Genomic DNA, 124,817 nt, shown 5'->3' with positions numbered 1-124,817 from the left:
CCGCTGTTAACGCGCACGCGGTGTTTCTTGTTCAACTAAGCAAAGGAGAAATTTCTCACGGGCGCTTCATTGCAGGTTCAGATCTAGTGCCCCGGCCTACACAATCTGTGGCCTGGGAATGGTCGTGCAGCGCGTTCTCTGTCACGGGCGAGTGTCCACCTGGGAAAATGCGGATTTTCCAAAAGGTTCTGACACATGCTTCTCTAAATAAGAAAGGTGAAGTTTCCTGGTGATTATTTATAGTCGCAGCATTCATCGATGGCCGTATTGCTTTCATGTACACAAAGTTCCATATTTTGAATCATGCTTTAGCGGCTTCCTCTCTAAGTCTCCACACTGCTTGAAGGTTGTTATTCGATTCTCGATGTATACGCAAGCATACGTTCTTGATTCTGAATTAATACGCATTTACGCTATTCAAGCATTCTAGCGGGGCACTCTCGAGGTCGTCATTTCTATACGCTCGTCGGGGCCATGTCTATCGCGTAGATTGATGTCGCCACCGCCACCGAAATCTGTAACTCATAGCAAGCTGCGCTTGAAAAATGAAAACGAGCTTCGTTCCTTCGCAATACATCCCACGTCGTACATTTTTATTTACTAATTTCGGAAACCAGAAGTGGGCTGCATCAAAGCCTCATATAGTGCTGAGCAGACATGTCCGAAATCTTGCTAGCACAATAAAATGCCCATTTTGTTGAAGTAATAAGTGAACCACAATGAATGTCGTATGAGGCGCATCGTCCTCCTGTTTCATACGTTTTTTTTTATTTTGGCGTTCTCTTCAACCTTTATTTTTATATATACCCTTCTTTTCTCTTGTACAAAAACACCCTTACAACGACGATTAATCAACGTAGTGACCAAGCCCAGTTAATGCCTCTTTGATTATCGTCCGCAAATAAAAACATAAACGTTATTGCATGCCTCGAGCTTTTCATTGTAGATACTTGTAGCGCGAGAATTTTATTACAACTCATGAAAACATATTCGAATTGAAGATGAGGGGGGAGGTGAGGGGCGTAGACCTGGAAGCTTCAAAACTCATGCATAGAATCTAAACGCAGAAACAAGCTGTTTCCGTATTCACATGATGTTCAAAACACATGACATGCGATGGCCCTCCTGTGATACACCACGAATGAGATCGTACTCGTTTGGTGACGTAACAGTTATCTGGACGTCGCGAACGTAACACTCAAATTAAAAAAAATATCTAAACGTACAAAGACATGACAGCGGGAGCCAAGAAAACCCGCATTAAGGTCATCTGCGCCGAGCAGTCTAATTAGGTCGCCTCATCTTCACAATCTTGCGCGTGAGGTTGTTCCAGAGAAAGCGGTTAAACATTAACGTTAAGTGGCTTTTAACCAAAGGCTGCGCAGTAGCGCATCAGTCGAGGTTCGTCGGGTTCATAAACATTCCACGAATGCACTCGAACAAATGGCTGAAGTACGCCGTGCTGCGAAGCACATTGTTGCACTCAATTCCTCCTCAACAAGCACCTTCGATGCTGGAACAACCACCAGGGCAGTAGGTGAGGAAAAAAATTACGGCATATTCACGGGGTGAATGATGATGAATGGGCGAAGCTCCGGAGGGATTCATCGGTAAACTGTGAATCTTCCGTGTAATTCGCCCAGTCGATCATCATGTAAAGACGTGAGAAACGCTGTGTGTGTATATACACAAATCAACTTTTATTTGTTCTTAGGCAATGGATGGCTTGCGATGTCCCTTCATTTTGACGGCTTTATGGTCTGTGCCTTGCGCTTTCTCCTCTGTGCAGCCTTATCAATCCGGCGACTCCGAGCGCGCGCCAACAGCGAACGGATTTTATTACAACGCTCCCCCTAGCGTACGTCGCCGCACTAAATCGAACGATTGCTTTCAACCAATGACACGCGCCATATGTGACATCATTCCTATTTTATAAGATCTCGCGTCTTTCATCAACTACAAGTACCGCTTTCTAGATTATAACATCTTGCATCTTTTCATCATCAGCTACAAGTACCACCATCCAGTAAACACTACAAGAACTAAACGAGAGGTGGCTACATGGATGGATGCTATGAGCGTCCCCTTTATAACGGGGTGGTGACAAGTATGCCACCAGGCTCGACAAAAAAAAAAAACCTTTTTTCTTTTTTTTATGTTGGCCTAATGCCTCTACTTCGATAAATTCTATCTTAATGGAAAAAAGGTAAATTTTCAGCTTAAGTTCTCTGCCATTTACGGCACACTGTCCATATTTTATTTTTCCAATATTTATTTTTGTCCTTTCTCTCTAATTTTCTGCCACCAATACTCTAACCGTCTCTTACTTATTTCAATCGCGGGTGTGTTCAGCTTTCCATTGTTGTCCCTAAAACCCAAGGCTTCCTGTAGGCTCGTGCCCAAACGTACACCTGGGTGGATATCTCCACATTCAATCAGAACATGCTCCACCGTTTCCTTATCTTTCCCGCAGCATGTGCATTGTTCTTCTTCTTTACTGAATCTTGCTTTATAACTACGCGTTCTAAGGCAACCCGATCTCGCTTCAAACAGTAAAGCGCTTCCCCTTGAATTATCGTAAAATGCCTCCCTCCTTATTTCATTTTTGCCCTTTCGGTAGTTACTCAAAGCCGGTTTTTTCTCCATAGCTGCCATCCAGTAAATCCTCTCCGCCTCCCTGACTTTTCCCTTAACGCTCTTTGTTGACATATGGCTCACAATACCAGCCGTATATTTACTAGTGAGTCTTCTAGTTCTTTTTCTCCACTGTGTGTCCACGCTCTTCCTATACAAATAACGGAACACCTTCTCTGCCCATCTACTCTCCTTCATATTTCTTAGCCTTTCTTCGAACCTTATTTTGCTCTGCGCTTCCCTCGCCTCAAAACCTGCCCACCCCATATCGCCCTTTACAGCCTCGTTTGTCGTCTTCCCGTGAGCACCCAACGCGAGGCGTCCCACAGTCCTTTGATTTACATCCATTCCCGATTGCACCTCTGCCCTCATGCACACCACTGAGTTCCCAAAAGTAAGCCCTGGAACCATTACACCCTTCCACAGACCTCGAAGCACCTCATACCTATTGTATCCCCACAACGCTCTGTGCTTCATTATTGCCGCATTCCTCTTTCCTTTTGCTGCCGAGGCTTTTTCCTGTACCTCCATGTATCTATCACTCTCATTTACCCATACTCCAAGGTACTTGTATTCACTTACCCTCGGTATTTCTTGGCCTTGTATGGACACCGTCTGATCACAGGGATCATTGAATACCATCAAACCACACTTCGTTACACTGAATCCTAGTCCAAGAGCTTCACCTTCCCTTCCGCATATATTCGCCAGCTGCTGTATATCATCTCGACTGTCCGCAAATAAGACGATATCGTCCGCATAAAATAAACCTGGAAGCTTCTGCTCAATCATCATGCCGCCCTGTTTGTGTGACAGATTAAAACCAATGTTGCTACCTTCTAGCGCTTTTTCCATACTCACCATGTACAGCATGAATAACAGTGGGGACAAAGGACATCCCTGTCTCAGACCCCTGCTAACCTCAACGTTCTCTTTGCTACGCATTCCTTCCCACTCTATGCAAACTGTATTTTCTCGGTATATCTCCCTCAAAAGCTGTATACAGTCGTCGCCCATGCCCATTCCTTTCAATATATCCCACAAAATTTCCTGATTAACGTTGTCGTATGCCCCAGTGATGTCTAGAAAAGCCACGTACAAGGGCCTATTCTCTATTTTAGATATTTCTATACACTGAGTGAGAACAAACAGGTTATCGTCTAACCGCCTGTCGACTCGAAATCCGTTCTGAAGTTCTCCCAAAATATCGTTATGTTCGGCCCATGTTTCTATTTTCATTTTTACTGCTTGCATCGCCAACCTGTATAGTACCGATGTAATGGTTAGTGGTCTATACGAGCGAATCTTGTCCTTTTCTTCCTTGCCTTTATAGATTAAGTTCATTCTACTTTGTCGCCAACTGTCCGGTATTTGTCCGTCCTTTAAGCTTTTTTCTACTGCTTTTAACAATGCTTCTTTAGTGTTATGTCCTAGTTCGTTAATGAGGCTAACGGGAATCCCATCTAAACCCGCGGCAGTGCGCTTTGGAATTTTTCCTTCGGCCTTTTTCCAGTTGAAATTATCTAGTACTAGCTCTTCCTCTGTTGCTTTCTCCGCCACACTTTTACTCACCGGGGAGATCCCCTGGACGCTCTTTTGAAACGAATCGGCTGTTATCTTTTGGATGTAACCTAGCGCTTCGTACCCTTCCAATTGATTTCCTCCTTCATCTAGAATATGTTGTTGCGTTGTGACAGACTTCCTACCTAGCGCCTTTATGTCGCTCCAAAAAATCCTAGGCGCGGCCTCCTTTTTTTCGTGTATCTCTGTCATCCAGCGTTCACTTTCACCTTTAATTTTTGCCTCTACCAATTTCTGTACAAGGGATTTTTTCTCCAAATATATTTCCCATATTTTTTTGACTTCGTCCTGCGGCCGCTTCTCCTTTTTTGCCTTTCTATGCTCCCGTGATGCTTCGCGTCGCTTCTCGATCGCCTCCCGGATTTCCTTGTTCCACCAACTTTTTGGCTTCCTTTTTCCTTTCCAGCAAACGGTTTTCTTCTCTTTCCCTATCTCCTTCGTCATTAGATGTAACAGCTCCCTATACTCCCAGTCCTTGCCTGGTATTTCGCCTAGTTCTTCCTCGACTCTTGCGGCTATATTTATTATTTGTTTGTCATTTAAATACGAGCTGCCAGACTTTGATTCCATGCTCATATTTTTAGTTTCGTATCCCATTTGTAATGTTATTCGTTTATGATCACTACCCAAGCTGTTAATGCCTTCCTCGTCTATCCTCATTTCTGTCAGTTTGTGGTAAATTCCTTCAGTCATGAGACAATAATCAATACTTGATTGCTTGTTTCCGACTTCCCATGTGATCTGGCCGTCACATTTAGGCCCCGTGTTAACTATCTCCAGACTATGTTGCTCGCAAAGATCTAGTAATAAATTCCCATTGGTGTCTGAATATCCGTCAAGGTCATGTATGTGGGCATTCATGTCCTCTAGAAGGATGATTTCGGCCCCATTACCAAATTCCTTAATATCCGCACTCATGCAATCCACTATCTCCTGATTCTTTTCTCTGCAGTTATTCCCCGTCCACAAGTAGGCTACCCCTAGCCACGTTTCCTTTCCACCTACTGTGCCCAGAACCCAGAGGTGCTCTGAACACGTCTGTTTCACTCTAACCCATTTGGCTCCGCGGTGAATTAGCATTCCTACACCCCCACCTTTCCTTTCCGATATGGTCCTGTTACACCCTTCCCAAACATAATTTTTAATATGTGGTGGCTCTTCCAAGTCTCTAAGGTGTGTTTCTGTAACCGCATACACGCCTATCTGTTCTTTGTTTACCTGCTCCTCAATCTCTAACCATTTTGCCTTCTTTCTGCCACCCTGCATGTTTATGTAACTATTTGCAACACGCGCCTTTTTCCTTTCTCTTTTACCTTTTTTCTGGTTTTTCGCAATTCTACCTGTCAAAGCGTCCTCCTGGTTGTTTTCCCTGTTACGAGCTACCCCGGACTCCGAAGGGCCCGTGAGCCCCCCAAAAAAGCTACTGCGCGTCCTGCCAGTCGCCAGCCCACCTCGTGTCCAAGCCTCTTATCGAAATGAATCTTGTCTCTTTGGAATCCACCCCACCTGTGCACTTCCCTGTTTAAATCCACTACCTCGAAACCCTTCTCTCGACTAATTCGCCATATCTCTTTGTTTGCGTCGACAACCGCTCTTTGCAGGTTGACGTTGCGTACTGGTACTTCCGGTACTGTGCATACTACAATTTGCACCTGGGGGGACACGGTGCGCATGTCATCCACCCCTTTCGCCAAGGTCGTCGCTAGTCCTGACGATTCTTTTTTCAGGACGTCATTTAACCCTCCCGCAATTACAACGAGGTTACGATTGTTAGCTTTAGCTGCGAGTTGTTCACCCGCTTGACTCATTACTGTCCCCAGCGTTTGTCCTGGGAACGTCCCTATCGCAACTCTCTTGTCGCCTTTCACCCTTTCTTTGATTGCCGCTGCGCATCGGACTAAATTTGAGTCACCGGCGATGATGACCTGTTCAGACATTCCTTCTGAAACCTGCATCTGGCTTCCGACTAGGTGACTAGCGTGAGTCACGGCTGCTGGTTTGCTCCCTCCCTCCCTCAAAACTACTTCCCGGTAGCTGGGCCCTGTGGCCAATGTATCTGCCTTTGTCATGCCTGTTTCCCTCATCTCTCCCGCACGGGGGGTCGTCGCCATAATGCTTCCGCCGTCACCTGCGTCTTCGTTCCCTTTCACGACCTTCGATAGGCCTTTCTCGGCTGCCCGGAGCCTTTCTTCCATGGCTGACGTTTTCTCTCGCTCCTTCGCCAATGCATTCTCCAGCTCTGCGATTTTCTCCATGAGCCCACTCTGGACCGCCATCATATTTTTCATTTTCTCCTCGAACTCGCACTGTCTACACTTGGCGTCATCTTCTGCTTTCTCTTCCGCACTAATTTCCACCTTCCTCCCTATCCCGCACTCTGAACACTTTACGGTCTTTTTGACCATGGCTAGCTCAGTTTACCGATGCCCACGTGTTAGAAAACTGTACTAAAGTACACTGGTCTAAGCCAAAAAGAACCACAATAATAAATAAATACGCTACACTTCACAGCACCTGCGCATGCACGTGGTCGGTCTACGTGCAGGCCTCAGCCACGTGGTGGCTGGAGAAAAAAAGACACAGTACAGAATACTAAAAAAAAACCTACACCGTACTAGACCTAATCAAGCTTTACGCTAGCGCCTTACGTTCTCATAACGCTACATACAGAGGCAAGCTGGAAACATGCAAAAAACACTTATCTGTAGCTGTCATTCCGGAGCTCTCCAAAAACACGTCCGACCTCGACGAAGGCGCCTCAGCAACCATCAGCAAACAACCAGCAAACATACAGGAGACGGTACCGCCATCTAGTGAACACTGCAAGAACTAAACTAGAGGTGGCTACATACAGGGCCGGTACCGCCATCTAGTGAGCACTGCAAGAACTAAACTAGAGGTGGCTACATACAGGCTACAGGGGACGCACAGCCCATGCCCTAAGGAGCTTCGCCCCTAAAAGAGTTGCCCATCGCTCATAGAATCTCACAAGCCTGGGAGCCCCAGATTGTTCCTTTCGTGGTCTTACCGATCCAAGACTCAATCCAGAGTTTGCAAGGCTCGACTGCCTGTACCACGTGTCTTGTGGTTGCAGTGGCTGCTTACCATGATGTGCTTCGCAGGGAAGCGCGCCTGCAGACGGATGTCTGTGCGAATCGATTCACTCACGACAACGAAACCTAGGCTGGCATAGTTGAAACTGCGTGGAACGTCTGGCGAGAACCAGGGCTGAATGAGCATCGACGGTGACGTAAAATGCGAACAGGTATTCCGCAGTGGGCATCGTCACGAGGGCACCGAGTGAGTTTAGCTCCCGCTCTAACATTGCCACCATGGCGAGCAGGAAGGAGTCAAACAAGGCGCCATCGTCGTCATGTTGATCGCTTTTCAGTAACAAATCTTCGGGCGCCACAGCGTCACCTGCATGATGACCTGGTGACGACGTAGAAGAGGCCGCTCCCGGCAGCAAGTGCCTTGAACCGACCCCCCGCACGCTTATAATGGTAGTGCTCACGTTCCGCGGACGCCCAGGAATAAAGAACGTGCCCGAAATTACCGTCTCTGTACTGACCTCCTGCGCCAGTACTAATGTGTAAGAATGTTAAGGTTGTGAGACCAGTGACATCGTAGACGAAACGGAAGCAGCGATCATCGGCGAGCTTTCCACCTAGAGTTTCCAACTGTCGGACAATTTCCCAAAAGAATGTACTGTGTGGTAGCCAATGGAGTCAGGTCAGCGAAAACATTCTTCAAAAAGATCGCCATTTAGGCGCCCTTCACCGCAACGTGGTGCCAGAAGTGGCCAAAGTGGCGCTTCCAATCGTGGTGCTCCATGACTGTCCCAGGTTCCAGGTAGGGGAACTTCACGAGTGACATCGTCCGGCTTGACCCTAGCAAAGAGACGGAGCACCGTTTTATCTAACTCCCACTCAGACGCAGCCATGAAGGTGATCCTCATGCGTGTCGGAAAGCCAAGAAGCATGAGGGTCTTCTAGAGGTAATCGCTTGAGGTGTGCTTACTAAGGTACGCCTGCCATTGTGATGACCAAGTTTTCAGAGCGCGGCTGGGCCATATCGGAAGCTGGAGACCTTCGGCCGCAACATCGAACAGTGTCTTGAAATTATAGCACCCGTTCATATTGAGCACCAAGTCCAATGAATAGGTGCCTAGATACTCGTCCTTGGCGAGTAGGTGGTGACAATTATGCAGAAAATGCATAGTTATGTGACCGAGGAGCGGGGCACAGCCGCTCACCTATAGGCACCGGAGAAGAACTCTTGGGAGGCGTTTTAAGGACCAAAAACACACGACTTGATTACACATTTACAAAAGTCCAACTCACTAGGAGTCGAGATGCACATTTACAGGAGGCACGACAGGCCGACACGAAGGCCATGAGAGAGAGCCGAATCCAACTGAATCCCGCCGCTGCCAACTACTTGATTTGACCGAGGAGCGGTGACAGGCACCGGAGAAGGAGACAGTCTTGCAAGGATTCTTTCTCACACAAAGAACAGATGAGGAGGAGGAGGAGGAAGAAACTTTATTCAGAAAAAAAAATTTTGAAATGCAGGCAGTTTGGTCGGGCCCTCAGTCCAGGGCTCCGCTGGCACGAGCGGCTCGCTGGACCTGGTCAAGCAAAGCTATTTGGCTCTGCTTGTCCTCGTCCGCAAGCCATGCCTCCCACTGCCTGTGAAACATGTGTGGCTGCTTCGTGATGTGTGGGCTGTCGATGTGTGTGGGCCTTTGGGTGCACTCCCATGTTATGTGGCTGAGTGTTGGTACTTGTGAACACCACGGACAGGTGTCTTTATATCTTGCGGGATATATTCTACTTAGATGGTACAAATTGGGAAAGCTATTGGTTTGTATGCGTATCCAATCCCTGCTTTGCTGGCTATTCAAGTCCTTATGTGGAAGCCCATATTCCTTTCGTTGCTTCCTTTGTTGGAGGAGGATGTCCCGCGAATTGGAAAGAGGTTCAACGTCGTGGCCTGCCGTCGCTCGGTTGGTGATGCCTCGAGCTATACGGTCTGCCACGACGTTCCCCTCCAAACCTTCGTGAGCAGGACACCATATAATGTGATGGTCTCCTGTTATGGGTTTATTTAAAAATTTATACGCTATTTTAGGTAGCGTTCCTCGGAGAAACATTCGGCATGCCGCCTGTGAATCGAAGAGCACAACCGCTGATTCTACCCTGATTTCTGCGTTGGATGTGGCTATGGCTATTGCTGCCGCCTCTGCCACTCGTGTGAAACAAGTTTTAACCGACGCCATTGTGGTGTGATTTTGTGCTACAATTGCCACTACATGTGACCCTCTGCTCGCTTTACTTACGTCTGTAAAGACGGCTTCTGAGCTATTCTGAAATGCTTTGCGTAAGGAGTCTGCTCTCGCTTTCCTCCTCCCTGCGTGATACGTCGGATGCATATTTCTGGGAATAGGCGCCGCAGTTAAATGTGTGCGTTTTTCCGCATCTATTAGCACCGTTTCCTCGTCACAATATAGCGGTCGCAATGTATATCCCATCTTTTCCAGAATTCTTCTCCCATGATAGCTTGAATTGAGCCTTTCCTTTTGAGATAAAAGCACCGCATTCGCATACTCCTCAAAGGTATTGTATATGCCCAATTTCTCTACCCTCTCAGTTTTGGCATTTTCCGGAATCCCCAATGCTGCTTTGAATGCTTTCCTTATTATTGTGTTTATTTGCTTTGTCTCCTGGTTTGTCATTGTCTGGTACGGTAGCGCGTACGTAACTCGGCTGATCACAAATGCATGAACGAGTGCAATGGTTTCTTTCTCCTCTAGTCCCATTTCGCTATTTGCTATCCGCCTGATCATCCGGGCCACATTCGCCGTGGTTCCCCGTAGCCTTTGTAGTGTGTGTGACGTTCCCGAATTTCCTTGTATCCACATGCCAAGCACGCGTATTACATCTGCCTCCCTGATTTGTCTCCCATCCAGCAGTACTGCTACCGGTATTAAGTCCTTTTTCTTTGCGTATCTTGCCCTAATTCTAACCATTTCAGTTTTTTCGGCGAGCATTGCATTCCTGCAGCTGTCACGAAAGCTTGTATTTTATCTACTGCCTCCTGGAGGGCGTTTTCTTTGTCCGCATAAGGGCCACCCTTTGTCCATAAGGTGACATCGTCTGCGTAAAGAGCTGCTCCTAGACCTTTTATATTTTCCAGCTCACATGCGAGCTTTCTCAGGCCGATATTAAATAGTATCGGGGATAGCATGGCTCCCTGGGGGGTGCCTCTATTTGGGTAGTCGAAGGTTTCAGATGTAACCGAGCCTAAAGAAATGGTAGCTTTCCTGCTTGTCAGAAATGACCGGACATACTCATATATTCGTTGGCCGCAGTTAATCGATTCGAGGCCTTCCATTATCACCTTGTGTGATATTGTATCGAATGCTTTCTTGATATCTAGTGCTAGTACGAATTCGTCGCTTGAACCTCTGTTTGGGTTCATGACGTCATTTTGCAACAGCAGGAAAACATCCTGGGCCGATACATGTGGTCGGAAACCGAACATATTCACCGGTAGCAGACCCTCTCTCTCTACATAGTCTGCCAATCTAGTCAATATTGTTTTTTCAAAAAGCTTACCCAAGCATGAGGTAAGGGAGATTGGTCGGAGGTTCTTAATATCTCTTGGTTTCCCTGGTTTTGGTATTAACATGATGTTTGAGTCCTTCCATTCTACTGGAAGGTTTCCTCCATCTACCCATACCTTTTCATTAAAGAAATCCGTGATTCGTCGAAGGGCCGCATCACTCAAATTTCTAAGCATAGAGTTTGTTATTTTGTCTCGTCCTGGGGCGGTATTCTTTTTGAAAGACTGGGCCGCCGCATAAACCTCTTCAAATGTTATGGGAGCGTCTAACTCTGGTTGTTCTTTTCCTGCATATTTGCCATGTACCACTTCACATGCGTCTTGTCCGACATATAATTTCTTGACTTCGTAGATAAGTGCGTCATCGTTACCTTTAAATTCATTCTCCAGAATTCTTAAAGCCCTGTTCGTCATTGTGTTTGTTGCCCCTGGATCGATCATACTCCTCAGGATGTGCCAGGTCTTTTTGGTTCCTAACGTCTCTCTAAGTGAGTTACTAAATTGCCTCCAGTTACTGTTATTTAGTTGACGTGCGTAGTCATTGGCTTCCTGTGACAACTGAGCTATCCTTATCTTCAATTTGCGATTAAGCTTTTGCTTCCGCCATCGCTTTGTGAGGCTTCTCCGCGCGTCCCACAAATGTAGCAGGTGCTTGTCGACTGCTGGGATTTCCACGCTTGTTTCTATTTCCTTTGTCACTTTCCTGTGTGCCTCCTTTATTTGTGTCACCCAGTTACCTAGATCTATTATCTCCCCTTGGTCTCCTACGTTCTCCCTAAATTTGTTCCGATCAGATATTGTCGCTTTCCCCATTCTTCGTGTCGTGGCGGCATTAATAGTTATTCCGAGAATGTAGTGGTCGCTTCCCAAGTTTTCTCCGAGGTGCGCCCATGAGACGTTTCCTTCAGAATTTGTAAACGTTAAGTCCGGTGACGTGTCTTTTGTCAAGCTATTCCCGACCCGTGTCGGTAGGTCTGGTTGTGTAAGTTGGCAGAGATCATACCGTTCAACAAGGTCTACAAGGAGTTTGCCCTTAGGGCTGTCCTGCTTATATCCCCAATTTCTGTGTGGCGCATTAAAATCCCCCATGATAACTAACCTGTCTTTCTCTTTCAATAAACCCATCGCATGTGCTATAATGTTCTCAAAGTCGGCTCGTCTCTCCTTAGGTGGGCTGTATATATTGACCCCCACTGTTTTTGGTCCTCCACGTTTTTTGGGCCACACTGTTATTATCTGGTGTTGCACTGCCTCATTGCTCACGTAGCTGACACTCAATGCTATATCTTTTTTGGTAAATGTCGCCACTTGTGGGTACTTTGGGTTAATATGTCTTTTGTACCCTCTCAGATTTATCTGAAGTTTGCCTACTTCCTGAAGGCAGATTATATCAGGAGGGATTGGAGATGCTCCAATAAATTGTTTGAAATTTTCAAGTTTTGTTCTCAATCAGCAGCAGTTCCACTGCCATATTTCCGTTTGCTCGGTCTTTTTATTGTTACGGTGTCTAGCCATGATTGGTATTCTCGGAATCTGTTATTCCACTTTCTTTAGGTTGTCTGGTGGGGGCACCCGGGCTCTGACAAGATCTCTTGCGAGGATTCTGCGCCTGACTCAAGTCGCTTATGGTGCGTTCCATGTGGCCTAGTTTGGCAAAAACAAGTTGAATTTGTTGAACTAGGAACGCTATCGGCGGCGTTTGTGGTGGTTGCGTTTCCGCGGGCTGCGCAACGGGCTGCGAGACAACAGGTGTGCTCGCCGGGCTTTGTGTGTTGCTCGACTGGTTTAGTAGTGACTCCAGGCGCGCCATTCGAGACTTAACCTCCTGTAGTTCTGTTCTAAGTTGTCTGTTTTCAGCTACTACCCGCTTGTATTCTGGGTGTTCTGTGATCGTTGGTGTAACGGGTTTATGTTTGGTAGTAGGAGATACGGCTTGTGCATAGCTTACCGCGTCCGCCTGTGGGTTGCTATGTGCAGGACACGCCCACGGTGGCTTGCTTCTCGGAAGGGCTTGCGCGTTCGGATTGTCCTGGGAGATTGCTCTCGGCGTCGAAGTCGACTTTGGATGCCGCTGTCCTGGTTGTCCTGTCTCCACGGCACGGTTTTTCGACGGCGTGCGGGTTCTGGAACGGCTCTTTAGGGTCCCGCCTCGTCCGTACTCCCATTCTGATTCCTCTTCCTCCGACTGAAACCAGCGAGGGGCTGGCTTGTGTGGTTTTTTGGGTGGTTTCGCTGCTTGCTTGCGAATAGGCTTGAGGCGTTTCAGACAACTGCGGTCTCCAGTGATATGGTTTCCCGTGCAAATTGCGCATGTCGGAGTGCAATTATGGTTTACTTCGGGGTTGCGCATTCCACAGGTATGGCACACGGGTGAGTCTGGCTGCGGACACACATCGGTGCGGTGGCCAACCTCCCCACACGCTCGGCAGAATTGGACGGTGTTACGAAAAGGAATACACTCCTTCTCAACTCCTCTGTAGTAAAAATATCTTGGTAGAATGTCCCCGAAGAAAGTCAAGACGGCACTCTGAGAGTCTCCCAACATCCGAGCGTCGACCAGCGTCACGCTCTGGGTGCGAAAACGGATGCTCGCTTTGATGGTCTCAGACGGGGTGTGTGGCTCTATACCGTGAATAACACCTTTTTTGGTTCCTTCACCTGCCGTAACGTAGACGTTGACCGGGTGTGGTCTTCCGTTGATATTCAAAGACGTGACGCCTCTCATCGCCATCGCGACGGTCGTGTCTGGAGTCGACGCTAGCGCAATGTTGGACCCCGGTCGGATGCGGAGAATAAACTGATCCCACCTGACTTTTCCTTGGCAAGCCTCCACTATAGCGTCGGAGATCGCTTGGGTGGTCACATTCTTCAGAGGCAGTCCCTGGTGAGGTCGGAAGACTACTTCCAGATCGTCCTTGGGTAGTGCTGGGGGCCTCCGTCTTGCAGGTCGACCGAGGAGCGGTGACAGACACCGGAGAAGGAGACAGTCTTGCAAGGCTTCTTTCTCACACAAAGAACAGATGATTTATTTATATATTTCTAGGTGTGACCAAACTAGGCATACAGACACGCCTTTACCGGATACATAAGGGGGCCAGCGAGGGCCACATTCTAGTACCTAGGGCGATGTCCGGCTGACTTATGGGCTTTCCGCAGCTTTGTTCCCTGGTTAAATGCTACTCTCTACTGGTCACAGCGCGGGGAGCACTCATTCCCGTCTGTTCATTTCTACATTTTACAAATATGAAGTTCAGGCTGCAGACACACGTTTCTTGTATAACCTACTTGGGGACATATTCCTCAGACCACTTTTGTGTCCTTATACAAGCAACAGGTCAATTCGTTTGATTCATGGCATATGCACTTGGATACAAAGGCTGCGTAGTTTGGGACGACCATTGTTTTTGAGTAACCCAGCACATTAGCGTGGATGATTTTTCTGTGTTGAGTGCGGGATAGCTCATAATATATTCTTCGCATGGCTTCCTCTCCTGAATCAACGTATGAATTTATTGCAATGGGTAGGCCATTCATTCATCGTAATTGACGTCGTTTCGCCCACAAATATGGCCTCTTTTACAGCGAAACCAGTTATGAGATCAGAAATCGGGTCACGCGCAGTCGCTGCCGCCGCCACCGCCGGCGTCCGTTACCACATCGCACGAAATTAGAAAAAGAACACCAGGCACAAATGACACAGTGGGGCTCGAATCAGGGTCCGCTGAGTGCTAGCCCAGTATTCTACCACTGAGGCACACCAGTGTTTCTTTTTCATGGTATTTAATAAAGTATTTGCGCAATAAAGCCAAATAAAGCGAACAAAAGTACAATCAAATCGCAAAAGTAAGTGCTCAAGCGTTACTCATAAACACTAAATGGCTAACACAGCGTGAGTCCTCACATGGAGAGTTCTTCACATCGTGTTATACAAACAAAAAAGGGGTGAGGTCAAACAGTTCTCTAAGACGGAGTACCAGCCCGGTCTAAAGTCTAGCTCGTCGTAAATGTTTTTGATGTGGATAGCCATTTGAATGAAGTGTGCGCTTGAAGAGATGATGGGCTCTGCATTGTGGTCTTGCACTCGTGTCTTCCACAAGCTGTGCATACACACGAGGAAAAACATATCATATGGTACTTCATCAAGCGCTGCTGGTAGAATATAACGTATTGTGTGAGAAATAATGACGAAACATTCTTTCAGTGCTCGCTGAAGGACATCCCAAAACAGTATGGCATCTTTGCAGCTAACAAAGCAATGTTCAATAGTTTCCTGCACATCACATAGACGGCAGTTAACAGACGGAATGAAAATACCCTTTCTTTCTAGCCATGTGTTTACCGCCGATAATTCAGAGAGGCGTTTATAGAAGATAGTTTTTGAATTCGGTGGAATGTACGTTTTGCGCACTCGCTTCAACACATCGTGGCCTGGAAGATTAGAGTACAGTGAGCGGTACTATGGAGGTGGGAAAAGTGTACTCAGTAGGTTCTTATTCAGCACCTTGCGCGATACTGTGTACATGTATTCTACAGAAAAGCGAGCTTTAAGGAACTGAACTGCGAGGTAAACTTCCTGCATGAACCCCCACAAGCATGGGCGTTCGGAGAAGTTCGATGAAACAATGAAATCTGGTAAGCAATCAACAAGTGTAACCTAAAGAAGGAATAGATTAGAGGATGGGAATTGTCTCAAAAAAAGAAGAATCAGGACATTATTTGCCATAGATAAAGGTGTTTTAGTCCTAACCCACCCTCACTAACTGGCTTGAATATATTATCACGACGCATGGGCTCAAAAGTCGAAGAGGATATGAAAGTAGCGAAAATCCGATGAAAGCGTTGTATATAGAATCTTGCGCAATGAATAAGTTGCAATGCATAGTAAAGCTTTGCCACTAAGGAAGTATTCCAACCTTCAGCTCTCCCAAATATCGAAAGTCGATAGGGAACAAATGCCTGGGCCTGTCGTTCAAGCTTAGGGACGCGTTCCTTTCAGTAATGCGCACTGAATCCATATGCATGCAATGGTACACCGAGGTATGTTAGAGGAGTTCTTGTCCAATTAATCCCTGCAAAGTGGTTCGGTGTGCTACCCCACAAGCCAAACCACAGTCCTAAACTTTTAGAGGCATTTAAACGAGCTCCTGATACTACGCCAAACTTTTCAATAGTATATACCACATTTTCGACATTTGGTTTATCTGTGCAAAAGAATGCGACATCGTCTGCATAAGCCAATACTTTAACTTCACTGCCTAATATACTAAAACCAGGAATGTAACTCGACTGTGTTATGCTTAAGCACAGGGGTTCTAGATAAAGTGCAAATAAAAGAGGTGACACCAGGCATCCCTGTTTTACAGAAGAGTGAATAGAAACTGGCTTGGAGAGTTGACCATTAACTATCAGACGAGTTGAGCATTCATTATAGCATAGTTTAACGCCTTTAAGAACAACTTTGCCAACATTAGCTTGTTCGTGAAGAGAAAAAAGGAAAGAATTATGAGCACGATCAAAAGCTTTTGCAAGGTCTACCTGTAGCATTGCAAGATGTTTTTGAGAACCATGAGAGTATTGAAGCACTGTTCTAGCGACATGTATATTGGTTTGTATGGATCGACCTCTGATCCCACATGTCTGATGAGACCCAATGAGGATCGACATAGCAAATTGCAACCTATTTGCTAATACTTTTGCGAAAATTTTGTAGTCCACGTTTTACAGCGAAATCGGTCTGTAGCCCTCGACGAAGCGAAGTTTTTTCTTGTCAGTTGTTTTTGGTATTAACACAGTGTGACTTTTGCAAGAAGATTGTGGTAGTGTATCCATGTCATAACTCATCTGAAAAATATTCAGCACTATAGGAGCAAGTGTTTTCTTGAAAGCTTTGTAAAATTTGCCTGAGATGCCATCAGGTCCCGGTGTTCTCGATAAAGGCAAGTTGTCGATTGTTTGCTCGATTTCCTGTATAGTAATGGGCCCCTTAATGACTGCACAATCATTGTCCTTCAAGGGGTTCACAAGAGAAACAAAACTAGCCTTGAGGTGAGCGTCAAGATCATCAGAGGGAGAGCTAAATAAACTGTTATAGTACGTTTCGAACGCCAAAGTAATGTCTCCGTTGTCTTTTATGAGCACATCGTTAAAGTACAAGTCTGGAATAACTTTAGAAATCGCATGGCATTGCTCATCAAGTAAAGCTTGGCGCGTCGGTTGCTCAGAATTTAAGGTGCGCTGGTTCCGAGATCTAATACGTGCCCCTTGGTAGCGAGCAGCATCATATCTCTGTAGTTGGCACTTCATATTCTCAATGTCTTTGCTATACTTTCCCTGCATTCCGCATTTCATCTCATAAAGATTGAAAAGACTTTTAACAAGTATCTTTTCATCATTCTTTCTATAGAAAGACTACAGTCCCAATTTCTAAAGCTGTAGCACGAACTTCTTGTTTAAAAAGCTCCCAAGCAGCAAAGATATGCAAACCAATCGAAAAGAATTGCCTCATTGCCATCTGGACATGATTCATGAATTCCTGATCACAGAGGAGCTTCACATTCATTTTTCAAAGGGCCCACTCGGGACGGAATTGTTTGTGACGATTTTGACCAATTTGCGCTATGATAATTCAATGGTCTGAGAATGATACAGCTGCGGTGATGCAGGATATTTTACGAGATAGGAGTGATGAGGACACGTAAATCCAGTCAAGGCGTGCATGAGAACTGCCTTGTACTCTTGTATATGCCGTTGCCCGATTCGAGACCTCGATGTCAATTAGTCCTACATAATCTACAATACCGGATAAAAGCTTGCCACTCCTGTCTCTCTTTCCAGATGAATTATAACGATCAATAGCTTCACATACGCAGTTCAAATCTCCCATAAGTACCATGCATCTGTCGACGTCAATTAAGTTACGCGCTTTTTCAAATAATTCAAGTCGTTTCAGAACCTCATTAAACACATATAGATTGATAATTCGCCATGGTGCTCCTTGCAACAAAAAATCACAGCATATATACCTGCCCTCTTCATCAACACTAGTGAAGAATGCTGAACAGGGTAGGCTCTTTCTCAGAAACAACCAACAGCCCAGCATGTGAGACACACACATTAAACTGAGACAGAAAAGGCCGCAGGGCCTTCTCGGTCTCTTCCTCGCTCTCGATCTTTGTCTCTTGGATGGCGACAATGTCGAGACACTTCCAATTGAGAAGTCTACGGAGCTGTGCCTGTTTCTGCGAAGACGTAAGGCCGCGTACGTTCAAGGTAGCAAAGATAAGTCGCTCAGACTGCGCCATGGTGACTACCTTCCAATGCGCTTATTGTCCCACTTGATCAGTCCCAAGAGTTGGCGTGAGGTTTCCCGTGAACCCCCACCAGGTCTCGTAGATCGGGATCGGCGACACTTCCCCTTTGGCATGAACTTTCGGCGACGCCGTGACTCCCTAGTCACTGACGCTGGGTCACTCCCTTTGCTTGAATCCGAGCTGGACGATGCGCAACGTTTCGGTATTGCTGCATCCATGGAGAGCTGCATATCATCTTCCGACACTGCACCATGATGAAAACGCTGCTGCGGAGCTGCAGCGCAAGCCGGTGAAGAACTTTCTGCGAGATCCAGCCCAGAGTCTCTGTCTTGTACCGGTGGTTCTTCAACATCTTTATGGGTCAGCGCAACAGCACTCTTCATAGAATTTCCTACTTGTGCTAGGGGTTGTGCGGAGTCATTTTGTGCTTGGGAGTAGTTGATAGACTTGCCTCAGGCAGGCTTGATGTCGGGAAAGCAATCGCGTTAATGTGACTCATAAAGCGCTTTGAAACAGCTAGAGAACAAGCAGTCGTCGCACAATGCGAATAGCGTAGCGAGTGGTTGTCCAATGCTCCAACACATTACAAAAGCTTGTTTTTGTTGAGCTATTACCCGTGGCGCATAACCACTTCAGGCGTAATTCCTCATCGTAGTCGGCCACTGCATGAACAATTGGCACAAAAATCCTCGCAATAGTTTGATTGATATGTGGGGTTTAACGTCCCAAAACCACTATATGAGAGACGCCGTAGTGGAGGGCTCCGGAAATTTAGACCACCTGGGGTTCTTTAACGTGCACCCAAATCTGAGCACACGGGCCCACAACATTTCCGCCTCCATCGGAAATGCAGCCGCCGCAGCCGGGATTCGAACCCGCGCCCTGCGGGTCAGCAGCCGAGTACCTTAGCCACTACACCACCGCGGCGGGGCCTCGCAATAGTTTAACGGGTATACCAAGCTCTCAGAAGAATCACGAAAAATAGCATAGTGTATGCCGGCTTACTACCCTAAAATTTTGATTATTAATACCGTAGTGGGCGTAAAGCAAGTGTGCTTGCAGCAATTACCCATTGAGGGTTTAGAAAAAGGCTATGAAAGGCCGCTCTTCTATAGCTGTCGCTGTCACTTCGCTAGCGGCGCCTTTCGCACAGGCCTGGCGTTTTTTTTTTTTTGTTGTTAGAAGTCGACACGGTTATGATAATGGAGTCTGCTTGTTCGTTTCGCATAAATTTTGCATTTTGTTTTTTCCACACAATGTGACAACTGCCTTCGTCAGTAGTGGGCTGATAAATTTTCATATGGGCAGTGGTTGGTGCTGTCTTACGAAATAATTGAAGTCTCTCATTGGTACTGGGGCAGCGTATATAGACGACTGCTTTTTCCAGCAGTGGGTTGATGAGTTTTCATATGGGGAGTCCTTGGCGAGGTCATAGGACATTTTTGAAGTCTTCTCTTTGTAGTGGGTCAGCGCTCAATATCTGCGCTTGCGGCGATTGTTTGTCAGTCCTTGTGCTCGTCGGTCAGTGCTGGGGCCGCAGAAGATAGGAACAAGATGGGTAGGCTTGGCGAATACTAGTGTGTTAATTAATTAGATCAACATGTGTGCTTTGTCGTCGCACATGCAGACACTAACACATCTCACTGGAATGGCCTAAAAATTGACTTTCAAAATGCTGGTGTCGTGAATAGTGTTTGTTTTGTCTGCAAAATCACGTGTTCTCACTGAGAGGTATAAGAGACAGGAATACGAGGGAACCTCCATTGGTCAGCAGCATTCGGCCATTCACAGCAACTACGAGATTGGGCCTATGGAGATACTGCTGAGCCACACAGCAGGGCTTATTTACAGCTCTTTACACAGAAAAAATGATAACTTTACCTGTGATGAAGTTTGCTTTATTTTAGAACAAAATAGCAATATAATAAATGGCAGGACTACTTATGGCTACATATAGCTCGAGTTCTGACTTCTTTTCAAGACTACCATATGGCAAGCTTGCTTAGCTGCTCTGTATTGGCTAATAATTCAATGGCTCAATGGCTTGTTTCTGTTCAGACGGAGTTTTTGAGCCCTAAATGGGGATGTTTTTCTGTCTGGTGCATCGTTTTCTGTAGGAAAATTTGTGACGCGCATTCCTTGCAAACATTCAGTGTGGTCTCCATGCGTCACTAATTTGTTTGTTGTGTCATTTAGAGGACGAACGTCGATGTCGTTGCTAACAATGCTTATTTGTTCAAATAGTGCAGCTTGCGATCATTGCGGCAGCGATGAAACGATAGAGCACGTTGTGTGTCACTGCCCTCGTTACAGCGTGCAACGACAGCTGCTAGCTGCTGCGTTAGCCCGCCTTGACGGCATACCCTTGTGAGAGCAGTAACTGCTCGAATCTGTCTTCGCACAGAAAATCAATGAAGGGCTTATTTAACTCTTTTCATAGTAGTGACCTATTGAATAGGCTATAGCACCCCCACTCTCTTTTTCTTTTTTGCGCGTCTATTTTGCTCATCGCTTTCTTCCTCACTTATTCCCCATTCTTTTTTCTTTAGAGGAGGGTAGGAAACAGGATGCCCGAATTTCTGGGTAACCTCCCTGCCTTTCTCTTATTTTTTTCTCCCTTTATGTACTAAGCCTAATAATTTAGAAATATCTAAAACAAAAGTCAAGCCTAGCTTGCGTCGGGGTAGCATCGGCATTTGGTATATATGTACACACTCACATTATCGAAGTTAGGCTGACGTGGGTAATTGTGCGAGGAGGTATAGCCTGATAAGAATTCTTTCGAATACTTTTTGCTGCACTTTTTCTAGCATTTTTCTACACCGAGCATTTCCTCAGTTGTCGTTGCTATGTTTTTGAGTTTCTGAACCAACACTTTTTCCTGCACCCTTCTTAGGTAAGACATCTGTAAGAAGAAGCCCTTCCTAGTTCGTTTCTACAAGAAAGTACCTATCTTTCCGCTGATGCCTACCCCAATGTCTTTTCGCAGGTGATGCATATCCATGTGCTCGCACAAATCTACGGAGTTATTCTTTTTATTATTGTCTTTCAACGTCCACGATGCACAAAGTTTCTATCAATAACAAGAATAATCGTTTATCTGTACACGGTGGAAAACAGAATTACATAATGCATCGGAGAAAGATGTCACACGTGTACGAAAGAACAACTTCAGTGGCGGTGGCCTCTGGAAGCGCTGCTATCTCTTATAATATGGCAAGGTGACCTAAACGCAGAATTGTTCTACGAACACCGTCCAATTGTTGTGACAATAAGGATGAAGGAATCTTTACTAACTTTTTCGTACGGAGCCCTGGAAGATAGAATTCGTTGGTGTCAGTCCTGAGGTGTGCTGGGAATTTCTTGGAATGTTGACATTTGGTGTAACAAGAACATTATTATTCTATTTTTACGTAGCTCAACAACCTCGCTCCGTTCACATTCTGGTGTCTCCTTTGTTCACACAATTTGTTTCACCTCTTTTAGAGGTTGTATATGTTAGGTCACCTATCCACGGCGGACACGCATTCTTGATCTGTAAGCACATGCGGATAAGCACATGCTCTCAATATTCGAACACACGTCTTGTGCACGTGTGTCTACACATATACTCAGTGGCACATACGCGATGGTACTCGACTCAGGGGCCTACGACGTACTCGAACTGTAGTGGACGACATACTCTATTCAGTAGTATACGGTAACCTCTGGGCATCCCATAAACCAGAAGCCACCAGCTTTGTAATGCCACATGCTTGCTGGTCAGCTTCTTTAGCGATTCCTGGCTGATCAATGAATCGAACTTCTGACGCATATATCGAACAAAGCTTCCCGGTGGGCTAACCTTTCGTCCGCTACCGCACAGAACACGAAATATACAAAGCTTATGGAGAGCTTACCTCTGCGAACTTTTGTTTCATACTTAATCTGCTGACACTCATTTTTTTTCTCCATTGAGTAATATTTGTACTACATTGTTTTTCTGGTATTTGCGCTTGCATTATTATCATGTTTGTTTTATTGTCTGCATTTTGCACTGCAGGTGGTACCTAACGCTGCTACTCCCGACTTTTTACCAGCACAGTAAAACCTTTCTGTGCACTGTTTTTTGAGGCGCCCTTTGTATTGTTTTGTAAGACACGGCAATCATTGGAATCGTGGACTGTATTTCATCTTTTTTTTTCTCTTTGTGAATCAACGCGTTTGTGTTAACCACTATCTTTCTTTGTAATTCGTTGAACATCTTGTACTTTTGTACTTCCTGCCCGTTTGATATGTTTACTTCACCGCCCACCTGCACGAAGTCTGGCATTCTAACCATCAGTGTTCGTCTAAATAAATAAATAAATAAATAAATAAATAAATAAATAAATAAATAAATAAATAAATAAATAAATAAATAAATAAACACTCGGCTTATCCCGCCTACCTTGGGAACCAACTTCATACGAATCATGCGGATGGAAGGTAATTGTGTTGTATAATATTGTGCTAAACTTTATGAACTGGCGCTAAAGATCTATACAAATGGACGCACCGACAAAAGTCAGAAAGCCGCATATGTTTCACTTAACCAGCTGATTGCATATCAGTCACGAATTCAATAAAAGCGTGTGTATTATAAACACCAGAAGCGGCAAACTAATACGAAACGCTGGGTGTCGCGAAGATGACAACCCTGCGGACACTGCTACGTAAATCAACTTCAGCGGATGGTGCTTAAGTACAACTCACATTAACTTGACGTAACGACTGTGTGGAGGTAGTACACATGTAGTGCATATGGTAGAAAACATGTTAAAGGAAAGTAGATAGCCAACACTGAAACCACAATTGACGTTTAGGGAACACTTTAGGGTCTCTTTGAAAAGCATTGCGAGACGAGGCGTGGTGGCTCTGTGGTATAATACTTAATTGCCTCGTAGAATGCTGGGGTTCGATGCCTGCTGAGTCCCCGACATTCATCCTTTGCGTTCATCGAGTCAGTGCTGCCGATATAACCTTCTTCTTAACGCTCACACGTTAAAATTACCCATGTCTGTTCTCGCGGTTCCTGGGTAGACAAACAGCTTCAAGCACCTTTGGCACATACCCACCCGTGGGTATGTGCCACACGTTTGGCGGAAAGGGTTTAACGACGTACGCGACCAGATTGAGACATTATCTATGCTATGGCCAGTGAGGCCAAATTGGTCAAACCATCTTTCCCTCCCATACTAAGCACGCAGTCGTAGGCGGCTAGATAGATATATAGATAGATGGATGGATGGATGGATGGATGGATTGATGGATGGATGGATGGATGGATGGATGGATGGATGGATGGATGGATGGATGGATGGATGGATGGATGGATGGATGGATAGATAGATAGATAGATAGATAGATAGATAGATAGATAGATAGATAGATAGATAGATAGATAGATAGATAGATAGATAGATAGATAGATGCTAAAAATGCGTGCAGTACGCAAACAAATAATTCACTTTTACTAAAATATTGATACTTCCAAAGACTTAGGGGAATAGTTGCTATTCATACCAATCTCATCTAAACAACCCAAATAACTTTGGTTAGATCATTTTAGCTGTAATTACGTGCCACATCCAGCTGAATACTTTGTGCTCAGTGCTACGATGCAGAAAGTACATAATTATTCTATCTTTGCTTTCAAGCGTAGAAAGCCGATTTGGTTACTGATTAGCTTAGCTAGTTCTTTCTTTTAGAGTAAATATAATTTTATGGCCCACTTTACGTATCCAGCCAGAGTCATGTTAGGCAAAAAACAAACAAACAAACATACAACTATAATGGGTGAATATTTATGATAATGCTGATGGTAGCAGTGTTCTTGTTTTCGCTGTTCTTTCTGACTTTCGCTTTCAAACATGTTCACTTCTACGATCTTTATCACCCTCCCTGATTTAATTGCATTTGGGCAGTGTTTGATAAAAGAAATCATGATGTCGGAACTTCTATGTTCGCCCTTAAAAAAAGAAAACAGGTTGGTTCGCGAGCCAGAAGACCATTCTGGGTTTGACAGCATTTAATATGGCATTGTTCTGATACCTGTGCAGCCACATATAGCTCACAATAAACGCTTGTTCCCAGGCCGTGGAGGATATGAAACCCAGAAGTTTTCGTTTTGTCCATCATGAAAAGGCCAATTGCGATAATTCATGAGGAGAAACGTTTCAGGAACTAAAGTCGCAGCCGACATACAATGCTCTCTTCATCAAGCAAACAATCGCTTCGTGGGTCTGCGTGGTGTTTACAACACCGTTTTTGATATTGCGCGTTTGCCATAGTCATATAACGAGACAAGAAGCAATACGCTCGGAACAAGGGCTGCTAAATTGTAACAATACGTATTGCGCCGCCGGACATCCCCTATGGGAATAGCAGGTCAAGCACCATGAAATGGCACTTTCGCATACATTGTTGGAGGCGGCACAATCAAGACACCAGCCGAGTGCTTGCTAGATTTATCGCTCTCTACATAGAAACAAATGAATTGTTTGTAGCATATGGAAGAAGTTTGATGTCGACCGCCATACGAGCCTATACAAAGACCACATTCAAGCCCAGCGTCGCACTCACACCAGCGATATCCAAGGTGTACAGTTCCAGGATCTGCAGTAAGTTTCAGTAGACAAACTACAGTGTTCATTCGTCTCTACAATTTTTTTGTGTGGTGCGTTAGTTTCATATACACGATCAACAGTCCGATGTAGCTTTTCTTTTTTTTTTTTGACGCCATACCGAGGACGTCGGGGATGCTTCGTGAAATCACCAACGCGCCATTTCGCGTACTTATTGGCGAGAATTCCGTGATGTTTTCCACATATCTTTATAAATCTACGGAACGTTTGTATAACAAACTACGGGCATTGAACCTTTAGAGTACCTGCAACATCACTTTGAAAACATAAGTTACACGGAGAGAAATTGGACGTTTTTTTTTTTAGCGGAAAGCCACAAAACTATGGCTATCCCTTGCCAGTCGACAGCCCTAGCTTGTGGGATTCGCGGTTGGGACCAAAACATTTTCGGAGCAGCCGCGTTATCCTCCAAGGAGGCTATGAAGTCGCTAAGTAACGATAAAGTCGGCGACGTTTAAAGGGACAGGAAAACTGAGTAATGGTACTTCAGAGAGCCATTCTTTGGGTATTTTGATAAATAGGATTCACACTTGATCAAGCTGATGGTCCTAAAGGTATTTCATCTAAAGATAGTTGTATATGTTTTGTTCACAACTGTGTTTTTACATGTGTTTTGTTCACAGCTGCGCGCAACAAACGAATAGATGACAGGTTTTTAATAATAATAATAATAATAATAATAATAATAATAATAATAATAATAATAATAATAATAATAATAATAATAATAATAATAATAATAATAATAATAATAATAATAATAATAATAATAATAATAATATTAAAATAATAATAATAAAGTTTATTTTCAACATGTTGTATTTCGAAATGTCAGATGTCAAGGGATGATACGCCTAAAGGCAGACTGCCTGACAATGGCCCTACCACCAGAGCACTGTTCAACTCAAACATATATAAACTAAGCAAGTCAAGAAAGCGGAAGCAATAGGAGAAAAGAACAAAAAACATGACAACGCTATCAGGAACAGTTCTTAATACACATAAAATATTTTAAACAAGTTTACTATTTTTAAGTACAAATGTCGTACGCCACATTACGCCTGAGGCCCTGCTCATACTGTGAGGGCACACAGGACAAGAAATAAGATTTAATGACATTCGTAAACACAGATTCGACATGGCCTCATATACATAATTTATGACTTAGGAATGTTGATTTAGATAAGAAAGTATGAGGTATTTAAGCCGGTTAGTTCCGTATTTAGTTCTACAAAGCGAAAGTTGATGAGCCTTTCGCAACTCCCTTTTTGATAATTTTGTGTGGCGCTTTTGCATGCGAACTAGGGTGCAGCAGAAAAAAAAAAGAATCCTAGTGGACAAAACGAGGCATGGGAGCCAAAGTGACGCCAAGCTTTTGAGGAACGCAAGGGCGCAATTTTGTCTGTGCCTGAATAGATTTTTTATTACCATGCTTTACGTACACGTCCTGCAAACGCTCTCTCATGCAGTCTTACTAAGGCAATGAAAAGACACTAACCTAGCAATGACGTGGTAGCACTGGACAGGTAGTACTGGACGCGGTACCTTGACGTGGTGAGATTCGATATCATTAGCCAATTAGTTGTATTGTACATTTAGTGCCTTGAGGGCATGAAGTACTGAAATTTGCTATGAAGCACCATGTCGAAGCAGTACCTGTGCCTGGTACTTAAACAACAAAACAATGTACGCGCACGTTTGCTAACTTGGTGAAGATAGAAATTAAATGTAACGTGAAAGTGCAGAGCTGACGAACCACTATAGACGAAGCGGAGGCACACCTTTTGGGTAACTGCATTTCCGTCTATTCTTGGAAGGTTGTTTAACAAAGCACAAATAATGTAAGTCAGGTATGCACGCAAACGTAAGTAATATTAAATGTAAAACGAGCATTCGGCATTTCCACCGTCGACCTGATATGTGCGGTATAACGTCCCAAAACCACTTGTGAATATGAGATACGCCGTAGTGGAGGGTTCAGGAAATTTCGACCACCTGGGGTTTGTTAACGTGTATCCAAATCTGAGCACACGGGCCTACAATATTTCCGCCTCCATCGGAAATGCAGCCGCCGCAGCCGGGATTCGATTCTGTGACCTGCGGGTCAGCAGCCGAGTACCTTAACCACTAGACCACCGCAGCGGGGCTCCTCCATTGACCTCCATGGTCCCACGTGCCATAAATCACGTTCTTCGGACACACATGTAAGAGCGCGTTGTCCTACAGCGCTTTGATGCGAATGAACTGCATTCGTGACAGGGGAGCAATAATTTGACGCCACACTCCACCCTAATCTGGACTGGTTAGGTTCGTCATCCAGCTGAGCCCCAGCAAGAGTGTGCGTGTTGATGGCGGTAATATTGCCATGAAGTAATATATGAAAACCTAAAAAAAGGACACACTCATAAACCCCTGCAGCTGATTTAGGTTCGCAGCGCTCCAAATGGTCTTTGGGAACTTTCGAAGCCACAGGAAAGAGAAATGGCAGAAAAGGATGTCCCAAACGCACTTTTATAGCAATTACAAATATTATACCTCCTCTGAGACCACTTGTATGTGCGTAATCTTCTATGAGGCCACACTTTACTTATTTTAACGAGTCATTTGCATACATCAACGAGCTTTGTGCAAGCTAAACCACCAGAGCCATAAGCACACGATGCCACTGTGCATCTATGTGCACACATTTCAAATAAAACACGAGAATCGTTGGAGGAGCGAAAACTTTTATTCTTAAGTGATATTCTTGGTAAGCACATTCCCACTTTGTTATTGTTTGATGAACGCGGACGGAAAGAGATAGGTTCATTGCATTGCAAGACACAGAAGTAGAGTTGTTATATCACGAGTGTAAATTAGACACAAGAAATAAACTTATAGACAGCTTTATAACAAGACACACAGAACAGTAAAACTGCAATAAATGCACACAAACACACAAACAGTACGCAGCGCCACACGGCAGTAGTTGTCGCAGCACTTCATTCCGGCATAAACCAAACAAAAAAAAATGCTGGCTAAGTTTTTTTTCATCTGCCTCCGTACAAATTTGATCCTACGCAATTCACATCACACTTGGCTAAAAATTCACAAGCAGTTGCCGAAGCAAAACAAATCAATTTCAGGTGCCATGCAAACTGTTAACGAGGCAAAAGAGTTTACTCAAAAAATTACGGCCTAGCTTTACTAGCAAATATTTTTCTGGAATCGCAACTTCTCTTTTATTGCGCTCGTCAAAGCGGTAAGCAATTTGCAAACGCCACAGATAATGACACAAAGCATAACAGCACTTTTCACATGATATCATACATTCACTTAACTGGAATACATGTACCGGGACAAAGAAAACCCAACAACACCAACAGCGACTCGGTGGTCTAATGGCTAAGGTACTCGGCTGCTGACACGCAGGTGACGGGATCGAATCCCGGCTGGGGCGGCTGCATTCCCGATGGAGGTGGACATGCTGTAGGCCCGTGTGCTCAGATTTGGGTGCACATTAAAGAACCCCAGGTTGTCGAAAATTCTGAAGCCCTCCACTACGTTATCCCTTATAATCATATGGTGGCTTTGGGACGTTAAACCCCACATATCAAATCTACAGCGACTCACTTTCTTGAGCCAAGAAACAATTTTTCTGTAAACGTGCTGCGCAGCATTTCAAATGATTTGTTTCTTGTGAAGCAATCTACGAAAATAATACGCGAAGTGAAAAGCACAAAAAGATCTTTGGGCCGAATAGCACCATAAGAGAAATGTTGCTTTAAGACTAGAAATTACGAATGCAATACGCACTTCACAAAGTAATGGTGACGTTCGTACCTATAGCGGCACCCGAGCTGAGAGGCAGATGATACAAGGGAAGACCACGACGGACGCAGCGCACGTTATCGCACACATTTTCTCGCGTCTCCCTGCTGCTGTCCGTACTTCTTCATTGCCTTAAATGCTCCTGAACACGAAGCGTAACGACGTTGCTGTTGCGTCGACGCCATGTGCACTTCCGTCGCATCTGATTCATGCCAGCTCCTGGCCGACCATGTGCAAGCGATGTTTTGCGACTGCGATTGTGACTTTAGTATCCCTCTTTAGAGGGATACTAAAGTCACAATCGCAGTCGCAAAAACACGTAGGAGGAAAATGCACTAGAAAAAGGCCACTTTTGGCCAGAGTGGCAAATCTTAATTTTTATGTTACCTTAAAATACTGCTGCTAAGCGTTTTAAGGTTAGTGTTGGACATGCCGATAACTACCTGTACGTGGCCTTGTAGTTTCCGATCGTGGTCTATGACGCGTCGTCAGTTATATGCGATTATCGTGGCTCGCACGTCGACCATGCGTTCACTACGAGATAGCCCCATGAATATTTGGGGGGCATATCTAGAATGGTCAACGCAGCCTTGCAATCGAGCGGGCATTCTGTTCCCCGATGGCCGTCGAGCACATTGTTTGCGACCATTGAAGCACAGATGTGCAGTTTATATGCGAAGCCGCCTGTGTAAGGCTGTCCCTCCGTACGTACGCGCCATCCGCCGTATGTGTTGGCACGTTGCCGAGTAGGTCATGCAACTGTCGCGTTGACGTCATGCTCCCCTTGCAGTGCATGCTGACGTCATTCTTCTCTCGCGTGCTGCGTGCTCGCCGCGGCGCCCGCAAAACCTGCCGTAACCACCGCTCATTACACCACCAACTCGTAGGTTCACTTACAATCATTCTGAAGCACGCCTAACGTGCGCATTCAAACGTATTGGTACGTTTCACGTACAAGACCTACACCTGCCATCGCTTCAAACGAATCTTCCAGCGCTCACCGCAGCACCCGCGTTAGAGCCGTTTAACTCGTAACGCCACCCATGTGCAACTCTGCTGCTTCGCGTTCCATCATGGTTCCCTTCGGGGAGATGCTTCAAGATTTATCTTCAGTGGGTGCAAGTCTGCCAAATAAACGGACTTTCCTACATTTTCGCTAGCTTCCCGGTCTCCTGTCATCGGGCTGCCGTAACCTATACGTCACATCTGATGGATGTGACGTATAAGTTGTAAGAATCATCTTACAACAGGCGCCGAAAAGGACGAGGACGCTGAAGCCACGGATACTCGTAGTAGCCGCCGCCTCCGAAACTTGCTGCCAGAGATCGTTCTGCTACCGTACCCCACGGGACCATGAAAAGACGCTTCCACATCCACTGGTAGTAAGCCGCAAACATCCACCTCTGTTGTTCTTCAGCAGCGGCGGGTTCCTCCAACTTTCCATGGTTACGCCACTGAAGACCTGGTAGAATAGCTTAACCAGTCCGATTGGGTGGCTACCATAAATCGGTGGGAGGACGAAATGAAGTTGCATTACGTTTAGATTTATTACCTAGACGGCCCCGTCAGAATGTGGTACGAAAGCTATGAAACAACATTCACCACCTGAGAATTTTCAAAGAATGAGAGACTGAGGACATTCACCAGCATCATGCGAAAAGGTGCCCCACTGCTGTCACAATAAACAAACCAACCACCTAATGAGACCGTAAACGTGTGATTCGAAGAAGTGAAACACATTTTTCGGCGAAAGGGCTAAGATATAGCCGTAATAAAAATTGGTTCCTCCGTAATATATAGCATTCTCCATAATAGGAATCGGTGTACGCGATAATATACCGCGTAACTCCAGCATCAAAGTTGATTGTTTATTGTATAATCTCTGTGTGAGAGCTTGCACAAACTCCATTGTTGTTCGGCAGCTATGGCCTATTGACGCCTAATGACACGTCTTCCTCCCGACGATTAACGCGGAAATCATCATTTGACGCTTGCGGTGAACAAAATATTAAGCAAGGGACAGACAGTTTTTTTATTTCATTAAAACGTAACTTACTGTAATAAAATTGGCTTAATAATAAATGCACTCGAACACAAACAGAACACGCGTAAACCTCCAGTAGGCTAATTGCAGTTCACTAGAGTGCGGGTGGTTGCTATATGCCGAATAAAGTGCATATGGACATAGCCCTTTAGGTAGCTCAGTTGTTAGAGCATCGGACACGTCATTCGAAGGTCGCTGGTTTTGTCCCTGTACACGGCAAGTTATCTCTTCATCCACTTTTCTTTCTAGACATTTACATTACAACTACTTCTAATGTTATGTTGCTTTTTTGTGAAATGCAAAGGGTATTTTAGGTAATGAATATGCCGGTCTCTTTTTCTGATTGTGCGTGTCATCGTGAGTAGCGCCCCTACGCGGAACACAAAGAAGGAACACACGTGAAGTGAGCTCATGCTTGTCTGTTCCTTCCTGGTGCCTTGTCTAGTTGCACTACTCACGATCGTTACTATGTCCAAGCACCATGTCGCCTGAAATTCATCTCTTTTATAGTCCGCATTGAAATGCCGTGAAGATGTCTCCTCACTATATGCATCAGGCAGAAGCAATGCCTTTCATCAGATCAATAAAAAGAAGTGCCACCCCCCAAACCCTGATCCCACACTTTCATGTCTTGTTTATGCTCACGTCGATCGTGACATCATGTGGTACCCGGGTAAGTTCAAATGCCATTAGGAGACCACGAGTGTTGAAGATTGGGCGAGTTGGTTCGTCGTACTTGAACTGGTATAGCGCATTACGGGGAAGAAGAAACGGCTGAGCAGACTGACACAAGAGGACAGAGCGCTATGTCTTCTTGTGTCGGTCTGCTCGGCCGTTTCTTCTTCCCCGTAATGCGCTATACCAGTTCAAGTGACATTAGGAGAGTTGCTTTGCCGTTAGTGCGAAAGTGCCCGTATCTGTAAGCAGCTACCTTTTGCCAAATGTAACGTGTGTTCCTTCGACGTTGCTAGAAGCGTTTTAAACGTGGTCTACTAGTGGTTTGGTGTTACTGCTATGACTACTGTCATTTGGTGTTGCTGACGTATCTCCTTCACCATCCATCGCTTTTTAGGAGCGAAGCTCCTCTAACCTTCTCCCACGTCACGCGTAACCATCTCTATCTCTCAAACAGTGTAATAGATGGTGCTGTTTTATATAAATACATACAAACTGCCGTTGAGTGAGGATATTCTAGATGACGCTGTACCGCTACTCTCCGATTGGCTGCGGTGCGGCCTGCACCTTTGTGCGCAGAAAGCGAGTGCCTTTCAGTCTCCTGGATCGTCGCTGTCAGACATACATACATACATACATACATACATACATACATACATACATACATACATACATACATACATACATACATACATACATACATACATACATACATACATACATACATACATACATACATACACACACACACACACACATACATACATACATACATACATACATACATACATACATACATACATACATACATACATACATACATACATACATACATACATACATACATACATACATACATACATACATACATACATACATACATACATACAGGCAGGAAGGCAGACAGACAGGAAGGCAGACGCCCGGACAGATGGACAGATGGAGGCTTCGCTCCGCTCATCATCATTCACTCCGTGGATATGCTGTAAATTTTTTATGTTTTGTTTGGTGGTATCAAGATCCTTACATATAGTTACGCAGTTTGTTCTTACTTATATGGCTTACAGGGAAGAGAAGGTTTTCCTAAATGCGACTACGAAAGTTTATCGTGGCGTTTATGGAAGTTGCCTTCATGTGTGTCTTTTTTTCGTATTCTTTCTAATAACAACGACAACTGAAATTGGCGCTTTCAGAGTATGCATGTGCTACAAGCAACGACCATGTTATTCGGTAGAGCGTACAGCTTGTTGTTCCTGATTTTTGGATGTTCGCCCGTAAGCAGTCAAAGTGAGTATCCATGATTTTTTGCTGCAAGCTTAAATAGGAATAATGCTTTAAGCAATACGTTCATTGGGAGATGTCAACGCGTTTTAATAGCGCCTGATACATCTTTTCGCGGATGACAGAATTCATGAACATCGACACAAAATTAAAAAAAAAAACTGCATAACAGAGCACCTAAGAAGAGCTTGTATAAGTCATATAAACTGTAAATGTCATTACATTTGACAAATGATGAGCACACATGTCCAAAAAATATTCCAGAATGAACAGAGCAAAATGCAAGCACAGCAATTCTAAAATATAGTCACTGCTTCATGAGAAACACTTTTCGTCGTTATAGCGGGGCATTTCAGCAATACTTTTTTTTCGAAAAAAAATCGCACTCCGAATACATGTACAAGAATACCAATATTAAAATACCAGTTCCATTTCGGCAAAACTTATGTCCTCCTAAGACATTCTTTAAGTGCGCGTTAATATTGTGATTTTTACATGCCCTTGAAACTTGCGGTCAGCCCTATAACTTCAATCATTTACGGGCACCAAGGAATAAAAAGAAACGTGCTCACTCATTTTAGAAACACGATCTCCTTTGACGACATGGTTGTTGCGTTAACAACGTTCAAGCAACCGCAGCTTCTCAAATATATTATTTATACAATGCTGCCTCAGCCTCAACACAAGTCTTGTTAAATACATATTGCTCGCGAAAGCATAGACGCGCAGCACCTGTCTTGAGATACTGACTTTCGTCGGAAGAGCAGGACTGCTTTCGCAATTTTGCTGTCACATCGTTGGGCGCTGTACCACATGGGGTCATTCTGTGCCTGTGGGTAAACCTTCGGTGCTTTCGCCTGTGTTGTAGACCAGTGGTGTTCTTTTAAAAGCGGCGGGAAAAAATAAAACGGACACAATATAAAAAGAAAGATAGAAGCAAAGTATATATATATATATATATATATATATATATATATATATATATACATATATATATATATATATATATATATATATATATATATATATATATATATATATATATATATATATATATATATATATATATATATATATATATATATATATATATATTGTAATGACTCTGAATAACGCCGCTGACCTGTAGCCAGGCCTGCCTCATAAAGCAACTCTCGCCCAGCTGCGTCTGAACCATTTTGACGTACAACACCTATATTTTAAGAGGTGGAGGAGCCGGGGTTCCGATCAACCTGTAACTTCGCAATCGGACGCTACCCTCACCGTTCACCATGACTGCCCCTGGTCCTTCTCAAGCTGCCCTACCATTGACAGTCTTCTGTGCTGACGTGCCTCGGCAACGCGACGCACCAATTTTTCGCGGCGACGACGAACAAGACGTCAAGAACTGGCTCGTCGAGTACGAAATCTTAAGCGCTTTCAACAAATGGAACGCCTGCGACCAGCTCACGAACGTGTGCTTTTACCTCGCTGATGTGGGCGGTCACTGGTTCATGAACAAGGGAGGCGAAATCACCAACTGGTCCGCCTTCAAGACCACCATCGCCGCGGTCTTAGGTCGTGCCGCCGTGCGCCGGCTTCGCGCGGAATAGCGTCTGCGTAGTCGAGTCCAGCGCAGGGACGAGACCTTTACAAGTTACATTGAAGATGTCTTGTCTCTTTGCAAGCGCGTCGATGCATCTCTAACCAAACATGACAAAATCAAGCACATCATCAAAGGGGTTGACGACGATACCTTCCAGATGCTCGTCGCCCACAGTCTGTCACCGATGTTATCCAGCTCTGTCAGGAGTACGACGAGTTGCGTAAGCAGCGTGTCTCGCAGGGCCACTGAAGATACAGCTAAAGTTTCCGCCCTCATGCACGGAGTCACTGTGATCCCACCGTCTTACTGCCCCATATCGAACAATTCATTCGTGAAGAAGTTGCGCGTCAACTTTCTCTTATGCCGGAAGCATCCGAGCCAGTGACCTCGTTAGACCCACGTCTACGCCAGTTCATTGAGACACAGGTCACACAGGCACTGCCTTCATCTCCATCTGTCCCTACGCCGCTAATTTACGCTGCCGTCGTTGCTAGACCTCAGCCCCACCTGTTTCTGGCGCATACCGGGGCACCGGGTACTCCTAGCCTACGACGCTGCCTACATATCCGGCACCCCATCCTTCTTCGCCCTCTGCACCTTCTGTCGTTAAGTCATGGCGCACCTTCGATAATCGACCCATCTGTTTTGCATGCGGTTGTGTGGCACATATAGCACGCTACTGTCGCCGTCGCAACTTCCAGCTTCCGGACCGTGGGAATTCCACAAATTACCAGGCTGCCCAGGATCCTCAGTGACCATCTTCCTCTATCGTCGACTCGTTACCCCCACGACGCCCTGTCGACTCTCGCCGGTCATTGCCACCCCGTCGCCGATCTTTATCTCCGATGCTTTGGCGCACGAGCCCCTCTCGAGAGGAAAACTGACAGCCGCAGTTCCGAAGGCAAGAACTGCGTCATCGTCGAACTCTCCTAGACCTCCTCTTTGTCCGCCCCCAAAAATTAATGTGCTAGCAGAAGGTGTTGCTGTACGTGCACTTGTCGACACAGGCGCCATCGTTTCTGTAATTAGTGAAAAACTGTGTCACCATTAGAGAAAAGTTACAGCGCCGCTTACGAATCTTGCTCTGCGTACAGTCACCTCCCATTTCATCGTGCCGACGGCTGAGTGCACAGCACGTGTTCTTATTCAAGATGTTTGGTACGCCGTCAACTTTGTTGTTCTTCCACGTTCATCTTACGACGTCATACTAGGATAGGATTTCTTTTCTACCCATCAGGCCCTAGTCGACTGCGCTCGTGCTGAACTCACACTGACGAATCCGTGCCTTGATATCGACCACCACAGTTCCTTGAAAGTGTTTGGTGCAGCTGATGTCCGCATCGCGCCTTTGTCCACCGTACTAGTGCCTGTGTTTTCCCCTGCTGCCACTTACTCGACGCCCCTGTTCGAACCAACTATAGCTAGTGCGTACCATTGAACTATCGTCCTGCCGTTCGCCGTCATCAACTTTTCCAATAGTTCGGTGGTAGTTTATGCATGCAACGTCTCGGCTTGTCCATACATCCTGCTACGCGGCGAGGGTCTGGGCAGCCACAAGACATTAGATTGCATTTTCGAAAACCAGATGAATCCAGACGAGCTATTTCTACCGACTTGTGCTATTACACCCGCAACTGACTCCAATGACCCTATGGTTGTATTCAGCAAGTTCATTGATTGCCGCCTCCCGCCTGAGCATCAAGAACAGCTGATAAGGCTCCTCCAGCGTTTTCGAGCCTCGTTTGACCACAATCAGCCTTCCTTAGGTCGAGTGTCATCTGTTGCTCACCCTATAGATACCGGTGAAGAGACACCATTACGACAACGTCCATATCGTGTGTCAACTGCCGAACGCCATGTCATCAATGAACAGGTCAACGATATGCGTAAATGCGGCATTGTAGAACCGTATTGCAATCCTTGGGCCTCTCCAGTTGTGCTGGTGAAGAAGAAGGATGGATCGACCAGATTCTGCGTGGACTGCCGACGTTTCAACCAAATCACGCGCAAGGATGTCTATCCGCTGCCACGCATTGACGAAGCCTTGGACTGCCTTCAGGGAGCCGAATTTTTCGCTTCTTTAGATCTGCGCTCTGCATACTGGCAGGTACCCATGGCAGAGGCCGATCGCGAAAAAACAGCTTTCATCACGCCCGACGGGCTTTACGAATTCAAAGTCATGCCCTTCGGCCTCTGCAACGTGCCAGCTACTTTCGAGCGAATGATGGACTCTCTCCTTCGAGGCCTGAAATGAAACATGTGCCTTTGTTATTTAGATGACATTGTCGTCTTTTCAACTGATTTCGCAACCCATTTAACCCGCCTCGAGAAAGTCCTCACTTGTATCTCCGCCGTGGGGCTCCAACTGAATCTGAATGAGTACTATTTCGCCGCTCGAAAGCTTACGATCCTTGGCCATGTGGTTTCGAAGGACGGCATTCTTCCTGATCCAGCCAAAGTTGCAGCCGTTTCAGCGTTTCCCAAACCGTCCACCATGAAACAGCTCCGAAGCTTCGTAGGCCTTTGCTCCTACTTCCGGCGCTTCGTCCGCAATTTCGCGACGATCATCGCTCCTTTGACCAAGCTCCTCGTCGGCTCTAGAGAACTTTTAGCCTGGCCTGCCACCTGTAACGATTCTTTCAATGAACTGCGCCGCCTCTTCACGTCGCCACCTATTCTGCGACATTACGACCCATCAGCCTCAACAGAGATCCACACCGCTAGTGGTGTCGGGCTAGTGGTGTTGGGCCAGGCGCTATTCTTGTGCAGCAGAAGGACGGCTTCCAAGAGTACGTGGTTGCCTACGGAAGCCGAAGTCTTACCAAAGCCGAAATCAACTATTCCGTCACTGAAAAGGAATGCCTCGCCATAATTTGGGCGATAGACAAATTGCGACCTTACATATACGGGCGCCCTTTTGACTTCGTGACTGACCACCACGCCCTCTGCTGGTTGTCGTCACTGAAGGATCCAAGTGATCGCCTCGCCCGATGGGCGTTACGCCTTCAAGCATACGATATTCGCGTGGTCTATCGCTCCGGCCGCAAACATTTGAACGCAGACGCCTTCTCCCGTTCGCCCCTACCCCCTGACCCGGCCTGCTGCGAAAGTCTCATCTGTGATGCCACTGCTGTTACCATCGCCGACATGCCATCTGAGCAACGCAAGGACCTTTGAGCTTCTTCGATTCTAGACATTCTGGATGGGTGGACGGCTTCTCCCCAAAGTCGCACGTTGCGTCGGCAAGTCGAGCACTTCACCACTCGCGACAACGTGCTGTACCAACGCAACTACGCTTCCAATGGACGTCAGTCACTACTCGTGATTCCACGCCATCTGCGATCCGAAATTTTTTCCACGTTTCATGACTATGCCCAATGTGGCCACGCAGGTGTCCTGAAGACTTATTCTCGCATACGGCTCCAATATTGCTGGCGTGGCATGTACCGTTTTATACGACAATACGCTCGGGCCTGCTCGACGTCCCAGAGACGAAAACCTCCCCCTCATCATGCCAGCGGTACCTTATTACCCTTACCATGCCCATCCCGACCATTAGACTGCGTCGGCATCGATATCTATGGTCCCCTTCCCAACACTGCACACGGTAACCGCTGGATCATAGTTGCCGTCGACCACCTTGCGAGGTATGCCGAAACTTAATCCCTTCCTTCGTCTACAGCAAAAGACGATGCGGCTTTCGTTCTTCACAACATCGTATTACGTCATGGGGCACCTCGGGAGTTACTGAGTGGTCGTGGTCGCGTATTCTTGTCAGTCGTCATCACATCATTGCTGCGCGAGTGCCACGTCGTTCACCACACAAGCGCCGACCATCCTCAGACCAATGGATGACAGAGCGATTCAACCACACCCTTGGTGACATGCTGTCTACGTACATCTCGTCAGACCACTCCGATTGGTACCGAGTGCTCCCGTTTATCACGTTCGCCTATAATACCTCCATTCAAAGCACTACAGGTTTCTCTCCTTTTTTCCTCCTTTACGGGCGCGAGTCTTCTTGCACTATGAACACCATTCTTTCATACAGACCTGACTCCTCAGACTCCACGACTCTGTCTCAAGCCGCTACATACGCTGAAGAATGCCGCCAACTGGCAAACTCATTCACAACCCAAGACCAAGGACGCCAAAAGCACCACCATGACGCATCAAATAACACTACTTCCTACGATCCAGGTTCACTCGTTTGGCTGCATGTCCCTTCTGCTACACCTGGCCTTTCTACCAAGTTGGTCCCCGAGTATAACGGCCCATATCTTATACTACAAAAAACGTCACCTGTGAATTACCTCATCGAGCCACTGGAACCATCTTCTGACCAACGTCGTCGTGGCCACGAAATTGTCCACTTGTCGAGACCTAAGCCCTGCTACGACCCTCCCGTGTTTACTTGTCCATAGGTCGCCAGGATGGCTCCTTATTTTGCGGGGAGTAATTTTAATGAATCTGAATAACGGACGCTCTGTTGTTATTCAAAAGGCGATGACGATCCGTGGCTGTAGTAGTAACTCGCGCACGCCACTCGCCGGCAGCCAGGCCTGCCTCATAAAGCACCTTTCGCCAAGCTGCGTCTGAAGCTTTGTCGACGTACAACAGCTCTCTCTCTCCACACACACACACACACACACACACACACACACACACACACACACACACACACACACACACATACATATATATATATATATATATATATATATATATATATATATATATATATATATATATATATATATATATATATATATATATATATATATATATATATATATATATATATATATATATATATATATATACATATATATATATATATGTGTGTGTGTGCGTGCGTGTGTGTGTGTGTTAAACATATCACTTCTTCAGAAATAGTGCCCCTGCCAAGTCAACAAGGTCATTTTTTTTCTCTGAGAGGAAAACCAAGGTCGTGCTGTCGTAGCTGCTGCCCTCAAATTGCAATAGGACTGCCTGGGCCATCTCACGCGCACGTTGGTACGCGTTATGGAAACGGATGTACACGGCCTATTTATTGGTTTGCACCTACACTCGTGGCATTGAATAGTGAAATTTCTATCCCTGTCCCCTTGCGCCCTATTTGCACGTTGTACCAAGACCTTACATTGGTTTTGGTTTTGTGCAAGTGTGCATGCCATTCACTTTCACAATGCGTAAGAATGGGAATGGTTTGATGGTCTTGTTTTTTCGTTACACACAACCAATGAAACCATTATACAATTTATCAAAGAACTGAGTACGACACATTATTCGTTGTTCTAACTGCAGTTTAATTAATCGGGAAAGCTTCACTTCAGATAATTTAGCTAGCACGACCTCCGCATTGGTGCTTATTTGTGGACATAATACATCATGTTTTTAAGGGAATTTTATTTTGCCATTACAAACCCACTAGTTTACATTTGTGGGGGTCTTTTCAAACCACGTTGATTGCTGATTAGACAATGAGCAGCATGTGATTCCTCCAGGATTGTCGCAAATAGTGTATTCCTCGTGTGCTGTCCACAAGTTTTTTTGCGCTAATTTTTCTTTTTGTTTTTGTTTCTGCTAAAGTGACATTGCCGCTTGAGCAGCTGCGGTGGAATTGGACTCACAGCTGTGAAAGACCACTCATGGAAGCTGTGGGGGACTGCGCAGTCAACATCAACAAGTATTTCTTTAACAAGACGGCCGGCATGTGCGAAAGGTTCTACTGGAATGGCTGCTTGAAAAGAGGAGTCTACGAAACGCGCTTTGAGTGTGCACTAAATTGCAACAATGGTAAGTTATGAGAGGTGGGCCTTCTGATCTTTCCTTCCTGAGGTCTTCCTCAGCAGAGGCAAGGGGTAGGGCAGTGACACTTAAACAACACAACCCAGAAAACTTTGCCTATTCTGGAAAAAAGTTTTTAACGAGATGGCTACAGCTTCGCGCATCCGCTTTTTTTTTTTTGCATGCATAGCAGGAAAAATTGGAGGGAAAGAACGGCAGGGAGGTTAACCAGTCTATAAGGATTTGAGTACATGTGTATAGGCCACCATCTCTAGTTGGCAGCGGTGGTGGTTGCGCAATTTAACAGAATATAATATAGGTGGAAATAAATCACATCTGACGAAAAAAAGTTAGTTATCGAAAAACGACTCCCTGCTATATGCACAACATGCTCGCCGGAAAACTTTGACGAAGTTACAGTGTCGCGCTACAAGCTGCGTGGCTTGGCCGACTGTTTGAAAATTAACGGTGCGCGTCCCCATGTGTTTTTAATGGATGGTGTTTAAATATTCTGGGAAGCCACATGCTTTTTAAAAAAGTACGATACTATTATTTCAAAAGAAAGTTCTAGTCAGCCTCTGCTGAACATAACCGGGAGTTCTTTCTGGTATTTAGCTCATTTCGTCAGATATGAAATTTTCTGCCTACTTTCCACTAAGTTATGGCATGACGCCGTTGCTGCTACCGAAAGATGGCGCCACGTACCAATGTCCCCGATTTCTGGGAACGATTCGACCGTTCGCCACAGCTCATGACAACTGAACACTATGGCCAAGTACAACAGCGGCATAGGGAACATCATTATGGATGACAGCGTGCGGTGGTGGTAAATTATATTGGCTGACACTCGATTCCACACGGTAGACAGTGCGGGAAAAAATATTTGCCGGCTCCTGCCAGCGGAGTAACCACCGAATTGAAAACGCATTCACGCTCTATAGAAACGAGAAGAAGGCAAAAAGCGGTTTATCGGACTGAAAAACTTATCCGCGTGCGTAAGAAACAATCACATTTGTTCGATAACTTTTTCATGCTCCGATGTCACCGAACTTCTAGGTGCTCCGTTACGAAGGGAAGTGGATGTGTGCCAGTTTGCCTGCTTTTTTTAAAGTTGTTTGTTTCCTAACAAATAAACCTGTGTACGCAAATAACAGAAACAGAACAGCTTTGACATTTTCAACCTTTTATTTCAAAAGATGCACCAACTGTACGGCTGTAAGTAAAATACGCATGAACTGTTCATGTGGTCTTACAGTTAGCGCTAATTGGGCTGGCCATCGTGGTTGAAGAATTGTTCATTGACTACAGTCACCTATAGACTGCTTGTTACTGGTTTTTAAAAGCGTCTAAATGTGCCGTATTTCAACAAGAAAAGAATTGCCTTTTGTAGAAGCCTAAGCAACTTATTTGCCTTCGATCTTATTAGGAGAAAGCGCCGGCAGGTGCGAACAGCCACCACCGCCGGGGTGTTCATCAGCCATGATGAGAACGAGCAGGCTATTTCCACCACTGATGAGAAGAACACAGCTGCGAGCCACTCGACCACTGTCGTCGATGGGTCGTCCTGGCAGGCCCGGAATGAAAACGCGGCCTCAGCTCACTCCACCACTGTGGGTTTTGAATCAAGCTAAAATGCCCATACCACCGACCTTTCCCGTAGCCAACAATTTCGAGATTGATGCGTATTATTACGACATCATGACCAGGACTTGCAAGCACTACAAGTTTTGTGGACCGCAGTCAGCACCAGCGGGCAGCAATTTCTTCACGAGCATCACGGATTGCATCATGGAATGCGAGTAAGCATGATTCAGCCTTCACGGGAATGTTCCGCGCGAGATACGAATGTAACGTAGAAGCCAGACTTTTTCATTTGGTACTGTAAACAGTTATTTGCTGCCACAAATACAAAGCTTTGCGTTTCGCTTGCAACTACTGCAACCTATTTACACTAAACCTTCACTCTTAGACAGGGAAAACACACGAAGATGTCCCGCTGAAAAATATACTGCATCTTCACATTCACCTATGCACACAGTGTAGCGCTTCCCTAAAACACTTTGTGTGTTAAATTTTGATGTCAAAGCTGTAGAGGTAGCTAAATTACTAGACTATGCCTGTTTGATGACCTCACCGGGACGAGTTAAATAAAAGCCCATCACACAAGCATGGAAGCCCATGTCAGTTGGAGCAATGAAACTGATGATATACTTTTAGGCTCTAACGTCCCAAAACTATCATATGACTAGGAGAGACGCCATAGTGGAGAGCTCCAGAAATTTTGGCCACCTGGGGTTCTTTAACGTGCACCCAAAGCAGACAACACGGGCAGCATTTTCGCCTCCGTCGAAAATGCAGCCTTTACAGCCGGGATTCGATCGCGTGACCTGTAGGTCAGCAGCCGAGTACCTAAGCCACTAGACCACCGCGGCGAGGCTTGAGCAATTAAATCCAAACTAAAAAAATGGAGCACGTTTGATAGCAGCAAGCATACCTTAATGGTGAAGCCACATAACGTTAGGTGTAAGTCATATCAGAAGAGGTGCCTTCAATAGGCGCTTTTGGCTGGCCGATTCTGCGGTCTGTTCCCCGTTCCGGCCAAATGCTCAACGTTACCAGAGCGCAACGCGCGTTTACGGTTTTAGCCAAGGACCATTCGTTCAAGGGAATTGTGAAGGTACCGGTGCATGAAAGTCAAACGTATCTAAAAAAGGAAAATAACAAATGTACTTATATTGCAGAAAGAAGGAACAATAAGTTTCATAACAGTGTGAATTGATTAACTGGCTCACGCCTGAGCATTGTCTTCATTTTTTTTCTGCCCCCTTCACAAGGAGCTGTACTATAATCTAAGTCTTAAAGGCAGCCCTAACGTGTTTCAACACCCTGCCCTGACGCAGCGCGTGCAACGCGTTGCCTTGTGGCAAGTCAAACAAAAGAGATCTTCTGAATAGGTGTAAGAGCGGCTGTTAAAAACTAAATTGTTACATTCTACATGAGCTCTCTCACTAGCGAATGTTTGAGGAGCCCTTTCGATGCAACTACCAAAGAAGCAGCTCGAGACGCTCCTTTATGTGCCGAAGTGTCAGCTCTCGATCATTTCGTATATAGTACGTAACTTCACATGCACGCATTTTTGAAGGGATTCACTGTGACGATTCCTCGGAGAAGGCACAAATCCTCGTGTACCCTGAAGTGCCGTCGGGGCTTGCGTGTTGGCCAAACAATCGCTGCGTTTTCCGAGCAGCGTGGACTCGGGGCACAAGATACTGCCATTGAGCCACCGCAGTGGTCTATGTATAGTGACCAAGGTACTCGGCTGTTGACCCGCAGGTCGCGGTATGGAATTCCGGTTGTGGCGGCTGCATCTTCGATGTAGGTGAAAATGCCGTAGGCCCGTGTGCTCAGATTTGGGTTCACGTCAAAGAACTCCAGGTGGTCGAATTTTTCGCACCCCTCGACTACGGCGTATCTAATAATCGTACGGTGGTTTTGGGACGTTAAACCCCACATATCAAATCATCAAGAGGCTGGCATTTTAGTTGTTTCTCCTCGCGTCACGTGATTCTTCGCTAGCGTCAGTCCACGCTGACGGTCCGGTCAGACTTTCAGCACCTAACCGTCTGGCGCATGCGAAGTGGCATAAACACCGACTCTCTGAACGGAACGAGAGGCAAATTTTTACTCAGCTAAAAGCGCCTAATAACAGACTACACGGCAGTTAGATCAAAACATAACAGACAATCCTATCAGGAGAGTTGGCAATGTTCGATAACTGTAGGTATTGGGCCACTTTACGAAGGGTGAATACAAGAACAACAAACGGCAAGCCTTGGTGGTATTTCTTTTCTGTATCTAGATTTCGTAAAGTGTTACGCTACAAAACATCCTGCTGTTGGTTCAGCAATGCCTTGCGGGGAACAGATGAACTAGTTAACGACGATGCTGCAGCTCCAGCGCGTCTTCTCCACATGAGTCCGCTTGCACCTGCGGCCTTTACTCTGCATAAAAGGAATGTCCATAACAGACAATGAAAGACAATTTGTGCAGCTAATGAGAAATTATGTGCGCTGACGAGCATCATGCAACAACGATAATAATTTGTCCGGGGGGGGGGGGGTGGAGGAGAGTGGCAGCAACGAGCGACATCAGCTCCAGTCGTTTTCTGATCCTCTTTAAGACAAAAAATAATAATTTTGTGAAATCGTCTTCAGCGCTCACTAGCTAAGTGTTTTATCAAATGCGTCCTAGAAAATATTTTAAAGCAATAGCCTTGAAGAGCCCGTTTCGCTGAAAGGTCGACGTCAGTGTGTGCGTTGGCGTCGTTGGTTGTGAGCGAAAAATTGAGAGACGCGGGTCCGAGTTAAAATTGCACCGAACCGCCGGCGTGGCGCGCAGATGTTTTACCATAGCTCAAGATTTGTTCAATCTGCTTTGAAAAAAAAAACACTTTATCAATGTCATGTAAAGGAAGGAGTCTCCTAAACACATCATATGCTGCGTTGCAGAAGCATGTGATCACGCCAATCGTCGAAAGATGCTCAAATTGAGCAATGAGTGGTTGTTAAAAACGTCCTCCAATTAGAAAGCGCCGAGACATATTTATTATTCATCATCACCAGAACCATCAAGAAAGCAAATAGCGTCGTACTCTCGTGTGTTGCCCTACTTAGGCTTAGGGAGACCTTCGGAAATCCGCAAAAGGAGTAAATATGGTGCGGTGGGTACCTGACAACTGTGCTTGCTTTAAACATTCAGTGATACTTCCAAGCGGCCACTTTTACGCGCCCAGTCTTTCGTTTTCTTATGGCACTGTTGAGGCGCGCACCGAAAACCGAAGCAGGCTAGCGATTGAGGAAGCGGCGCGCACTGCCCGATAACGATGTCATGAGCTACTCTTGAAGGCGAAGCTCAAGCGCCCGTCAATTTTTATTTAGACCGTATCGGTAAAAGAAGCTGTCGAAACAAAAAAAGCACACAATGCCATACACTCCCCTTACTGTTATTGCTCCCAAAATGATGAGGAAGATGAATTTCTCATAAATATTAACATAATTTGTACAAAAGTCCCTTTCCTTGAAAAACAGTAAAATTAAGTAACGTATGTCGGAATAGTAAGCATACATCCGATAAATTGTAGTGTACATTAGTGATATTCGCTGTCTTTGTAAGTATGTCTTTGAAATGTAGAATATTTCAACAACGGGCCTCAAGAAAACTTCACAGAAGGGAAAAAAGTTTTGACATTGGATATTCCGAGAATATATTCTTATTGAGAGAATATATTGAATGCGATTGAAACTGACGGAAGAAAAGCGTTTCTTCAGCAATGTTTTGCCATAATGTCCTGTGTGATAGACCAAAAACCTAGGAGCTCATAGTCATGTCAGAAGTGGCTGGGGGCCACGACTGAGATTCGTGGCATACACTGAAGAGAAATCATGCTTGGTGTCTATCACGTTTTTTATCGTTTCTTTTCAGAGGGTTTCCATTCATGAAAGCCAGATGAGAAGACTCGTAGCATGGTAACTGAAATGCATCGGGTATTTTCCCGTTTTGAGTACATTGCTTAAATTTTTCTAACCCTTCAGTGTCGCCGGACAAGTGCTGAATTCCTAGTTAAACAAAATTATTCTAAAATAAAATTACCTACGCCATTTACTGGTGGCTATTAATCTCCTGCATCTAAGAGGTCGTGGTAAATAAAGTCTGACTGATGTGCCTTCAGTAAAATCGACACTTGTTAATATATTAAACTTATTATATTTTACGTTATAATTGCCATTTATATACCACTGGGAGTTCTTGTTTATTTATCTTACAGTTTTGTAATGACACCGTTGCGCTGTCTGCCAAGTGAACGGTTTGTCGCTCGAAAGGCATACAAACGTTCGGAAAAATTCAGTTGTGTTGTTTCGAGGTGTGGCGTTGTCTAGGGTATACAAATCATACTTGTAAAAGAACTTGTTGTTAGGCTAGTGGGTACAACATTTCTAAAAGTTATTTCGAGCGCGAACACACGACGCGATCACTCACACGCGCCTTCGTTTGTGTTTGATGCCTGGGTGTGTGCGTGTGTCAGTGATCGTGTCGTGTGTTCGCTCTCGAATTGACTTGTAGAAAGATCATACTTCGTCGGACGAAACTGGTTTCCTCATAGGGTATACAGACCATGGGAATCATTGATATGTCGGACGACTAAGTTGTTTCGAAGCTTCTCGACGAGCACAAATCTGTATTTGACGAGTAAAGCTCAGGACACACCCGTTCTGCGGCGCAACTGGACCTCGCGGAAGAGTGAAACCAAAGTTCCTAACAGCACTACCGGTTCCTTTCGCACTGCGGTCAGCTTAAGAAGCTGAATTAGATCGACTGAAAAGTCAGGGCATGATCGAGCCAGTGGCGCATTTGGATGGGGCAACGCCTCTCGTACTAGTTCGGAAGAGAAATGGTTCGCTGCGAATATGTGGCGACTATCGCTGCACAGTGAACCTGGTATCAAAGAAGGCAGACTATCCAGTTCCCACAACTAATGTATTGCTCAGTCACTTGAGGAAAGGCAAGGTCTTCAGCACCTTGAATTTGGCAGAGGCGTACCTGCAACTTCACGAGACGCCAAAGACTGCAGCCGTGTAACACTCAACATGCTGAAAGGGCAATACAAAGTCAACAGATGGCCTTTTGGAATTTCTGCAGCTCTAGCTATTTTTAAACGCTTTATGGAAACTATGCTGCCTGGCATCACAGGCGTGTGCGCATACTTAGATGACGTCATTATCAGTGGAAATGACGCAACGGAACACGTTAACAGACTGAAAGAAGTGCCGAAGAGGTTGCAGAAGTACAACCTTCGCCTCGCTATAAACAAGTGCTCTTTTTCGAAGCGACAGACTTCTTTTCTGAGACACTGAATTGACAAGACAGGTGTTCACACTAACGAAGAGAAAGTTTGAGCCATGTTTGAGCCATAACGGACGCTCCGACACCGAACTTCAAAAAAGCGCTTCAATTCTTTCTCGGGATGCTGGATTTCCACGACAGATTATTGAAGAACAGGGCACAGTTACCAGCTGTCTGTACCAGCTCTTTCAGAAGGACGCCACGTGGAGATCGAAGACAAAGCATTTGACAAGCTTGAAACAATGCTGCTTATTGAGCCCGTACTGGCACACTACCGTGAACAGAAGGAGCTTGTTGTCTTTTGTGGCACTTCACGTGCCATACAGCATAGGAGCTGTTCTGTCTGAACGTGATGACCAGAATGAAGAAGCGCCAATCGCTTTTGCATCTAGGACGCTAGGGCCGGCAGAACACAATTATGTTCAGTTGGACAGAGATGGGTTTAAATGAATAAATGAATGATCTTTATTGCACTCATATCTTATACAAAATAAGCACAAACTGTATTGTCCCATAGCCAAAGGCTAGTGCGGGTCCCATTGAAAGTATACATAACTAAAACTGTAATAGGTTTAATTAAATATAAACAGAAGTAAACAATTCAAATTTGATATTATCTCACAAGAAGTAATGTTTATCTGCTAACAACAGTCACTTGAATTCGATTGAACATAGAAAAAAGGGAAATTACATAACTTGTAGTAGACACAAATATTTGGTGATTAGTGGCGTACAGAATTGAAGAATGATACTTGTAGTTGCAAGTATTATTAGTAGTTATTTTATATGGCTTTATAAAGAGAACAAGGGTATTGAAACATCTTTCAAAGAAAACATCTTGCAATGAAAACATTGAATACCTAAAGGGCAATATATATATATATATATATATATATATATATATATACATAATTCAAAATTACAACCTAAAGTATCAGTCAACTCAAGCAGAGAAAATTGCTTCAAAGTAGTATTTTTTATATGATCTGGAAAAGTTCTGGGTATTCTTTATATACCGCGGTATGCCATTCGAAACTTTCCCTCCGGTATATTGTAGTAGACGTTTGCTATAGGCGTTTTTGTGGGCAGTATATTGAAGTTGTTGAAAGTTTGGTTCCTCGTTTGGCGTTGGGGAATACACAGTAATGAAATTGGGAATGGTTCATTGTTCCCAGCGACACCGTTAATACATGTAGCTAATTTTAGTTCCCGCATAAAATCGAATGGTAAGATCTTTAACCTAGAGAAAAGTGGTTTGCTATGTTCGTAGTATGGTGAGAAAGTAATCGTACGTATAGCCCGTTTTTGCAGCCACCGTATTGGCTCAAGATAAGAATCACACGTCGAACCCCAGGATTCTACGCAGTACAGAAGGTGGCAGTTAACGAAAGCAAAATAGAAAGTGCGCAAAATTGTAGTGTCAAAATATTCACGTGCTTGCAAAAGGACGTAACAACTTGAAGCTAGTTTCGAGCTGACTGCGTCTATTTGACTCTGCCAATTTAAACAGCTGCCTAGAACAACACCTAGCTAAGTAAAAGAATCAGTACATTCCAGGAAGAAATTATTGATGTAGAGTTGTATATCATGTGGAGTAGAATTTGTACGGGAGTGGAATGTTTTTTTTTTTTTGGAATTGATGGTAAGCCTGTTAGCTGTAAACCAATAGGCAAGCTTAGCTAGTTCAGTATTCATCTGTTCTATGTCTGACAGATTTTTGCCGGTAATAGTTAGGGCAGTGTCATCAGCATACATAACCATCTCGGCAGTTGTTAGTACTAGAGGCAAGCCATTTATGTATAGCAACTAAAGTAACGGACCTAATACGGAACCTTGTGGCACACCTGTTTAAGTGGACTGGAGAGAAGAAGTAATGTTACTGATAATTACCATCTGTTGTCGACCTTGAAGGTAACTCTGGAAAAAGTTCGTCATAGTGTTGCGAAAACCATATCTACGTAATTTGTAAAGTGAGATGTCATGGTCTACTGTGTCGAACGCTTTTCTGAGGTCCAGAAAGTCCACTGCGGTGAACTTGCTATCTTGGAGGGCAGTATTTGAAACTTGGCTTATTGTGAGCACTGCTGTACTTGTAGAGCGCATTGGCCGGAAGCCATGTTGGTGCGGACATAACACATAATATTTGCTCAAAAAGGAAAGCATACGTTTCGAAATTATTTTTTCGAAGATATTGTTAAGTACACTCAGTACACAGATCGGGCTGTAGCAAGAAAGATCGGACCTATCTCCCTCTTTGTAAACAGGGGTGACTTTGGCTATCTTGAGTATTGATGGGTATTGACCGGCATATAATGAGTGGTTGAAGAGGTTACATAATGCTTCTCCAATTAAATCAATGTTCTCTTTTATAACGCGCGCTGGAATCTCGTCATGACCCGGCGTTTTGCTAATTACTAGTTTACTCACAATAAGCAGAATTTATTTAATATCTATGCTGTTTATAACAAAGCTATTTGGTAAGGATGTTGGTTCATACAGCGCTTTGTTAAGAATACGCAGCATTTTGGCTAACGAAGGACCAACATTTGTAAGATAAGTATTAAAGTCGTTGACAGTGTCCTCAGTGACATTGTCGGGTAGCGTTTTGTCAGCACGAGTATGCCCGATTGCTTCGTTCATTATTTGCCAAGTTATGCGCGAGTTATCGGAAGCTTGCGCAATAAGGTTCAAATAATAGTCTTTTTTTTACATTTACGCAACATGGCTACCGATTCGTTACGAGCAGTTTTATACTCGTGTAGTAGGTGATCATTGTGCTTATCACGTTTCCACTTATGATGCCAGTACTCTTTAGCCTTAAGCGTCCTTAATAAACCTTGGGTCATCCTAGGACAGATTGGCGTTTCATATGAGCGTCTACGGATGACTTTTTTCGAGGTATGTATGGCTTCCGTAATAACAATTATTAGATTAGCAAACTCCTGGTCTACCTCATCATGATAAACCTCATGCCATCTAAAAGAGCGTAAGAAATAATGAACCCTTGAGTAATCAATTCTTTAAGAAGTAACCTTCCTCTGATGACTTATTATAGGCCCTCCATCCACAGTGACAAAAGTTGGCATGTGATCAGTGACAAGCTCATTAAGAACACCTGCTGTTATGTTGTTAGGAATGTTTGTGAGGGCATGGTCCAACATAGTTTCTGTTGTACTTGTTACTGGAGCAGGCGCAGTGATCAGATTGCGGAAATTATAGGATTGTATAAGGGAAGAGTAGTCCTTATAACTAGCACTAAAGGCATCAATGTTTATATACCCAAGAATAATAACCCGAGTACGAGCATTCCTTGCCAGGGTAGACAGAATGCCCTCAAGTTTTTCAAAAAAACAGCTAGTATCGGCGTTTGGTGGCCGATACACCACGCCAACAACAACAGAGCATTCTATCTTTACAAAAAGTGCTTCTATATATGGGAGGCTGCACGTGAATTCAGATGGTAAAGATAAGCGGAGTCCGTTCTTTACGAAAACAAGCAACGCCTCCACCGCGAGAGTTAGATACACGTGGCTGAGATATCAATTTATAGCCTGGTATGGTAACTGTTTCATCCTTTCTCAGCCAGGTTTCTGTAGCTGCTATTACGTCAAAATGTTTGCCATGCCACGAGATAGACAAGAGAAGAAGATTGAGATCTTTTCTTATACTGCGTGTATTACAGCGGAAAAGAGATATTTCCTTTCGGATTCGATGTGTGACTCAGGCATAAAAAGAGGTAATTTATTTTATTAAGGTCATCAATACATGACACATGTAGTACTCGGGAGTTCTCACTTTTACGCATTAGTATCCTTCCATCGATAAACCTAAATATTACCCATGTACTCAAATGATGCAGGCGTCATGTCGAGTTAACATCATTTGGAGTTAGGCGCCATCCTCCAAAGTTGGTTTAGGTTGCACTAGCCAGGACTACTCTCCTCGCAAGCATAAGGGATACATATCAATTAACCACTTCTTATGTTGATAATATCCATATTGCTGTTGGAATTGTTACGGAACTCTTAACAACTGGTTATATAAAACACATGTGACTGTGTGTGCGTACAACATTTGTGCATATCTTTAGCATCATTTTGACTTGATTGCTTTCAATATGGTGCATTCTGCCAAGCTGATGCAGCGCCAATGCACTCTCGTGTGCTGTCGCAATCAGTGGCTGACGTATTTCCCTTGTTGTTCGGCGCCCGGAATTGGCAGCGGTTTGGACTGTACATGGCACAGTTCTTTGAGTTTACAGGCCTCGTATAGTGCATTTGTCTTTAACTTGCCCCAGGCTGGTGTAACATGAGTAGACGTCAGCAGGTCCAAGTTATGGATGCCAGTCCTATTAAAATGAAGGGAACCACAAATAACACTCAAGATAGCTTCTGCTACATTGCAGTGCTGCGAAATAGATTATCTGGGAAGCACGTGTCGAGCATGTTTGGCAAAGTCGCACGTAAAGGTTTGCTGTTTAGTAACCTGTGATGTTGGCTCACTTTCTGAGACATGCCTGTTACACAGTTATCTTGAACATTTTGTTGGCACGTCAATGTTCCCGGTTTTGAGAATTTATTTCGCTCTGTATGAATGAGTCTTCAGCAGTGATTCTGGCATGAACCAAACAGCATGAAGAGACCAAGGTGAACCATAGAATTACTTTTTCACTCATTTGTAACTTCAGCTACTTATACAAAATATTTGTGTGCAGTCAGTCTTGAGCTACTTGCTTGAGGAGAGGCAAATTAAAAAAAATGCTGCGAAAACTTTTCGCACAAATATTTTTGGTGGTGCAGCTTCTGGTACTACCATCAGAGTTTACGAACAATTTCTGTTGACACAGTAGCCCCATTGAATCATACTAGAGGCACCAGAAGCATCAGTGCATTTGAATGCTGGTTGCTGCAGCATTAAAAGCCATAAGCCGAAAGTGGCGAAGGGAAAATTAGAACCACCTCTAATGTTTGTTTGTTTATGAGTTTTGGACACCATGGATTCGAATAGTGTGTATGCTATGCCTGAGAGTGTGAGAAGGCCAGTTGCTGTAAGAGGCAATACTTGTGATAGCGACAGATCGGTATCACCATTTGATAGTGAGTGCAAATTTTTGCATGCCTTTTTGTAACCTGTTTGATTATGACCATGTGACTACGTGCACTTGCAAATGTCTGCATCATGAATATATATTGTAGGGTGATGATAAATTAAAGCTGAAAGTTGGCGCCTGTTCATGTTCATTCTTGCCAAGTCCCTGCCGAGTCTCTAAGCACATACCAGTTTTACCTTCAAGTGTGAACCAAAGCGCCCAGCTACAAGTTTCATCACTGTAGAAAACATTGATGGAAATTTATATCGCGTTGTTTTGCTATCTGTATGCTTGGCTGGTGTTTTATACAATTGAATAAAATGAGAAAACTGCTCCTTGCCTGTTCACATGTAGCAACATTGCAGTCATATGTTTGCAACGCTCAGAGTTTCTAGCCTTGCAGGAGCAGTGGCCCTGCAGAAGAAAGTAGGTTATGCACATAAGCAACCTTTGAGAACATGGTAACACTTCTTCCAAATAAAGATTGCACTACTGCGTTAGTCACCTAGGCTCAGAAAGGAAAGCTGCTTCCAGATGGCGGATGGGCTGTCAAACTTGGTCCACTATATCCTCACATGCACCAAAACCACCCAAAGTTTATCTAAAAATGCTTTAATTGGGTCAGGTATAAAAGCATAAAATCTGCAAACTGATTTTAGGTATTTCTACTACTGCGGTTTTGTTTACAACAAAAAATTTGCTTGCTTTGGGTAACGTTTCATCATTTAGGAGTGCCATAATTATAGTGGTCTAAAATTCAGTTAAGAACACTGCTTGATCACTTGCATCATACACACAGTTTATCGCCGCTGTGCATGGATTTCGAGTGTTTGATAGATTGAAAAAAATACAATAAAATTTTGAAGTACAGAAGTGCAGCTCGCAATGCAAGAAAAATGGCAAGGTATAGCCTATTTTATACTCAACGGAATACCAGGAGCGCATTACAACAAGTTTTCACTGTAACGTACACCAATTATTGCTTGGGTTTTGGCTATTCGTGGCGCTTTTTTCTAACTCACATAGGTTGTACGATAGTGCTTTCAACTCCCCCCCCCCCCCCAAGCATCTTGCTTTGTTTTCGTTGCTGAGGCAGGCGAAACAGAATAAGCAAATTTCATGGGTGGCACGCTGAAGCGCACGTCATTCACCTCGCAGGCTCATTGCATAGGAACGTAACAAGGTCCACAGCTCCGCGCCGTCGCTAGCTATCTAATCTCTATCTTATATCGTGCACTAACTACCTTCTATCATAATCCAATTTGCAAGCGAGAACATCGTACTTTTTCTGGCCTACTCCGAAAACGCAGACAGACATATCGTCGATTTTATAGATATTGTGTGGTAACATAAGCGCGTACGCACTTATTGTTCTCCACGGCATGATGTCGAGCACGTACGCATTACTTATTGAACATGCTAGTCATCGATATTTATATAGTGTATGTGACTGTTCGGTGTAGACATATGCGCAGCCACTGTGACCGCACAAAGCTCACGTAGTACGTACCTTGATGCGACTGTTAACATCGAAAACAAGCTCCAGCTCATGAGGCTTCCCTCGAACTTGGGACGTTTGCAGGCAGAGTCCTTGAATGGCAACGGCGTCGATGTTGCATGCTTTGACGCCACAACAAATAAGGTGGCCGGTGTTCAAAACCTCTTCTCCCTCGACGAGACACCGAATCCTTTTTTCAGAAGCTTCGAGGTGTGCCATAATATTTGCTAGTGATAGCTGCTTCGTAAAACGCAGCGGCATTTTACAGCCGTTAAGAATCAACTCTGACCGATACTACTAAAGGCCGGCCTGCTACGACACGCTGCGTGCAAAGAACAAGTTGATCATCTCTCGGGCCTCCATCTTGAATCGCCACGCGCGCCACCTATAGTTCGTGTGCGTAGCGAATGCTGGAGGACGGAGGTGCGACTTCCGGCCACGGCTGCCGCATTCAAATGGGGGTAAACTGCAAAGAACATCCATATGGCAGTAGCGGCACGTATAACTCTATCAATTGTATATGATCGTGCTTTCACGCATGGGCTGTAGAGTGGTATCAGGTTTCCTAGAATGTTGCAGAAATTAAGTGTGATGCTTTTTTATGCAGCTCATTCAATTCATGAGTGCTGCTGGTGCCGTGCGAAACTGAAAATGCGTGGGCTTACCAAGCATGTCGACACGGGAAAAAATCATTATTTGTGTACAGTCTAATAATTGATTGATATGTGGGGTTTAACGTCCCAAAACCACCATATGATTACGAGAGACGTCGTAGTGTAGGGCTCCGGGAATTTCGACCAACTGGGGTTCTTTAACGTGCACCCAAATCTGAGCACACGGGCCTACAACATTTCCGCCTCCATCGAAAATGCAGCTGCCGCAGCCGGGAATCGAACCCGCGACCTGCGGGTCAGCAGCCGAGTACCTTAGCCACTAGACTACCGCGGCGGGGCTGTGTAGAGTCCAAGTTAATCTATAAAGCAAGACTGTTTGGGAAGCAGAGCTCCTTGTATTCATGACAAATTGGTAGTACGAAACAACACGAGACACACACGGAAGTGTGCGGAGCATCGTACGAGTGCCTGGCGATAAAAAAAGAGAGGCTTTTACTCTACACCAATAAAAAAAGAAATGTCACTCCCGCATTGCTTGCATCAATCTTAGGTAAAAGCAACCACTCGCGACTGACCGCGGCTGGCTAGGGTCAGCGTGCGCATGCGCGCGTGCAAGACCCCCGTGATTGAGGAGAAACTTGAACACTGAGGGAGGAACGTTGCTCATTTGGTCCTTGCGCGAGAGGCCACGACGGGTAAAGCGCTCGAAAGGGAAGAAGTCCCTGTGCCCCATTCTTGCTCCCCCCCCCTTTTTTTTTAAGAGAGCAATGCCTTGTTTCTGTTCAGACGTTGAAGTTTTTGAGAGCTAAATGGTGGTGTTTTTCTGTCTGGTACATCGTTTTCTGTAGAAATAGTTGTGATGCGCGTTCCTTGCAAACATTCAGTGTGGTCTCCATGACTCACTAATTTGTTTGTTGTGTCATTGGGAAAACGAACGTCGATGTCCTTGCTAACAATGCTTATTTGTTCAAATAATGCGGCTTGCGATCATTGCGGCAGCGATGAAACGATAGAGCACGTTCTGTGTCACTACCCTCTTTACAGCGTGCAACGACAGCTGCTAGCTGCTGCGTTAGCCCGCCTTGACGACAGCTCCTTGTCAGAACAGTAAGGGCCCGAAAATCGACACGATCTGTCTTCGCACAGAAAATCAATAAAGGCCTTATTTAACTCTTTGCATGGTAGTGGCCTCTCGAATGGACTAATGCACTCCCGCTCTCTTTTTCTTTTTTGCGCATCTATTTTGCCCATCGCTTTCTTTCTCAGTTCTTCCCCATTCCCCTTATCCTTTGTGGAGGGTAGCAAAACAGATGCCCCAATTTCTGTGAAACCTTCCTGCCTTTCTCTCATTTTTTTCTTCCTTTATGTACTAAGCCTAATGATTTAGAAATATCTAAAACAAGGGCCAAGCCTAACTTGTGTCGGGGTAGCATCGGCATTTGGTATATATGTACATATTCACATTATCGAAGTTAGGCTGACGTGGGTAATTGTGCGAGGAGGTATAGCCTGATAAGAATTCTTTCGAATACTTTTTGCTGCACTATTTCTAGCATTTTTCTACACCGAGCATTTCCTCAGTTGTCGTTGCTATGTTTTTGAGTTTCTGAACACAACACTTTTTCCTGCACCCTTCTTAGGTAAGACATCTGTAAGAAGAAGCCCTTCCTAGTGCATTTCTGCATGAAAGTACCTATTTTTCCGCTCATGCCTACACCAATGTCTTTTCGCAGGTGACGCAAATCCATGTGCTCGCACAAATCTTCGAAATTATTCTTTTTATTATTGTCTTTCAACGTCCACGCTGCACAAAGTTTCTATCAATGACAAGAATAATCGTTTATCTGTACACGGTGAAAAACAGAATTACATAATGCATCGGAGAATGATGTCACACGTGTACGAAAGTACAACTTCAGTGGCGGTGGCCTCTGGAAGCGCTGCTATCTCTTAGAATATGGCAAGTGACCTAAACCCAGAATTGTTCAACGAAGACCGACCAATTGTTGTGACAATAAGGATAAAGGAATCTTTACTCACTTCTTCGCACGGAGCCCTGGAAAATAGAATTCATTGAAGTCAGTCCTGAGGTGTGCTGGGAATCTCTTGGAATATTGACATTTGGTGTAACAAGAACATTATTGTTATATTTTTCTGTTGCTCAACAACTTCGCACCGCTCACATTATGCTGTCTTCTGTGTTCACACAAGTTGTTTCACCTCTTTTAGAGGTTGTATATGTTAGGTCCCCTATCCATGGCGGACACGCATTCTTGATCTGTACGCACATATGCTTTCAATGTTCGTAAACACGTCTTATGCACGTGTGCTTCCACATACACTCAGTGGCACATACTCGATGGTATTCGATTCGGTGGCCTACGACATACTCGAACTGTAGTGGACGACATACTCTATTCAGTAGCATACGGTAACTTCTGGGCATCCCATAAACCAGAAGCCATCAGCTTTGTAATGCTACCTGCTTTCTGGTCAGCTTCCATCGCGATTCCTGGCTGATCAATGAATCAAACTTCTGACCCATATATCGAACAAAGCTTCCCGGTGGGCTAACCCTTTGTCCGCTACCGCACAGAACACGAAATATACAAAGCTTATGGACAACTTACCTCTGCGAACTTTTGTTTCATTTTTAATCTGCTGACACTTTCATTTTTTCTCCATTTAGTAATATTTGTACTACATTGTTGTTCTGGTATTTGCGCTTTCATTATTATCATGTTTGTTATATTGTCTGCATTTTGCACTGCAGGTGGTGCCTAACGCTGGTACTCCCGACTTTTTACCAGTACAGTAAAACCTCTCTGTGCACTGTTTTTTGAGGCGCCCTTTGTATTGTTTTGTAAGACATGGCAATTATTGGAATCGTGGACTGTATTTCATTTTTTTCTCTTTGTGAATCAACGCGTTTGTGTTGAACACTATCTTTCTTTGTAATTCGTTGAACATCTTGTACTTTTGTACTTCCTGCCCGTTTGATATGTTTACTTCACCGCCAACCTGCACGAAGTCTGGCATTCTAACCATCAGTGTTCGCCTAAATAAATAAATAAATAAATGAATAAATAAATAGATAAATAAATAAATAAATAAACACATAAATAAATAAATATATAAAAAATAAATAAATAAATAAACACTCGGCATATCCCTCCTACCTTGGGAACCAACTTCATACGAATCATGCAGATGGAAGGTGATGGTGTTGTATAATATTGTGCTAAGCGTTATTAACTGGCGCTAGAGATGACAAAAGTTAGAAAGCCGCATATGTTTCACTTAACCAGCTGATTGCATATCAGTAACGAATTCAACAAAAGCGTGTGTACTATAAACACCAGAAGCGGTAAACTAATACGAAACGCTGGGTCTCGCGAAGATGACAGCCCTGCGGACACTGCTACGTAAATCAACTTCAGCGGATGGCGCTTAAGTAAAACTCACATTAACTCGACGTAACGACTGTGTGAAGGTAGTACACATGTAGTGCATATGGTAGAAAACATGTTAAGGGAAAGTAGATAGCCAACACTGAAACCACAATTGACGTTTAGGGAACATTTTAAAGTCTCTTTGAAAAGCATTGCCGAGACGAGGCGTGGTGGCTCTGTGGTAGAATACTTAATTGCCGCGCAAAATGCTGGGGTTCGATGCCTGCTGGGTCCCCGACATTTATCCTTTGCGTTCGTCGAGTCAGTGCTGCCGATATAACCTTCTTCTTAACGCTCACCCGTTAAATTTACCCGTGTCTGTTCTCGTGGTTCCTGGGTAGACAAACACCTTCAATCACCTTTGGCACATACCCACCCGCAGGCATGTGCCACACGTTTGGCGGACAGGGTTTAACGACGTACGCGACCGGATTAAGACATTAGCTATGCTATGGCCAGTCAGGCATATTGGTCAAACCGTCTTTCCCTTCCATACTAAACACCCAGTCGTAGGCGGCTAGATAGATAGATAGATAGATAGATAGATAGATAGATAGATAGATAGATAGATAGATAGATAGATAGATGCTAAAAATACGTGCAGTACACAAACAAATAATTCACTTTTACTAAAATATTGATACTTCCATTGACTTAGGGGAATTGTTGCTCTTCATACCAATCTCATCTAAACAACCCAAATAACTTTGGTTAGATCATTTTAGCTGTGATTACGTGCCACATCACGCTGAATACTTTGTGTTCAATGCTACGATGCAGAAAGTACACATTTATTCTATCTTTGCTTTCAAGCGTAGAAAGCCGATTTGGTTACTGATTAGCTTAGCTGGTTCTAAATATAATTTTATGACCGACTTTACGTATCCAGCCAGAGTCATGTTAGGCAAAAAACAAACAAACAAACAACTGAAATGGGTGAATATTTATGATCATTCTGATGGTAGCAGTGTTCTTGTTTTCGCTCTTCTTTCTGACTTTCGTTTTCAAACATGTTCCCTTCTACGATATTTATCACCCTCCCTGATTTAATTGCGTGTAGGCAGTGTTTGATAAAAGAAATCATGATGTCGGAACTTCTATGTTCACCCTTAAAAAAAGAAAACAGATTGGTTCGTGAGCCAGAAGTCCATTCTGGGTTTGACAGCATTTAATATGGCATTGTTCTGATACCTGTGCAACCACATAAAGCTCACAGTAAACGCTTGTTCCCAGGCCGTGGAGGATATGAAACCCAGAAGTTTTCATTTTGTCCATCATGAAAAGGCCAATTGCGAAAATTCATGAGGAGAAACATTTTAGGAACTAGAGTCGCAGCCGACATACAATGCTCTCTTCATCAAGCAAACAATCGCTTCGTGGGTCTGCGTGGTGTTTACAACACCGTTTTTGATATTGCGCGTTTGCCATAGTCATATAACGAGACAAGAAGCAATACGCTCGGAACAAGGGCTGCTAAATTGTAACAATACGTATTGCGCCGCCGGGCATCCCCTATGGGAATAGCAGGTCGAGCACCATGAAATGGCACTTTCGCATACATTGTTGGATTCGGCACAATCAAGACCCCAGCCGAGTGTTTGCTAGATTTATCGCTCTTTACATAGAAACAAATGCATTGTTTGTAGCATCTGGAAGAAGTTTGATGTCAACCTCCATACGGGCTTATACAAAGACCACGTTCAAGCCCAGCGTCGCACTCACACCAGCGATATCCAAGGTGTACAGTTCCAGGATCTGCAGTAAGTTTCAGTAGACAAACTACAGTGTTCATTCGGCTCTACAAATTTTTTGTGTGGTGCGTTAGTTTCATATACACGATCAACAGTCCGATGTAGTTTTTTTTTTTTTTTGACGCCATACCGAGGACGTCGGGGATGCTTCGTGAAATCACCAACGCGCCATTTCGCGTACTTATTGGCGAAAATTCCGTGATGTTTTCCACATATCTTTATAAATCTACGGAACGTTTGTATAACAAACAACGGGCATTGAACCTTTAGAGTACCTGCAACATCACTTTGAAAACATAAGTTACACGGAGAGAAATTGGACGTTTCTTTTTTTTAGCGGAAAGCCAAAAAACTACGGCTATCCTTTGCCAGTCGGCAGCCCTAGCTTGTGGGATTAGCGGTCGGGACCAAAACATTTTTGGAATAGTCGCGTTATCCTCCAAGGAGGCTATGAAGTTGCTAAATAACGATAAAGTCGGTGACGTTTAAAGGGACAGGAAAACTGAGTAATGGTACTTCAGAGTGCCATTCGTTGGCTATTTTGATAAATAGGATTCACCCTTTATCAAGCTGACGGTCCTAAAGGTATTTCATGTAAAGATAGTTGTATATGTTTTGTTCACAACTGTGTTTTTACATGTGTTTTGTTCACAGCTGCGCGCAACAAACGAATAAAAGACAGGGTTATAATAATAATAATAATAATAATAATAATAATAATAATAATAATAATAATAATAATAATAATAATAATAATAATAATGTTTATTTTCAACATGTTGTATTTCGGAATGTTAGATGTCAAGGGATGATACGCCGAAAGCCAGACTGCCTGACAATGGCCCTACCACCCAAGCACTGTTCAACTCAAACATATATAAACTTTGCAATTTAAGAAAGCGGAAGCAATAGGAGAAAAGAACAAGAAATATGACAACGCTATCAGGAACAGTTCTTAATACACATAAAATACTTTAAACAAGTGCACTATTTTTAAGTACAAATGTCGTACGCCACATTACGCCTGAGGCCCTGCTCATACTGTGAGGGCACACAGGACAAGAAATAAGATTTAACACATTCCTAAACACAGATTATGACGTGGCCTCATTCACATAATTTAGGACTTGGGAATGTTGATTTAGAAAAGAAAGTATGAGGTAATTAGGCCGATTAGTTCCGTATTTAGTTCTACAAAGCGAAAGTTGATGAGCCTTTCAACACTCCTTTTTTGATATTTTTGTCTGGCGCTTTTGCATGCGAACTAGGATCCAGCAGAAAAAAAAAATGAATCCTAGTGGACAAAACGAGGCATGGGAGCCAAAGTGACGCCAAGCTTTTGAGGAACGCACGGGCGCAATTTCGTCTGTGCCTGAGTAGATTTTTAATTACCATGCTTTACGTACACGTCCTGCAAACGCTCTCTCACGCAGTCTTACTAAGGCAATGAAAAGACAGTAACCTAACAATGACGTGGTAACACTGGACAGGTAGCACCGGACGCGGTACCTTGACGTGGTGAGATTCGATAACATTAGACAATTAGTTGTATTGTACATTTAGTGCCTTGAGGGCATGAAGTACTGAAATTTGCTATGAAGCACCATGTCGAAGCAGTAGCTGTGCCTGGTATTTAAACAAGAAAACAATGTACGCGCACGTTTCCTAACTTGGTGAAGATAGAAATTAAATGTAACTCGAAAGTGCAGAGCTGACGAACCACTATAGACGAAGCGGAGGCACACCTTTTGGGTAACTGCATTTCTGTCTATTCTTGGAAGGTTGTCTAACAAAGGACAAATTAATGTCAGTCAGGTATGCACGCAAACGTAAGTAATAATAAATGTAAAACGAGAATTCGGTATTTCCACCATCGACCTGATATGTGGGGTATAACGTCCCAAAACCACTTGTGATTATGAGATACACCGTAGTGGAGGGTTCCGGAAATTTCGACCACCTGGGGTTCGTTAACGTGCACCCAAATCTGAGCACACGGGCCTACAACATTTCCGCCTCCATCGGAAATGCAGCCGCCGCAGCCGGGATTCAATTCCGTGACCTGCGGGTCAGCAGCCGAGTACCTTAGCCACTAGACCACCGCAGCGGGGTTCCTCCATCGACCTCCATGGTCCCACGTGCCACAAATAACGTTCTTCGGACACACGTGTAAGAGCGCGTTGTCCTACAGCACTTTGATACGAATGAATTGCATTCGTGACAGGGGAGCGAATAATTTGACGCCACACTCCACCCTAATCTGGACGGGTTAGGTTCCTCATCTACCAAAGCCCCAGCAAGAGTGTTCGTGTTCATGGCGGTAATATTGCCATTAAGTTATATATAAAACTAAAGGTGGACATGCTGTAGGCCCGTGTGCTCAGATTTGGGTGCACATTAATGAACCCCAGGTTGTCGAAAATTCTGAAGCCCTCCACTACGTTATCCCTTATAATCATATGGTGGCTTTGGGACGTTAAACTCCACATATCAAATCTACAGCGACTCACTTTCTTGAGCCAAGAAACAATTTTTTTGTAAACGTGCTGCGCAGCATTTCAAATAATTTGTTTCTTGTGAAGCAATCTACGAAAATAATACGCGAAGTGAAAAGCACAAAAAAATCTTCGGGCCGAATAGCACCATAAGGGAAATGTTGCTTTAAGACTAGAAATTACGAATGCAATACGCACTTCACAAAGTAATGGTGACGTTCGTACCTATAGCGGACTCCGAGCTGAGAGGCAGATGATACAAGGGAAGACCACGACGGACGCAGCACACGTTATCGCACACATTTTATCACGTCTCCCTGCTGCTGTCCGTACTTCTTCATTGCCTTAAATGCTCATGAAAACGGAGCGTGACGACGTTGCCGTTGCGTCTACGCCATGTGCACTGCCCTCGCATCCGATTCATGCCAGCTCTTGCCCAACCATGTGCATGTGAAGCGATAAACACGAATAAGAATGCCGCAATCGCAGTGGCAAAACACGTAAGTACTGCATTAGATAACCAGTACGCGTGTTTCCTTGAAAGAAGTGGGTGATGTGCTGCCATTTTACGGCCGGTGTGCAGCTGCGAAGCACCATCGCTTTTGGCCAGAGTGGCCACTCTTGATTTTTCTGTTAGTTTAAAATATTGCCGCGAAGCGTTTCGAAGTTAGTGTTGGGCATGCCGATAACTACCTGCACGTGGCCTTCTCGTTTCCGACCGTGGTCGATGACGCGTCGTCCTTTATCTGCGATGATCGTGGCCTGCACTTCGACCATGCGGTGACTACGAGATAGCCCCTGAATCTAAGGTGATTGTTTTAGCTGCATTTGGGGGGCGTATCTCGAATGGCCAACGCAGCCTTGCATTTGAGTGGCCCCGCCGTGGTGGTCTAGCGGCTAAGGTACTCGGCTGCTGACCCGCAGAGTGCGGGCTTGAATCCCGGCTGCGGTGGCTGCATTTTCGATGGAGGCGGAAATGTAGGCCCGTGAGCTCAGATTTGGGTGCACGTTTAAAGAACCCCAAGTGGTCGAAACTTCCGAAGCCCTCCACTACATCGTCTCTCATAATCATATGCTGGTTTTCAGACGTTGAACCCCACATAGCAATCAATCAATCAATTGAGCAGGCATTCTGTTCCCCGATGGCCGTCGAGCACGTTGTTCGCGACCACCGAAGCACAGATGTGCAGTTTAGATGCGAAGCAGCCTGTGTTAAGCTGTCCCTCCATATGAACGCGCCGTCCGCATTATGTAATGGCGCGTTGCCGAGTAGGTCACACCACTGTCTGTCGTTCATTGACGTCGTGCTCCCCTCGCAGTGTATGCTGACGTAATTTCTCCGTCGCCTGCCACGTGCTCGCCGCGGCGCCCGCAGCTACCACCTCGTCCGTTCACCCGCGAAACCTGCCATAACCGCCGCTCACTACACCACCGACTCGTAGGTTCACGCACAATCATTCTGAAGCACGCCCTAACATACGTATTGAAACGTATGGGTACGTTTCACCTACAAGACCTACGCCTGCCATCGCTTCAAACGAGTCTTCCAGCGCTCACCACAGCACCCGCGTTAGAGCCGTTCAACTCGTAACGCCACCCATGCGCAACTCTGCTGCTTCGCATTTCATCATGGTTCCCTTCGAGGAGATGGTCCAAGACTTATCTTTAGTGGGCGCAAGACTGACAAATAAACAGTGTTTTCTCCGTTTTTACTAGCTTCCCGGCCTCCTGTCTTCGGGCTGCCGTAACCTCTACGTCACATCTGACGGAGCTGCAGGGTATGCACAAGAACCATCTTACAACAGCCGCCGCAAAGAACGAGGACGCTGAAGACACGGATACTATAAGCATCCGCCGCCTCCGAAACTTTCTGCCAGAGCTGGGACTGCCACCGGACCCCTCGCGACCTAGAAAAGACACTTCCACATCTACCAGGAGCAACCCGCAAACATCCACCTCTGTTATTCTGCAGCAGCCGCGGGTTCCTCCAACTTTTCATGGTTACGCCACTGAAGACCTGGTAGCATAGCTCAACCAGTTCGAGCGGGTGGCTACCATCAATCGGTGGGATGACAATTTTCGGTTGCATTACGTTTACATTTATTACCTAGACGGCCCCGCCAGAATGTGGTACGAAAGCTACGAGACCACATTCACCACCTGAGAATTTTCAAAGAATGAGGTGCTCAGGACATTCACCAGCATCATGCGAAAAGAAGGTGCCCCGCTGCTGCCCGAATAAAAAAACCAACCACCTAATGAGACCCTAAACGTGTAATACAAAGAAGTGAAATGCATTTTTCAGTGAAGGGGCCAAGATATGGCCGTAACAGAATTTGGTTCATCCGTAATAGATACAATCATCCGTTATAGGAAATGCTGTACGCGATAATCCATCATGTGATTCCGGCATCAAAGGTTGATTGTTTCTTGTATAGTCGCTGTGTGAGAGCTTGCACAACTGCATTGCTGTTTGGCAGCAATGGCTCGTTGACGCTTAGTGACACATCTCCATCCCGATGATTAACGCCGATATCATGATTTGACGCGTGTGGTGAACAAAAATTTAGGCAAGAGACTGACAGTTTTTTTATTTCATTAAAACGTATTCTTTTGTAATAGAATTGGCTTAATATGAAATGCACACGAACACAAACAGAACACGCGTAAACCTCTTGTTGGCTAATTGCAGTTCACTATAGAGTGCGGGTGGTTGCTATATACCCAATAAAGTGCATATGGACATAGCCCTTTCGGTAGCTCAGTTGATAGAGCGTCGTTTACGGTATTCGAAGGTCGCCGGTTCAGTCCGTGCACATGGCAAGTTATCTCTTCATCCACATTTTATTCTAGACATTTACATTACAATTATACTTCTAATATTACGATGCCTTTTTGTGAAATGCAAACGTTAGTATTTAGGAAATGAACATGCCGGTCTGTTTTTTGAGCGTGCGCCTCATCGTGAATAGCGCCCCTACACAGAGCGCCAAGAAGGAACAGACGTGAAGTGAGTCTATGCTCGTCTGTTCCTTCCTGGTGCCTTGTCTAGTTGCACTACTCACGATGGTTACTATGTCCAAGCACCACATCGCCTGAAAGTCCACTCGTTTATAGTCCGCATGATATATGCCATGAAAACGTCTCCTCACTATATGTATCAAGCTGAAGCGATGCCTTTCATCATATCAATAAAAAGAAGCCCCCCCCCCCCCCCCCACAAAACTCTGATCCACCACTTTCACGTCTTGCCCACGCTTATGTCGATCGTGACATCATGTGGTACCCGGGTAAGTTCAAACGCTATTAGGAGAGTTGCTTTGCCTTTAGTGCAAAACTGCCAGTATCTGTGAGCAGCTAGGTTTCGTCAAATATAACATGCTTTCCTTCGATATTGCTAGAAGCGTTTTAAACGTGGTCTACTAGTGGTTTGGTGTTACTACCATGACTACTGTGATTTGGTGTGACAGACGTATCTCCTTCACCATACATCGCTTTTTAGGAGTGGAGCCCCTCTAACCTTCACCTACCTCAAGCGTAACCGGCACTATCTCTTGAACATAGTAATAGATGGTGCCGTTTCATATAAATACATACAAACTGCCGTTCAGTGAGGATATTCTAGATGGCGTTGTACCGCTACTCTCTAATTGGCTGCTGCGCGGCCTGCACCTTTGTGCGCGGAGAACGAGTGCCTCGCAGTCTCCTGGATCGTCGCTGTTAGCCAGACATACATACATACATACATACATACATACATACATACATACATACATACATACAAGCATACATACATACATACATACATACATACATACATACATACATACATACATACATACATACATACATACATACATACATACATACATACATACATACATACATACATACATACATACATACATACATACATACATACATACATACATACATACATACATACATACATACAGGCATGCAGGGACAGACAGACGCGCTGACGAACGGTTTTGCGGAGGCACACACGCACGGATGAACGGACGCATGCACGCATGGACGGAGAGATAGATGACCCGGTGGACGCACAGACAGACGGACGCTTCACTCCACTCATTATCATTCACTCCGTGGATATGCTGTGAATTATTTATGTTTTGTTTGGCGGTATTAAGATATTGAAATATTGTTACGCAGTTTCTTCTTACTTATATAGCTTAAAGAAGAGAGAAAGTTTTGCTAAATGCGACTGCCAAAGTTTATCGTGGCTGTTTACGGAAGTTACATACATGTCTTTTTCTTTCGTATTCTTTGTGGTAACAACGACAACTTAAATTGGCGCTTTCAGAGTATGTATGCGCTACAAGGAAAGACCATGTTATTTGGTGGAGCGTACAGTTTGTTGTTCCTGATTGTTGGATGTTCGCCCGTAACCAGTCAAAGTAAGTATCCTTGATTTTTCGCTGCAAGGTTGAATAGGAATAACGCTTTAAGCCATATGTTCATTGGCAGATGTCAACGCGTTTTGATAGCGGCGGATACATCTTTTCACAGATGACAAAATTCATCAACATTCACGCAAAATAAAAGAAAAACTGCATAGCAGAGCACATAGGAATAGTTTGTATAATTCATATAAACTGTAAAAATTCTTAAATTTGCCAAAGATGGGCAGGCTTGCCCGCAAAATATTACAGGATTAACATAGCGAAATACAAGCGCTAGAAGACTAAAATATAGACATTGCTTCATGAGAAACACTTTTCATAGTAATAGCAGCACATTTCAGCAATACTTTATCGAAAGAAGAAAAAAACGTATTGTGGAATACATGTACAATAATACCAATAATAAAATACCAGTTTCATTTCGGGAACACCTGTATCCTCCTAAGGCATTCATTAGGCGCGCGTTAATCTTGTGATTGTTACATGCCCTTGAAGCTTGCAAGTTAGGCATGTAACTTCAATCATTTATGGGCACGAAGGAATAAAAAAAACGTACTCATTTATTCCACTGCCCATCTCCATTGCCGAGATGGTTGTTGCCTTAACAACGTTCCAGCAACCGCAGCTTCTAAAATATTGCTACGATACTGAGGATGCGCGTGGAAGAAGAGGAGAACGAGGTTGGCACGAGCGGTGATCGGCCAGATCCCTGGACTCTCGCATTGATCATCTCCTGTAAATAAAGGCATCCATCGCACCGTAACAAGATTGGTGGAAGGTTCGGGGTACAGCGGAGCGATCCAAGGCCAACGATCACGGAAGCGCTACCTCAAGAACTACGCCGAAGCCGCCGACTGGCTGGTCTACCACCGCTCTCTATGGATCCGATTGCTGACGGCGACACCACGCACTCTTCGTCTGGCGCTGCGTGGCCCCGGCACATGGTACCACGAAGCTTCTCAGGGAGGGTCGGAGAAGACGTCGACGAATGGCTGAAACACTTCAACCGTGTGAGTAAATACAACTGTTGGGATGCGGCCTCCCGGTTGTCCAACGTTGGATTGTTTCTTCAAGGGACGGCGTTGGTGTGGTTTGAAAACCACGAAGAAACAATAATGACCTGGGAAGCATTTGAGAAAGAAATAGCGAGCTGCTTCGGGGACCCATTGATGAAGAAGAAGCGCCCTGAGCAAACTTTGATGCAGCGTGCTCAAGTAGTCCCCGGTGAAACATGCACAACGTACATTGAAGAGATCCTGAAATTGTGCAAGTCTGTAGACCCACGCATGAAAGAAGATGACAAGGTAGGGCATCTTCTCAAAGGGGTTGCTGAGGATGTCTACAATTTCCTCATCGGCAAGGACACCTTGGCGTCTGTAGCGGACGTAATACAACACTGCCGCACGTTTGAGACACTGAAGGCCAGGCGCATCACTCCCAAATTTGGTAGACTTGCCAACGTCACCACCGTTGCAAGTGTCGACGTCCCTCCAACATCCCCCTGTGATCTTGCCTCAATGATCAGGCAAATCGTACGCGAAGAACTTGGACGACGTGATGCTGTCAACCCGCCGAGAGCACCTGCTATCAACACCTCCCCGCCATACAACGCAATGTGTGCTGCCGTTGATGCCACGCTATATGATGTGCCCCAATCAAGAGCACCAGAGCCCCCAACCGACAACTTACATCATCGCCGTGGTTTCCAGAACGCCTCCCGCCAACCACCTACAATGGTGTCTTCGTGGGACGATCATGGGCACATGGCGCCTCGTGGAAGGTTTGGCGACGTGCGTGAGGCCCCTGTGTGCTATAACCGCGGTTTCCGTGGACATGTGGCTCGATTCTGTGGTCAAAGGCGTTGCCCCCAGCAACGCTACTACGAGGACCATCACTTTCTTCTCGACAAAACCGCTGGCGCGGTGGTATGCGTTCAATGCGGGACGCGTACGTTGGGGACGGCTTCCAGCAAACGACCCACAGTGATACACATGTAGGACGCAATTTCCACCGGAATTTACGCGACGACTCGCCTTCCTCCGTGCGAAGCTTGACGCCCCCCACAACACGCCGGTTCCATTCCCCATCTCCTGGTCGACGCGTCACCTCCCCGCCTCCGGGAAACTAGGTGGTGCGGCCAGTGGAGGTGAGGTTGCCGAACATTTGTCACTACATCCGCTTAGGCCTCCACCCGTTTTTATGACTCAAAATAGGGTCCCCGCGCTTATTGATGAACTTCCTACGATGGCTTTGATAGATACTGGAGCAGCTGTTTCAGTGATGAGTCTTAACTTCAAATTGCGGCTAGGACACAAAGTGATGTTTCGCTGGGACAGTTGTGCATCATTTCGTGCAGTGAGCGGGGAGACATTGTGCCCGATCGGTGTGTGTGTTGTTAGTGTCACTTCGGGTGACAAGGCCTTCGAGGCTGAATTCGCCGTCCTGACCAGCTCCACCCATGACATCATCTTGGGCATCGATTTTCTACGCGAGTGCGGGGCTACTGCAGATTGCGGTGCTGGCGAGATTATGCTATCGGCATTTACTGACGATCCTAGGTGCTGTCAAGGATCTATCACCGTCATTGAGGATGTTGTCTTGCCGCCCAACTCGATGAAGACCGTACGCGTTGACGCCTCTGCCTCGTACGCCGGAAAGATTGATGTTCTTGTGGAGCCCATTCCTCTTAATTGCGCCAAGAAAAATGTGCTCATTCCACATTGTGTTCTGTCGATCAGTGACGGGCGATCGGCCTTATGGGTGTCGAACTATTCAAATGAACCTGTTATGCTACCGGGCCGAATGCGACTCGCCCGCTTCAAACAAAATGCGACCAGTTTCATTGCATCTTTAAGTGACGAGAGAGTAGATCCTATTTGTGAAACGTACCATACAGAAGCCAACTTTCTGAGTATGGTAAACAAGTCGCTATCATCAGAAAAACGTCAAGCTTTGGTCGAAGTCCTTGCGAAGCACGCTACTATATTTGACTTTGCGCAGAAAGAAGAGCAAATAAGTGTACCCGAGTGGCGTACTCGCCATGGGATTGACACAGGATCCGCTCACCCTATCCGGCAGAAACCATACCGTGTCTCATCTGCGGAGCGCAAGGTCATTACTCAACAGGTAGAAGAGATGTTAAAGAAAAGGGTTATTCAAGAGTCGTGTAGCCCTTGGGCTGCCCCTGGGATTCTTGTCTGAAAGAAGGATGGTACATGGCGATTCTGCGTGGATTACAGACGGCTCAACTCTGTTACTAAAAAGGATGTCTACCCGCTTCCCAGGATTGATGATGTCATCGATTGTTTACATTCGGCGTCGTACTTCTCATCCGTGGATTTGAGATCTGGTTATTGGCAAATACCCATGCACCCGAATGACAAAGAGAAAACGGCCTTCATAACCCCAGATGTACTATTTGAATTCAATTTAATGCCGTTTGGCCTATGCAACGCTCCAGCCACGTTTGAGCGCTTCATGGACTCTGTGTTACGTGGACTAAAGTGGGAAGTTTGTCTTTGCTACCTGGATGACATTATAATATTTGGCCGTACATTAGATGAACACAACCATCGTCTAGACATTGTTCTCACCTGCCTTGAGAGAGCTAAGCTCACCCTGAACTCTAAGAAGTGTCACTTTGGCAGCCGTGAGACTCTCGTTCTCGGTCACCTGGTGGACAAGCATGGCGTTCGACTCGACCCCCAGAAAGTCGCAGCAGTCAGCAGCTTCAAACAACCTCAGTCGGTACGAGAGTTGCGAAGCTTTTTGGGCCTATGCTCGTACTTCCGTCGCTTCGTGCCCAGGTTCGCCAACCTCGCTTACCCTTTGACGTCCCTACTCAACAAGAACGCGCCTTTTCGGTGGTCAGCGGAATGCGAGTCGTCTTTTTCGCAACTCAAGTTTGCTCTTACGTCAGGACCCGTACTTCGCCACTATGACCCATCTGCTGCCACAGAAGTTCATACCGATGCCAGTGGTGTAGGTATTGGCGCCGTATTGGTCCAATGCCATGGAGCTGCTGAACACGTCGTTGCCTATGCCAGTCGCTGTTTAAGTAAGCCGGAGCGAAACTATACTGTCACAGAGCAGGAATGTCTCGCGGTCATATTCGCCGTGCACAAGTTTCGCCCTTATATCTATGGACGCCGATTCTCAATTGTCACGGACCACCATTCTTTATGTTGGCTCACTGGACTACGGGACCCATCTGGTCGTCTTGCTCGTTGGGCATTACGATTGCAAGAACACGACTTTGAAGTCTGCTACAAGAGCGGTCGTCGTCATGCCGACGCTGATTGCCTTTCACGACTTCCCCTTCCGACAACCGAGTGTGACGCTGACAACTTTGATGAATATTTGGCTGTAGTGGATACTCCGTTCCCCGACCTAACAACTTTTCGAGCAGAGCAACGCAGTGACAACAGTCTCGCTTCTTTCTTTGTTTCCGGAACGAACGGTCAACGTGGTTTCGTCGTAAAGAATGGCGTTCTCTACAAAAAGAATTATTCCGGCGTAGGCCCTCGCCTACTTCTAGTTGTGCCTACAAGTCTTCGACAACACGTACTTCGAGCAATGCACGACGACCCAACATCTGGCCATATGGGTTTTTCTAGGACATTTTATCGCACGCAAGAACGCTTCTTCTGGCCGAAGATGCGTAAAAGTGTGACTGCATACGTTGCGAGCTGTGAGCAATGTCAACGCCACAAGCGTCCTACAACTCCGCCAGCCGGACTACTTCATCCCATAGCACCCCCGAGTTCACCATTTGACGTCGTAGGTGTTGACCTGCTCGGCCCTTTTCCGCGATCAACGAACGGCAACCGATGAATTATTGTGGGCGTTGACCACCTCACACGTTACGCCGAAACTGCGGCGATTCCTGCGGCAACGGCCACTCAAGTTTCACAGTTCATGCTGTCACACGTTATATTACGCCATGGATCCCCCCGTGTCATCATCAGTGATCGCGGGCGGCAATTTGTTGCCGATGTAGTTGAAGACCTCCTTCGTCTTGCTTCGTGCCATTTTCGTCACACTACCCCGTATCACCCGCAGGCTAATGGTTTGACGGAACGAACAAATAGGACTCTCGTCAACATGATTTCCATGTATGTTGATTCTGGACACAAAACATGGGACGCGATTTTGCCATTTATAACTTTCGCCTACAACACTGCACAGCACGAAACAACGAGATACAGTCTATTTTATCTGCTCTACGCACGCCAACCCCGCACAGCTCTTGACACTATTCTTCCTTTTTCCGAGACTGATCAACCTACTCTCGCCGAAACCATTTGCCGCGCAGAAGAGGCCCGGCGCATCGCCTGTCTTCGAACTTTCGTCTCACAGAAACGCTCCAAAAACCGTTGCGACAGAAGTCACCGGCACGTATGGTTTGAGAAAGGGGATTTGGTGTGGCTTTGGACGCCGCTTCGCAAGCGCGGCCTCTGCCAAAAGTTTCTGGCCAACCGGTCCGTTTGTTGTCTTGGAACGTCTAAGCGATGTCACGTACGTGATATCTCAGCTGTTGTCAACTGGCCGCCGCTCAAGCAAGACCAACGTCGTTCATGTTGCCCGTTTAAAACGCTATCATCATCGCAACGAAGCCTAACTCGCCCGGTGGGCATCGTCTGCAAAGGGGGAATTGCTACGATACTGAGGATGCGCGTGGAAGAAGAGGAGAACGAGGTTGGTACGAGCGGTGATCGGCCAGATCCCTGGACTCTCGCATTGATCATCTCCTGTAAATAAAGGCATTCATCGCACCGTAACAATATGTTATTTATACAATGCTACTTCAACCTCGACACAAGTCTTGTGAAAGACGCATGGCTCGCGTAAACATAGACACGTGGCACCTATCTTGAGATACCGACTTTCGTCGGGAGAGCAGAATTCTTCTGTCACATCGTTGGGCGCTGTACCACATGGGGTCAATCAGTGCCTGTGGGTAACCCTTCGGTGCTTTCCCCTGAGTTGGAGACGAGTGGTGTACTCTTACAAGCAGCGGAAGAAATAAAATGAACACAATAAAAGAAGGCAGGAAGAAGCGCTCACTTTCTATCAAGTTTTCTATTTATTCAGAACACATACTGCACCGGTAGCGTGGGGAAAAGAAGCGTGCATACCCATTTCTCGCTCAACAACCAAGCCACACCATTGGCACGTACTTCATGCTTAAGCGAGATGCAATATTCCTAATCACATGTAGCGTCACCGACAAAACAAGACGTGTGAATAGCTAATTGGTACTCATTGTGGCATATGTACATATTCGATTGTTTTTCCTGGTAGTGATACTTCGTATATATATATATATATATATATATATATATAAATATATATATATATATATATATATATATATATATAAATATATATATATATATATATATATATATATATATATATATATATATATATATATATACCCTGCCCACGGCAAGTTATCTCTTCACCCACTTTTCTTTCTTCTCATTTACATTACAATTGGCCCAATAACTTCCCCTATACATTCCTTGGCATTATTGTCTGTTAGAGCTCACACACACCCACACACACACACACATATATATATATATATATATATATATATATGAGACCTAACAGATAATAATGCCAAGGAATGTATAGGGGAAGTAATTTGAACAAATGTAATATAAATAAGAAGAAAAAAAGTGGGAAGAAAAGAAGAAAATAACCTACCTGCTCACGGTCGGTTATTTTTTCACCTACCTTTCTTTTTTCTTATTTACATTACATTCGGTTCTAATAACTTCCACTATACATTGCTTGGCATTACTGTCTGTTAGATCTCGTTAATATTGTGTCAAAACACGGAAAAACGAGCCCTTAGGTATACACTTCTTTCCCTTATATATATATTTTATAATTTATTTATTTACAGAATACTGCGGTCGAAAGACCAAGCAGGGGGGCATAATAAAAAGTGATTCACAATGTAAGTTAAATAAAAAGAGAGTTCAAGAAAAAAAACATGTTAAGGCACTAGAACACAGGATAACAATTGAAGAAATTTAAATGGCAGCAACAAATTGCAAATTCCAGTTGGAGAATGCAAATCAAATACAACGTGAGACAGTCTGAGATCTTGAGTTGTACGGTTGAAAACGGAAAGATACATAGTTATCGAAGTCAGGATTTTCATTATCACAGAATGCTTCAAAAGGTAACGCGTTCCAATCATTGATCGTCCGAGGAAAGAACGAGTTCATGAAAAGATTAGTACGTGCGAAGTAAGGTTCAAGAGTGTAACTGTGAGTATGTCGAGTTTGTCTTGAGATTCAATTTCTTGTATAAGTTTCTGGACAAATGTTAAATTTACAGAAATAAAGTGAGTGTAGAAATTTCAGCCGGGCAACAGCTCTTCGGTATTGTAAAGTAGAGATATCATTAATGGCCATGATCGTTGTTGGCGAGTCATTTCTGTGGTAGGCATTAAAGATAAAGCGAACCACCTTTTGCTGCACCATCTAAAGCTTCTTACTAACTTTCTTTATATTTGGGTTCCAAACGACACTAGCATAATCTAACTTTAGTCTTATAAAAGCATTGTAGGCCAACATGTTAATTTCTGAAGCGCTGTTTTTAATTTGTGTCTCAAAAAACCGACCATTCTAAAAGCAGATGAGCATGTTTTATTAATGTGGCTTGACCATGTTAGGTGGCTTGTAATTGTGACGCCCAAATATTTATATTCGTTAACCTCAGTCAATGGACAGTTGTTGAAATAATACGTATAACTGAAACGGTGCTTCTTATTTGTTATATGCATGACAACTGATTTATCGCTATTTAATTTCAATGGCCAATCTTCACACCACTTAGAATGGCACAAAGGTTGGATTGCAGTATATATATATATATATATATATATATATATATATATATATATATATATATATATATATATATATATATATATATACTTTTTTTCATTTGTTTTCATTTTTTTTCTGAGAGGAAAGCCAAGGTCATGCTGACGCAGCTACTGCCATCACATCGCAATTGGGCTGCCTGTGCAATCTCACGCGCATGGTAGTACGCGTTATAGAAAATGAATGTGCACTGCTTATTTAATGATTTGCACCTACACTCGTGGCGATGAATAGCCACATTTCTATCACTGTCCCCTTCCGCCCTATTTTTACGTTGCACCATGAGCTTACATTGGTTTTGGTTTTGTACAGGTGTGCATGCTATTCATTTTCACAATGCGTAATAATTGGAATTGTTTGATGGGCTTGTTTTTCAATTAGATAGAACCAATGAAACCATTGCACAATTCACCTAAGGACTAAGTACAAGAGATTATTCGTTGTTCTAACAGCAGTTTAATTAATCGGGCGAGCTTCACTTCAAATATTTTGCTAGCATGACCTACGCAATGGTGCTTCTTTGTGGACATAATACATCAAGTTTTTTCACTGAATTTTTTTTTGCCTTTACAAACCCACTAGTTCACTTCAGTGAGGGTCTTTTCAACTCACATTGATTACTGATTAGAAAATGAGCAGCATGTGATGCCTCCAGGATTGTCGTAAATAGTGTAGTCATCGTGTGCTGTCCGCAATTCCTCTTGCGCTTGTTTTTTTTTTGTTTTTGTTTCTGCTAAAGTGACATCGCCGCTTGAGCGGCTGCGGTGGAATTGGACTCACAGCTGTGAAAGACCACTCATGGAAGCTGTGGGGGACTGCGCAGTCAACATCAACAAGTATTTCTTCAACGAGACGGCCCGCATGTGCGAGAGGTTCTACTGGAACGGCTGCTTGAGAAGAGGAGTATACGAAACGCGCTATGAGTGCGCACTAAATTGCAACCCTGGTAAGCTTTGAGAGGTGGGCCTTCTTATTTTTCCTTCCTGACGTCTTCCTCAGCAGAGGCAAGGGGTGAGGCAGTGACACTTAAGCAACACAACCCACAAAGTTTTGCTTATTCTTGAAAAAAAAAGTTTTGAACAAAATGGCTACAGCTTCACGCATCCGCTTTTTTTTTGCATGCATAGCAGGATAAATTGGACGAAAAAAAACGGCAGGGAGGGTAACCAGTCTATAGGGATTTGAGTACATGTGTATAGGCCACCATTTCTTGTTGGCAACAGTGGTGGTTGCGCAAGTTAAACGAATATAAAATAGGTGAAAATAAATCACACATGACGAAAAAAAAGTTAGTTATCGAAAAACGACTCCCTCTTATATGCACCACATGCTCGCCGGAAAACTTTGGTGAAATTACAGTGTCGCGCTACAAGCCGTGTGGCTTGGCAGACCGTTCGAAATTTAACGGTGCACGGCCCCATGTGTTTCTAATAGGTGGTGTTTATATATTCTGGGAAGCCACACGCTTTTTAGTACTATACTATAATTTCACAAGAAATTTCTAGTCAGCCTCTGCTGCATATAACCGGGAGTTCTTTCTGGTATTTAGCTCATTTCATCAGATATGAAATTTTCTATCTACTTTCTACTAAGTTATAGCATGACGTCATTCCTGCTACCGAAAGATGGCGCCACGTACAAATGTCCCGATTTCTAAATATGATTCGACCGTTCGCCACAGCTCTTGACAACTGAACACTATGACCAAGTACAACAGCGGCATATGGAACATTATCATGGATGCAACGTGCGGTGGCGGTAAATTATATTGGCAGACACTCGATTCCACACGGTAGATGGCACGGGAAAAAAATATTCGTCGGCTCCTGCCAGCGGCGTAACCACCAAATTGAAAACGCGTTCACGCTCTAGAAACGAGAAGGCAAAAAAAAAAACGGTAGATCGGACTGACAAACTTGTCCGCGCACGTCAGAAACAGTCACATTTGTTCGATAGCTTTTTCATGCCACCGCTGTCGCCGAAATTCTAAATGTTCCGTTACGAAGTGAAGTGGATGCGTGCCAGTTTGTCTGCTTTTTTTCAGTTGTTCGTTTCCTAACGAATGAACATGTGTACGCAAAAAACAGAAACAGACCAGCTTTGACATTTTCAACCTGTTATTTCAAAAGATGCACCAACTGCGCGGCTGTAAGTAAAATAAGCATGAACTGTTCATGTGGTCTTACAGTTAGCGCTAATTGGGCTGGCCATCGTGGTTGAAAAATTGTTCATTGACTACAGTCACCTATTGACTGCTTGTTACTGGTTTTTCATAGCGTCTAAATTTGCCGTATTTTAACAAGAAAAGAATTGCCTTCTGTAGAGGCCTAAGCAACTTATTTGCCTTCGATCTTATTAGGAGAAAGCGCCGGCAGGTGCGGACAGCCACCACCGCCGGGGTGTTCATCAGCCATGATGAGAACGAGCAGGCTATTTCCACCACTGAGGAGAAGAAGACAGCTGCGCGCCACTCGACCACTGTCGTCGTTGGGTCGTCCTGGCAGGCCCGGAATGAAAACGCGGCCCCTGCTCACTCCACCACTGTGGGTTATGAATCAAGCTAAAATACCCATAGTACCAACCTTTCCCGTAGCCAACAATTTCGAGATTGATGCGTATTATTACGACATCATGACCAGGACTTGCAAGCACTACAAGTTTTGTGGACCGCAGTCAGCACCAGCGGGCAGCAATTTCTTCACGAGCATCACGGATTGCATCATGGAATGCGAGTAAGCATGATTCAGCCTTCACGGGAATGTTCCGCGCGAGATACGAATGTAACGTAGAAGCCAGACTTTTTCATTTGGTACTGTAAACAGTTATTTGCTGCCACAAATACAAAGCTTTGCGTTTCGCTTGCAACTACTGCAACCTATTTACACTAAACCTTCACTCTTAGACAGGGAAAACACACGAAGATGTCCCGCTGAAAAATATACTGCATCTTCACATTCACCTATGCACACAGTGTAGCGCTTCCCTAAAACACTTTGTGTGTTAAATTTTGATGTCAAAGCTGTAGAGGTAGCTAAATTACTAGACTACGCCTGTTTGATGACCTCACCGGGACGAGTTAAATAAAAGCCCATCACACAAGCATGGAAGCCCATGTCAGTTGGAGCAATGAAACTGATGATATACTTTTAGGCTCTAACGTCCCAAAACTATCATATGACTAGGAGAGACGCCATAGTGAAGAGCTCCAGAAATTTTGGCCACCTGGGGTTCTTTAACGTGCACCCAAAGCAGACAACACGGGCAGCATTTTCGCCTCCGTCGAAAATGCAGCCTTTACAGCCGGGATTCGATCGCGTGACCTGTAGGTCAGCAGCCGAGTACCTAAGCCACTAGACCACCGCGGCGAGGCTTGAGCAATTAAATCCAAACTAAAAAAAAATGGAGCACGTTTGATAGCAGCAAGCATACCTTAATGGTGAAGCCACATAACGTTAGGTGTAAGTCATATCAGAAGAGGTGCCTTCAATAGGCGCTTTTGGCTGGCCGATTCTGCGGTATGTTCCCCGTTCCGGCCAAACGCTCAAAGTTACCGGAGCGCAACGCGCGTTTACGGTTTTAGCCAAGCACCATTCGTTCAAGGGAATTGTGAAGGTACCGGTGCATGAAAGTCAAACGTATCTTAAAAAGGAAAATAACAAATGTACCTATATTGCACAAAAGAGTGAACAATAAGTTTCATAACAGTGTGAATTGATTAACTGGTTCACGCCTGAGCATTGCCTTCATTTTTCTTTCTGCCCCCTTCACATGGAGCTGTACTATAATCCAAGTCTTAAAGGCAGCCCTAACGTGTTTCAACACCCTGCCCTGACGCAGCGCGTGCAACGCGTTGCCTTGTGGCAAGTCAAACAAAAGAGATCTTCTGAATAGGTGTAAGAGCGGCTGTTAAAAACTAAATTGTTACATTCTACATGAACTCTCCCACTAGTGAATGTTTGAGAAGCCATTTCGATGAAAGTACCATAGAAGCAGCTCGAGACGCTCCTTTATGTGCCGAAGTGTCAGCTCTCGATCATTTCGTATATAGTACGTAACTTCACATGCACGCATTTTTGAAGGGATTCACTGCGACGATTCCTCGGAGAAGGCACAGATCTTCGTGTACCATGAAGTGCCGTCGGGGCTTGCGTGTTGGCCAAACAAACGCTGCGTTTTCCGAGCAGCGTAGACTTGGGGCACAAGATACTGCCCTTGAGCCACCGCGGTGGTCTATGTATAGTGGCTAAGGTACTCGGCTGCTGACCCGCAGGTCGCGCTACGGAATTCCGGTTGTGGCGGCTGCGTCTTCGATGGAGGTGAAAATGCTGTAGGCCCGTGTGCTCAGATTTGGTTTCATGTCGAAGAACTCCAGGTGGTCGAATTTTCCACAGCCCTTCACTAAGGCGTATCTCATAATCGTATTGTGGTTTTGGGACGTTAAACCCCACATATCAAATCATCAACAGGCTGGCATTTTAGTTGTTTCTCCTCGCGTCACGTGATTCTTCGCTAGCTACAGTTCATGCTGACGGTCTGGTCAGACTTTCAGCACCTAACCGTCTGGCGCATGCGAAGTGGTATAAACACCGACTCTCTGAACGGAACGAGAGACAAATTTTTACTCAGCTAAAAGTGCCTAATAACAGACTACATGGCAATTAGACGAAAAAATAACAGACAATCCCATCACGATAGTTGGCAACGTTCGATAACTGTAGGTATTGGGCCACTTTACGAAGGGTGAATACAAGAACAACAAACGGCAAGCCTTGGTGGTTTTTACTTTCTGTATCTACATTTCGTAAAGTGTTACGCTACAAAACATCCTGCTGTTGGTTCAGCAATGCCTTGCGGGGAACAGATAAGCTAGTTAACTACCACGCCGCAGTTACAGCGCGTCTTCTCCACATGAGTCCGCTTGTACCTGCGGCCTCTATTTTGCATAAAAGGAATGTCCATAACAGGTAATGAAAGACAATTTGTGCAGCTAATGAGAAATGATGTGCGCTGACGAGCATCACGCAACAACGATAATAATAAGTCCGGGGTTGGGGGTGGAGGAGAGTGGCAGCGACGAGCGACATCAGCTCCAGTCGTAATTCTGATCCTCTTTAAGACAAAAAAAAATAATAATTTTGCGAAATCGTCTTCAGCGCTTACTAGCTAAGTGTTTTATAAAATGCGTCCTACAAAATATTTTAACGCAATAGCCTTGAAGAGCTCGTTTCGCTGAAAGGTCGACGTCAGTGTGTGCGTCGGTTTCGTTGGTTGTGAGCGAAAAGTCGAGAGATGCGGGTCCGAGTTAAAATTGCACCGAACCGCCTGCGTGGCACGCAGATGTTTTACCACAGCACAAGATTTGTTCAATCTGCTTCGAAAAAAAAAACACTTTATCAATGTCATGTAAAGGAAGGAGTCTCCTAAACGCATCATATGTTGCGTTGCAGAAGCACGTGATCACGCCAATCGTCGAAAGATGCTCAAATTGAGCAATGAGTGGTTGTCAAAAACGTCCTCCAATTAGAAAGCGCCGAAACATATTTATTATTCATCATCACCAGAACCATCAAGAAAGCAAATAGCGTCGTACTTTCGTGTGTTGCCCTACTTAGGCTTAGGGGGACCTTCGGCAATCCGCAAAAAGAATAAATATGGTGCGGTGGGTACCTAACAACTGTGCTTGCTTTGAACATTCAGTGATACTTCCAAACGGCCACTTACGCGCCCAGTCTTTCGTTTTCTTATGGCACTGTTGAGGCGTGCACCGAAAACCGAAGCAGGCTAGCGATTGAGGAAGCGGTGCGCACTGCCCGATAACGATGTCATGAGCTACTCTTGAAGGCGAAGGTCAAGCACCCTTCAATTTTTATTTAGACCGTATCGGTAAAAGATGCTGTCGAAAAAAAAGGCGCTTAATTTCATACACTCCCCTTACTGTTATTGCTCCCAAAATGATGAGGAAGATGTATTTCTCATAAATATAAACATAATTTGTACAAAAGTTCCTTTCCTTGAAAAATAGTAAAAATATGTAACATATGTCGGAATAGTAAGCATACATCCGATAAATTGTAGTGTACATTAGTGATATTCGTTGTCTTTGAAATGTAGAATATTTAAACAACGCGCCTAAAGAAAACTTCACAGAAGGAAAAAAAGTTTTGACATTGGATATTTCGAGAATATATTCTTATTCTTCAGAGAATATATTAAATGCGATTGAAACTAACGAAAGAAAAGCGTTTCTTCAGCAATAATTTGCCATAATGTCCTGTGTGATACACCAAAAACCTAGGAGCTCATAGTCATGTCAGAAGTGGCTGGGGGCCATAACTGAGATTCGTGGCATACACTGAAGAGAAATCATGCTTGGTGTCCATCACGTTTTTTATCGTTTCTTTTCAGAGGGTTTCCATTCATGAAAGCCAGCTGAGAAGACTCGTAGCATGGTAACTGATATGCCTCTGGTATTTTCCTGTTTCGAGTACATTGCTTGAATTTTTCTAACCCTTCAGTGACGCCGGACAAGTGCTGAATTCTTAGTTAAACAAAATGATTCTAAAATAAAATTACCCATGCCATTTATTGGTGGCTAATAACCTCCTGTATCTAAGAGGTCGTGGTAAATAAAGTCTGACTTATGTGTCTTCAGTGCAATTAACACTTGTTATTATTTTAAACTTATTATATTTTACATTAAAATTGCAATTTGAATTACCAGTGGGAGTTCTTGTTTATTTATCTTACAGTTTTGTAATGACACTGTTGTGCTGTTTGCCAAGTGAACGGTTTGTCGCTCGAAAGGCATATAAATGTTCTGAAAAATTCAGTTGTGTTGTTTCGAGGTGCGGCGTGGTCTAGGATGTACAGATCATACTTGTAAAAGAACTTGTTGTTGGGCTAGTGGGTACAACATTTCTAAAAGGTAATTCGAGCGCGATACACGACGCGATCACTCACACGCGCATCCGTGTGTGTTTGATGCCTGGGTATGTGCGTGTGTCAGTGATCGTGTCGTGCGTTCGCTCTCGAATTAACTTGTAGAAAGATAATACTTCGTTGGACGAAACTGGTTTCCTCATTGGGTATACAGACCACGGGAATCATTGATATGTCGGACGACTAAGTTGTTTCGAAGCTTCTCGACGAGCACAAATCTGTATTTGACGAGTACATCTCAGGACACACCCATTCTGCGGCGCAACTAGACCTCGTAGAAAGAGTGAAACCAAAATTCCTAACAGCACGACTGGTTCCTTTCGCACTGCTGTCAGCTTAAGAAGCTCAATTAGATCGACTGCAAAGTCAGGGCACGATCGAGCCAGTGCCGCATTTGGATGGGGCAACGCCTCTCGTACTAGTTCGGAAGAAAAATGGTTCGTTGCGAATATGTGGCGACTATCGCTGCACAGTGAACCAGATATGAAAGAAGGCAGACTATCCAGTTCCCACAAGTGGTGTATTGCTCACTCACTTGAGGAAAGGTGAGGTCTTCAGCACCTTGAATTTAGCAGAGACGTACCAGCAACTTCACGTGACGCCAAAGACAGCAGACGTTTTGACACTCAACATGCTGAAAGGGCTATACAAAGTCAAGAGATGGCCTTCTGGGATTTCTGCAGCTCCAGCTATTTTTGAACGCTTTTAGGAGACTATGCTGCCTGGCATCACAGGCGTGTGCGCATACCTAGATGACGTCATTTTCAGTAAAAATGACGCCACGGAACACGTCGACAGACTGAAAGAAGTGCCGAAGGGGTTGCAGAAGTACAACCTTTGCCTCGCTAAAAACAAGTGCTCCTTTGCGAAGCGACAAGCTTCTTTTCTGAGACACTGAATCGACGAGACAGGTGTTCACACTAACGAAGAGAAAGTTTGAGCCATAACGGACGCTCCGACACCAAACTTCAAACAAGCGCTTCAATTCTTTCTCGGGATGCTGGATTTCCACGACAGATTATTGAAGAACAGGGCACAGTTGCCAGCTGTCTGTACCAGCTCTTTCAGAAGGACGCCACGTGGAGATCGAAGACAAAGCATTTGACAAGCTTAAAACATTGCTGCTGAATGAGCCCGTACTGGCACACTACCATGAACAGAAGGAGCTTCTTGTCTTTAGTGGCACTTGACGTGCCACACGACATAGGAGCTGTTCTGTCTGAACGTGATGACCAGAATGAAGAAGCGCCAATCGCTTTTGCATCTAGGACGCTAGGGCCGGCAGAACGCAATTATGTTCAGTTGGACAGAGATGGGTTTGAATGAATGAATGAATGAATGAATGAATGAATGAATGAATGAATGAATGAATGAATGATCTTCATTGCACTCATATCTTATACAAAATAAGCACAAACTGTATGGTCCCATAGCCAAAGGCTAGTCCGGGTCTCATTGAAAGTATACATAACTAAAACTGTAATAGTTCTAATTAAAAATAAACAGAAGTAAACAATTCAAATTTGATATCTTCATACAAGAAGTAATGTTTATCTGCTAACAACAGTCACTTGAATTTGATTGAACATAGAAAAAAGGGAAAGTACATAACTTGTAGTAAACACAAATATTTGGTGATTAGTGGCATACAGAGCTGAAGAATGATACTTGTAGTTGCAAGTATTAATAGTAGTTCTCTTATATGGCTTTATAAAGAGAACAAGGGTTTTGAAACATCTTTCAAAGAAAACATCTTGCAATGAAAACATTAAACACATAAAGGGCAATATATATATATATATATATATATATATATATATATATATATATATATATATATATATATATATATATATATATATATATATATATATATATATATATATCATTAAAAACTACAACCTAAAGTATCAGTCAACTCAAGCAGAGAAAATTGCTTCAAAGTAGTATTTTTTCAATGATCTGGAAAAGTTCTGGGTATTCTTCATATAACGCGGTATGCCATTCCAAACTTTCCCTCCGGTATATTGTAGTAGACGTTTGCTATAGGCGTTTTTTGTGGGTGGTATATTGAAGTTGCTGAAAGTTTGGTTCCTTGTTTGGCGTCGGGGAATACACAGTAATGAAATAGGGAATGGTTCATTGTTCCCAGCGACACCGTTAATACATGTAGCTAATTTTAGTTCCCGCACAAGATCGCATGGTAAATATTAAACCTAGAGAAAAGTGGTTTTCTATGTTCGTAGTACGGTGAGAAAGTAATCGTACGTATAGCCCGTTTTCGCAGCCGTCGTATTGGCTCAAGATAAGAGTTGCACGTCGAAGCCCAGCACTCTACGCAGTACAGAAGGTGGCAGTTAACTAAAGCAAAATACAAAGTGCGCAAATATGTAGTGTCAAAATATTCACGTGCTTGCAAAAGGACGTAACAACTTGAAGCTAGTTTCGAGCTAACTGCTTCTATTTGACTCTGCCAATTTAAACAGCTGCCTAGAACAACACCTAGGTAAGTGAAAGAATCAGTACATTCCAGGGAGAAATTATTGATGTAAAGTTGTATATCATGTGGAGTAGAATTTGTACGGGAGTGGAATAACAAATATTTTGTTTTTTTTTTGGAATTGATGGTAAGCCTGTTAACTGTAAACCAATCGGCAAGCTTAGCTAGTTCCGTATTGATCTGTTCTTCTAAGTCTGACAGATTTTTGCCGGTAATAATTAGGGCAGTGTCATCAGCATACATAAGCATCTCGGCAGTTGTTAGTACTAGAGGCAAGTCATTTATGTATAGCAACTAAAGTAACGGACCTAATACGGAACCTTGTGGCACACCTGTTTAAATGGACTGGAGAGAAGAAGTAATGTTACTGATAATTACCATCTGTTGTAGACCTCGAAAGTAACTGGAAAAAATTCGACATAGTGTTGCGAAAACCATATCTACGTAATTTGTAAAGTAAGATGTCATGGTCTACTGTGTCGAACGCTTTTCTGAGGTCCAGAAAAACCACTGCGGCGAACTTGTTATCTTGGAGGGCAGCATTTAAAACTTGGCTTAGTGTGAGCACTGCTGTACATGTAGAGCGCATTGGCCGGAAGCCATGTTGGTGCGGACATAACGCATGATATTTGCTCAAAAAGGAAAGCATACGTTTCGAAATAATTTTTTCGAAGATATTGTTAAGTACACTCAGTACACAGATCGGGCTGTAGCAAGAAGGATCGGACCTATCCCCCTCTTTGTAAACAGGGGTGACTTTGGCTATCTTGAGTATTGATGGGTATTGACCGGAATATAATGAGTGGTTGAATAGGTTACATATTGCTTCTCCAATTAAATCAATGTTCTCTTTTATAACGCGCGCTGGAATCTCGTCATGACCTGGCGTTTTGCTAATTACTAGTTTACTCACAATAAGCAGAATTTCTTTATTCTCTATGTTGTTTATAACGTAGCTATTTGGTAAGGATGTTGGTTCATACAGCGCTTCGTTAAGAATAGGCAGCATTTTGGCTAACGAAGGACCAACATTTGTAAAATAAGTATTAAAGTCGCTGACAGTGTCCTCAGTGACATTGTCGGGTAGCGTTTTTTCAGCACGAGTACGCCCGATTGCTTCGTTCATTATTTGCCAAGTTTTGTGCGAGTTTTCGGAAGCTTGCTCAATAAGCTTCGAATAATAGCATTTTTTTTTACATTTACGCAACATGGCTACCGATTTGTTACGAGCAGTTTTATACTCATGTAGTAGATGATGATTGTGCTTATCACGTTTCCACTTACGATGCCAGTACTCTTTAGCCTTAAGCGTCCTTAATAAACCTTGGGGTCATCCAAGGACAGATTGGTGTTTTATATGAGCGTCTACGGATGACTTTTTTCGAGGTATGTACGGCTTCCGTAATAACATTAATTAGATTAGCAAACTGCTGGTCTACCTCATCATGATAAACTTCATGCCATCTAAAAGAGCGTAAGAAAAAATGAACCTTTGAGTAATCAATTCTATAAGAAGTAACCTTCCTCTGATGACTTATTATAGGCCCTCCATCCACAGTGACAAAAGTTGGCATGTGATCAGTGACAAGCTCATTAAGAACACCTGCTGTTATGTTGTTAGGAATGTTTGTGAGGACATAGTCCAACATATCGGCGTTTGGTGGCCGATACACCACACCAACAGCAACAGAGCATTCTATCTTTACAAAAAGTGCTTCTATATATGGGAGGCTGCATGTGAATTCAGATAGTAAAGATAAGCGGAGTCCGTTCTTTACGAAAAAAAGCAACGCCTCCACCGCAAGAGTTAGATGCACGTGGCTGAGATATCAATTTATAGCCTGATATGGTAACTGTTTCATCCTTTCTCAACCATGTTTCTGTAGCTGCTATTACGTCTAAATGTTTGACATGCCACGAGATAGACAAGAGAAGAAGATTGAGATCTTTTTTTATACTGCGTGTATTACAGCGGAAAAGAGTTATATTTCCTTTCGGATTCGATGTGCGAGACTCAGCCATAAAAAGAGGTTAATTTATTTTATTAAGGTCATCAGTACATGACACATGTAGTACTCTGGAGTTCTCACTTTTACGCATTACTATCTTTCCATCGGATACCCATGCAAACTTCCAGTTCTTCTCTCGTTTTACCTATATGGCTTTACCCAGCAAAACTTTGTGCCCTGCACACAAACGTTTTGACATACACCAGCGTGTTACTTTCGAAACCAAGCATTGAAGTGTTAAGGCGGTGCTTTTTAGCTGCTCTCAGAAAGTTGTCTCTCGAAGTCCGTGACACAAATCGAACGACAATATATGGGGGCGTGGCACTTTTTGTGGGAACGCGATGCGCAGCATCAATTTCTTTGCTGGAGTGTTCAATGCGCAAGCATTTGGCAACCTTCTCAATCGTGTCGAGTATGTTTTCGTTTTCCGCAAGCGGAACACCCTTCACTTCAACATTGTCCCTTCTTCCGTACTGCTTTAGTTCTGTTAGCTCTTTCCTAACTATCTGTATTTCACTGCTCAATTTCTTATTTGTTTTCAGAGTCTCAACATTTTCTTCCTTCACTTCTGCAAGTTCTTGTCGAAGCGACTTGAGTTCCTCCTTAAATTCTTCAAAACTCGTACTAACAAAGTCCATTGACATATTTACCGATGATAGCTCAGCTTTTATGCTATTGTTCGAGGAATCGAGTGTCTTCATTTCTAACCTGAGATCGTTCATTGCATAGGTAAATTTAGTGGTCATTTCCAGTAACACTTTCACCACCTCCTTTATGCTGATAGGGGCTTTATCACCCAAAGCCTTCGTGAAAGTCACTAACGCATCAGTGTCGGTGTCCTCCACGTCGCTCTTTTCAGCCATGGTAAATGCACAGCACAACGCTAAAATGACAACATCAATAAAGCACTGAAAACAGCGGATGGCAGCAGAGCAAACCAACAGCCATTCGTGTCAAAGGCTTTAGTTCGTACATAGGTAATGATACAGGATGCCTACCTGAAGGAAAAACAGGACAGCGTTAGCGAGCGCGCCCGCGCGGCTGCCGGATCTGCTCTGAGGCCAGTCCAACGGCGCTGTCTTCTTTTATAAGGCCTCCGGAAACGCCCCCCTGGTTAGCCCTGGTAGGACGGTGATCCTGCCATGCGTCAAAGTGGTGACGTCAGTCACAGACCCGCGCAGCCGCAGAAGCACACAGCTACCGAAGACCACGTTAGCTTGCATACAGTTGAAGACAGATTTATGAACTTTGCCTGCAGCAAAAACAGGACAGCGTTAGCGAGCGTGCCCGCGCGGCTGCCGGATCTGCTCTGATCAAAGGTGTTTGCAGCCCATCAAAGGTGTTTGCAGCCTGAGGTGTTTGCAGGCCACAAGTTCCACCAGTATATTGAGGGAAAAAAGGTGGCTTTCGTCACTGACCATAAACCACCGGTTGGCATATGGGGTTCACAAAAGCAAAGACTCAAGTCCTTTCTTTACGGATGACCAGAGGGTGCATCAAGTTATCGGCGTATGACTAAAACAAAATCTAGAGACATGGCAAGAACCGTCCAAACGCGGATGCGTGCAGTCGACTGCCATTACAAGAACATCTCGCTGAACCTTGGCTTCCAGGCAACGTTCTACTGTCCGAAGCTTTATCACGACCTCTGTTGACTGCTACCGAGATACCATGCCTGACACAACGAGACAGCATCCTGCAGATGTACAAGGCAGTGCAGGTTGGCATAGTGGAGAACTCAGTGGAGATGAGCTGAAATTTTAACTACCACGAGTGACTTCACCAACATTGCATCGCGAGTGCATCATACTTGGATCACAAGTGATCACACCGAGTTCAGCACGATCACATATTCAGGCACTTCTGCATGCTGATCACAGAGGCATAGTAGCCATGTCGAAGTGCGCAAGAAGTTAGGTATGGTGGCCCAGAATTTACCAGGTGGTCATGAAATTTGTGCGACAGTGCGGTGAATGCCATTCAACGCAGAAGAGTCCACCTGAAGCCCCTATCCATACCAGGGACCGTATGAATAGGGGCCCAGGTAACCCAGTGAAACCATGAAACCCGGTGCACGTTCTCCTTGAGGGCCCACTACTACGCAGCAGTCATCGACGTGCTCCGAAGCATCTTTGCAACGTTCGGCATCTCTCAAAAGGTCAAGTAGGTTTCGTTCGGCCAGTGAGGCGACGTTCACCCTAAAAGACACAGATACTGCAGAGTCCTCACCCGAAGAGTGCATGCTAGGCTTGCTGTATTTATTTCTCGCATATTCAGATAGTGTAGCGACGTTATCCATGCGTTTACGGGGCCGCAGATCACAAGGTAAGCTTGCAAGCCGTAGACTCGATCTCAGCGGAATTATTTCGACTCAGTAGTGCGGTTTTGATAGATGTTCAACATTATATAAGTAGCTGGAGGTGTGAGAGCGTCATAGTCGTGAAGTAGGTGGTAGCTGGCGCCATCTGGAGGGGCTGAACGATACTAAAAAAAAGGTTGCCTGTGGCGACGTACGTTGTCATACCATTACGGCTCCCTTGCGGTTAATTTACGACTCAACCCATTCAAGATTACTCACTGACACATCACTCTAAAAAAATACCGAGTAAAAAGGGTGTCTTTTTGTCCCACAACAATAATCGTCATCAGGCTTGCGTGCGCTTCCTTTCTTGAAAACTCGGCGCTGGCCACTTTCCTAACGAGAATGCAATGTAACCCTGATAATGGGCATATAGATCGTGACCGGAATGTATCTGGCGCGAGGCGATAGCGCAAGGATGGAACACAATATAAATGACGTTTATTGTTGTGGGACAAAAAAGTAGACACCCTTTTTACTCGCTCTTTTTTCAGTGTGCTGATGCCTAATATATGCTGATGCAATTCATATAGCTACGCATACACACAAAGACACATAGTTCGCACACAGGGTGAACTCAATGAACAAGAGCACAATGAATCATTATCCACTGCGGCACACACTTCGACGTGTTTACTTTTTTTCTTTATTGCCTTCTTGACTACAGGTCAAGCTAATATGACAATCACTATTACACGTGTTTCATGCGTGATAACGCGTCAAACAAAGATATTACATCTTCAACACAGCCGGTAGTCTTATACACATCTCGCATTTTTATAACAGCTTCCACGAAACACTCATTAACGGATAGAACTCTCACATCACAGTGTCTGTACGATAGCATACTACGCGAAACCGAATGAAGGCCAAGAAAAAATATAACATCCAAATTTTGCAGAAAACTACCACAAGGCAAAAAACGAATTCCATATAATGTAAGAGGTAAATCTTTTTTTAAAGTCCTCTGTAAAATGTCCCACAAAAAATAGCGTTCTTACAATCAATAAACACATGTTCAATGGTCTCAGGTTTGTTACACAGGAAACAGCTGCTTCCCCATGGTACATACATCCCTCTCTCTTCAAGCTACGTTTTTACTGGCAAGGTTCCCGTATGAAGTTTAAAAAAGAAGGTTTTCACATTGGGTGGTATACACATGTTTTTCACTCGCTTTAGTACGTCATGGTCATATGATTTTTCATACATTTAATGGTAAAGGGGCACAGGAAAAACATTCTGTATTAGGTCTTTCATAAGGCACTTTCTTTTCACATAAGTTAGGTAATCTATCGAAAACTTCGCGCAAGAACGGTGACAAGGTGTGTAGTTCTCGCCTGTCTGAAGATACAAAGAAGTCAGGCATGTGGTGTAACAGCGTTGTTTGAAATAAAGAACGTAAAAAAGAGTCTCTCTGGTCTCTAATGAGCAGGAAACGTGATATTACTTGGTTAAGAAACAGATGGCACAGAGACAGCCCTCCTTGCTTAAGTCGCCGAAACAAGTTCGTTCTAGATGTTCTCTCCCACGTAGAGCTCCAGATGAACGTGGCGAATATCCTGTGGACTTTGTGAATGCTTTTACGCGTACAACTAAGTACTTGTAAAAGGTACATAACTTTAGCAGCTAGAAACACGTTGCATACAGCTGACCGAGAGAAAATTGATAAGCCACGACCGCCCCATCCTTCGGCGGTCACGCGCAGTTCTTCAGCCTTTCCAAGCCAAAATGCTTCACTGTCTTGATACCTGTTCAATGGTACCCCTAGGTAACGACTAGATGTCGTGAGCCACTGAATATTTCCGAAGGAACTGGGTGTGAGGTCCCAATTACCATGCCATAAACCAATGCTTTTCTCTTTGTTCATTAAACTTCCACTCGTGTCACAAAACCTTTGAGTGATTTTTAATAACGAAGTGACACTCTCTCTATCAACTGTAAAAAAGGCAATATCGTCGGCGTATGCCAAAACACGCACTTCACATGACTGCAACCTGAAACCATTAATTCCTGCATGGTGAATCACTTTCTGACACAATGGTTCCAAAAATAGAGCGAAGAGCAAAAGACTTAAAGGACACCCCTGGCGCATGGAGGAAAGTACGTGTATGCGCTGTGAGAGTTCTCCATTTACAATTAAATTTGTGGTTGAACTTTTGCATGCCAATCTAATACCTTTACATATTATCACACCAAGACCAACGTACTCAGCTAGCATGAAGAGTATATTGTGTGGAACCATGTCGAAAGCCTTGGCTAGATAGATTTACAACATAACTACTTTTAGAGGCGCAGCGTCACAATACTCCAAAATGCTCCTGGCAACACGAATATTCGTGAATGTGCTCCTACGCTTGATGCCGCAAGTCTGATGTGACCCGACCAACTTGTATATAACTCCTTGCAACCTCCTAGTCAGAACTTTCATAAACACCTTATAATCTATGTTTGTTAGCGTAATTGGCCTGTATCCTGTCACTTTGCGTAAAACATGTTGCTCTTTCCCTTTAGGAATCAGCACGGTGTGTGCCCGATTAAACGATGGAGGCAGAGTTCCGCGATCTAAAGACTCTAAAAAAATCTCATGCATTGCGGCGGCCATATCCTCCTTGAACGCCTTGTAAAAGGCGGCATTAATGCCATCTGGACCAGGTGATTTGCCATGCCAAGACCATGGATAGCCTTCTCAATTTCCCCTATACTAATAGACATTTCCTACAAATTTGTGTCCTCAGCATTAAGTGTCGGCATTTATATCAAGAACTCATCTACAAAACCCGGCTCCTTTGGTTCCTGATAAGCAAACAAGTCCTGATAATAGTTTTCAAAAGCTTTTATAATATCTTTATGTTCTCTCAATATTTTACCATTCCATTCTATCTCTAGTATGTCGTGAGCTCGCGCATATGCCTTTTAATCTGACAAAGCTCGCTTTGTCGGGGCTTCACCCACAAGGTATCTCTCAGCTCTTGCTCGTATAATTGCGCCTTTATATTTATCTTCTTCAAGACATTCAATTTTGTTTTTGACAACCTGCAGTTGATGTGTGAATAAGCCCAGGTTTTCTGCTTCAATATTCACCAAATCATTCAGCTCTGCCCGGAGCTCACGTTCCTGTTTTCAAGCTTGATACTAGATGTAGCAACCACACTCTACTGCATTCATTTTTATCTTTTGATTAAATAATTCCCATCTTTCCGTGGCACCTCTTTCTGCGTTTTTGAAAAAAATTCTCGATTTCCTTCTTTGTCTTATCTACAAACCCTTCGTGCGTAATTATCTTAGTATTCAAATTCCATGTTTCCCATTCAACCTTCTTTTTGCACTTTCTACCTATCTCAAACGAAACCTCGACGTGTTTACTCTCACCCTACTGCGAAAACGTACAAGCTTATATAGCAATAAATTTCGACTGACCTTAGTGGCACAGGTTGCAAGTAAGTTTTTGTACACATTTTTTACGTTTTCTGGCAATACCTCAACATGCGCACACGTAAACATGTTGTATCTGATTCTTGGACACACGGAACTTTATTAACGGTTGCGCAATAATGAACGTAATAACTACTAGAGCTTACCTGGTTTTTGCGACAACGATTACCCCAAGCCATGCATGGAATGCCCGCGGCATTCTGAACGCTGCGCCATCTCTCGACCACTGCCACAGCTATTTTTTTTTTCTTGAAGCCTCCGAGAACGCAAACGCTTGCCGCGCATTAGTCATTTCAGAGGTCACGTCTTTTTTTATTCTTCCACTTGTTACTCGGAGAGGGCACAGAATGCAGACCAGACTTAAGTCTCCGTCGTGGTAGGTGTTCTGTGGTCGCGTCAACCTCGTTTATTTGTTTCGTGTTAAAGTTTGCTTATATTATTTTTACGTGCGTACCACAAGTGTGACCATTAGCCATGGATTCAGTACATCACTAGCCCTTCAATGACAATGTTTTTGATGCGGTAACGACCGTCGTAGCAGTGTATACGTACGTTACAACGCGGGTCTTGCAAGAGAAATAAGCGATGACCTCGCATCCAACGGTATTTTTTCGTGAGCTATGACAGTGGCTGTTGGCGTCGCGGCAGCTCTATTACTCGAGTGAAGGAACTAGCGCTGCAGTGCGCAAATTTAATATAGCGTTATAGCATGCTGTGCCTAGACACATTTCTGTTTCAGATGCCTCTCGCGATTTGCCTCGCGTGTCAACTTGCAGTCATAGTGCGTGCCACAATTTTGTTGTTAGTGCTGTGACTGTGATGGTTACTATTACTCTGGATTTAAAATACTCTTTTCACAGAGGTGAGTGAGTGTTAGTGCTTATCTGCTGTGCACAGCTGTTACTAGAAGTGCATTTTTTGTTGAGTTTCCCACGACAAAGGAGAATCATAGATGAGAAAAGCATACTGCACGCGTGCACAATTCCGTCTCACCTCTCCGTGCTGGCATGGGCAGTTCAAAACGCATCTGATATAGAATTTGGTTTAACAAACAGAATTCATTGATTTACTTTTCACAAAAGTGTAGTTATGATGATGTTTAAAACGTTTCTGATGCTTGCAAGCCATTCTGGCGAATAAACGCTCGGTGAAACTTCGCAGCCTGTTTTCTTTGTGCTTTCCCCTGCCGTGGTAGCATAGCCCTATTGGGTGTCGTGTGACTATGCTGGAGGACGGAGGTTCGAATTCCGGCCACGGCGGCCGTATTCGAATGGGGGTAAACTGCAAAGAACATCCATATAGCGGTAATGACACGTATAACTCTATCATTTGTATATGATCGTGCTTTCACGCATGGGCAGTACAGTGGTATAAGGTTTCCTAGAATGTTTCAAAAATTAAGTGTGATGCTTTTTTATGCACCTCGTTGAATTCATGAGTACTGTTGGTGCCGTGCGAAACTAAAAATGGGTGGGCTTACCAAGTATGTCGACACCGAAAAAAATTCATTATTTGTGTACAGTCTAAGTTAATCTATAAAGCAAGACTGCTTGGGAAGCAGAGCTCCTTGTATTCATGACAAATTAGTAGTATGAAACAACACGAGACACACATGGAAGTGTGCAGAACATCGTACGAGTGGCTGGCGATAAAAAAAAGAGAGGCTTTTACTCTACACCGATAAAACGAAAAAAGAAATCTCACTCCCGCATTGCTTGCATGAATCTTAGGTAAAAGCAACCACTCGCGACTGACCGCAGCCGGCTAGGCTCAGCGTGCGCATGCGCACGCGCAAGACCACCGTGATTGAGGAGTAACTTGAACACTGAAGGAGGAACGTTGCTCATTTGGTCCTTGGCGCGATAGGCCGCGATGGGTAAAGCGCTCGAAAGGGAGGAAGTCGCTGCGCCTCATTTTCGCTCCTTTATTTTCAAGAGTGCAATGGCTTGTTTCTGTTCAGACGTTGAAGTTTTTGAGCGCTAAATAATGATGTTTTTCTGTCTGGTGCATCGTTTTCTGTAGGAAAATTTGTGATGCGCATTCCTTGCAAACATTCAGTGTGGTCTCCATGAGTCACTAATTTGTTTGTTGTGCCCTTGGGAGGACGAACGTCGATGTCCTTGCTGACAATGCTTATTTGTTCAAATAGTGCGGCTTGCAATCGTTGCGGTAGCGATGAAATGATAGAGCACGTTGTGTGCCACTGCCCTCGTTAAAGCGTGCAATGACAGCTGCTAGCTGCTGCGTTAGCCCGCCTTGACGGCAGACCCTTGTCACAACAGTCAGTGCTTTAATGGCGACATTATCTGTTTTCGCATAGAAAATCAATAAAGGCCTTATTTAACTCTTTGCATGGTAGTGGCCTATCGAATGGACTAATGCACTCCCGCTCTCTTTTTCTTTTTTGCGCATCTATTTTGCCCATCGCTTTCTTTTCAGTTCTTCCCCATTCCCCTTATCCTTTGTGGAGGGTAGCAAAACAGATGCCCCAATTTCTGGGAAACCTTCCTGCCTTTCTCTCATTTTTTTCTTCCTTTATGTACTAAGCCTAATGATTTAGAAATATCTAAAACAAGGGCCAAGCCTAACTTGCGTCGGGGTAGCATCGGCATTTGGTATATATGTACAAATTCACATTATCGAAGTTAGGCTGACGTGGGTAATTGTGCGAGGAGGTATAGCCTGATAAGAATTCTTTCGAATACTTTTTGCTGCACTATTTCTAGCATTTTTCTACACCGAGCATTTCCTCAGTTGTCGTTGCTATGTTTTTGAGTTTCTGAACACAACACTTTTTCCTGCACCCTTCTTGGGTAAGACATCTGTAAGAAGAAGCCCTTCCTAGTGCATTTCTGCATGAAAGTACCTATTTTTCCGCTCATGCCTACACCAATGTCTTTTCGCAGGTGACGCAAATCCATGTGCTCGCACAAATCTTTGGAATTATTCTTTTTATTATTGTCTTTCAACGTCCACGCTGCACAAAGTTTCTATCAATGACAAGAATAATCGTTTATCTGTACACGGTGAAAAACAGAATTACATAATGCATCGGAGAATGATGTCACACGTGTATGAAAGTACAACTTCAGTGGCGGTGGCCTCTGGAAGCGCTGCCATCTCATATAATATGACGAGGAGACCTGAACGCAGAATTATTCTATGAATACAGTCCAATTATTGTGACAATAAGGCTAAAAGAATCTTCACTAACGTTTTCGCATGGAGTTCTGGAAGATAGAATTCGTTGAAGTCAGTCCTGAAGTGTGCTGGGAATTTCTTGGAATGTTGACTTTTGGTGCAACAAGAACATTATTATTCTATTTTTCTGTTGCTCAACAACCTCGCTCCGTTCGAATTCTGGTGTCTGCTGTGTTCACACAATTTGTTTCACCTCGTTTAGAGGTTGTATATGTTAGGTCAGCTATCCACGGCGCACACGCATTTTTGATCTGTACGCACATATGCTTTCAATATTCGTACACACGTCTTGTGCACGTGTGTCTCCACATTCGCTCAGTGGCACATACTCGATGGTATTCGACTCAGTGGACTACCACATACTCGAATTGGAGTGGGCGACAAACTCTATGCAGTAGCATACGGTAACTTCTGGGCATCCCATAAACCAGACGCCATCAGCTTTGTAATGTTACCTGCTTGCTGGCCAGCTTCTTTAGTGATTCCTGGCTGATCAATGAATCGATCTTCTGACGCATACATCGAACAAAGCTTCCCGGTTGGCTAACCCTTTATCCACCACCGCACATAACACGAAATATACAAAGCGGATAGACAGCTTACCTCTTCGAACTTTTGTTTCATATTTAATCTGCTGACAGTTTCAATCTTTTCTTTATTAGTAATATTTGTACTACATTGTTGTTCTGGTATTCGCTCTTGCATTATTATCATGTTTGTTATATTGTCGGCATTATCTCCTCCATCTCCTCCTCCATCGCTGATGGAAATAAAAATTATTATTATTATTATTATTCGCACTACAACCCCGCTGCGGTGGTCTTTCCGATGGAGGCGGAAATGTTGTATGCCTGTGCTAGGGTGGCTAGAATGGGAAGGTGTGAAAAGCGGCCGCCGAAACTGGTCCCCAAAGCGCGCCGATGCCGCTTGGGGCGCTGCATGCACCGGCGCGGGTAACCTTGCGGATGATACAAACGAGACGGCACGCACCGCTCTCCACAAAACCTGCTCCCACGCTGCGTGGTGGTGACCCGTTTTCGGTAAAATTGTTTTGATCGAGCAAGTGTAGGGCAGTACATGGCACATAAGCCCTTTCAAGTCTCATCTCTGAAAACCATTCCTGAAAAGGCCAAAGAGCAAGACTTGACGCCAACTTTCGTGGACTTAAAGGCCAACTCCGGCGATTTTTCGACCATGTCAAGGTAATGGTGTTTCTATGTTCCTGAGATACTCTTGTCACGAGACCAATAGGTGAAATGCTCGGGAAATTCGCAAATGATTTTATTAAGGAAACAGGTGTGTAACTGAAATTCGACCGGGTGCCCTTTCTGCGTATGACGCATTATTTGGTAAGAACCGGAGGCCGTATACTTGATACTTCGTCCTTTCTTCTGCCATTGAGAAATTCCTATAAATATATTTAAATATTGCAAGAAACGTCGTTACAATTGGCTGTCTTTCGCATTTTTATATAGTTCTTATTACTGTATTGTATCTTTTACTGTGATGTCTCTGTGTACCAGTGTGTACCAGTGGTCCTGATGACTTGACACTTTATTATAATATTATTTGTAATTAGTTCCTTACGATTATTACCCAACTGGGGCATGGTAGATATATGTTTTTTTAAATAATTAAAATAGTCACATTAGATGCTTCGCCCAGATCATTAACTTTCCCGAACAGTACATCGCCCGGAATTTTGGTTACTCTACTTATTGATTTTTGCTTTTCATGTGCATGCCAAGTCATGACACATATGTATTCTCTCGTTCTCGATTTGTGGAGCTTTGTTTCATAACTTCTGTATTCGTACTTTGTGTCATTTCATACTTGTAAAGTTTATGTTTTATTCTACATGTATGAATGTGTGTCGTGTATTGCTGCTTCGCCAACGTGTGACTGGGTCGGTACTTTGTCGATCCCTCGAGCTTTTAGCCCATGCTCCTCCAACTGAATGAAAAGAAATAGAGTCTGTGGCCAAAATAACTATAGCTAATTTAGGTGAATTACACTAGCAAATTTTGCACAAGATGCCGGACGTATAAGTAACCTTATGTGCACCGAAGAGTTGCATGTCATGGCTTATAACGTCGTGGCACATGTTAAATGCATTTCTCATTATCACTGAAAGCCGAAATATTATTTCACCGGCAACCCTCTCCAAAAAGGTATGATTACTGAACTAAAAAAAAATAGAGTAGTTCTGGCAGCCTGCATCTGCTAGCGGACCATAATCGCAGGTATTTGCAGTGTAAAATATTGGCAGTGTAAATAACTTTTGCCCCTTCAAACTACACAGGGCCCGCTAGAGTTACAACTGTTTATGGAAACGTGAGCCTTGCTTTTCCAGGTACTGCAAACCTAATGCTTCGTGACCAGTACTATCACCAGAAGCAAATTTTATTTTGGAAACCGAACTGATAAATAGCGCTACCGCGGCGCAGGAACGACTTGCTGACAACTACAACTCACACAATTTAAGCAGCAGCTCTATTTCTACATGCATAACGACTGCGTCAAATACTAATTGCCGAAGTAATGTGCTATACCAGTAACGGTGTTACTTATAACGCTTGACTACCAACACTGGAAACGAGGCGGGCGTTCTTGCACACATCAAGATTATTACGAAGTACCAGATTTCTCACAGCGTAGCTTGCCACATAATATACAGGACGACGATCCGCCGCTCAGCGGTGTACAATTCTTGGGTGACAGACACTGCTAGTGCATCAGATGAAAGTCTTTCGTAGTCTTTCACATTTTATTCCATCTTATGCAGCATTTTGTCTACAGACAGAGAGACTCCTCCACTAAGTGATCCACGTTGCCACCGTTGGGACTCTTCAAGGGGATGAACTGAAGCATTAGTTTTGCGTACAAGTACAATGCAGCAACGCTGAATCTACTTTTTTGTCGTTGACACCTTCAGGCATTTCAGAGAAACCCAGCCCAATCACCGATTGCCGAAGTACTCGTAAAGCAGCTACCACCTATGAAAAAAAAAGCAGCGCATCCGAGGAAAACTTTGAGAAGTGCGCCGCTCACTACCCATGGATGGATGGATGGATATGGCTGTACCCTTAAGATCGGGTGGAGGCTAGCGCCACCAAGCCGTAATTCTTAATGAACCAAAAACTAGATTTATTTCTTTCCCCTTAAATAGTGAGGTTGAGGATTCGTACTTTGCAGTGAAGGGTTTAATTTTCACTCGTGCCTTGACTTTAGCCACTAATCAGATAACCTCCTACTTGTTACTTCTACCCGCTTCAAGGCTATTTTGCCCTCACTGTCCCTAAACCCCAGTGCTTTGAAAAACTGCGCCATCATCCTGAACTATAGGGGAAAGCCCTTTACAGAACATTATCAAGTGTTCGGCAGTTTCCCCCTTCTATACACATGCACTGCATACCGTGTCTACCCCTTCGTATTTGGCCCGATATGTCTCGGTTCGCAATCCTCCCGTTCTGGCCTCAAACAGTAGAGAACTAGCCCGAGTATTATCATAGTGTAGTGGGGAATTCACAAGGCAATGATAGTGGGACCATCGCTGAGTGCGAAGCGCGAGCACGAGCTGTAGACACTGGACTGCCCGAGCATTTGTTTCTGTACCGGCTGTCTGCCTATTATCTGGCGTCGCTAATAAACCCCCTTGCAAAGTGGTGGAAGTGTGCTGGGTACGCAAACCTGGAACTTCGAAGCCGGAAGCTGCCCACTACATCAGCAATGCCTGATCAGACGACCGAGCAAGGCACCACCCAGCAAAGCACGGCCCAATCTCAACTGGTCATCGTGCCTACCACCCTGCGCCAACGAGATCCGCCCTTCTTGAGTGGCACCGAGGACCAAGATGTGGAGGACTGGTTGCAGCTGTTTGAGAAGGTGAGCGCCGCCAACAAGTGGGACGACCCCTCGAAATTAGAGTATGTCCCATTTTATCTCAAAGACGTCGCCAGCCTGTGGTTCACAAACCACCGCACTGAATTTATCACTTGGGCCGGTTTCAAGACCACCCTCGTAGCTGTGTTCGATCGCCCCGCAGTGCGCAAGCTGCGTGCTGAGCAGCGCCTACGCGGACGTGCACAAAGGCAGGGCGAAAACTTCACAAGCTATATTGAAGATGTAATCGATTTATGCCGGCGCTTCAACCATGAGATGACCGAACATGACAAGATCAGGCATATCTTGAAAGGCATAGACGATGATGCCTATCAAATGTTGCTGGCAAAGAGCCCAAGTACCGTATCCGAACTTGTGACCTTGTGCCAGAGCTTGGAAGAGATTCGGAAACAACGTGCAGCAGTTCGGAGGTCGACGACTGCAGACGACTCTCTCGCTGCCCTGGCCGTCGGTGGTGACAGCTCCCTGCTGGAGCAGATAAAAGAATATGTACGCGAAGAGGTGGCACGACAACTTTCATGTCTCTCGTATCTGCCGACCACCGAAGCACCAACGAACCGCCTAACGCCGACAATAAGACAGGCTATTCAGGAGCAGGTCTCCGAGGCGTTGCCATTACCTACGCCTGCCTCTCAACCAACGCCTGTTGCCGCGCCACTGACTTATGCGGCCGTCGCGGCAGTGCCTCCTGCATCTCGTTTGCCAATGTATACACCACAACCTGTGCGACCGTCCACCGCGCCGTTTCCACAGCAACACGCCGGAAATGCTTGGCGCACCGCTGACAACCGGCCTATATGTTACTTTTGCGGAATTCCAGGTCACGTTGCACGTCTATGTCGTCGGCGCTTCACAGTTAACGCACCAAGATATCCTGACTATTCGTTTCGCCCTCCATACCACGCGCCTCACGTACCACCTGAAGTTCACGAACGCGATGCGCAAACTGCTTCCGGCGCCCGAACATTCGCTTCTAGACATTCTACTTCCCGCTCGCCTTCACCTTCACCAAGTCGTCGTTCCGTGTCGCCTATGCGTCGACGACCCACCTCCATTGAGACGGAAAACTAACTGCCGCAGCTCCGGAGGCACGAGCTGCGTCATCGTCTAATCGTTCAAGTCCTCGCCTGTCTCCCGCCAATCTTATCGATGTAATCGTCGAAGGTGTACGAACACCCGCACTCATCGATACCGGTGCCGCGATATCTGTGATTAGTGAGAGACTCTGCCGCTCTCTTCGTAAAGTGACGATGCTTTCTCCCGTGGTTTCTCTTAGTACTGCGAGCGCCCAACAAATTGAGCCCGTCGCGTCATGTACAGCAAAAGCTGTGATTCGAGACGTGTTGTACATCATTGAATTTCACGTGTTGGCTTCATGTTCCCACGATGTCATCCTAGGATGGGATTTTTTATCACGTCATCACGCCGTCGTGGACTGCGCTCGGGCCGAAGTGGAGCTGTTACCGTTTGGTGATGCGCCTTCGGTTGATGCGGCCGTATCTAGTGTGGCTAACCTTGTCGTCGCGACGGACATAGACCTTCCTCCTTTCAGCGCCCAGTTTGTCCCTGCCTGCTGTGCTTCACTTTCTGACGCCACCGTCCTATTCACGCCATCTGACATCTTCGGTAGCCGCCACCACACATCGCTGCCATTCGCCGTTCTTGAGCTTTGTCAAGACACTACCGGGATATTTATTTCCAATCCCAACTCGTGCCCCCTCTGTTTGCGCCGCAACGAGACGCTCGGCCACATTCAGCTCATCGATGAAGGTACTATCGTGCCTGCCGATTTCTTCGACACCAAGCCGAATATGGAGCTGAACGCGTTGGTTCCTCACTTTGCCTTGAACAGCGTGTCTACCGATGCATTTCACCATTCTATTGACAGCCATCTCGCCCCGGCTCAACGAGAGCAGCTTGTTACCCTGCTGCACGAATTCAAGCGTTCGTTTGACTTTCCCCAAGCGGTGCTAGGAAGAACGAACACCGTTGTGCACACAATTGACACAGGAAAGAGTACTCCTTTGCGCCAGCGCCCTTATCGTGTGTCGCCAGCGGAGCGTCGGGTAATTGCAGAACAAGTAGACGACATGCTACAGCGCGGAGTCATCAAGCCTTCTTGTAGTCCTTGGTCTTCCCCAGTTGTACTCGTCAAAAAAAAGGATGGTTCAGTCCGGTTCTGCGTAGACTACAGGCGCCTAAACAACATTACGAGGAAAGATGTTTACCCTCTTCCCCGCATAGACGACGCTCTCGATTGTCTCCAAGGTGCAGAATTCTTTTCCTCGCTTGACCTTCGCTCGGGTTATTGGCAGGTCCCAATGGCTGAGTCTGATCGTCCAAAAACGGCGTTTGTCACACCGGATGGCCTCTATGAATTTACCGTGATGCCATTCGGACTCTGCAATGCGCCTGCCACATTCGAGCGAATGATGGACAGCATTTTACGTGGTCTCAAATGGAACATTTGCTTGTGCTATCTTGATGACGTTGTGGTTTTTTCACCCGATTTCACTTCGCATCTCACTCGTCTGCGCAAGATTCTACAGTGCCTTACAAACCCCAGGCTTCAGCTTAACCTGAAGAAGTGTCACTTCGGGGCTAAACAACTCACCATACTTGGTCATGTCGTCTCGAAAGCCGGCATTCTTCCTGACCCTGACAAGCTTCGTGCTGTTGCCGAATTTCCTAAGCCGACTACTGTTAAAGAACTACGGAGCTTTGTGGGCCTGTGCTCCTATTTTCGTCGCTTTGTCCGGAACTTTGCCTCCATCATCGCTCCACTCACCAAACTCCTTGCTGGCCCTGCAGATCTTTCGAATTGGACAGCAGCCTGTGACGAATCCTTCGCAACACTGCGCCGACTCCTTACTTCACCACCCGTACTGCGCCATTACGACCCTGCTGCGCCAACCGAAGTACACACGGATGCAAGTGGCGTTGGCCTTGGTGCAGTACTCGCGCAACGCAAGCCAGGTTTTACGGAGTATGTGGTCGCCTATGCCAGCCGCGCCCTCACTAAGGCAGAAGCCAACTATTCTGTTACGGAAAAAGAGTGCCTCGCGATTGTGTGGGCGTTAAACAAGTTTCGCCCCTATTTGTACGGCCAAACTTTTGATGTGGTAACTGACCATCACGCACTCTGTTGGTTGGCTTCGCTAAAAGATCCTTCCGGCCGCCTCGGACGTTGGGCACTACGCCTCCAGGAATTCGACATACGCGTCGTCTACCGATCGGGGCGAAAGCACTCTGACGCAGATGCGCTTTCACGATCACCCGTGAAATCCGATGATGCGGATATATCAGCCCTGGACCTTCCCCTCTCTGCCGTCAGCGTCACAGACATGCCATCCGAACAGCGCAAGGACCCTTGGATCGCCTCGCTATTGAATATGCTTTCTGACGCATCAACTTCCGGTTACCCGCGTGCTCTTCGCCGCCAAGCAACGCATTTCGCCATACGGGATGGCCTGTTATACCGTCGCAACTATCAAGTGACGGGTCGCAAATGGCTGCTAGTCACACCCAGCCATATGCGGTCTGATATCTGCAAATATTTTCATGCTGAACCGCAACACGCACACGCCGGTGCGCTAAAGACGTATGAGCGGATCCGCCAACGTTACTACTGGCGGGGTATGTACACGTTTGTACGCAAACACATTCGCTCATGTTCCCAGTGTCAGCAGCGCAAGACATTCCCTCATTCACCCGGTCAACTGCAGCCTTTGCCATGTCCTGCACGCCCATTCGACCGTGTTGGGATTGACCTATACGGCCCGCTACCGTGCTCTGTTGGTGGCAATCGATGGGTGATTGTGGCTGCCGACCACCTGACAAGGTACGCCGAAACGGCAGCGCTGCCTTCGGCTGGTGCTCGTGACGTTGCAACCTTCATCTCGCACCGGTTTGTTCTTCGTCATGGTGCACCACGGGAGCTCCTGAGTGACAGAGGACGCGTATTTTTGTCCGAAGTTCTGCAGCAGCTCCTACATTCATGCCGTACGGTACACCGCACATCAACAGCCTATCACCCTCAGACAAACGGCCTAACGGAACGTTTCAACAGAACCCTCGGAGACACGCTCGCTATGTATATTGATTCCGACCACTCCAACTGGGACGTTGTTCTTCCTTTCGTGACGTACGCCTACAATACGGCGATTCAATCAACAACAGGCTTTTCTCCATTTTTTCTTTTATATGGTCGTGAACCATGCAACACACTCGACACAATTTTGCCATACAATCCTGATGCCTCAGTGTTCAGCCCAGTTTCTGAAATGGCTGAACATGCCGAAGAGTGTCGTCAACTTGCACGGTCCTTCACAGCCGATAACCAAGCCCTCCAAAAAGATCGCCACGACCATGATCTTGTTCAGAATACCTTCACCGTCGGTTCTCTCGTGTGGCTCCGACTGCCTTTCCACTCTCCTGGACTGACTCCCAAGTTTGCACCGAAGTATACCTTCTTCTGTCACCTATGTGATTGAACCACTCAAGCCGTCCACGGACAAGTGCCGCCTTGGTCGTGAGACGGTCCACGTCAGTCGCCTCAAGCCCTGTTACGACCCTCCTGTTCTCTCGTCACCTTGAGTCGCCAGGATGGCTCGTCTTCGTCGCCGGGGCATTGTAGTGGGGAATTCGCAAGGCAATGATAGTGGGACCATCGCTGAGTGCGAAGCGCGAGCACGAGCTGTAGACACTGGACTGCCCGAGCATTTGTTTCTGTACCGGCTGTCTGCCTATTATCTGGCGTCGCTAATAAACCCCCTTGCAATAGATCCTTTCCTTGGCAATTTCCTGCTTAAAAGTTCGATAGATCTCTAGTGCGGACTTCTTAATCATGCCAATTCTCCTCATGTCAGTCTCCGTTTCCTTCACTTTCTTCTTAACCGATTGTTCTTTTTGGTTTGGCCACCTGCTGTTTTCTAAGTATTTACCAGTCAATTTCCTGGTTCGCTTCCTCCATTTTGTATCGACATTCTTCATGTACAACTAGTTGAAAACCTTTCTAGCCCTACGCTCCTCCCCCATTTCTCTCAATCGCTTCTCAAATTTTATCTTGCTGCTAGCTTCCCTGCCCTCAAATGATGTCCATCCCATACCACCTTGTACTCCCTGATTTGGTGTATTCCCGAGAGCTCCTAAAGGAAGCCTACCTATTCCACGTTGCTTAATTTCTAATCTTGCTTGAACTTCTGATCTCATGCACAAGACCGCATTGCCGAACGCCAGCCCAGGGACCATGATCCCTTTTCATATTCCTCTCACAACATCATACCTCTTGTGATTCCTCAGTGGCCTATTTTTCATCACTGCTGCATTCCTGTTACCTTTAGTCGTCACGTATATTTCGTGTTCCCTTATGTACTCGGTCCCATGGCTTATCCATACGCCCAAATATTTGTATTTATCTGTTATCTCTAGCGTGACCTCCTGTATTCTAAGCTCACTACCTTCATTATTATTAAAAATCATGACTGCTGATTTTTCCTTACTGAAACTAAAATCTAACCTATCTCCCTGATTACCGCAGATGTCCATCAATCTCTGCAAATCTTCCTTGTTGTCAGCCATTAGCACTATATCATCTGCGTACATTAATGGTGGTAGTGCCTGATCAATGAGTTGTCCTTGTTTGACTAAACAGAGGTTGAAGCCAAGTCCACTTCCCTCTAATTTGGCCTCTCATCCTCGTAGGTACATCATGAATAACAAGGGTGACAGAGTACACCCCTGCCGAAGTCCCCGTTTAACCTCTGTGATCTTAGATACCTGTTTTTCCCACTTTATAATTACCTTGTTACCTTTATAGATACCCTTTAAAAGATTAGTGAATACATGTTTCATGCCTAGTGTGTCCAGTATTCCCCACAATTCCTTTTGAACCACGCTATCGTACGCTCCCTTGATACCCAGAAATGCTAGCCAGGGGCCTGAGTTCCTTTTCTGCTATTTCGATGCACTGTATCAGTGAGAACAGATTGTCTTCCAACCTCCTATGTTTCCAAAACCCATTCTGCAGTTCCCCCAGCACCTTCTCATCCTCTATCCATGCCTTCAGTCTTTCCTTTATAATCTGCATCGCCAGCCTGTAGACCACTGATGTCACTATTATAGGACGGTAGTTGTTTATGTCATATTTGTCCCCCTTTCCTTTATAGATCATGCTCATTCTGCTAAGTTTCCATCCGTCAGGGACTTCACCATCGATTATTGTTCTGATCACTGCCTCTCTCAAAGTCTGTTTAAACTTCGGACCCAATGTCTTTATCAGCATAATTGGAATGCCATCTGGTCCTGTTGATGTACTACTTGGAACCCTCTTTTCAGCTCTTTCCCACTCTCGTTGTGAAAATGGAGCCATTGCGCCACTTGATCCATCCTTGTCTATGGTGGTGCATAGGGCACTTCTTTGCTGAAATTTTTCTGTCACCCTTGTTCCTATATATTCAATAGCTTCGTCCCCTTCTAGCCTAGCACCTTGAGCTGTAGTTATAAACTTCTGCTTTCGGTTTGTTTCATTTCTTAGTGAGTTTAGATGGTTCCAAAATTTCACAGCTGCCTTTCTGACCTTTTTATGTACTTCCGCCAGCCCCTGAGTATCCTTTCTTCAAATCTTTCCATTGATCAGGAGGGAGCTTCCCTTCTAGAGCTTAGAAAGATGTGCCATTTTCTTTCAACCTCATCTGTCGGTTCACCCCGCTGCTTAGCATGTCGGTGTTCCCTAGAGCCTTCCTGACGTTTTGCTATGGCTCTCTTAACTTCCTCATCCCACCAACTCTTGGGATTACGTCTTCTTTTCCAGGGTGGCTTGTTACGTGCCTTAGCAAGCTCTAGGCCAAACACTCTAATTATATATGTGTATGTCCACACAGTTTTATTATTCTCAGTGATTACTTTCTCAATTTGTTTAGTAGCGATTTCCGTTTGACTTTCTGAATGAAAATTTTTCTGTAGTTGCTCATCTTGTCTCCTTCGCACTTTCGCTGCTCTTCCAAAACTTAGCTTGATACGTTTGTGATCACTACCCAGACTTCTGGAGCCACCTTCATCTATGTGCATTCCCCTGACATCAGTGCGTAATCTATCGTTGACTGCAACCTTTCTACCTCTCATTTTATTTGCCCTTCACACTTCTCGGTACTGTTGGAAATGATCAAATCATGCATTTCACACACGTCCATGATCATTTTTTACTGTCGGGTGGGTATACCCATCTATATCTTCTATGTGCGCATTCATATCTCCTACTATAATTATCTCGCACTCTCCTCCTAATGCCCCAATGTCCTTTGATATACACTTCACCATTGCCTGATTTTCCTCTCTGGCCTTTGCTCCCATCCACAAGTACACCAAACCAAGGAGTCTCATCTTCCAAGCTCCTTGCCCTCTTAACTATAAATGTTCCATGCATCCCTGCTTCACTCTTTGCCAACCCATGCTCTTATGTATAAATGCACCAATTCCACCCCCCTTTTTGCTGCCTTCTGTTCTATTGCAATATTTCCATATGTGTTCCGGATTGCAGGGTTGTTGCTCCATGTCCTGAAGATGTGTCTCCACAAACCCATATACCATGAGCTCCTGCTACCTCAACTGCTCTTCTATCTCTTCACACTTTAACCTATTCCTGCCACCCTGCATGTTAATATAGCCTACGTCTGACAGCTCGGCCCTTGTGGTTACGTCGATTTCTTCTCCCACGGAATTCGTGTGGCTTGATTATTTGCACCCCTTTAGGTCCGTTTTTGGCTACACTGCATACCCACGCCGCTGCCATCAGTGCGCCTAGCGGCATCGGTGCGCCGAAGGGCCTTCTCCGGCAAGCAAAAAGCGCCGCGCTCATCACACCTCCTAATTCTAGCCACCCTACCCGTGCGCCCAGGTTTGGGTGCACGTTAGAGAACCCCAGGTGGCCGAAATTTCCGGAGCCCTCCCCTACGGCGTCTCTCATAATCATATGGTGATTTTGGGACGTTAAACCCCACATATCAATCATATTTGCACTGCAAGTGATGCCTAACGCTGCTGTTTCTGACTTTTTACCAGCACAGTAAAACCTCCCTGTGCACTGTTTTTTTGAGGCGCATTTTGGATTGTTTTGCATGGTATGGCAATTGTTGGAATCGTGGACAGTATGTCATCTTTTGTTTCTTTTCGCGAATCAACGCGTTTGTGTTAAACACTATCTTTCTTTGTAATTCGTTGAACATCTTGTACTTTTGTACTTCCTGCCCGTTTGATATGTTTAATTCACCGCCCACCTGCACGAAGTCTGGCATTTTAACCATCAGTGTTCGCCTAAATAAATAAATAAATAAATAAATAAATAAATAAATAAATAAATAAATAAATAAAAATATTAAATAAATAAATAAATAAATAAATATATAAATAAACACTTGGCTTATCCCTCCTACCTTGGGAAACAACTTCATACGAATCATGCGGATGGAAGGTAATGGTGTTGTATAATATTGTGCTAAACGTTATGAACTGGCACTAAAGATCTATACAAATGGACGCACCGACAAAAGTCAGAAAGCCGCATATGTTTCACTTAACCAGCTGATTGCATATCAGTAACGAATTCAATAAAAGCGTGTGTATTATAAACACCACAAGCGGTAAACTAATACGAAACGCTTGGTCTCGCGAAGATGACAGCCCTGCGGACACTGCTACGTAAATCAACCTCAGCGGATGGTGCTTAAGTACAACTCACATTAACTCGACGTAACGACTGTGTGGAGGTAGTACACATGTAGTGCATATGGTAGAAAACATGTTAAAGGAAAGTAGATAGCCAACACTGAAACCACAATTGACGTTTAGGGAACATTATAGGGTCTATTTGAAAAGCATTGCCGACACGAGGTGTGGTGGCTCTGCGGTTGAATACTTAATTGCCACGCATAATGCTGGGGTTTGATGCCTACTGCGTCCTTGCCATTTAGTCTTTGCATTCGTCGAATCAGTGCTGCAGATGTAACCTTTTTCTTGACGCTCACACGTTAAAATTACCCATGTCTGTTCTCGCGGTTCCTGGGTAGATAAAAATCTTCAGTCACCTGGCACATACCCGCCCGCGGGTATGTGCCACACGTTCGGCGGACAGGGATTAACGACGTCCGCGACCGGATTAAGACATTAGCTATGCTATGGCCAGTGAGGCATATTGGTCAAACCACGTTTCTCTCCCATACTAAGCACCCAGTCATAGGCGGCTAGATAGATAGATAGATAGATAGATAGATAGATAGATAGATAGATAGATAGATAGATAGATAGATAGATAGATAGATAGATAGATAGATAGATAGATAGATAGATAGATAGATAGATAGATAGATAGATAGATAGATAGATAGATAGATAGATAGATAGATAGATAGATAGATAGATAGATAGATAGATAGATAGATAGATAGATAGACGCTCAAAATGCGCGCAGTACGCAAACAAATAATTCGCCTTTATTAAATATTAGTACTTCCAATGGCTTAGGGGAGTTGTTGCTATTCATACCAATCTTATCTGAACAACGTAAACAACTTTGGTTAGATTAATTTAGCTGTGATTAAGTGCCAGATCCAGCTGAATACCTAGTACTCAACACTACGATGCAGAAAATGCATAATTATTCTATCTTTGCTTTCGCATAGAGAGCCGATTTGGTTATTGAATTAGCTTAGCTAGTTCTTTCTTTAATAGTGAATATAATTTGATGTCCCACTTTGCGTATCCAGCCGATTCATGTTAAGCAAAAAAAAAACACACTGAAATGGGTGAATAATAATGATAATGCTGATGGTAGTAGTGTTCTTGTTTCAGCTGTTCTTTCTGACTTGCGTTTTCGAACGTGTTCACTTTTGCAATCTTTATCACCCTCACTGCTTTAATTGAGCGTAGGCAGCGTTTGATAAAAGAAATTATGATGTCGGAACTTCTTTTACTACCTTTAAAAAAGGGTTGTTTCGCGAGCGAGAAGTTTATTCCGTGTTTCACAGCATTTATTATGGCATTGTTCTGATACCTGTGCAGCCACATATAGCTTACAATAAGCGTTTGTTCCGAGGCCGTAGAAGATATAAAACTTGGGGATTTTCGTTTTGTCCGTCATAAAAAGGCCGATTGCGGTAATTCCTGGGGAGAAACGTTTTAGGAACGTCGCAGCCGATATACAATGCTTCTTTCATCGAGCAAACAATCACTTTGTGGATCTGCGTGGTGTTTACGACACCGTTTTTGATATTGCACGTTGGTCATGGTCATATAACGAGACAAAAAGGAATAATGCGCTCGGAACGAGGACTGTTAGAATGTAAAAATACATAATTAACTGCCGGGCATCGCTTCTAAAAATAGCAGGTCAAGCACCATAAAGTAGCAGTTTTGTGTTCATTGTTGGAGGTGAGACAATCAAGACCTCAGCCGAGTGCTTGCTGAATTTATCACTTTTTATATAGAAACTAATGTATTGTTTGTAGCTTTTGAAAAAAAGGTTGCTGTCAACCACCATACGAGCTTATACAAAGGCCAAATTCAAGCCCAGTGCCGCGCTTATACACCAGCGAAATTCAAGGTGTACCGTTCCAGGATCCGCAGTAAGTGTCAGTAGCTAAACTAAAGTGGTGATTCGGTTCCGCAAACTTTTCGCGTGGTGCATTAATTTCGTGTACTGGGTCAATAGTTCGATGTAGTTTTCTTGGACGTTGCACCGAGGATGTCGGGGAGGCTTTATGAAATCATCAACGCGCCCTTTTGTGTAATTCTTCGCAATAATTCCTTGACGTTTTCTACGTACCTCCAATATGCTACGAAACGTTTGTATAACAAACTACGGGCATTGAAGGTTTTGAGTACCTGCAATGCCACTTTGAAAACACACGTTACTAGCAGAAAATATTGGACACTGGTAATTTTTTTTAATGGAAAGCCACAGAATTACGGCTATAGGCGTGGCTATAGCCATATTTCGCAGTTTGAACCAACACCTTTTTTTCGAAACAGCCGCGTTATTTCACAACGAAGCTGTGAAGTCGATAGGCAACGATAAATATTAGTCGACATTTCAAACGACAGTAAAGTTAATTAATGTTACCTGAGAGTGTCATTAGTTGGTTATTTTTACAAATGATATTCAAGATTTCTCAAGCAGATGGCCTGAAGAGTATGTCTTGGAAATATAGTCGCATATGATGTGTTTACAGCTGGTTTACGTGTGTTTCGTTTACAACTGCGCGCCACAAACGAATAGATGGTAGGCTTTACCATTGATGAGCCTTTCGCAACTTCAATTTTGATATTTTCGCCTCGGCGCTTTTGCAAACGAACTAGTGTCTAGCAGAAAAGAAGCCTAGTGGAGACCACGAGGGATGGAAGCGAAAGTGACGTCAAGCTTCTGAGGAATGTATGGGCGTAATATTGACTGTGCCTGAATAGCGTTTCTACTTGCCACGCTTTACGTACACGCCATGCAAACGCTCAGTCACGCAGTCTTACCAAGGCAATGAAAAGGCACTAGCCTAGCGATGACGTGATGTACAGGTAGCGCCAGACGCGGTACCTTGCCACGGTGAATTTTGATAACTTTAGGCAATGTTGTATCGTACATTTAGTGCCTTGAGGGTATGAAGTACTGAAATTTGCAATGAAGTACCATGTCAACAGCAGTACCTGTGCCAGGCACTTAAACACGAACACAATATACGCACGTATTTTCTAACTTGAGGAAGAAAGCAATTAAGAGTAACTGGAACCTGCAAAGCTGACGAGCCACTAGATGAAGTGGAGGCACATCTCTTGAGGTAACTGCATTTCTATCTATTCTTGGAAGGTTGGCCCACAAAGCACACAATAATTACAGTCAGGTATGCACGCAAAAGTAAGTAATCTTTAAAATAATACGGCTATTGGATATTTCCAACGTCGACCCACATGCTCCCGCGTACCACAAATCATGTTCTTCGGACACACATGTAAGAGCGTTTTGTCCTACAGCGCTTTGATGCCAGTGAATGGCATTCGTGACAGGGGAGGGAATAACTCGACGCCACACTCCACCTAACCTGCACGGGTTAGGTTCGTCAGCTACCAGAGTCCGAGCAAGATCGGGCATGTTTGAGGTGGTAATATTTTCCTAGAGCAGTATATGCCCCACCACGGTGGTCTAGTGGCTACGGTATTCGGCTGCTGACCCGCAGGTCGCGGGATCAAATCCCGGCTGCGGCGGCTCCATTTCCGATGGAGGCGGGAATGTTGTAGGCCCGCGTACTCAGATTTGGGTGCACGTTAAAGAGCCCCAGGGGTCGAAATTCCCGGAGCCCCCCACTACGGCGTCTCTTATAATCAAAATGGTGGTTGTGGGACGTTAAACTCCACATATCAGTCAATCAGAGTAATATATAAAAACTTAAGGACAGAACATATCCACAGGCTCTTGCGGCTGATTTGAGTTCATGACACTACAAACGGTCGTTGGGAACCTTCGCAGCCTCAGAGATTGGAGACCGCTGAAAAGAATGCCTGACAGGCTATTTTTCAGTGGTTGCGAATATTATTCAGCCTCCGAGATCACTTCTTTGTGCGTGCTCGTCTCTAAGGCCATACTATATTTATTTTAACATGTCGTTCGCATGCATGGAAGAGCTTCGCGTAAGCTGCACCACCAAAGCAGTTAGCACACGATGCCACAGTGTGTGTCTATGCAAACATTTCAAATAAAACGTGAGAATCGTTGGAAGGAGCGAAAACAGTTTTTTTTAAGTTGATATCCTTGGCAAGCACGTGCCCATTGTTTTATTGTTTGATGAACGTTGACACAAAAAAGACAGATTCATTTCAGTGCAAGACACAGAAATACAGCTGAAATATTGTGAGTGTAAATTATACACAAATATAAATACATACACAACATTATAACAACACCCACAAAACAGTAAACTGCAATAAATGCACACAACCACACAAGCAGTATACAGCGCAAATCGGCAGTAGTTGTCGCAGCACTTGACTCAGGCATGAACCACACAAACAAAAAAATGTTTGCTAGGTTTTCTCTTCTGCCACCGCGCAAATTCGACCCTACGCAATTTACATCACTCTTGCGCGAAAAACAGTCACAAACAGTTGCTGAAGCAAGAACAAATCAATTGAAGGTGCCATGCAAACTGTTAACGAGGCAAGAGAGCTTACTCAAAAGATTACGTCCTATATTTGCTAGCAAACATTTTTATATATTCAAAACTTCTCTTTTATTGCGCTCGTTAGAGCTTTAAGCAATTTGCGAGCGCCACAGATAACGATGCTAAGCAAAATAGCACTTTTCACAGGATTACACACATGCACTGATTTGCACTGATTATGACACATGTTCTGGCACAAAGAAAACGTAACAACGCGAACAGTGACTTACCTTGTTGAACCAAGAAACGATTTTTTTTTCGTAAACGCAGCGCGCAGCATTTCAATCGTTTTTTTTTTTTTTGTAAAGCAATCTACGAAAGTAACACGTGAAGAGCGCAAAAACTCTTTGCACCGAATCGCACCAAGAGAGAAATGTTGGTTCAAGGCTTGAAATTACGAATGTAATACGCACTTTACAAAGTAATGATGGCGTTCGTACTTGTAGCAGCATCCAAGCTGAGAGGCAGACGTCACAAGCGAGGACCACGACGCACGCAGCACACGTTATCGCAAATATTTTATCGCGTCTCTTTGCTGCGGTCCGTACTTTTTATTGCCCTAAATAGGCCCCGTAACATTTTTTAGCATGTTCAGTAAACGCTGCTGATCGGTAGTAGAGATTTCCGACAACACGCGAGCCAAATATTTTAGCGCAGCACGCGGCCTGGAATTCGCAATAAATGATCAAAGACCGCTAAAACTTGCTTTCTCTTCTCTCGACAAATCACGCAATAAGCCCAGAAATTACCCGTAGTAAGCCCATCTAACAGCTATTGGCTGATTTGAACATGGCGAGCTCGGTCGTTACAGATATCGCCGCGGGAGGACGCTACTTGTCCATGCGTGCGCGCGCTATCACACTGAAAAAGTCGCGCATTCGAAGAGAAAACAGAGAAGAGCGCTCAAAATCAGTAGGTGCGCGTGACGTTTTTCGCTCGCCCCTCCCATCCATCCATGCTTAGCTTCCAGCGCTTTCGTCGGGACGAGAGAAGAAAGAAAGCGATTGCAGCGTGTGACAAAATCTTTGTAACTCCGCTCGTACTAGACAGGGTCTTGAAAATTTGCGGCGTTGATTTTTCTGAAGCTATACACTTTTTCAGTGAATTAATTTAATGGTTACTCAAAAAAGTGTTTCAGTGCCCCTTTAAATGCTCATGAACACGGAGCGTGACGATGTTGCCGTCGCGTCAACGCCATGTGCACTTCCAGCTCCTGTCCGACCTTGTGCACGCGAAGCGACAGAGACGGATAAGACAGCCACGATCGCAGTCGCTAAAACAAGGAGTGTAAAATGCACTAGAAAAAGTACTGTAGTGGATAACTAGTACGTGAGTTTTCTTGAAAGAAGTGAGTGATGTGCTACCATCTTAGGGCCGGCGTGAAGCTGTGAAGCGCCACCACATTTGGCCGGAGTGGCCTCTCCTAATTTTTTATTACTCTAAAGTATTGCCGCGAAGCATTTTTGAGGTTAGTGTTGGGCATGCCGATAACTACCTGCGCGTGGCCTTGTCGTTTCCGACCGTGGTCGATGACGCGTCGTCATTTATCTCAGATGATCGTGGCCCGCATGTCGACTATACTGGACTACGAGATAGCCCTTGAATCTAGGGCGATTGTTCTAGCTGTATTGGGGGAGGGGGAGGCGTATCTAAATTGGTCAACACAGCTTTGCAATTCAGCGGGTATTTTGTTCCCGGACGGCCTTCGAGCAGGTTGTTGGCGACCACGGAAGCACTGCATTGCTTTTGCTTTTTTTGTGATGCTTTTTGTGAAATGCAAAAGTTGGTATTTAGGTAATGAATTTGCTGGTCTGTTTTTCTGAGCGTGAGCGTCATTGTGAGGAGCGCCCCTACACAGAACGCCAAGAAGGAACACACGTGAACTGAGCCCATGCTCGTCTGTTCCTTCCTGGTGCCTTGTCTAGTTGCACTACTCACGATGGTTACTATGTCCAAGCATTATGGGACCTGAAAGTCAACTCTTTGATAGTCCGCATTATAAATGCCGTGAAAATGTCTCCTCACTATACGTATCAGGCAGAAGCGATGCCTTTCATAAGATCAATAAAAAAAAGTGTCCCCCCCCCAAACCTTGATCCCCCAATTTTACTTCTTGCTCATGCTTATGTCAATCGTGACATCATGTGGTACCCGTGTAAGTTCGAACGCCATTAGGAGAGCTGCTTTGCCTTTAGTGCAAAACTGCCAGTATCTGTGAGCAGCTACGTACCGCCAAATATAATGTGTGCGCTTTCAACGTTCCTAGAAGCGCTTTAAACGTGGTTTACTGGTAGTTTGGTGTTACTACAGTGACAACTGTAATTTGGTGTTACATGCGTATCTCCTTCACCATCCATCGCTTTTTAGGAGCGGAGCTCCTCTAACCTTCTCCTGCCTGAAGCATAACCGGCACTATCTCCTGAACATTGTAATTGATGGTGCTGTTTCATATAAATACATACAAACTGCCGTTAAGTGAGGATACTTTAGATTGAGTTGTACCGCTACTCTCCAATTGGCTGCTGCGCGGGCTGCACTTTTGTGCGCGGAAAACGAGTGCCTCTCAGTCTCCTGGATCGTCCGTTTCAGCCATACATACATACATACATACATACATACATACATACATACATACATACATACATACATACATACATACATACATACATACATACATACATACATACATACATACATACATACATACATACATACATACATACATACATACATACATACATACATACATACATACATACATACATACATACATACATACATCGCCCACCGTGGTGGTCTAGTGGATAAGGTACTCGGCTGCTGACCTGCAGGTCGAAGGATCGAATCCCGGCTTCGGCGGCTGCATTTTCGGTGGAGGCGGAGATGTTGTAGGCCCGTGTGCTCAGAGTTGGGTGCACGTAAAAGAACCCCAGGTGGTCGAAATTTCCGGAGCCCTCCACTATGGCATCTCTCATAATCATATGATGGCTTTGGTATGTTAAACCCCACAAATAAATCAATTACATACGTACATACATACAAACTGACGAACGGACTTGCGGAGGGGCACACACACGGACGGACGGACGCATAGGCGGACAGACGGGTCAACGCATGAACGGACAGAGAGATGACCCGGCGGACACACAGACAGACGGACGCTTTGCTCCACTCATTATCATTCACTCCGTGGATATGCTGCGAATTTGTTTATGTTTTGTTTTGGCGGTATTAAGATATTTGAATATAGTTACGCAGTTTGTTCTTACTTATATGGTTTCAAGAAAACAAAGTTTTGCTAAATGCAACTATTAAAGTTAATCGTGGCCGTTTACGGAAGTTGCATACATGTAAGTCTTTTTTTTTTCGTATTCTTTCTGGTAACAACGACAACTTAAATTGGTGCTTTCAGAGTATGTACGTGCTACAAGCAATGACCATGTTATTTGGTAGAGCATACAGTTTGTTGTTCTTGATTTTTGGATGTTCGTCCGTAAGCAGTCAAAGTAAGTATCCTTGATTTTTTGCTGCAAGCCTAAATATATATGAATAACGCTTTAAGCAATACGTTCATTGCGAGATGTCAACGCGTTTTGATAGCGCCGGATACATCTTTACACAGATGACGAAATTCATGACCATTCACGCAATAGAAAAAAAACTGCATAACAGAGCACCTAGTAAGAGTTTGTATAAGTGATATAAACTGTAAAAATCATAACATTTAACAAATTATGGGCAGACATGTTCAAAAAATATTACAGAATGCACATAGGGAAATACAAGCACCGGAAGCCTAAAATATAGACACTGCTTCATGTCATAGCGGGACATTTGAGCAATAATTTTTCGAAAGAAGAAAAAAACGTATTCCGAATACATTTACAAGAATACTAATATTAGAATACCAGTTACATTTCGGGAACACTTATGTCCTCCTAAAACATTCACTAGGCGCACGTTAATATTGTGAATGTTACGTGCCCTTGAAACTTGCAAGTCAGCCCTATAACTTCAATCATTTACGGGCACCAAGGAATAAAAAAAACACACTAATTTATTCTAGACACACGATCTTTATTGCCAAGATGGTTGTTTCGTTAACAACGTTCCATAAATCGCAGTTTCTCAAATATGTTATTTATACAACGCTGCTTCAACCTCAACACAAGTCTGGTGAAGGACACATGGCTCGCGAAAACATATACGCGTAGCAACTGTGTTGACATACTGACGTACCTCGGAAGAGTAGGACTGCTTTCGCAATTCTGCTGTCACATCCTTGGGCACTGTACCACATGGGGTCATTTAGTGCCTGTGGGTAACCCTTCGGTGCTTTCCCCTGTGTTGGAGACCAGTGGTGTACTTTTACAAGCAGCGCAAGAAATAATACGGACACAATAAAAAAAGACATGAACTAGCGCTGGCTTACTATTAGGTTTTTTTAATTCACAACACATACTGCTCTCGGGAGCATGCCCGAAGAAACATACATACCCTTATCTCGCTCAACAACCAAGCCACACCATTGGCACGTACTTTAGTGAGATGCAATATTCGTTATCTAATGCGGCGTCACCAACAAAACAAGGTTTGCGTTTGAGGTAATTGGTACTCAATGTTCTATATATATATATATATATATATATATATATATATATATATATATATATATATATATATATATATATATATATATATATATATTGTAATGATGATTGTAGTAGGTCATCAAGCTCGGCAAACACATTGTCAGTGCACGAGACGCTTGGCCCGGACATTGACGCTGACTTCGCTGGCTAGGCCTGGCAGGTTGAATGACACATCGAAGTGCCTTCACCAAAGTCGTACGTATCGGCTGGTGCATTTCGACGACCTACGCTCCTACCTGGTCTCGAATAACAGTTCTGACTGTCGCAGTTCTTTTTTATAACACACACACACACACACACACACACACACACACATATATATATATATATATATATATATATATATATATATATATATATATATATATATATATATATATATATATATATATATATATATATATATATATATATATATATATATATATATATATATATATATATATATATATATATATAGCGGTGGTCTCGTTCCGGTAGATTTAACGCCATGGGGGTGGTAAGCAAGGGACTATTATTCAGCTGCACTCTCGTAATAAGATCACGTTGTACGTGGCCCCTAACGGGCTAGGAAGAGTGTTTGACACTCACCGCAATGACGCAGGTTGCCTTATCAGACGCTTTCACGTTTAAATGCACTTATATTACCTATGAAATGGGCGGCAGGTTAACCGCCACCGAAGCTCAGTTGGTAGAGCGTCGGAAGCGTTTTTCGAAGGTCGCAGGCTCGGTCCGTGCAACCGGCAAGTTTCTTTCTTCGCATTACATACCAATTGGCCCCCTTGTACTTTCCCTGGCGTTATTGTCTGTTAGCTTTCTTTATTATTGGGTCTAACAACGAAAACGAGCCCATATACATGCACTTTCCTATGTATTTATTTATTTATTTGTTTAATTACCAATCTCATCAGAGATTATAGCAGGGAGGGCATTTAAAAACATCTTTTTCATACAAAATCAAAATCGTTAAAATCACAAAAAGTGGAATTGTAAAACAACATACAGTTATTACATTATACAGAATAATGAAAACAGAAATCAAACAATTTTAGTAGCAACGAAAACATGGACTAAAATCAGCCAAAAGCTAATGGAAAAAGGTAAGGCATATATTTGAAAGATGACATAGGGTGAACGAGTACATATTATATTGAACCTATTTATTTAAATATTTTATCAACAACACGTTGATCGAAGAACATGTCACCTAAAATATTACCATCATAGAAAACAGGAACTCGATTTTAATAACATATAACAGACTCATCACTTATCGGGTTTATTTATGTTACAATGTCGCTAGTGTGATTTGTGAGGCAAGGAGTTCATTTTCAATTGCAGCTGTAAATACGTTTATGAATGATTTGGTGGTTGCGGTAGATATCAGTGCGTTCTAAGAGTTAATGGTTAGAGGAAAAATGAATGTTTGAAGCAATTAATGTTTAATAACTATTCGGCAAGGGTATGGGAATAATTATGATGGGTTGGTCTGCTGAAAAAAATATGCTTTAAAGTGTCTAGTTTTATTCGGTTGTGTAGTAGTTTAACCATTAGTTTTAGTAATGTTAGGTTCGTTCAGTTTTGCAGCGTAAAAATGCCAGCGTTGTTGAGTAGGTGTGTCAGTGAATCAGTTAGTCTATAGTTGTCAAAACTAAATTTTATTGCCTTAGGACTGAGTACGAGACATTATTCACTGTTCTAACTGCAGTGTAATTAATCAGGTGAGCTTCACTTCAAACAGTTTACCTTGCACGACCTTCGCATTGGTGTTTTTTTTTGTGGACCTAATACATCAAGTATTCCAAGTGAATTTTATTCTGCCACTACGAACCCACTACTTCAGATTAGTGAAGATTTCATTAACCCATGTTGATTACTCGTTAGACAATGAGCAGCGTGTGATTCTTCTATGAATGTCGTAAATAGTGTGTTCCTCGTGCGCTGTACACAAGTTTTCTTGCGTTTTTTTTTTTGTTTCTGCTAAAGTGACATCGCCACTTGAGCAGCTGCGGTGGAATTGGACTCACAGCTGTGAAACACCGCTTATGGAAGCTGTGGCGGACTGCGCGGTCAACATCAACAAGTATTTCTTCAACAAGACGGCCGGCATGTGCGAGAGGTTCTACTGGAATGGATGCTTAAAAAGAGGAGTATACGAAACGCGCTATGAGTGCGCACTAAGTTGCAACCCTGGTAAGTTATGAGAGGTGGGTCTTCTTATTTTTCCTCCCTTAAGTGTTCCTCAGCAGAGACAAGGAGTGGGGCAGTTACACTTAAGCAATAAAACACACAAAATTTTGTCTCTTCTGCAAAAAAGTTTTGAATGAAATGGCTACGGCTTCGAGCATCCGCTTTCTTTGTCTACCATGTGCAGGATTCGGGTACATGTGCACGGGCCGCGATCTCTTGTTGGTGAAAGTGGTGGTTGTCTCAACAGAATATGAAATAGGTGAAAATGAATAACACCTAACGAAGCAAGCTAGTTATTAAAAACGACTCTCTGTTATGTACACAATAGAGCCACCGGAACATTTCGGTGAAATTACAGTGTCGCACTACAAGCCGTGAGGCTTGACAAGCTGTTCTAAATTTAACGGTGCGCGGCCCCATGTGTTTTTAATGGGCGGTAAATAAATATACAGGGAAGCCACAGGCTTTGTAGTACGATACTATAATTTTACCAGAATGCTCTAGTCAATCTCTCACCGGGAGTTCTTTTTGGTATTTAGCTCAATTCATCAGATATAAAATTGTCTGCCTATTTCCCACTCAGTTATTGCATTACGCCATTGCTGCTATCGAGAGATGGCGCCACGTACAGATGTCCCCAAATTCTGGGGATGACTCCGCCATTCGCCAAAGCTCATGACAATCAAACAATATCGTCACGTACAACAGCGGCAGAGCAAACATCATTATGGACGACAGCCTGCGGTGGCGGTAAATCATATTTGATCGCGCTCGATTCCACACGGTAGATGGCGCAGAAAAAAATTTGGTCGTCAGCGCCGACGGGTGCCGAAACTGCCGAATTGAAACCACGTTAGCGCTTGAGAATCTAGAAGTGGGCCAAAAATGGTAGATCGGACTGAAAAAACTTGTCTGTGCGAGTCAGAAATGGTAACATTTGTTCGACCGCTTTTTGATGCCGTCACTGACGCCGAACTTCTGCGTGCTCCAGTAAGAAGTGAAGAAGGTTAAAATTAAGGATGTTGTAGGTAGCCGGCGCATCTAGCCTTGCACAATTTGCAGGCAATTGCCCCGCCCGGTTTTTTGTTTGCTAATTCTAGTTAATGTCTTTTGTTTGTTTTTTAACTAAGCACAAGCAGGCTTTTAAAATAAAAATCGTGCATATCGCGATTTAAGCCTGCATAAGACGGTGGCCTTTGTGCTATTCCACGTGCAGTGTTGTGCCAGTTCTCTATCTCGCTCCACTATACCCCAAACACTATTGTCACTTATCACCAGTCACATGCGAGGTCTGTAGCAATGAAAAATTTCAAGAGAAGTCGCGGCATCTTTTTTCTGAAGATCGAGGAACCATGCGGAAACACAATATTATTCACGCTGTCACATGGCGAGCTTAACTGTTGCAGTTCCTCAGGTAAACCTTGCCGTTCCTTCTTAAGCAAACGACATTTTTGAGCAAATAGTGTTCGATATCATCGTTTTCCTTGCACTTAGAGCACAAGGGCGTCACGGAGAGTCTGATCTTGTGGAGCCATGCTGGTGTACGTGCTGATCCCGTTCGGATGCGATGAAGCAAGCAGACCTCTTCCCTTGATAGCCCTTGTGTAACACATGGCTGGTGAGGCGTCCGCCATAACGAGTGAAAATGTTATTTACAGCCTCTCGTAAAATACGTTCATTATCTTTGGGAGCCTTCTTCGTTGGTGTAAGCACCAAAGCACTCCGAGCAAGTCTGTCAGCCACCTCATTACCCGCAATACGTACATGTGATGGAATCTATTGAAATTTAATGTTTATACCAATGCCATGCAGGTCTTTAAGGATTGGCAGTGATATTTCAGTGCATCTATTCAAAAGCAATCCATGTTTTAGCCGCTGCAAAGCGGGCTTACTGTCCGAAAACAGCACGACTTGTTGCTGCCTACATAACTTCAGTTTCTTCAGGGCTGCCTGAATTCCCACGCTTTCACATGCTGTCGATGAAACAATGCACTCGAGTCGCACTCCCCAGGACGCCTTTAGAGACGGGATCACAAACGCTGCCGCGCATGCTCCGCGCACTATGTCGACTGATTCATCAGTGAAAAATTTCAAATGATCGGCGTACTTTTCTTCAATTAATTCAAGTATTAAAGAACGTATCTCTTCTGTGGGTGTGGAATGCTTGCTGTGCATCCGTGGAATCGTCACCTGACAGTCGACATCGTCATGTGACCAAGGTGGGTCTTGTCGAAGTTGTCTTTGTTTGGAGAAATTGATGATAAGATGGCGAAAGGTGTTGAGGGCTATGAAAGCTCGCGATTTTGTGCGTCGCCGAAGGCGACTGAGTAGTGCTCGTCCTGGGCTGAAGTCACCAAGTTGGAAAAGCTGTGTCAGCAGTCGTTGAGAGGCGAGAAGACGTAACGACGGAAGACGAGCTTCATGAAGCACCTTTATGCTCGCTGCAAGCTTTGGCACTCCCAAAGCAACTCTGAGGCCTTAACGACGAAGCTTTTCCAGCCATTCGCACTGTGACTCACTCAGAGAGATCAGAGGCGATTGGAAAAACACACGATTGACAATTAATGCCTCGCATAACTTTATCATTGATGTTGGGTGGCTCCGCCAGCTTGTTCCTGCCATCCATCGAAGAATGTTTACATGGGGTGACAGCACTGACATTGTCTTGTCTACTGCTCGTCGCCAAATCATCCTGGTGTCTAGTTTGACTCCAAGGAATCTCATGTACTTAACTTGCTTTTTGATGCATCAAGAAGTAATATTTTCATCCTTGTTTCTCGTCTTCACATACCTGGGAATAGCATAAATTGACACTTTTCAGCTGATGTTGTTTGTCCAATAGATTCAAGATAGGTTTGTGCGGAGACTATAACTCTTTGGCCAATCATTTCCAATCGCTTATGTTGATATTCAGACAGCCAAATGCATATGTCGTCGGCATAAATTGATATCTGTACTGCCTCGCTCACAGTCTTGAGAGCATTAGGTAAACCAGCCATAGCCACATTGAACAACATTGGAGGCATGTCACTGCCCTGTGGCACCCCTCTGGTGATTTTCCTTTAGCTACTGAGTACTGTCCCTAACTTCACCTGCATGGAGCGATCACTCAAAAACGCCTGAACAAAGCGTAAAAGGTGCCCCGTTATTCCCATAGATGCAAGACCACAAATTATCGCACCTTGGAACACGTAGTCGTATGCTTTTGAAACGTCCAGGAATATTGCCCGAATTTAAAAGCCGTTTGCTTGTTGGTGTTCTATGTGAATCACCAAGTCCAAGATGTTGTCTTGTGCACTCAACCGTTGCCGAAACCCAGTCATACATGCTGAAAGGGCCTTGTGATTCTCCATCCCCCATGTCAGCCAAACACAGGCCAGCTTCTCCATCAGCTTCGCTACGCACGAAGTTAGTGATACTGGTCTGCGTGATGCCAGTTATGTTCTGCCTTTACCTGGCTTCAGCACTCGCACGACCCTGGCCATATTGCAGGCTTGAGGAATGTTTCCAGACTGCCAAACATAGTTGTAATGCATCAGAAGCCTGATCTTCAATTCTGCAGAGATATTTGTGATCGTTTGGTTTGTAATTCCGTCAGGTCCAGGAGCACAGCGTCGACGGAGACAAGTTTTGACTGACGTAAGTTCCCGCCGGGTGAAAGGTGCGTCGATGGCACAGGTGGAATCAGGCGGAAGTGGGTGAGGTGGTTCCCTTTCTCTTCCAATTACATACATGTCAGCAAACTCTTCGGCTAGAGACGGCATTTATGTATCCTTGAATAACACGAGGGCAATAAGCGGTCTCAAAGGCTCGGGCGTACTTCCGACCCTCTTTACCACTTGCCATATCCTTGACAGTGGTGTAAATACACTTAAACTCTCACAAAACGTTGCCCATTGTTTCCTCCGAAGTTTGTTGCTGTATCACCGTATTGCTGCACTAAATCTGTTGAACGGAATTTTGCTAGCAGGTTCACCACCTCTTCGCATAAGCCTTTTCTCTGCCCTTCTTCTGGCCGCACACAAATTACGGAGCTTTATGTCCGGGGCTGAAAAATGTACAGGTAACTTAAGTATAGTGGTTGCAGCAGCTCTACTCGCCAGCGTATTCTGAAACATATCCCCTGATCAGTGATCTAGATGCTCCTTGTAGCGATCCCAATTAGTTACTATGCAGGATTAAGCTACCGTCAAATGGTAACCAGAAACATTGATCAATATAGGGAAATGATCAGTGCCCATCCTGTCCGGAGCTGTGCAACACGTGTGTTGAACGTCACTTGAATGCAACGTCAAGTCAATAATACTTGTACAAGCTGGGAGCCTAAAGAATGTTACATTGCCATCATTCGCAATGCATAAGTCTCGCTTATCAATAGCCTTTCAGGACAACGTCCACGTGCATCCGAACTCTTGTCCCCCCCCCCCCCCCCCTGACGTGTGATGCGCATTGAAATCACTACAAATGATGCGCGGAGCTCAGTAACGATGACACAGGTCTTTCGAAAGTTTTTCTATGGAAATTTTCTTGTGAGGAGACGCATACACCGATGCAATGCTGACTTTGCGGTTTCCTATATGTGCCCTGATCACACAAACTTTTTTAACATCTGTGCACAAGTCCGCCACATTGAGTGCTACGTGTGGTATCTCTCTTCGTATATACACAGCGGCGCTTCCATTTGGGAAAGTCGTTATGGTGGGGTTCTTGTGAGTGATGTATCCAGTGATTCATCTTTGTCTCGGTAATCCGGCCTCCGACAGAGAAGTGAAGAGAATGCATTCTAGTCTGCCTGTTTCTTAAGTTGTTTATTTTCTGATGAATAAACATGTGCACACAAAAAATTAAAACAGTGCAGTTTTGACATTTTCAACCTGTTCTTTGAAAAGATTCACAAACTGTCCAACTGTAAGCAAAATATGCATGAGCTGTTTATGTCGTCTTACAGTTCACCCTAATTGGGCTGGGCATAGTGGTTGACGAATCATTCATTGACTATGGGCACCTGAAGAATGTTTGTTACGCGTTTTTAAAGCATTTAAATGTGCCGTAATTCAACAAGAAAACCATTGCTATTAGAACCAGCATAATTGTAATAATAATAAGTTTATTTCAGCATCAACAGGAAAGAAAGCAACACTGGTGAGGCTACGGGGGCTACCAAAAAGCCTCTAACAGCTTCACAAAGGCCAGTACCCCCCGTTTACAAAACTAAACAAGAAAAAAAAACAGTGGACAACAATTCACGTGCTAGTATGAAAAGGCCTCTAAACATAGCGACGGCTTATAGGTACAGTTGTCAATGTACCTTTGCAAGACAGAACAAAAATTATGTGGGCAGAAATCGCCCTTACTTCACTAGTTATGTAAGCGTATTAAATTGTTTAGCTTATAATATTAGCAGAGGAGTTAAGAGCCTGTGGCACGAGCGTAGGGGAGCGTAGGGGAATTTGTAGGAGCGTAGGGGATTTCCCACGTGTGACTGCTTTGTGTAGTGTATTGCGTAAGCAAGTTGTTTCAAATAACTCATTTGTTTTGGACCCTTTCAGGAGAAAGCGCTGGGAGGTGCACACAGACACCACCAATGGGATGCTCATCAGCCGCGCTGAGAGCGAGACGGCGATTTCTACCGCTGGCGAGAAGAAGTGGGCCTGACTACCTTCAACCAGGGCCGTCGATGAGGCATCCTCACAAGCCCCTAACAATGACTAGGCCCCCCACTCACTCCACTCCATCACTTAGAGTGAAAAAACCTCACAGAAAGCCCATAACACCTACATCGCCCATAGACTACAATTACGAGTTTGATGCATACTATTACGACAGCAAGACGCGAACTTGCAAGAAGTACAAGTTTTGTGGACCGCAGTCAGCGCCGCAGGGCAGCAATTTCTTCACGAGCATGACGGATTGCCTCATGGAATGCGAGTAAGCACGATTCAATTTGCACGGGAATGTTCCGCGCGAGATATGAAGGCGCCGTACAAGCCTGGCTTGCTCATTCGATATCGTAAATAGTTGTTTGCTGCCACAGATATTAAGCGTTGCGTTTCGCTTGCAGCTACTGCCACCTATTTACAGGGAATGTAAATAACTCTTACACAGGGACACAACACGGAGATGTCTTGCTGAAGAATGCACTCCAAATTTATATTCACGTATGCACAGGGTAGTGTCCCTTTAAAATACTCAATGTGTTCAATTATGGCGTCACAGCCGTAGAGGTAGCTCAATAACTAGACTAGGCCTGTTTGATATATTCACCGAGACAAGTGAAATAAAAGCCCATCGCACGAACATA

The 124,817-nt window shown here is 44.5% G+C and overlaps 3 protein-coding genes across 4 annotated transcripts in view; all 3 read left to right on the top strand.

Moving 5' to 3' along the window:
* Window positions 1-24,388: 24,388 nt before the first annotated feature.
* LOC142764983 (uncharacterized) lies at window positions 24,389-45,737 on the top strand. Its single transcript, XM_075865527.1, has 5 exons — window positions 24,389-24,793; window positions 32,540-32,633; window positions 39,805-40,011; window positions 41,429-41,801; window positions 45,484-45,737. The coding sequence occupies exons 2-5, from the start codon at window positions 32,543-32,545 to the stop codon at window positions 45,509-45,511; spliced, it is 699 nt and encodes a 232-aa protein (XP_075721642.1). The 5' UTR covers window positions 24,389-24,793; window positions 32,540-32,542; the 3' UTR covers window positions 45,512-45,737.
* Window positions 45,738-59,072: 13,335 nt separating this feature from the next.
* LOC142765595 (uncharacterized) lies at window positions 59,073-80,855 on the top strand. Of its 2 annotated transcripts, XM_075866818.1 has the most exons (5): window positions 59,080-59,315; window positions 66,129-66,222; window positions 74,875-75,081; window positions 76,495-76,867; window positions 80,541-80,855. In XM_075866818.1, the coding sequence occupies exons 2-5, from the start codon at window positions 66,132-66,134 to the stop codon at window positions 80,566-80,568; spliced, it is 699 nt and encodes a 232-aa protein (XP_075722933.1). In that variant the 5' UTR covers window positions 59,080-59,315; window positions 66,129-66,131; the 3' UTR covers window positions 80,569-80,855. The 2 variants fall into 2 exon arrangements, with proteins under 2 accessions (XP_075722932.1, XP_075722933.1); XM_075866817.1 differs by lacking the exon at window positions 66,129-66,222 and having other exon boundaries at window positions 59,073-59,315.
* A 28,176-nt stretch (window positions 80,856-109,031) lies between these two features.
* Window positions 109,032-124,817, top strand: part of LOC119167952 (kunitz-type serine protease inhibitor 6-like) — a 19,613-nt gene continuing 3,827 nt past the window's right edge. The window contains exons 1-3 of the mRNA XM_075866819.1: window positions 109,032-109,094; window positions 118,313-118,519; window positions 124,066-124,444. Coding sequence (XP_075722934.1) covers window position 109,094; window positions 118,313-118,519; window positions 124,066-124,444 — 587 coding nt within the window. The 5' untranslated portion in view covers window positions 109,032-109,093. The remainder of the gene's footprint in view (window positions 109,095-118,312; window positions 118,520-124,065; window positions 124,445-124,817) is intronic.

Source organism: Rhipicephalus microplus, chromosome 6, assembly GCF_043290135.1.
Source record: "Rhipicephalus microplus isolate Deutch F79 chromosome 6, USDA_Rmic, whole genome shotgun sequence".
NCBI classification, from domain to species: Eukaryota; Metazoa; Arthropoda; class Arachnida; order Ixodida; family Ixodidae; genus Rhipicephalus; species Rhipicephalus microplus.
This window is presented reverse-complemented; position numbering and strand designations above follow the sequence as displayed.

What these genes read in the sequence shown, in the direction of transcription:
- LOC142764983 (XM_075865527.1), top strand. Translation starts at nt 32,543, where the DNA reads ATGCATGTGCTACAAGCAACGACCATGTTATTCGGTAGAGCGTACAGC. An exon ending in TTCGCCCGTAAGCAGTCAAA is followed by an intron (nt 32,634 to 39,804) that starts GTGAGTATCCAT and finishes TTTCTGCTAAAG; the next exon opens with TGACATTGCCGCTTGAGCAG. An exon ending in TGCACTAAATTGCAACAATG is followed by an intron (nt 40,012 to 41,428) that starts GTAAGTTATGAG and finishes CGATCTTATTAG; the next exon opens with GAGAAAGCGCCGGCAGGTGC.
- LOC142765595 (XM_075866817.1), top strand. Translation starts at nt 59,093, where the DNA reads ATGAAATGGCACTTTCGCATACATTGTTGGATTCGGCACAATCAAGAC. An exon ending in GTACAGTTCCAGGATCTGCA is followed by an intron (nt 59,316 to 74,874) that starts GTAAGTTTCAGT and finishes TTTCTGCTAAAG; the next exon opens with TGACATCGCCGCTTGAGCGG. An exon ending in CGCACTAAATTGCAACCCTG is followed by an intron (nt 75,082 to 76,494) that starts GTAAGCTTTGAG and finishes CGATCTTATTAG; the next exon opens with GAGAAAGCGCCGGCAGGTGC.